Below are 139959 nucleotides of genomic sequence, written 5' to 3'. Positions count from 1 at the left end.
AAGTTCCATTACCTCGTAGCTCTAGTAAATTTATTGTTCCTCATGCTATTGAACCAATCAATAATAACGAAGGACGAGTTAATGATCCCACTACTCATGAAGAAATCATTGTTGATGAATCAAATGAACCCATAGTAGAATAACCACAACAAATTAAATAGCATTAAGAATATCTCAAAGAGAAAGGAGACCTGATATTTCTAATGATTATGTGGTATATCTACAAGAGTATGATTTTGACGTGGGTATTCAGGATGATCCAGTAATGTTTTCACAAGCCATGAATGGAGAAAATGGTGATAAGTGGTTAGATGCCATGAAAGATGAGTTGAAATCTATGGAACAAAATAAGGTCTGGGATCCTGTTGAGTTACCAGAAGGGTGCAAAAGAATTGGTTGTAAATGGGTCTTTAAGACCAAACGTGACTCTCATGGTAACTTGGAACGTCATAAAGCTAGACTAGTTGCAAAAGGATTCACTCAGAAAGATGGCATTGACTATAAAGAAACTTTTTCACCAATTTCAAAGAAGGATTCTTTAAGAATCATTATGGCATTGGTGGCTCATTATGATCTAGAGTTACACCAAATGGATGTGAAAACTGTCTTTCTAAATGGAAATTTAGATGAAGATGTGTACATGACCAACTAATGGGGTTCATAGAAAAGGGTAAAGAGCACATGGTGTGCAAACTTAAGAAGTCAATATACGGACTTAAACAAGCTTCACGGCAATGGTATCTTAAGTTTAATGATACTGTTGTTTCTTTTGGATTAAAAGAAAACATCGCTGATCGATGTATATATCTGAAGATCAGTGGAAGCAAGTTTATCTTATTGATTATGTATGTTGATGATATTTTGCTTGCAACTAACGATCTTGGTCTTTTAAATGAGACTAAGAAGTTTCTCTCTAGTAATTTCGAAATGAAAGATATGGGTGAGGCAACTTATGTGATAGGAATAGAAATATTCCGTGATAGATCACAAGGACTGCTAGGTTTGTCTCATAAAGCATACATTAATAGAGTTCTAGAGAGATTCATGATGGAAAACTGCTCATCATCTCCAGTTCCAATTCAGAAATGAGATAAATTTAGTCTTATGCAATGTCCTAAAAGTGAATTGGAACGAAAAGAAATGGAAGCAATTTCGTATGCATCATTAGTTGGGAGCTTAATGTATGCTCAGACTTGTACGAGACCAGATATTAACCTTGCAGTTGGGATGTTGGGTAGATACCAAAGTAATCCCGGTATGGATCATTGGAAAGCTGCAAATAAAGTTCTGAGATATTTGCAAGGAACTAAAGGTCACATGCTTACTTATAGAAGGTCTAACAACCTTGAAGTGATTGGATACATATATTTAGATTTTGCAGGATGCGTAAACACAAGAAAGTCTACATGTGGTTACCTGTATCTTTTAGCTGAAGGAGCTATATCATGGAAAAGTGCAAAGCAGACTGTAATAGTTGCGTCCACTATGGAAGCTGAATTTGTGGCATGCTTTGAAGCCACGATTCAGGCTAAATGGCTACGGAACTTTATTTCAGGGCTTGGATTGGTCGACAATATTGAAAAGCCGCTGGAAATTTATTGTGATAATTTCGCAGCAGTCTTCTTTTCTAAAAACGACAAGTATTCCAAAGGTGCTAAACATATGGAATTAAAGTACTTTGCCGTTAAAGAAGAGGTTCAAAAACTTAGAGTGTCTATAGAGCATATTAACACCGATTTTATGATAGCTGATCCCTTTACGAAGGGATTACCGCCCAAGACATTTACTGATCATGTATGTAGAATGAGCATTATGTCAACTAATGAATGATGATAATTATTGTTATGTATTAAGTATTGACACTCTGAGCTCATTGATGAATATATGTTTCTGATATTGTCTTGTTTTCAATTTATGTATGCATGCAAGTATATTTGATGATATTGAAAATGTTTATGGTCCGTTATGAAGACATTATTGTTGGACATAATGTGTACTTCCTATTAAAGTATTAGGAAGAAGAGTCAATATAGTGGTACATAGAAGGGACTATGCCGACTTGATAGCATACAACTGTCATAACTCATGTTGATTTTATTACTAATAATGAATTATGATGAGGTCAATGTATGGAACCTTTAGCCTAGTAAATGCACGTTATAATGAATATTGATTAAATCATGAAGGGACACCTCATGACACGAGCCAAGTGGGATAATGTAAAACTATTTGTCTCATGTGTAATATTATGTGTCAGTTGGTTTAATTAATAAAAGGGCATTATGGTAACTTGACTATTAAGGGAAGTTAGTAAAAGCATAACTGCTGATAGGTGCAGTTATATAAGAGTCATATGATCAGTTTTCTGATAAGGGTGTCTGACAGAAAATAACGTTCCATCTGGGTCTACCTATGAAAGTTGTATCATATCCCTATCAAAGAAGATACAAGAATAGTGAAGAGTTAAGGCTCAGAGAAAGGATTCTACTGGAAAAGATCTTCTGCATTAATGGATAAATGTATGTTTATGTGAAACTCATGAATTCTAAAGGTCCTCTGTCATGTTCTTGAATGATTATTGTTGAACATGAATTATTGAATTACTGATGAAATGCTTACAACAATATCTATATTCAAAAACTATTATTCATCTTTGATCCATTTGTATTTGCCTCCTCGCAGCTATTATGTAAACTGGTAAAGAAAATCTTTGAATGATCAAAATTATAATTATTGAATGGGTTTGTAATACAATATTTGATATTTGTCATTAACAACAATAATTATTGAGTGGTCAATATTATGATATTTGTTTTAATTGATACTAGTCATGAACAATTATGATGTAAATGGTCATTACTCATCTTTGAGTGACCGATAATAATTATTCAATGATATTTATTTTAACAGTTATTGATTACTCCTGATCTTTCTTATATTTTAATATTTAATAATATGATACTATGATTAAAGACTATTATTCATCTTTTATCTATTAGGGGGCGTTTGGTTGAGGAGAATTTTTTTGAATACTAGGGAGATATAATTGATAGGAAAATGGTTGAAAAGTGAGATAAAGTGAGATAGGTAGGAAAATGTAAAAAAAAGTTGTTTGGTGGGGAAAAACTTTACTGGAGAAATTAGGTAACTTTTATGAAATCTATATTTGGTTGGAAGTAAAATATAGATGGAAAAACAAGTTGGTATTACGAAAATAACCCTGATTTTAATTTTTTTTTACGGTGGCATACTACAAACAGAGTTGTTGCTCTCTCTTGGAAGGCAGTGATCAATGGAATCAAACAGAGCAGAGTAATATTTCAAAGCATTGCACACTCTTGTTTCCAACCTGACCTCATTGTGTTGTGCTTCTTGCTCTGCCACAACCACCATTGTAGGATTTGTGCTGCGAATGAGCCCCAAAAAAACCCTCAAAGCTCCTCCGCTCCTATCATAAAGCGTCTTGTGTAGCTGCAGAACACAATTCACAGCCACGCTTGTAGTCATGTCAAGGCCAGGCTGTAACCAAAAATTTCCAGCACCCATTTGAGCCAAACTCAAAGCTTCCCCTCCTCCTCCTTCCAGAACATCATCACTGCTACCCTTTTTTCTCTTTGCTTTGTTGGGAGAAGACTCGTGCTCTGCGTGTTCATCGAGGGTACGCTAGTCTTTTGGTTAAAAGCCAATGTCAGCAAATAGCTTGCTTTTCACCAATACCACATGATCAAAGGGAAATTTTCGCCGGGTATCTCCATGAAAATAGATATGCATCTTGGTTTGGTAACATAGTGATTTAGGTAAGTATGGAAGTTGGCTCAACCAAACATGGTGTAGGGATATTTCCACTTCTCACTACCCATCTATCTCAACATTTTCCCCCAACAAAACACACCCTTAGTGATTACCTCCTCCTCGCGACTACAATGTAAATTGTTATAATTAATTTTTGAATGATAAATTGTAATTATTAAATGATTAATATCGTATTGTTGATTTCTATCAATCTACTTATTATAATTTAGGGTTTTTAGGGTAAAAACTAATCTTATGTTGCATAAAATAATGTACCTCATATTCTGAAACAAAATCAAGGCGGGACTCATCTTGATTTTCTTTTTTAGTGGGTCCCATCTTTATTTTATTTACAATATGTGTTACATTATCTTATACAACATAAGATTAGTTTTATCCTATAATTTATAGAATTATATTTATTAATTAATTATTAATTCTCAACAAATTATAATTATCAAATTAGTAAAAATTAACAATTAATATATAAGGGTTTGATGTTTGTCCTTTTAAAGAACATAATGTATGTCATTTTAAAGAGAGACAGACACAGGGAATAGAAATCATGGAAGAGAAAGTGAGTGCTTTTTTTTTAATTTAAATTTTAATTAGAATTTTATGTCTCTCTCTTAAAATGAAGTAATTTTATAACATTTAAAACAACAAACACTTTTTCCCTTATATAATAAACAAAGATAGATTATAAGTATATCTTTTTTCTATTTTAATATCAAATAGAGAATGATTTTGTTGTTTTGGGCCTTGAGTGGAAGAAACCCAAACCCACTGGGTTGTGCAAGTGTCACCATTACTTTCACTTTCTTCAATTCTATTCTATTCTATTGAATGAGTATTCCTTCACTTAATCAGAAGCAGAAGCACCCTCCCTCCCTCGCTTTCTAATTTTTCTGTTACGTTTACACCCAAAACCCTAACACCTCACCCCATGGATAGCCTACAAGCCACTTACAAAGACGAAGAAGATGAAGAAGACGATGCGCCACCAACAACCACCGCCACCTCCGCCGCCGTGGGCGGAGGAGGAGGAGGTACCGATACCGAATCAATAGATGTGCCTCCCGTCACCGCCAGCACACCCTCCGACACCCCTACCGAAGCCCAGAACGACCTCAGATCAGAGCCTGACCCTTCCGATGACCTCTCCGACGACGAAGCCGCATCCGACGGCTCTGCGGATGCGAAGAAGTCGTCGCCGAAATCGAGCAGAGAAGAAGACGAAGACGAACCCCCTCCGAAGAAGCAGAAGCAACTTTCGTCTCTGACCGGAGGAGTGAAGGAGGATTCGCCTGCATTGATCGACGGAAACAACAACAACGGATCGAGCAATGCCGCCGTTACTACGCCGATGAACGGCGGAACGGGGTCGAATTTGAAGAAATCGAAGAAGAAGAACAACAATGTGTGGGTGACGAAATCGACGAGGAAAGGTAAGAAGAAGAGTAAGGGGAACAATAACAACAACAACAACCACACGAATGGGGAAGACACCGTTCTGATAGCCCCTGTTCAGAGGTTCCCGGACAAGAGCGACGACACGCCGGAGATGAAGATTTGCTTGTCGAAGGTGTACAAAGCGGAGAAGGTGGAGTTGAGTGAGGACAGGATGAGTGCAGGGAGCACCAAGGGTTATAGAATGGTGAGGTCAACGAGAGGGGTTTTGGAAGGAGCATGGTACTTTGAGATAAAGGTTGTCAAATTGGGTGAGACTGGCCATACTCGATTGGGATGGTCAACTGAGAAAGGTGATTTGCAGGCACCGGTTGGTTATGATGGGAATAGTTTTGGGTATAGGGATACTGATGGGAGTAAGATACACAAGGCTTTGAGAGAAAAGTATGGAGAGGAAGGGTACAAGGAAGGTGATGTTATTGGCTTCTATATCAATTTGCCCGATGGAGACAAGTATGCGCCCAAAGCACCACGTTTGGTCTGGTATAAAAATCAACGATATGTTCATGCGCAAGATGCTAAGGAAGATCCACCCAAAGTAGTGCCTGGTCAGTATTATAATTTATCTTGTTCAACTAAGAAACTAAAATTTTAACTTGGTACATGTACTCGTACCCCTTCCATTACAATGCTGAACAATAGGACTGATAGACTTGCTACATGTTGATCGATATTTAACTGTAGATTCTAATACTTGATTGGTTGCTATTTTTTATTTATTCGAGGGGCAAATTAATAGTTCATTTTCTTAGGCTTTGTTTTGGAGTTTGGAGGGGAGGGGAGGGAAGGGAAGGAAAATTGAGGGTATTTTCTCCCCTTGTTTGGGAGTTAAAACCCCCCAAAATGGGGAACTTTAATTTTAAGAATAAGAAGGGTTTTGGAGAGTTTTGTGAAATTCCTCAATTCCTTCCCCTCACTTTTTAAAACTCACAAACAAGGGAAGGGATTAATTAAATCCTCCCCTTCCTTTCCTTTCCTTTCCCTCCTAAAACTAACTCTCAAACAAGCCCTTAGAGGATGGGGACTGGGGAGGGGGAGATTGACTTGACAATCACTTTTTTAGCACTGGTTCGCCTGATTGTGATTAGGTTATGGAATCCACTATCTGTTAAAATGCTAAAGTTTGTGAAACTGATACAAGTCTAATTAAAATGGTGTATACTAGGAAGAATAGAACTGAGAATTATGGAGTGGCGCTAGGTAGTGACTCTGTTACACAGTATATTTTGGAAAGTCCAGCTTGCAGCATCTGATTGGAGGGAAGAGGGGAAAACTGTCATTAGGTTGGTTTAAAAGCAAGGATTAGCTGAAAGGGGGGGGGGGGGGCTTGATTGAATAGCTAATTGGCCTTTTTTTAATATTATTCTTTAATAGATTATTTTGTTCTAATAATATTCATAAATTTTCTTTTTATTCTATTTCAATTAGAAAAGACAAATAAAAAATAAATTCTTTCTTTTCGGTGTCCTCTCGTAAAAGAATTAAGATCTTCATAGTTTTCATAGGCTATCTTCTGATTGTTTCAGATAATGAATCGAGAGATGGTAAGAATTAGGTTGGATGGAAACAAGGGTATGAGTATGCCAGATGTATTAAGGAGATCTTGGTTCTCGCAAATAACCCTTATCCTTTTGTAATTTGTTATTTCTCGCTGTTTCTAAACAACTGAATAGTAATTGTATTGAATCAGAAACAGCGAGAATTAGCAAATTACTGAATGATAAGGGTTATTTGAGAGAACCCTGCTCTCCTACAGCACCTTGCTGCGCAATTTCACCCAATACATGCTTGCCCACCCCTTCAGCTAGTCCTAGCTTTTAAACAAACCTAATAAATGAATTGGGCTCTTCCATCCAATCAGATGCTGCCAGCTGGACATTCCAGAATATACTGCGTAACATACTAACTTCCTAGCGCCACTCCACTGTTCACAATTCTATTCTCGCTAGGTCACACCCTTTTAATTAGATTTGTATCAGAAACTAAATATAGCCAAGTTTTTGAGCAGTGTTGTCAATGAAAAGTGGCGGCCAAAAATCCACCATAGATGTATCATGCATGGTGCTGCTGCCAATGGTTGAATAGTAAATTTATTTGTTTGCATTTTTGGCTGATGGTTAGAGTTATTAGATGACGGGCCTCTAGAGCCATTTACGGAAGTTTATAAATTTAACTATAAGGGGAAGGAGGGGGAAAATAAGGGTCTGAGGGGAAATAACAAACTGAAGGCTAAGAGTGTGAGAAGTTAGTTAGTGAGAATGCCACATGGAGAGCAGTAAATGGAGAAGGGAATTTGGGAGGTGGTGAGTATGTTGATTTGGTTGGAGAAAAGGGAGATATGAGGGGATGAAATGGGGGGTGGGAGATATAGGGAGTTTTATCTGCAAGGGTGGTTTAGTTGCTGAATTTAGGGGTGATTCAGTAGCTGGAGTCTCTGTTCCTTCGAGTCTTGAATTGCAGTAGTATTGTTCATTTTGTTATTGTATTTCTTCTGTTTTCTGTATGGATCCTCGAGTTGTTGAGGGTCTGTTATAGGACACTGGTTATAATTTGTGTGTAAGGAGCTTGCCTCCTTTTATTTTTGATAATTCTGATATTTCTGGTACCATCATTAGACAATAAGACTGTTAAATACATTATGAAAGTTGTTGCAATTTGATCATAATTTGATTCTATCGGCATTCCTGCCGCATCTCTGTCTTAGTGTATATGCTGTTTTGAATTCCTCAACCTGAATATTGACTGATTGGAAGTAAAGGGTGCTTGTCATTGACTCCTTGGGAACCTTGATAGCAAATCAGATTTTGTAAGATCCCATTAGTCGTGCTTCTTACAATTGAAAATGTTGTGGACATTGAATAATTACTTCCCTTGCATATAGTTCAAATGTTGAATTTCCTTTGCTGTAAGTTGTATTTTTAATTATCCAATTTATGAAACTCGGTTTCAATTATTGTATTTCCTGTGCAGGAAGTGAGATGTCTTTCTTTAAGAATGGTGTATGCCAAGGTGTTGCTTTCAAGGATCTTTACGGCGGTCGTTACTATCCTGCTGCTTCATTGTTTACTCTCCCTAATGAACCAAACTGCACAGTCAAGTTCAACTTTGGTCCTGACTTTGAATTCTTTCCTGAGGATTTCAATGAACGGCCAATTCCCAGGCCAATGATTGAAGTTCCTTATCATGGTTTTGATAATCGAGTTGAAAATGGAGAGTCTAATGAGAAGAAATCCTAGAAAGAGTGATGTGGGTTGATTTATTATTAAGTATATGTGCTGCACAGATGGAAGAGTTCATATTCTGCTCTAATTTTAGTTGGTATTTAATTTGACTCACAAATGACTAGATTAGTGTTGTAAACTTTAGAGAGAAGAGAAATTTTCCATGTGAAATACATAAAATTTTCGCGAGTTCAATCAGATATTTTGTATTCTCTTTGGCATTGTTTTTCTCAATATTTTTGCCACCTATTATATTTAACTTTCATCATGCACATATCCTTTGTTTGATACCTCCACAAAAAAAATAAAAAATAAAAGAAAGAAAGAAAAAGAAATAACGACAAGCGAGCCTTAGCTCCCTTGGTAGTCCAGACTACATGCAATCACCCCCCCCTCTAATTAGAATCAAGCTCCTGATGAAATGATTTAGGCAAGTGCCTAAGTACAATGCGGAACAGGAACTCTGAGAACACAAATCTTATTGGAAAAAGTTCTGGAAAAAATTAAAGCTCCTGAACGTGCGAGGTTCTTTCTTTGATTGGTCTATTTTAGCAGATTAACCCCTAGAAAAGAGCTAAGTGGAATGGAAGTGACTCAACTTCTGCTACTGTGGAAACCTTGAGTTTATTATTTTTGTGCTCAGGCCAATAAAGTTTGGAAAGTCTTGTACCCACTTGAACAAAAAGTGGGTGAGAGCCAATCTAGCTGGTGCTTGCCTTTTGTTAGCAATTTCAATCTGTTTGTTTAATATTATTTTTCTTGAAAAGCTTTTTTTTTTTTTTTTCTAAAAAAAACACGCTTTGTTTATTATCATGGATGTATTATTTACTAGACTGGAAAGTAATTAAAACTAGACTTATATAGTGCAGTATGTGTTGATTGAGTTGTGTCAAAGCTTGATCAGGTGTGATTTTGATTTGCTGGAAAGAAATTAAAACTAGACTTATATAGTGCAGTGTGTGTTGATTGAGTTGTGTCAAAGCTTGATCAGTCTAGTAAATAACATGAATGGATTTACCTCACACAACCACTTGTATGTAAGTTGATTTCTGGTTTTATATCTTGCACTGGAATGTGTTGAAACTCAAATCAGAAATATTAACTACGAGTGTATGTTGGAAAACACTTGCAGATATTCGAGTTCTGGTTAACTGTTTGACTTTGGTGTAGCATCGTTTCAGCAATTCTGGTGACAATTACATTAATGGGGTAATTGATATTCAATCCTTCCCATCTTTGATCTTTTCATCAAATCTTCTTACTCAATGCTTCTTTTTACTTGTTTACTATTTTATAACTTCATCCTCTCACCATTCCACTCACGTGACTTATTTTTACATTAATGTGATTCTTTTACCAATCACTGCTTATCTTCTCCCATTAATAATCCTTTCTTAAGGCTTTATAACCAATCTAATGCGAAATTAGAGATATTTCACGAGTTTAATTCTTTTGGCAAACTATTTACCAATTTAATACGAGTGAAACACGTATGAAGAATATGTGTGTTTAATTTACAATAACCCCATGCGCGACTTATGCAAAAGTCAAAACGCACCTGTCATGTGTCATTGTCTGCAAGATGCATTGCAATGTCGAGTATACAACTTGCATTGTGTTGATTTTTGAACAAGTCGTGCATGGAGATAATGTGCAACTTAAACACACATTCTTCATGTGCATTTTACTCGCGTTAAATTAGTAAATAATTTACCAAAAAAAATTAAACCGGTGAAATATAAAAGCCCTTTCTTAATTTTCAGACAACACATTAAGAATTACAAAACAGGACAATAGTACAGCATATAAAATTAACATAAAAACACAGTATCAATTTTTTAAGATTTAGCATGGAATCATTGTAAACATAGTATAATATTATCACTTATCTAATTATTTTGGTATTCTCACTTGCTTTAACATAAAAATTAAAAAAAAAAAGTAAAAGAAAATATAGCCAAGAATACACCAAGTGTCTGTAGAGTATATCAAACATGAATAAGTGTCTTGTACAACCACTCTTTTGAAGTGTACAACAGAGTGTTTCCCATTATATAATATAATATTCGAGGTATGATGTGTGTTTCTTTTTGTGTTTGTATCAGGAAGTGATGCTTCTATTGAATTGGGGAGTTGAGACCCTCTTGAGAAGACAAGGGATGCAGAGATTGGTGCCTCTTGGAAGGGAAAGATGGTGCTTTCCTGAACGAAGGCCTCTTCTTGATACGTTGCAGAGTTTGCTTGGCATAGATACTATGCAAAAAAGGTGCAGCTCTCTCCTTAAATTTCAGAATGAAAAAGAAAAGAACTCTACACAATATGAGGAGGACCATAACTGCAGCTAAGTCCCACCATTTTGAGTAATCAACTTGCATGCCAAGCATGGTTGTAAGGACGATTTCTCCTTTCAGTTTTGGGCCACCAGGTACTAAAGGATCAAACTCCAGCCCAATCATGTCATTCTTATAAGCTCCCTGCATTCCCCACAATCAGTAGGTAAGTTGAACAAATTGCACTAGCTATGTTATATGCCTTACACATTAATTAAAGGAGAATAATCCGTTTACAATTTTTTTTTACAAATTACATTAAGTATGACCGGTCATACACTCTTGATTGAAGTATGACCGGTCATATTTAGTGTAGTTTGTAAACAAAAAGTTTGTAAATATAACCAATTTGTTAACAAGTTGAGAGAGATATACAAACGACTTAGTTGTCATTTGATATCCTTTTGATCATGTACTTTATATTTTCTTTCTTATTGGACATGTTTGAGAATGGTGTTGCTCCTGAATTTACCTCCAATCCCCATGCTGCATAATTTATGTATGAAATTGGGTAACGCCAGAAAATTTTTGGAAGATCATGGATCTGACGAAAATAGCCAGCAGTCATCATCATAAGACCCTGCACACATATTTTAATCAGCAACAGTTATTAGTGTTCTTAAATTGTTAATGAAAAATAAGCTTACAGTTAATAGTTTAAACTTACGATATATCCTGCTCCAATTATCACTCCCATGAGGAAGTTGGGAACCAGTGAAGCTATAATCATCATGGAACTCTCCACAACCGCAATGCAACCAATAAGATCCAGGCAGATATACAAAAGATGCGAAAACTCAGGACGAAACTTAACCATATAGTAGGTTATAGTTGCAGAAGCAATGGACATCACTGCCACAAAGGGAAAGGAAGATAAAAAATTTGATAGAATGTAAACTGCAATGCCATAATACCCATTGAGCCTTTCTTTGTAGAAGACCTGTATCATGAAAGAAAGAATCAAGTACTGAAAAACTAAATACCATAATTGCTTTATCATAAATTGTATCAACATTTCATACCTTCATTTCTTCTATGAAGGATGGGAAGCCTCCTATGGCCATGAATGTCATGAAACCTGATATAAAAGCACCACACCCTCCTCTTGCAAAAATGGCTCTATAACTTGATCCAACTTCAAAAAAGATTGTTCCAACACACAAAGATAAGGCGACATAGATTATTATCCTTATCCAGTAGTACCCTACATCTCTAGACATGTTCACGAAAGATCTATGGGTCAGTGTTGATAGTTGCTTCCACCATTTGGCTTGGCTCTTGATGTTACTTTCAGAATCATGTCCTTCCTGTAACACGATTCTCTGGCCTTCATATATTGATATAAAATGTTCCTTTTATCTAAGGGACCAACCCCATCCCACAAATATGTTTCTAATGACACACCATCACTTTTTTTTTCCCAATATCTATACAAAGTAGCTGAAGTTGCAAACTCTTCTTTACTAAGTTGGAACTTGAGAAATAACATATATTCTTGAAAAGGACAAGAGATCTAAAGAGCTTAAATTGTAATTCTAAAGTCTGATAAAACAAAAAAAGAAAGGCTTATAATGCCTAGTTGGCTAGCTCTAACAATTTCAGCTCATATGTAGAACCTGGTGTTCTTTTTTTTTTCTGTAAATACTAGTAATTATAACATACTCAGATTAAAGGGCTACTTACAATGTTTGAGAATTCTTTGATTCTTGCTCTTGCAGTAGTTGCATACTCTGACCATCGGTAATTCTCTATGAGTATTGCTTTGATTGCTGCAGTTGATAAGTTCATTAAGGATGCTGTTAATGATTTTTGTTCCTGTACTCAAAGGAAGAGAGAAGCTAGTGAGATAAACAATTTTCCAAGGAAGTTATTTTAAGAGAAGATGGAGAAATATTACTGGAATGACTAGCTAAGTATTAATATGTCCCAATGATCAAAATATCATGTTATATATATATATATAATATTATATTCTCTTAAAAATAATTTAATCTCTCAAGTTATTATCTTTTACAGGAAAACACGTGATTTCTTTTAAATTTTAATTTAGATTTTTTAAAATTAATTATGCATTCTTTTTTATATTTTTAAATATTTTTATTTAATTATATTTTTCAAATTTTTCTTAAATTTAAAAATATCCTAATGTTTCAAAGCATGTTCTTGACTAAGATATAATTGTTGAAAGGGTAAGTATTTGATTGTTCAGAGCCAACTGATACTTGACAGAAGTTACATATATGTAAGCCTCTTTTAGAACTTCTATGATCTTTTGAGGATCCTAATAATTAATATGTTCCAGCTAGCTAGATAAAGTTTCTTTAGCATCAAGTCCATCTTTAAATTAAAATTGCATTTATGCAATTAGAAGGGAAAACAAAATGAAGAGTCTTAAAACGGCAGCATATTAAAGCAGCAGGAAAAAAAAACTAAGGACAGAAAATAAAGAAAGAAGTAGAGCCTCAATAAAATTTAAAAAATGAACAAATTACTATAAAACTTGTGAATAAATAAAACAAATTGTTAATTAGGACATATGTACATGTATTCTCTGGGAGGCCATCATGGTCGTTGTGACAGTGTCAAAGTCTGAATTAATACAACGGAGGAAATGATCAGAAGGGTTTCTTCTACTTGGACATGGGAATCCTGCTTTGGCAAAGAACTGCAGAAATAGATGGATAAGTTATATCAGGGTTTTAACTTACTAATATTCCAAACACATGGTTTTGTTATAGCAAAACACATCAATTTGCATTGAGGGGGAAACACATTATTAAATTTGAGTATGCATCTTCCCTCAAATGAAGTACTACTAAAGTTCCATGAGCATATATATATATATGAATAATAGATGTACCTCAACTGCCTTTTCAGCTGCTCCAAAATATATAGTTTGACCCCCAGAAAGCAGAAAGAGATCATCAAAGAGTGCAAAAACCTCACTACTCGGTTGATGTATAGAAGAGATAACAGTCTTCCCATCATGAGCTATGTTTCTCAATGTTTGGGTAACAAAATATGCTGAGGCACTATCAAGACCACTGGTGGGTTCATCAAGGAACAAGAGGCAAGGCCTTGTAAGGATTTCAAGTGCTATGCTTAGTCTTTTCTTTTCACCACCGCTTATACCTCTTAAGTGCCAATTCCCTATAAGCCTATCAGCACAATCTTGAAGACCCATCTCCATAATTGTTCCCTCAACAATGTCATTTACCTCTTTTTTGGTCATGGTAGCTGGAAGCCTTAGATTAGCTGAGTAAGATATTGTCTCTCTAACTGTTAGTGTTCCCAACAATGTGTCTTCTTGTGTCACATAAGCCTAGTTGTGGTAGATAATAATATGTCATGAGGACATTAACAAGAAAAATAAAATAACTAGAGATTAATTCATAAAGTTGAAAAATGCCATTTGGTGCCTTCTTTTATTATCAAAGGAGATTTAAAGGCCAAAAACCAGTAACAACAAACTTCCAACTAGAATATGATGTTGTTTACTTACTACAACCCCACGGTCTAGTCTTCCTTTCTTTCCATTTAAAAACACATTTCCAGACATGATAACATTTCCGGAGAGTCTACCTGCAACAAGTCCCAATTATCTGATGTTAAAGTTCATAACAGGATTATTCATAATTAAGATTCTGAACAATATCAACACATGCAGTTAGCTTACAAATTATTTTTCCAAAACAGTATATGGCCTTTCTTTGAGACTCTTGACCCTTAGTCTTTACCTACCATTTTCTTTTCTTTTTTAACTAATGCATAGTCAAGCATATAAAAGCATTTTGCTGAGGCTTCTGTTTGGAGAATACAATGATTTTACATTTATTTTCATTTTTCAGCATAAGCACTAAAAGGTTCTTTTATAACCAAAGTCCGTGACAAATAGTCAGACAGTCATAAAGTCCTCCTTGCTAAAGGGTAGATGCTATTCAATTGTCAATAAATGAAATGTGTTTTTCCAGAGAGGAAAGGGATGTGCCATAGTGAGTAGAACTCATTTGTTGGGCTTTGGAGAGATTTTCATCAAGGCACATGTATAAGCTTTGTTTCAATCCTTGAAATACATACATACATAAATGGGGACCATGTGTGGGTAAACCTAACGGCTAATTTTAGCTATCTTAAATTAATCTTTAAAATTCTAAGGTTTTGCTTCACTGTTTGAAATGATATAAAAAAAATGGGAGGGTATTTAATGGCTTCATTGTTCATTTTTACCCTCATGGGTCAATCTACAGTACCTTCAATCGTACACTGTGACAATGTTTCCTTGAATAAATGGATGGCCCACAACGTTATTTGTTTTTTTTTCTTTCTTCCTTTCCTTTTGGCTTCTCTAGGTTGGTAAGCCATTTACTTTTCTATGATATCTTTCAAGTTTCGACTCTTTAAATTGGTTAGGAGACTAACGAGTCAGGGATAAAAATATGGGTTTGTCGTTTCTTCTTTTGCTGCTGACGAGAAAAGTTGCAGCAAATTATTAACACTAGGATATGGGGTCGTATCCTAGCTTAAAAAAAAAAACACATCAGGATTCAGACGCGTATCCTAATAAAAATAAGTTTCGTTGGAAGTATATAACCCTAAAAATATTTAAACTTCTCTCGTAGATAATATATGGGGATCAAACCTCCCATGGATGGGGAACCGACGCCATTTTCTTTCCATTTTGATAATGATATTGGCATGGACATTATGATCTGAAGTAGAAAACTGCACACTCAGTCTATGAGCTTTGTTAAGAGAAAAATTGAGACGAAAGAGAACTAAACTAAAATAAAATAAGGGGAGTAAAATAGGAAAGATCATATCCATGGTTAAATTGAGGGAAACAAGCAGAGTAGAAAACTTCATATTGATGACTGTTAAATATGTTTTGCACTATAACATGGATTTAGACCTAACAAACCGTTATTCAAGATCCAAATCTAGATCATGTGAAACTTGAGAATGTCGGTTATAGTCTTATAGATATGTTACTATCACGAATACTTCAAATTATTTTCGAATCCCGGATCTTATATATGTCTCTATCTGGTAACAACATATCTTATACACAAGAACAACAATAGTACTAGATTGTGCCCACAATTTCAAGTTTGATTTTAAGAAAGGTTAATATTTCATTATGTGAATCAATAAATTTTTTATCCAAGAGAGAAATTTTCTCTATAGAGACCATACAAATGCTTAAACTTTCATACCACAGTCTAACACATAGGGTAATTTGGAGCCCATAACATAACCATGACAGCAACAAGAACATTAATTCATTTAAACTTTCCCATAGATGGAATAACAAGATGAAAGGAAAGACCAAGACTAATTTTAAGAGATTTATACATTATAAAACGAAAATGATCATAACAAAAAAATAAAATAAAAAAATCTTACCTTTTTTTCAGAGAGTGGTAAACATCAGTGAAATGTTGTTAAGTTACACAAGTACATATATGTTAGGTAGATTCTTCAATATAAACACCAACATGAAGGCATGTTTTGGCATGAAAAAAGCATTTTTTTTTTTTAAAAAAAACATGCAAACACATGCATAGAGAAAGAGAGTGAGGGGGATGGAGGAAGTAGAAACCTGCCAAAGCATCAAGAAGAGTAGATTTTCCAGAGCCAGAAGGCCCCATAATAGCCATGATTCTGTTAGGTTCAGCATATCCACTCAAACCATTAAGCAATCTCTTAGTGTGTCCATTGCCAAAATTTGGAACCACAACAGTCAAATCTTCCCACACAAGATATATTCCTCTCTTTTCTCTTCCTTTTGAAACTCTCATTTCATTTTGTGTAATAACATTATTGTCATTGGCAGTGGCTTGCTCTATCTCCATTGTTTCTCAAACCAAAGAGAATAATTAAAAACAAATAACATGGTCATGTAACCGCCTTACATATTATGTATATATATATGTATATGATGCACACAGTAATTAAAGGAAAATGGGTCACCACTTGACCAAGTTCTTTTGGACATTCCTGAGGGTTCTTTACTATGAAGTATGAACCATAATTATAATTGTTAACCAACACCTATAAAAATAAAACAGCAATATATAGCGAAGCAGAGCTATGGTTGTTCAGAGATGGTCATGCATGTGAAGAGAAAGACACGTCTAAGAATAGACTAGTAGCTAGGTGGGTGCAGTAACTATTCTCACCAAACCAACAAACCTGCTAACATTAAATTCCATAATGATGATACTGAGAATCAGCCGAATGGGAAGTCTTTGAAATACCAACATTGAATTTTTTAGTAATTTCTTAGTATCCCAATGTTCCACTTTTCACACCGTTTGATCTATAGCTTCCACCTGTACGTACATAAACTCTCACATCTTTCAATGTCATACTATTCTACATTATGAATAACACTATTACGTGTCAAAGGTTATATTTACAAATTTAATTATGTATTAAGAATAATATATGAGTTAATTTATGAACTATTTTTAATATATAGTTAAATTTATAAATAAATAATTTGTAAATATAATATTTTATTATTATTATTATTATATGAGAATATAATTTTTCATATTACATGCAATACATAAAAAATAAATGAGATTCACCAAAAAGAAAAAGAGAGAAAAATAAATAAATTTTATTCACTTATGTATTACTTGAGATAAATTAATATAACACGACAAACTATATTTTTTTTTGTGTTGTTCACTCAAGCAGCTACATGGAAATTGTACTATTTTTCTTTTTGGCCATTAAGATAATGTACTTTAATAGGAAGGGTATTTACTATGGTTCAGTATGTGGTACCGACTCGAATAGATATGAATTCTCTCATACGAAAAATAAAAAATAATATGATATAAAAAGTTATAATCATATAACGTGAATCAATGATAATAAAAAAAATAAAACAAAAAATTAACAATTATAAAATTATAATAGTTGATTTATCTTTATATAATTATGATTTACATTCATAGTCATATTATTTTTTTATTTCACATAAAAAAATAGTATCCATTTCTGACTCCAACTGTCATTTAAATCCTTTGGCATAGCAATTCAAAATTTTCTTCTTCGTAATCATACATAGTTAACGCTTTCACGTGGGGACCTTTAATTACTGAACTTCTTAGACATTGATTGGGTAATGGGAGAGAGCAAACCCATAATCATGTTAATGTGAGCAGATATGTTTGCCAAAATAATTGTGGGTGGAACGTGTCTTGCTTACATGAATCTTTATCGTGTTTAAGGTGGTGTTTGGTTGGGAGCTTTTCAGCGGATATCTATTTTTTTCAAGTATGGCTTTTAGAAATACCATGTTTGTTTCAACGTTTTTCACCAAAAACCCATCTATCCAATTTGTCTGGATTTATGAGAAACATAGATATCCGCACTGTTTAGAAACCCAATTTGAAGATGGGATTTTTCGGAAAACCGGTTATCCTTTTAATGCACTGTTGATTTCATAAAGTTACCTAATTTTCTCAGTAAAGTTTTTCCCCACCAAACAACTTTTTTTTACATTTTTCTACCTATCTCACTTTATCTATCTTTCCAATCATTTTTCTATCTATCTTATTTCTCTACTATTCCAAAAAAATTTCCTGAACCAAACGCCCCCTAAATGTTGCCGGTGTTATTTCCAGTATTGTATTTGCTTTTTTCAATTTGTTTAAGGGAAATTATACTCTTATATTACATAAAACTCTCACATAAAAAGTCGTGCCTCATTTTTTTTTTAAAAAAAAAAAATTAGTGAATTTCACTTAATTTATCTCACAACATGAGATAACTTCTCTCATTCAACATGAGAGAAATAAAACTCTTTGTTTAAATGCATCTTCATGGGAGACTCCCTAGCTAGAGTCTCTTTCTTAGGCCTTAGCCTGTTCTTTTTCTTTCCTTTGTATATAACAAAAAAAAAAAAAAAAAAATCCAATCACGTGCATGAACAATTTTAAAATACTAGAACATGACAAAATATACAAGTAACCCTTCTCTTCACATAGTTGCATACTTTATTTATACACACCATAAAAAGATATGTTTTTCATTTTTTTATTTTTTATTTTTTTAAATAGACAAGTCTCACACTTAATGTATTTATGACATACGATTAGAATTCTTCTATGACATAAAATTTATTTTTCCCTTCAATTAATGAGAACATCTTTTAAAAGGGAAGATAAATTTTGAAAATTTAATGTAACTAAGAATTTAATGAATTAGCTCTTGTACTCATCGTTGCTTGAGTTTTGTGACCTTAAAAGAATTGTCCGTTTGATTGAATAAGTTTTTCTAAACTAATACAATCAAATACGTCACTGGTATTAATGGGACTAGTCCCGTCATTGGTACTAACAGGATTGATGCCATGTCAGTGCCACAGAAGCAATTCTATTACCGTAAAATTTGGAAGACCAGTAACTTTTTACTCGAGTATCCAAATCAGATGATTTTTTTATTTCATAAATTTTTCGAAATTTATACAATGACACCTTATTTGACATATTTTATCTCCAACAAACAGTTCTAATTTGTAACAATGGTACTATATCACAGGAGCTTAAATCCATAAACTCCCGAGTTCTTTCTAACAAACACCATGAACTGCAGCACCGTAAATTGACACGTTTTATCTATGTGAATGATGTTATTTAATTCCTTTTCTTATTTTTTAACTATCTAACAACAACAAATAATGACAGTGTTTCCTCTCCATCAACGCGCATAGGCAATAACAGTTAACAACATTTTTTTTTACGGAAAGCCCTAAAGTACTAATCTTGTTTGTGAAAAAATTGTTGCCTGAGAGGCTAACCGTGAGAAAATTAGGCCAAGAAATCGATGCCACATGTTGCCGCTAATGGTGTTGGTTGGGAAAGAACTTGGTAGCTTTTGAGTTTAAACTTGGAAATAACAAATTCAAACTATGTTTGTGGGATATAAAATATGTCAAATGAGGTAACATTGTGTAGATCTGAAAAAATTATGTGAAATCAATATTTTTTTTACCTGATTTAGATATCCGAATCAAAAATTATGGTCTTCCGAAGTTTTATGGTAACAAGACTACTTACGTGGTGTTGACAGAACATCAATCCCTTCAATACCAGTGATGGGACTAGTCCTGTCAGTACCAGTAATGTGTTTAACTATATTAATTTAAAAAAACTTATCCAATTAACTTTAACTGAACAATTCTTTTGCCCAAACAATGCAGCCCTTGAGTTTTATATAAATGCACCCTCATGTCATTTGCCAAAATGAAAGAGACAAGCATATAAAGAAGTTTTGTTTTTAATTTGTTTACTTGAGTAATGAAATTCTTTCTTCAAATTAAAGTATTAATAGTGTGGTAAAATTTTGGTGTCACATCCAGCAACTTTGGCAAGGAGTAAATTCAAATCAGGGACACTGTGACACTTGCACAAGATTAAACCAGAAATTATAGTCTGAGCATCTGCAATGCAACATTACCAGAAAAAGGAAAGCACAAAGCTCTGACATTTAATTGCTACTTTCACTCTTTGGCTGGCCTTTCACTCTGCCATATTTAATTTAATTGATTCACCTTGTGCCTCACCAATCACCATGGTTTCTTATCTTCTTCTGCATTCCACATATGTGGTGTAAATTGAGTTAAAAGACATTAATATCGAGGCAAAACTCTCATAACATAGAAACCAAATATTGTTGTCATATTTTTCATTCTTTTTTATTTATTGCTGAATTGCTTGTATGGTTTTTATATTGGGAAATTCAGCATAAGAATATAATAACTTTACAAATTATACACTTTTTTTTTTGCATAAATAATAATTTTGAATAATAATTTTCTAATGCATAAGAATTTTTCTTTGAACCTACTAGAATAATTTAAACCTCATTTGCTTCCATCTTCTGATGTTCAATGAATGTGAAAGCCTCTAATTGTACTTATAATCCAAAGGGTTTTCATTAAAGTTCTTCCTCTAAAAGTGGAGATCCTCAAAGATGATAAGTAATGGATGGAAAACTTTATTTTTTCTACAGTTATAATTTATAAAAGAAAACTGTGATAATCGAGTTTCAATGGATTTTTTGTGTGTCGTGAATTCACTGAATTTTTCTTCCCACTAAATTAGATGTCATGATCCTTCCATTTTGCCTCTTAATCACACTTTGCAACTGAAGACACGAACGAAGCAAGTGAAACAGGAATATTTTCTTATGTTTTGAAAAGAGAAAGACCTACATAAAAACAAGAAAGGATATACTTAACATCAATTAAGTTTATTATTTATTATCACCAAATTTTAATCGTCAATTTTTGACAATCTGACAATTATAATTTATTGGATGATATTTATTAATTAATTATTAATTCACAATAAATTATAACTATTAAATTGATATAAAATCAACGTTTCAAATTTGGTGGTAAGAAATAATAAACATAATTGGTGATAAGTATAAATTTCTTCTAAAAACAATATAGTAAACTTTATTATGATTGGTCTTATTATTTTGTTTTTTGTGTCTTTCACCCTCTTAAATATAAAAAGAAAAAAACGTGAGAGGGTCCTTTTTTGTGTAGAACTTTTATCTAAAATTTCTCTAGGCTTCCCAATTATCTTTTTTACTCAACCTATTTATCTCCACTATTATTGGATCAGAATCTCAAGAGAAGAGAAAATTAGTAAAAATTAATTGAGAATTTGATCTAATAGATAAATAGGTAAAGTAGATATGAAAAAGAAAAGAAAAAAAAGAGGGTAGAATATCCTATCCGTTATTACAAGCTAGAATACTAGCAGTGTTTGCTTATTTATTGTTTCATCAGTTTTTATATGAATTATCTGGTTCAAAAAACTTTACGAGGGCAAATATACTTTAAACATAAATACGTACACGTCCACTTGATAAACCATATTCAGGCATCGTATAAGATAAATTTCTTGTAGTTAATATTATATCATCACTTCAACTTCCTCCATGCATGTATGTATTCATCAATCCATTAGTTTCATGTTTCAAAGTTAGAGTATAATATAAATCATTAAAATACCCTCATCTCATACTTTAAGGTTTTGGGTTGAAGTGATTTTTTACATGATATCATAGCTTCAGTGACCATAAAGTCATGAGTTCGATCCTCACCGCCCCTCACTTTCTAGTGGAATTAAATAAAAAAAGCACAAAAAAAAGGTAAACCAAAAATTGGACCTCTGTGCAATATCCACGCTTCAAGCCCAAAGGACTCTTGCGTAAGGGGCGTGTTAGGGCTATTGCGTGAAAGGACGTGTTAGAGTATAATATAAATTATTAAAAATACCCTCATCTAATTAAGGTTTTGGGTTGAAGTAATTCTTTACAAGGGCTAAGGACAACGAGGGAGACCTGCATTTGTACAAGTAATTATTCCAGTTTAAATATTTTAATTAAAAAAAAATGTAATCCAAGGACACAATGTCCCGTTTGTCTATGTTTGTACCTTAATTGGAACGGTTATGAAACATTTCCTGTATATATATATATAATTATATATATGCTAACAGAACAAATGCAATTTTGTATGTTAAGCTGATGAAAGCCACTAATCAGAAAAATCCAACAGAAATTATAACATATCTTTGTGCTTCTTCTTCTACTGGAGTGGAGAATCAAGACCCTCTTGAGAAGACAGTGAATGGAGGGGTTGATGCCTCTGGGAAGGGAAAGATGGCATCTTCCTGAAAGAAGGTCTTTTTTCAAGCTGTTGTAAGGTTCTCTTGGCATAAAGTGTCTTAAATAATGGAGATGCTCTTTCCTTCAACTTCAGAACAGTAAAGAACAGAACTCTGTAAAATATGAGAATGACTATTAGTGCTGCTAAGTCCCACCACTTGGAATGGTTCAATTCAATGCCTAACATGTGTGTGATGACGTATTCTCCTGTCAATTTTGGGTCACCAGGTATCAGAGGTTCAAACTCAAGCCCAAGCAAGTCATTCTTGTAGGAACCCTACATTCCAAATCAATGATAAAATAAATGAATCATTAATAAAATATTTACAAGTCAAAAATCCTTCAAATTAATTGCTAGAAACATATTTTACTCCCATGTTTCTCATTGTAAGTAACTCCAACCTTAGGGGAAAAAAAAGATTTTCTCAAGCTTAGGGGTATATATACTCACATTAACCACATTATTCTCTACATGAACAAATCTTATGCAAATAACAAGACAGTTATAGTACAGAGTCATATGTTGATTTATGCAAAAATGTTTTGATGCAAACCTCCACAGGTTTAGTCCTCCCATGTTCTGTCCTTTATCTTTATCCTCTTGGGGTTACTCCTATTGTTAGTCCTAGGTACTAAATGCTCTCTGGATGTGGATAAGTTGAACAAAAAGTTTATTCGAAACATTTCCATATACAAGTTGTATCTATCAGGAATATGCAATAGCGTGCTATGATCATTCTTGTCAAGCTCAACGCGCAACTCTCCTAAAAGTTAGCTATTGGAGGAAGGGTCGAGATTTATATCTAATAATTCTTATATTAACATGTTGAACATTGTCATAAATAAAGATATTATGCTACGATATCCTACTCCAAGATATTGGACTTAGAGTCCATATCGGAAACATAAGGTTCTGGTGTGGGGTTTATATGGACTTTGGGCTCCCCTACCTCATGGGTTAGCTTTTGGGGTAAGGCTCTTCCAAGGTTCGTATCATATTATATTAGTGTTTTATGGCCAGACAAATGTGAGGCACAATTCGGATTTGACTGACAAAGTTACCTGTATTGCCCATGCGCCATAACTGATATATGAAATCGGGTAGCGCCAAACCGGCTTTGGAAGATCAGATAGCAACCTGAAGAATCCAGAGGTCATCATCATGATTCCCTGCATGAACAGCCAATGATGGAAAAATTAACTTATGTGGTAAGTTTTAAGTGGACTTTTCCTTTAAAGGGTGTAAGCATTTGTTCTTACAATTATTCCAGCCCCTGTAATTATTCCCATGAGGAAATTTGGAACAAGTGAAGCTACAACCATCATTAGGCTCTCGATTACAGAGATGCAGCTATAGATGTTGAGAGTGAAAAACACAAAGTGACTGAATCCTGGCCGGAACTTCACCATGTTATAAGTGATGGTGCTAGAAGTAAGAGCAATAGCAACCAAGAATGGGAAAGAAGAAAGGAAATTGGCTAAAATATATGCTGCAACTCCATAATATCCATTAAGCCTTTCTCGATAAAAAACCTGTTTCATATGAACAAAAAGGTGATAAGCCTAAATAACTATGTAGTCATGATTTCTATATATTGACTGAGCATGAACACAAATCAAAGGAGATTCATGATGAAGAATTTATGATCTCAGATTAATTTGTTTCATTGGCTAAATCAGATAATTTTACCTTCATTTCTTCAATAAATGATGGAAAGCCTCCAATTGACATGAATGTCATAAATCCTGATATAAATGCACCACAGGCACCGCGAGCCAGGATCGAAGTGTAGCTATAGCCAACATCAAAATAAATAGTTCCAACACATATAGATACAATGATGTAAATTATAATCCTCAACCAGTAGTAACCCACATCTCTACACATGTTGACAAATGATCTCCTTGTCAAAGTCAAGAGTTGCTTCCACCAACTAGCTTGACTTCCATTTTGTGTCTCAGTTTCAAGCCCTTCCTGTAATACATTAATCATTAACAGAATTGATAACTGATACTGGTGTCAAATGTAGTGAGTGCATGCAGTGCCAGCCATCATGCAAAAAAGTGAAAAAGATTTGGGTGCCTTCAGTTCAATATCATGTTGTAGTGGGAGCTAGTTGCAGAACGAAGACACAAGGAGAAGTTATATGTTATTAGACAATGGTACAGACAACACAATTTCCTATTGGTTTCAGTCAGAAATAGAAATAGGTTTTAGTAATAAAAATAGGGTAATATTTTTCTTGTATTGCATAAGAAAAGTATTATCTCCTACTCAAACAATAAATAAGAGAGAGAAAAAAGTTGGAGGTGAGGGAAATTTTTTTTTGTGGGACCCATTTAAAAAATGTGAGTGTAGGAGATAATACTTCTCTTATGCAACATAAGAAAAGTAATTCCCATAAAAATATGGCCTAAAGTATAAGTATGCAATGGCACATTATAAAACCCCCTTTTTTTTATGGTATGGATTTCAGCATAGAGATCACGAGTTGAATTAATTAAGTAGAGCTAAGAAGAAATGCATACATTGGTTGATAGTTCTTGAATCCTGTCTTTTGCCCTTCTGGCATACTTTGAACGCCTATATTTCTCAACTAGCATTGCCTTAATCTGTGCTGTAGCCAGATTCATGAAAGGATCTGATGAATTTGGAACGTCCTAATATGGAAAAAAGAGAAAGAACAATGGCATAAATTAGTGTTGCAATCAAAAACAAATTAGACCTTCAAAAGGGAAAAGTATAGCTAGGTTTCAACATCTATAGTTACATACTTTTCATTCATAAAGGAGCACATATTAATCTGTCTCATATCAAACACAAGAAACAGATTAAGTGGGGAGGGGATAAGATTACTCATCATATACAACAAAGTGTAAGAACTAATAACTAATACGTACAGGAATTCTTTGAGATCCCTTCAGTGTAGCTGTTACAATGTCGAAGTCAGAATTGATACATCGGAGGAAGTGATCAGAAGGGTTTCTTTTACGTGGACAAGGAAAACCAGCTTCAGCAAAAAACTGTAAAAGAAGTTGAAAAAAAAAAAATTAGGCATTGAAGAAGAGTTTCTGACCATAAGATATAAACTAATGAAATAGAGGCCTTATTTAGTATTTTAACGTGACCATATCAAAGTGTTTACATCAAACATAAACAGAATCACTATAATCAAAAGAAGAAAGAAAATACAGGAGGAGAAAACAAGTGGATCATGAGGACATAAGTAAAAATATCCACTTTTATCAAAAGAATATTCACATATTGAAGTTTACCATGTCCATAGAATATATAACTATACCTCTATTGCCATTTTTGCTTCACCAAAATAAACTGTTTCGCCACCAGATAATAAGAAAAGGTCATCAAAGAGTGCAAACACTTCGCTGCTTGGCTGGTGAATCGAAGAGATAACAGTCCTTCCATCACGAGCAACATTTCTAAGAGTTTGAACAACAAAAAAAGCTGAAGCACTATCTAGGCCACTGGTGGGTTCATCAAGAAATAGTAAGCGAGGCCTTGTAAGGATCTCAAGTGCAATGCTAAGTCTTTTCTTCTCCCCACCACTTATACCTCTCAAGTGCCAGTTACCAATCAACCTATCAGCACAGTCTTGGAGACCCATTTCTATGATTGTTCCATCCACAATGCTACTAACTTCTTCTTTGGTCATTGTAGTTGGTAGGCGTAGATGTGCTGAATAAGATATGGTTTCCTTCACAGTAAGAGTTCCCAGTAGCACATCCTCTTGAGTTACGTATGCCTGAAGTTTGAACATGAAAACAAAAAGGCTCATAGAGATGCATGTCCATATTCAGACTTAAAAATATTTAAACACAGCTTTGAAAAAAAGAACTTTGGATTAAAAATAAGCTAATTTAAGTCAACTAATGATTCTGCATTAACTACTTTCCGAATATTAATAACCAGTTCAATAATTAATTATTCCTAAACTAAAAATATTCTTTTTTATCAATAATATCTTTATTGTAATTTTTCCTAGAAATTTCAGTTTTTCCCATATATTAATCTCAATCTGCATATTTAAGTTTGATTCTAGGAAGTGAATTCAAGCAGAGTCCCCAACATCTAGTTTTGATCATAAACAACATTTCCTGCAAAAAAATATAGGGTTTTATAATTCTCAAGTTACATGAGAATTGAAATCTTATGTTGTAGAGACAAAAAGCATGTGAGACCCATATGTTAAAAAAAAGGGAAAAAATTACCAATGTCCCTGTGGTTTTTATTTTTCACAAAGCACAAGGGCATATGTGATAAAAAAAAATCACTTACAGGGATATAGATAATTCTGAAGCAAACCACAAGAGCATTGGTGAACTTTTCCCTAGAAAAAATTATGTATAGGACCCACGTCAGCATGGAAATCGAAGGGTGTGTAGGAAAATTTCAATTCTCACGTTGAACGAGAATTATAAAACCGAAAAATATATTACGTTTACATTATTATTTTCTGACTCTTTTCACTTCATTATAAAGACAGCTATATATCAAATTAATACACTACTTTTTGTTAGAAACCAGAGATAAGAATCCAATGTCAGCTAAGAAACAGAATTATATTATGCACGTTGAACATTTTTGAGTCTCGACAGAAATGATAATCATTGCTCAAAACAAATTTGATTAAGCATCTACCGCAACAAATCTCAATTGATAGTCCTCTGCAAATGAAACGAGTGCTAATACACAATATTAATAGAAAATAGTCTAAGTATTTAACAGGATCAAGACGATCTTAGAATGATATTTAATGGTTAAATATAAATAAAAAACATATTGAACATGCGTTACTTTACTTACAACAAAACCATAGCCTAGGCTTTTTTTCTTCCCATTGAGATGAACATTTCCTGTCATGACCACATTTTTTGAGAGTCTACCTGTGACAACATAGAGACATTTAATTATTTAAAAAAATTGTGTTAAATAGGACAGAAAAAATATGTAGCACGTCATATAGAGACAACTATAACCATTCTTTAATCAAAAACATTCAAAAACAATATGCTTAATTGTCTTGTGATGGATAATTCAAAAACATAATATGTTAACTGCTTAATTCAAAAACATTCAAAAACAGTAAGTGTCTTGTGATTGATTCAAAAACAATATGTTAACTGCTTAATTCAAAAACATTCAAAAACAGTAAGTGTCTTGTGATTGATTCTAAGCATATTCAAAAACATTCAAAAACAATATGCTTAATTCAAAAACATTCGTCAGTTGTCCCCTATGATGGATAACTGTCTTGTGATTGAACTTTGTGTCCAAAAATAATATGTTAACTGCTTAATTGTAGGGAAAGTGTTGAAGCTGATTACTTCATGAAGTACAACAACAACAACAGTAAGTGTAAGTTTTAAAGAAAAGAACATGAACTACTAGATAACATTTTCTCTTGCATTCTTTTTATGAATAAATTAACCAATTGTCTAATTCACAAACATGATTTTGAAGTATGCTTCTAGCTCATACATTATAAATATCTTCCATTTAAGACAGAAACAAGAAGGTATACCGGATCTCTAAGACATCCCTATCTATTTCAAATATTTTTGCAACAAAAAAAAGAAAAGAAAAGAACATACTTGCTTAAAAGATGTTTTGTTCATTTTCTATTTTATTTTTAATTGATTTTTTTTCTTCTAATCATCTTAATCTTTCACTTAATGCTCAATGCTTAAGGATTGAGCTGTTCAGAGAAATTTGAAACCAATATTCACCCCCCCCCCCTGCCAATGTAAATAAATGACCAGACAAGAAGGTGCAATGAGCAGCCAACTTATTATGGCCCCAGCATGGGCCATGGGGCTTAAAGTGCATTGTGTCGATGTCCATTGAAGTTGGTAATTGGTAATTGTAATCACTACATATCTAGCTGCACTTTTGGTGTTTGAATAGTATAGCATAGTCCAACTACATTGTCAGATTCATTAAATAAGCACTTTTTTCATTAAATAAGCACTTTTCAAAATCCGTAAAAGTTAGGTTATGTAATTCAGCATAACATTTTTAATCTCACCATTCCAACAACCAAAATTGAAGGCGCAACTGTAATGCCTAGAGAGTGATTATTTTGTCCTTTTCAATGTCAACTATCAGAAATTTCGGAAGTAAATGAGTATGGATACTAAAATAGTTACCACCGACTTTGCTATCATTAAAGCCAACTCCAGTCAAAATAGCAAAATCCAACACAATAAAAAAATTCACAACATGAAAAAGGAAAGAGAGCAAACAAAAACCAAGGTTTATTTTTTTCTTGGTAATTATTTAAAGTACGAAATTTACTTTTTGTTAATATTATCAAGACAGCAACATAATAAAGACTTGATCTGGATGCCACATACTTGCTATGTGTGGTAAGTGTGTTAATTGAAGACGTAAAGAATCACTTCAACCTAAAAGTTTAAGCTGCTGGGTGAGGCTACATTAATGATTTTATATATCTCAACACGCCTCCTCACACAAGAGCCCACTGGGCTTGAAGGGTGGACAATACACAGACCCACCTACCAGTGCTAAGAAATTCCACAAGAAAAAGTGAGGACGGTGAGGATCGAATCCGGGACACGAGGCTCTGATACCATGTAAAGAACCACTTCAACCAAAAAGCTTAAGCTGTTGGGTGAGGCTACATTAATGGTTTTATATATCTGAGGAGAAGATAACGACATCATACCCCACCAAGGACGAAACCATTACAACAAAGAGCCCTTTGTGTCACGAAAGTAGAATTTGAATAGGAATAGTCCATAGACAAAACCAACTTAGTAAATTCAACACATTAAACAGTTTAAAGTTTTAAACAATCCCAAAGATAAAGCTCAATATGGAAATATCCAAATTCCAATATTCAATTAATCCAACTGATAAAAAAAAAATTGTTTACCACTAGAGTAGGAAGACATAATAAAAGGTTGAACTTTTTTGTATCCAAAAAAAGTAAGCCATTTTGTTATAAAAAACCCCCCCTCAAATTGAATCCTGTATGAGCTCTTCATGTTAGCAGAAGCACTATTGCATCAAACAGTGATAGCTCAGTTGGCATATTGGAGCTCAACAGGTAAGAGGTAAGACTGAGAATACGTATTTGATCTTCTTCGGTATTTTGAAATGAGTTTAAAATCTTAATTCTGAATTCACCAAATCGAATTAATTGAAAAGCTATCAACCAATTGAAATATTTCAAATAAGAAAGAAGCAGTAGCACACACACAAACATTGAGAGACACAAATAAAGTAACTAGTAAACCTGCTAGTGAATCAAGAAGGGTTGATTTTCCAGAGCCAGAAGGACCCATGATAGCCATGATTCTACCAGGCTCAGCATACCCATTAAGTCCATTAAGCAATCTCTTAGTTGGTCCCTTCCCAAAGTTTGGTAGCATCACTCTAAGATCTTCCCATGCCAAGAAGCTTCCCCTATCAAAGCCACTGTATGCCACATCACTCTCATTAGGACCAAAGTTGCAATCTTTGTTGCTACCACAGGCTGCTTCTATCTCCATTTTGGTCTTCAGCTAAAGAAGTTTGAGATGAAGATGAAGACTAACATAAAATAAACTTAAAAGAGATAAGAGGTAAACATAACCCATCAAGTGTTACTGACAACAAATACCAAACAACTAACCATTAATGCTGCCAATCAAATCAATTGGGAACATGAGAAATTTATGAAGAGAGAGAGAGAAAGAGAGAGAGATAAAAAGAGTTAATGACTTTGAGTATAAACAGATCAGAAGCATATAGGTGGCAAGTAAGGGAATTAATGTGACAGTTACAAGTGCATACATGTATACCATGCTTCGTATGGCACACATATGAATGTTGCTATCAATTTGACCGTATGAATTCCTAACTGGGTCCTTCGTGTTTTAGCATGACAATATTATTTAGATTAGACAATAATAAGTTGATTACTTATGTTCATAAACTTGTTATGACTGCATAAAGCCAGCAATGTTAGGATTATAATTAAGGAATAAGTTATTCTACCTACCTTTTGTCTATCACTCTCCAATATCAATTAGATCAGAATCTAAAGAGGAGAGAGAAAGATAAATGTTAATTAAAATTATGATCTAATGATCTTTTAGAGTGATAGACAAAGATAGGTAAAATAACATATCCCTCAAACTAATATACAACAATCACTTAGTGATAAACATTACATTAATCAATCCTTAGATTCAAGGTTAATTAATGGACTGGTCTGATCTAGTTTTAATTGATATAAATATTTATTTTAAGAATGATTAATTGTGCTTAAGTATTTTTTTTATATCTATTTTATGTACAACTACCTCATCAATTGTAATATTTTATATTTCATAATTTTTTTAAAGTAGTAAGGAGATTTACGGCGAGAGATAATAAGTTAAAATATAGGCCATGCATGTACTAAAATAAAAAATAAAAAATAGGCCATGCAACATGAATGAAATTCGGTTCCAAGATAAAATCGTCTCTAAAAAAAATTGATGTCATTTATGCTAAGGTTCTTTAACATTATCCTTGGCATATATCCGCCACAATTCTTGATATGAATATCTTTACAATTGATAAAAATTTGTTGCATTATATTACATTTTAATATACAATCTTGTGCAAGTATATATGTGCGCCATTGATCTGAGTTTCGTTGTCTTTCCAAATGAGCCGAGTTGAAAAGTGAAGCTAAATGATGTCTGAATGCTGCTTCTAAAAATAATTTTTTGATTTTCAGAATAAAATAATAATAAGAATTCTGTTTGATAAGATCTATTTTATTAAAAAAAATTAAAATTATAACTATTTTTTGTTTTAAAATCAAATTTAGAGAATTTGTTTTGTGTTTTGAATTTTAACTTAAAAAAAAACATTAAAAAACTCAATTAGCTTCTCTTAAAATTTTGAAATCAAAAACTGTTTTTAATTTTTTTTTACAACACATTGAACATCAAACAAGTTTTTTTGTTTTTAAAATTAAAAAAGTGTTTTGTAAAACTGAAATCAAGCAGACCCACAATCTTTAAATTTTGTTCTGTCCACATGTTGGGTTGGATAAATGACGCGGGTTAAAGACGATCCTTCTGAATCTTCACTGAAGTTACTGCTATACATCCTCAGTACTCTTCCAAAAATAGAAAAAAGACTACACGCTTTTCCTGAAGTGCAGTATCTCAAAACAGAAAAAAGTGTATACTGGAACATAAACCCTACATTTTACATGCAGGTTAAGTTAATACTTTGGGAGATATGAGCCTCCCCATGAGAGGATGAAGCATAAACCAATTGAGAAAATTTGTTGGAAAAACTTTACTTCGATACAGAGTCGTGTCAACGATCCAAAACAGACTTAAATAAGTGATTAATAATTGATTTTTCAAGTCCGACATTCATTATGCAACTTGATTAACTAGTTATTATTCATCTCTATAAATCAAACATCTAAATTAGAAAAACGAAAGTGTAAGCTTTTGCATACAACATTCTCTTGTATATTGTTCTTGTAGATTCATCAATTGCCTCGAACTTCATTTCCCAATTGACTGGAACATTGGGAAGTGTTGGAACATAGAATGATAAGGGTTGGTGAGGCAGGGAAATCGCAGAGAGCACAAAACAACTTGTTGAACTGTATCAATCAGCAATTGCGCCCAATGAAAGGATCAAAAGTCGCAGACAAGTTAAGAAATAAAGCACTCTAAAAATCTTCTGAAATTTCTTCTTACTTCAAATTTTACAACTCCCAGGATCAAAATTAAAACCTACGATTGAAATTTTTACTTTTCTATACTGGTACAAATTATTTTGATATTCAACGTGATAAGTCCCTGAAATAAGTCAACAACTACAGGAAACTCATCAGAGCCACCGTCAAAATACGCAAATAATATAGCAGTAATAATTTAATACAGTAGACCCAGCATCACAACTATTATTAGCTTCAACAAACGGATCATGACTCTTGTGGCGTCTCAAATCTTGTTGGGGTGTCAATTCCCATCATACAGCAAAGGCCCGATATCAAAATTATTAGCAAAACTATCCCCTGGATTATCACGAAAAGCAATCTTATCAGAACACCATAAATGTCATATGAAACGTGTTGCATATTTCAACAACCCTCAGCAGATATGGTTAAACAGGAAGCTAAATCACAAAAGAGAGCTACTCCAAGTGACCCACACCGAGCCAAATATCAGATATACATGCAAATAACGATGAAAAGCCATTATTGCTGTCTCTGTCTAACTACCTATTAAAGGTTGGGGACATGATAAATGTGTGATTAGGAAATAAAAAGGAACTAAATAAACAAATTATACTGACCAACATGGCTAATAATGGACCATATACTTATTGAGATGAAAACAGCAGACCAGGTAAAGGGGAATGGATGATCAACATTTCATGTTCCAGTAAAGCACAAAAGCAAATCTTAGTCTTAGCCACTTCCTACCACGCTAAACTAGATTTAGGGCCTATGGGATACTCAAGCTCCCGATTTAAGACTAAATTTCCATCTAATATTTGGTTTACTGATGCCTGGTTGCACCAAACTAGATCCTCTTCTGAAGTTTCAAATTTCAACTCTTTCTCTACGCTACAGAAACTTAAAAACCCATATCATCAAAAAAATAATCCTAGAACACAGGCAAAGATAGGCAGCTCCCAGGAGAAAGTAAAGAAGCATAAGCAAGTCAGAAAAGAAATGAGTAAAAGTTAGATCAAGTATCAATGGAAGGTGTTAGTTAGATAATATCCTTATCTCTTATTCCTAAATTAGGGTTTTGAATTGTAATCCCATAATATAAATTCATATGGGCAGAGAGGAATTCTATCAGGCAATTCTAAGTACTCAAAAGAGTTCCAGTGAAGGGTACTCTAAACAAGACGTGCACCATTTCAGATTCAGTTTATGCAAGCACACTAATCCTCAACATAGTTTGCCTACAGACATTTAACAAGGTCTACAAAAATTAAATATGAAAAGGTTATGAATCCTATAGTGTTATTTACCAAAATTTCACATCTCTGATTGAAGGACAACAGTTCTACAAGGAAAGATGCCACATGATAACAGCTAAAAGTTTTAACATTAATCAAATTTGACCAATTGCATAGTTTGTACGGAAGCAAATAAAAAAGAGATTAAGACCTCACAAGTCAGGATGCTTAGAATGCTGAAATACTACAGGCCGTGCAACTGAATGTGATAATAATATCATTCTTGTATTGATAAAAATGGAGGCATTGAGTTAGAAACAGAAACCAATGAGAGTGTAGTTGGGGTACCACAGAACTAACTTACCGACAAGGAAGGGAAAAAACCAAAAAAATGAACATAAAAAGAGCACAGTATTAATCTATTAATTGTAACTAGATCATGTTTTATTCATAAGTAAGTCTTCTCTCAGATACCAGATTAGCATGTTCGCAGAAGATGCAAGATAATAAACAACTCCCAAGTCATCAAGCTACTGCACTTGTAAAAATGGACAAAGAAGCTTACCACTAAAACTCCCTCCAGAAGAGATGATTTAAACTGGCAGACTGAATCACAAATTGTGAAATTGGTCGATCCATTCCCTGTTGCACTTTCTGCTAGAAACCTTTGCAGTTCCCTGTAAGAAGGATACTGAATTGACCTGGAGGGATCTGACACATAAAGAACTGCATATTTTGCCCCAGATTCCTCCACAGAACTGATAAGCTTGGATAAAACTTCACCTACAAATGTATAGCAAACAAAAGCATTTAACAAATGGTAAAATCATATATAGCAAAGCGCATAACTCTGAAGTAGATGTACCTTCAGACTGTGTCCTGACAACATTTTTTAAAGCTTGAGAGCCTCCATTGCAAAACACAATCAAATCGGTTTTCCCTCTGTGACTCTCTTCCATCCTCTTGGTCAAATAGTCCTGTCAAGTTATAATGGGCAATAAAGAGCATCAGGTCACCTTTACAGGACCCAAAATTCCATAATGGATCATGTCACATGAATTTGTTGATTACCTGAAGTGAGTGCAAAGCTGCAATTTCTTCACGATTTGTGTCATCCATGGAGCAAGATCCAAGGAAAGCAATATTGCCAATTCCTAAATCATCTCCACATGCTTCAGCAAATCCTGAAACCAACAAGTTTTCCAAATTGCCATCCTCGGATGCAGAAACATAGGGAAATGCCATGGAAGTGTTGGATGTGGTGAAAGACATCTGTTCATGACAATGGAACATTGTCAAAGTCAAAAATTGAAAAATTAAATCCTTTAGCAATCTTGAATCATGTTTACACAACATGAAATGTTCATAGACTGCATGTCATAATTCTCTCACCTTAAGCAAGTCTAAAAGAGCTGAGTCTGCATGTTTGTTTGCACTCAAATCGGAAGATTGTAACTACAAGGGAAAAATGTAACATAGTTCATTCAACCAATGCCACTGCACTCATTGACAGGAATCTCTAACTCTAAAATCAAGTAAACATCACATACAAAATGGGAAAGTTGCAACATGAACTATCTATATAGACGCGTGAAAGATATTACCTCTCCACCAACGAATAAAAGTGCCAGATCCAGAGGCTCCTGCAATTTCTTTCCTTTGCACTATCCAAAAATAAAAATAAGAATAAAAAAATTAAAACACTACAGCAACAACAACAATAGAAGAAGTGAACAAAATCAAAGCAAAACTAGCATAAATAGAAATAGAAAAATATCCCCTTCTCCCTAAAGGTAGAGAGAGAGAGAACAGCAGAATACATAATAGGAAACCAGTCATGAGGAATGGAATAGTACCAGAAAATTTGACCAGCCAGCTTCAGATAAAACAGACTTTGCTAGATCTTTTGGAGAAATGACCTGATAATTTACAGATTCCTTCAATCCATTGTCGGAAACCCTGTAATGGTCCAGTAAGGTATAAAAGATTTTCTGATTTGTTGAACGACATAATGTAAACACGAGATGAGGATGCTCAAGAAAAATGTACAACTCCATTCTTATATGGAACAAATTACATGAAGCATCTAGCATTTTGACGAAGATGCCACTAAAGAATATAAGAATTAACTGAGAGTATTGTATTTTCTGCTTATATGCTGCTTTCATCTTTCACTCTAAACATTAAAAATCACAAATTTGAAGCCCTAAAGTTCACCATAAATCATTGTAGGAAGCCTTTTTGAATAATCAATAAAATCTATCTCCTGCTTGGCCATGTCACTGAACCAAAATGTGGGTACAGTGCAAAAGAAACCTAAATATGAAGTCAGGGTTTTTCTCTACTTCAATTCCATCCTCACCAAATTTTGCTTTTGTTCCATTCTGAAACGTGTTCCACATGTGGTTTTCCAAGCTCACAACTCTTTTAATATCCCCTAAAAAGCCCGAACTCTTCCTCCATCCTAAAAAACCTTTCACTGCCTTGAATTTCACCATGCCTTTAGCTTCCAAATCAGCCCCATCCGGTTTAAACACTTCCATCCGATATTAAGCTTCGTATTAACTCAACTAAACCTAATGTTGTCTGGTATAAGCTACATATCCATGCGAATCAAACAGCATAGAATTTGGCAAGTAGGGATTAATTCAAAAAGGAAGTGGTATTAACTGATGCTTGCTATAAGTAAGAACTGTTAATTGATATGAAAGAAGAGTAATTAGTAAGAGAATTAGGGATTACAGATTATAATGAGATGACCAAAGGAATGCAGGGAGAGTGGAAGGATTTGCCAACAACCCATTTGGAATAAAAGCGACAAGAAGCAAAGCAAGTAGCGGCACCAACACCATCGTTCTTCCTTCGCCCCTGCACTCACAATCAATAATCGAATGCAAATTAAGGATCAGCAAGATCGCATGGTATTATTGATCGACGGATCTATCAAATTTAGATCGAATCGAAACAAACATACACAATTACAAATTTGAAGGGTTTGGGAGAAATCCAATAATCGAATTCAGCGAAATATGAATCGAAATCGAATGAGAGAAAGAGAGAGAAAATAAAATAAAAAAATGTAATCCTCACTCACCTCATTCTCCTCTCATACAGCTTTGTATATTATTATTATTGTTATTTCCAAATTTCGATCGCCACTCTTCAGATTTGCACACCTCACCCTCGATGAAGATCTGATGTTGTCCAGAATTTATTTATGACTAATTTTTTTAAAAAATATCAATTTATTTTTGTTTTCTGTCCATTTAGTTTTTTTTTTTTTTAATCTTTTATGTAAGGATATGTCTAAATGAAAAGGAAGAGGAGATGTGATCAATTTTTCGTTTTAAGTAAATTTTTTAGGAATTTGCATTTATCATTTAATATGACACAAGAAAGTTTCCTACACTCACAATATCTTTGGGGCACACATTTTTTGAAGCAAAAAAAAAAAAAAACTACGGCACGCAAAATGAATCTTTATAACATTACACAATCACTTTTCATATAACATAACTCTTATAAAACCCAATTTTTTATTTAATTTCTTTAAGTGAAAGAAATATTGACAGAGGTTATTATTTAATTTTTTTTAATATTAATTAAAAATGAATGAATTGTGTATCCCTCTCTTCTCCTTTCCTCTAAACATACCATGTTTGGTAAAATAAAGATTCGTATGACAAATTACGAAGTTATTATCCATGTGAATTTGGCGTGGAATATAGATTATTAATAATATAAAATTACGTGAAGTAAATAGACCAAATTTGAACATCATGTTTAAAAAATGGGATTAATATTTTTTATATTATAGAAAATAAAATTATTTTTTACATATATATAAAAATACATTTGAAAAGAAAAAAAAAAACATGTATGTATAGAAAAATAAAATTGCTGGCAGTTTGTCTTTAAAAAGCAAGTCCAAATAGGCAAGTTCCAATATATGTCTCTCGGCCCAGTACATACACCAAATAGATGTCATTAAATATGGATTCAAAAAATAAATCCATTTCGTTTTATGGTGGGTTGAGGTCGACCCATCAATTCGTCAATTAATTGAAATTTAAAAATTAATTATATTTTATGAATTTTTCTAATATTATTTTATTTTATTTCACACTGTTCTTAATTTTTTTCAGTCTTAATCTTAAATGTATACTAATATTTGTCAAACATTTTTTAGGAACTCATTTGTCTCCATCAATATTGTGAAAATCGGACCGAACCGGCCGGGTCGACTCAAAACCCGGTGAACCAATCATCTGACCGGTCCGGTTATCATATTGGATCGGTCAAGTATTAGACCCAGTGCGACCCGACTGATTTTGGTGAAAAACCGGTGACCCGACCCGGTTTTTTTTTAAAAAATATATATATAATTGGCATATTTGAGGGATCTATTACTTATTGATTTACATAAGTTATCTACCTACAATTTTAATATTATCTCAGTTATGCAATATGCAAGGAATTTTGATTTGATAGTTAGAGATGTCATTTACCGAACCTGAAACACCAATATAACAAGCATTATGTGTTTGTTTGATCCTTTATTGGACAATAATGTATAATTTATTTATTTTTATATTAAAATATTTAGAATTTATATTATTTTTTCAGCTATTTGAGTATATTTATAATTTTTTAATATAAATTATAGATTTATATATAATCGTCGGGTCATGCGGTTCAACCAGTGATCCAGTACCTCGACCAGGTCATTGACCGAGCCGGTTTTAATAACATTGGTCTCCATATATAGATACCATTTGTCATAAATAAAATTGTTATTCTTTATTTTTTCTAGGAAGTACTAAGATAAAAAAAATTGTATATCACAAAAATTTAATAACAAATGAAATACTACTTAATTGTGTGTGTGTGTCTATATATATATATATATATATATATATATATATATATATATATATATATATATATTATAACCTTGTTGGTCAACCCGCCCCGCGGCGGGTTGAACCCGTTTTGACCCACTTCTAGGCGGGACAGGTTGAAGTGAGTTGGTGGGTTGACACGCCGGGCTTAACCTATATTGCCACCTCTAGCTACTACCTATGTATCACCGATATCGATACGGGGCACGGGACACGATATGACACGAGACTCCGACATGTTAATTCTAAAAAAGATTAGATTTTGACACGTTAGGACAGATTTTGATATTGAATAATATTTTTAATTTATGTTGCGTATATTATATTTAATATTCAATTAGTTTTGATATCACAAAAAAATAAAACTAAACTTATAATACTCATTAGTTTTGCAAAGAAACATAAGATATCACAAATATTTATATTAAATTCAATAAAATAGTAATAGTAATCCAACGAATCTAATAGTTATAACTAATAATGTAACGCAACGTAACCTTTGAACCTTTTCTTGAATTTCTACAACTCGCGTTGAAGTGTCGGAAAGCTCGCAAGCACCGACACGCGATTCTGTGAAAATTTTGCGTGTCAGACACGTTCCGACACGCTCCGACACACGGTCAACTCTTCGACACGTTCCGACACGTTTTTTGGACACGCAATCAACGCTCGGACACATTTTTTTTAATCTTAATTTTATTTTATTAACTAAATATAAAAATTAATTTATAAATTAATTTTTTTCTATTATGAAATTTGACATGAAAAATTAACAAAGTATGAAAAATTATTTTTATTTATATTTATCTTATAAAATTTAAATATTTGATTGATTATATGATTTATTATGGACTCTTATATGTATTAAATATAAATTATATTATATATATTAAAAATTTTATTTAATATCAAAACGTGTCCTAACATGTTCAAATATAACATTTTTTAAAATTAACGTATTGATGTGTCGTGTCGTATCGTGTTCCGTATCCGTGCATCATAGTCCGAAAATGTCAAAAATAACACATCGGACTTTTTAAAGTGTCAAAACTTCGTAAGCTGGTGCAGTTACCTCTTCATCAAACCCATCTTTAAATAGTCCAAATTGGGATGAGCCCACAAAATTGGTCCCTCTAAATTATAGCACGGCACCTATTCATTTTTTTATACTCATGCAAAACACGGTTTTATTCTTCGTAACCCTCCTTTTTATGGGTTTATTTTTTTTAGATAAATTATCTATATTGAGTTCAAAATGATATTTTTTTTAGGCAAAAATTAAAGTATTTGTATAATTATTATTTATTTTAAGTTTATAATAGTCTTTTTTATTATAATTTTTTAATCTTTCAATTAAAACAATGTTGTTTTAGGAGTGAATGTAAATAGCTTATCTGTATTTATATAGAAACATTAAATCCTTTTTATTTGTTAATATGTACATATTTCATGCTTTCGGCTTTGAATTTCATTATTCTATATAGTAATTTGTCACCTCTTGATCTTATATTAATTACAAAAATACAATTTACATTCATGATCGTTTCGGATTGATAAAAAAGATTTCTCTTTCTTTACAAATTTTATACAGAATAGATTGTAGAACACTAGAACATCTTTATTTGTTTTATTTGATCCTAACCGTTTCCTTCTTTGGCATAGGTATTGTCATATTGATTCTTATCTGCTTTATTGTTTCCTCTAGCTAGAGTTGAATTGACATGCTGAAAATCTGAAATAATTAAGGAGAAAATATGTGAATTTCACAATCTTCGTGTCTATCTTTCTCTCACTAGTGAGGATACGTGATTAGTGCACGTATTATTTTTCTTACCTCTCAACAGCATTGCTCCTCCCTCATCCTATACTGAATTTCGCCTAAATAGGTAATTTCACTAATTTGTTATCATGTTCTTGCTGGTCACATTTTATTCGAGTGTATGTTAGTTTAGACAAAGACTAACAAAAATAATCTGGATTTTAACTAAAAAAAAACTACAAGAACCGATAAATTTATGAGAGTCTACTCATCAGACTAAATTTTTAAATATATTACTAAAATTTAAAACTGAGTACATAATGCTAAAACACTAACAAAATCATTTGAAAAGACATAAATACAAGATGTGTTGTGGACACAAACAAACAAAATTTGAAAGCCATTAGTACTGGTCTAATGATGAAATATTTGGATAAATTGTATTAAGTTATATGTTCAATTCTCATTTGTATATAAAAAAATGATGTCTTTGTTATAAGTCATATAAGGAAGATAGTTACAGTTTAAGTCACGGGACAACGATATTGATTTCTAGTTTTGTACGCAAGTGTAAGGTGGTTTCCATTCGGATAAAACTACGACGAGTATATAATTCATAGTGTTACCGTTTATACTTTATAGTATTGATGTTTAAATAATAAAAGTTATATTTGAAGTTTATAAATATATATTAGTTTGGTAAAATTGTATTTTTATAATAAAATTCTCGAAGACTAATTTGATTAATACAAGTTCATCTCACATTCTGATTCGTCTTGCCATATGAACTATGAAAGCATATTTCTTGCAACCTTTTTCACGGGTCCTGTTCGGTAAATGACCTTCAACGGCAATTGGTGCACGTGGCATATCAAGTTTTGATTTTTGAGTTGTTACGTGGTAATAGATATCTTAAAATTTCACATGGTTTAAAATAAGAATTAATATATAAATAAGTAAAAAAAGCAATTTAATTTTTTTTAAAATATATGAAATTATATTAAAAATAATATTTTTACATATTTATATTATATGATGATACTATATAATTAAGTTCAGATAAATTCAAGTTCAGATAGATTCGCATTATCTTTTATCGTAGAGTTAATGTAATGCACATTAATCATAGAATATGATATCAACTTATCATACTCATTATTTTTCTCTCTTATCCTATCTTATCTACCCATCATAAGATTATATATAATAAAAAAGAAACACTTATACAATTTTAAGAATGTCAAATTTGAATTCTGTTGTTGTGCATCCAAAATTGTGGTCCATTATTTGTGTGTATAAAACTATGGTTCCTTCTTTTTTTTATATTGTATGAGAATTCTTTTTTCTACTATAGAAACAAGATGTAATAGATTCCATCTTCCATTAAAAAACAAAAATAAAAAAGTTATTGCACACATTTTGATGTATCACTAGCAGGAGAAAGAATTCTCCTATACATGAGAATTCTTTTTCCCATAAACTATAAAGTAAAATGCCAGACCAAATGATGGTAACTGACGTCAGAAAATTGAGCAGGTAAAAAATGAGAACATATATTCGATCATCTTCAATATTGTCTTTAGAAATGATTTAGAACCTTAATCTCGAGATCTATTCTGAATAATTGCAAAACATAATCCTAGTGGAATATTAAAAAAAAAAAAAAAAAAACAAGTAGATGGCAGGAATAACTAAAATGGTTGATTGCATGAAGTAGGTGGGAGTGGCGTCTCTAACTATGAAGTCTGAATAAACAAACACTAAAAGTCCCTAACCAAAACCAAACGACACCCAAAACAAGCGAAACTTCATTGGCCTTGGCATTGTGAAGCGATGTCTACCACATCACTATAATCCATTCGCAGATCTATAGGAACATAATTCAAAGTTTTGTCTGTTGGAGCAACCATCGAAAAATTCAACATTCCTTTTGAGATTTAGATTGCCCAATTTTAAATTCATAGGAAAAAACATGTTTTTAGTTAGACCCATTTTCCGAACACAATCAAGACCCTCCTCCCTTTGGGTGCTGCATTATTTTAGTTCCTCTTCATCATCCTCAGCAGCTGCAATTCAAGCTGAGAGGACCATCAAGGAAGGACCCAGAAACGATTGGACCCGAGATGAAGTCAAATCCGTCTATGACTCTCCCGTTCTCGACCTTCTCTTCCATGGGGTAGTAATTCATAACTCTTGTTCTGTTTGTCCTTTAATGGGTTCCTGCAAAAACATGTTTTTTTTTTGTTTTTTTTTAGATTGTTAAGAGTATGAAGGAAACCCACCAAGGAAAGGAAATATTTTAGTTGGAAAATATGGAATAGCAGCATAATCAAAATTGTTGCAATTTTACTAAGAGCTAGTGTGTGTGTGTTTTCTTTGTGATGTATCAGGCTCAAGTTCACAGACATGCTCATAACTTCAGGGAAGTACAACAGTGTACTCTTCTCTCAATCAAAACAGGCGGGTGCAGTGAAGATTGTTCCTATTGTCCTCAATCCTCCAGGTATGATACAGGACTCAAGGCCCAAAAACTTATGAACAAGGATGCTGTTCTCCAGGCTGCAAAGAAGGTAAACTTTTATCAGCTAATCAATTTAAGGGTAGTCTACTTCTCTATCTTGCAGCCTTGTGATGTCATTGTTGAATGTTGATATCTAAAAAATTCCATGGATCTGGCTCTCAGATGACACCATTACATGGGTATAAAGATATTCACTTTCAACATTTCTTAATTTAAAGGCTTTTTAATGTTTCTAAAGTGAATGTAGATAACTTATCTACATTCGCTCCCAAAACGACATCGTTGAAAAATTAAAAAATTATAATGAAAATGAATATTATAACCCTGAAATAAATTATAATTACAAAATACTTTGATTTTCGCCTCAAAATGACGTCGTTTTGGGCTCACCGTAGATAAGTTATCTACATTGACCGTAGAGAAAGCGAACCCTAATTTAAATACCGTGTATCTTGTTTTCTATAAAAAATTATCATGCATCTTGTTGCTCGTGTGGTGCTATGTTTTTTTCTTGAATAATATGGAGAATCTTTTTCCTGTAGGCAAAAGAGGCTGGGAGCACTCGCTTTTGTATGGGTGCTGCATGGAGGGACACTGTAGGAAGAAAGACCAACTTCAACCAGATCCTTGAATATGTAAAAGACATAAAGTAATGAAGCAGCATTTTATTTTTATCAGAATTATCAAGTACTATGAAAGGAGCTGTTGAGTCTAAGCAGATTAGTCTTATTTTGATTTGTTTGTTAAATACATGATAAAAGTTTGGTGATGACTGAAAAAATATGCTAAAAGTTTTATTTATCATATTTCAAATGACCTATACTTTAATTTTTCGGTAACACTTAGGCTATCTCTCTTATTCTAGGGATATGGGGATGGAGGTGTGTTGCACCCTTGGCATGCTGGAGAAACAGCAGGCTATGGAACTCAAGAAGGCAGGTCTCACTGCCTATAATCACAATCTTGACACTTCAAGGGAATACTATCCAAACATTATCACAACAAGGAGTTATGATGAACGCCTAAAAACCCTTGAGTTTGTTCGTGATGCAGGGATTAATGTTTGTTCTGGTAATCAAATTTACTTCAAATACGATGAAATTTAACTATATGTTTTGACTTATAGTCGAGTTCAGCAGATGAATATAATATAGCTTTTATAAAATCTTTCCTAGATTAGAATAGCATGTTCACTGGAAGAAGCTCATCCATTCTAACAATAAGCAGTTATTCTTTCTTTATTACAGGATCATAATATTTCGATCTTATTCATTATGAACTCTTGTTTCTTTATTATTCATGGCTCTGGACTGAACAATATAAAGTTATTGGTTTGATACTTGACTGACGTAACAACTTAGTCTTGATAAATTGTTTGAATCTTGTTTACATGCAAGTAAAAATTAAGTTCCAAATTGATTGCTTTGGGGAATAATGTAAAAATTAAGTTGGCTTGGAATTTTTAAAATTTGGAGGAAGAAAAAACTTATTATATGTATATCTTTTACAGATTAATTGTTTAGACGTATATCAGATCTTTCTAATTGGCGTAAAGTGTTTTGTGGCAATCTTTGAATTCGGGAAGTGAACCTTAGTTTGGTTACTTTGGTAAAATGATAGGTACTTGAGAAAAGAGATTCACAGCAGTATTATGATGACCAATGGACTAAAATTCTTTAAATATCTTTTATGTGAATTCTACAGCATATTTTGTATCACTTCCCATGATACTGCTAAGTTTAAGTAAGAAGCTTATGGATGACCAATATAAATTTGAAGGCTCACAACCATGACATCACCAGTTATCAAATATAAATTTTGCTTGTTATCTATTCAAAACTAACCTGAATTACTTTCTACTAGTTTCTCTTTTCACTTCAACCTAAACAATGGTTGTTCAAGGTCCCAGTCTATTCACCAGTTTTTATAATTGAACCATTATTAGTGATGAATATGTGATCTCTATGAAAAAAAATATCTCATAATGAGATTTTTTTTTTTTTTTTCAGAAAAGGCTGACCATCTGAGAATTGTTTACAGGAGGAATTATAGGGCTCGGAGAAGCAGAGGAGGATCGTGTAGGTTTGTTACATACATTGTCAACACTTCCCACCCATCCAGAGAGTGTTCCTATTAATGCACTTCTTGCTGTAAAGGGAACCCCTCTTCAGGATCAGAAGGTGAGTTTATTTAAATTGATCATTTTGTTAATCTAGATTAATAGCTAAAATATGTTGGCCATCCTTTAGCAGCTCTTGTTCATGTTATTAATTGAGATTAATTTCTTATTGTGCCTCATAGTTGATGATAGGAGGACAAAAAGGCGTGAATTTGAAATGATTTATGAAATTAGCCTTTCTGGAGACACCTTTTAAGAAGTAGTGCCTTTCTGGAATTAGAAGATAGTAGCTAAGATTTTATCCGTGGAATCCAAATTATAAAATTTATGCTAAGGTGACAAGTGGAGTGGGTATGTCTTGTAAAATTTGACAGATTACAGTTATCAGCCAGTGACAATGTCTTCTAGTGTGGTTTGAACGGTAATGATGTAAAAGAGAAGGTGGAATCTAATTGATCTCATGGGATAAATCATGTTATGTTCGGATGATTGGCGCCGTTTTTGTGATGGAGGCTAGGTTTTGTGCCTTGGTTTTTTCTATGCAGGTCTAGTCAGTTATTGTTTATTTAGGATTTTCATTTTCTGCCTTTTCCCCCCTAACCTTGGAGCTCTTTGGTGACTATATATTCTTGTCTCAGATGTAATGGCCCATGAATATTAGCTAACACGCATCAAATTTGTATGTGGCTATTATGCTATTAGGAATGGTGATTAATGCTTATTTTTAAGCCATATTTAGATTGATGGCATCATCCGGAGTTGTCTCAAACTTGTCAACTTATGTTCCTTAAAATCAGTTTGTACAAATTACTGTCACATTGTTTTGAGTAGTCTAGTTCCTGAAAGGATTTGACATTTCTACACTATTTTCAGCCAGTTGAAATATGGGAGATGATTCGCATGATAGCCACAGCGCGGATCATAATGCCAAAAGCAATGGTCAGGTTATCAGCCGGCAGAGTTCGGTTCTCCATGCCTGAGCAGGCATTGTGTTTTCTTGCTGGTGCAAATTCTATCTTCACTGGTGAAAAACTTCTTACTACTCCTAACAATGATTTTGATGCTGATCAACTCATGTTTAAAGTTCTTGGACTGCTCCCAAAAGCTCCAACCTTACATGAAGATGAAACTACTATGGCAGAGGATTACAAGGAAGCTGCTTCTTCTAGTTAAGTTAGTCAACCATATCAGCTATTATCTGTGATCCTTCAAACTTATGTAACTGCTCATTAGCATGCACTGGATCATCTTGTACTCTTTTCTCCCCTCCGATAACTTCAGATGCACCAGATGTTAGGTGTCACTGAATTTGCCAATTCTTAGCTTTGAAGACATAAATATTCAACAATTAAATATGTATGTTATGAAAAATGATAAGTCGGCTTGTTCAAGCTGAAAATCCTCAAAGTTCAACAAAATATTCACATAGTTTTTTCTGTGTCAGTATTCTAAAACTTGTTGTTCTGTCATGTTATTGCTCTCTTCCCTTTGGTTCATCATAGGAGAACGAAACCTCGATAGCATCTAATGTGTGGACATAACGGGTAGTCTCTGTATATTACAGAAAGTATAGTATGTCTTCTCAGTTTGTTTTTTGTTGGCCTTTGATTTTGTTAAATTAAAAAAAAATAAAGATCTAAAGAATATTTAATACTGATGCTGCTGGTGTAAGGATTTATAATGCTTCACTGTAATTGATCCCAAAATTATTAACATGCTGTTGATATTAATGTTACTATTATGGAAGGATTAATATTTATTTTAGGTTGTTTCTTGTAAGGCATATTGCAAAATTAATTGATTCCTACATAAATGTTTATAATTTTGACTTATTCAACAGTTACATTTTTTTTATTTTAAGTGTGGAGTTAGAAACAATAATGCAATTTGAAAATAAAATAAATTCATAATAGCCATTTCAGAGCCAGCACCAACAATGTCTCACTTTATGCATATATACCTCTTGATTCTGCACAAAGAAATTTTATACTGTGTTGTGTAATTTACATTTATATTAATTATATCACATACATGCAAATATTTAATTAACACATTAAACAATTACTTAGCAGTTAAATTTACTAATGACTTTTTATTAATAACATCTTCAATTCATCGTAGTTAGCTTTGCATTTTATAATTCAATGGAGGCACAAATACCCACCTGGAAAAAATTTATTACAATTCCGTCCCATCATTTATTCAGTGGTCCTTTACCATAAATAGAATTTTTCTTCCACTTTTACCCCTCTTTTTTTTGACTTTTTCCCTCTCAATCCCTACTTTTTTTTTCATTTTGGGAGGGAACCACGTCGCCGTGGACTTTAATTGCAATGTAAGAGTTCAAAACTTCACTCACCAAAAAAAACAAAAAAAGAGTTCAAAACTTAACACACCGTGTCCAAAATCGAGTTAACGCCCAACTATGTATTATTCTCGTACCAGGCGAACAAAAATACCTTGTGGCCTTACAGGAGAAGAAAAACAAAACACCATATGAGTATTTTAGAACCGTCCGGTGATCATGCAAACCAGCAATCTCGTATTAATATAGGTTCAACACTAACACTATCCAGTACAAAGACAACCTCATACGGGTAGAGTTAGCTATATAAATGCTACCATATTAGTAGAAAACCGAGCACCTATACCGGACCGGAACGAGAGAGACCTGTTACTATCGAACTAAGAAAATAAGAACCAGGAAAAGGTGTTATCACACAAATCAAAATAAACCAATCGAGGGAAAGATGTTTAACGAAATAATTGACATTATATCATCTAAGATTACATTAAGACACCTGTTTTTATCTTCAAATAAGATGTGAGGTCCTCTATACAAAAAAGAATAATGATTGTCAATTGCCCAGCCGTTACAATTAGGCAGGCATGGGTACATATTCTGTGTAACTAATCTTGCAAACAGATAGCATATCAACTGGAAAAAAGATCAAAAAGGAACTCTTGAACCAAATCAGTCAGAATTTGCAGCAAGGTAGTAGTCCCCTACAGTGAGAAAGACATGCTCACCAAGAACCACTTCTGCAGCAGGTTGCTGTTCAATTGAGTTAACAATTTTCTGCAACAACGGGACACAAATGAATTTGCATATTTTCACCCAAAACAAAAACAAAGGCAGGGGATTAAGACTCAATCAAACCTTTCCATTTCCATTTTGAAACTCGTACTTCAAATTTGAGTGATCTCTCGATTGTAGGTAAGTTTGCAGATTTTGTGAATATTTTGCGTCACCTGAACAACAGTAAGTTGGAGCAACCAAGGATCACAGATCATGAATGGCAGAAAGGGCATCAAAGAACACTACTGTTTGTTTCACTGAATGCATATGAGCTCAACCAACACAGGAAACAAACCTGAAAACAGTGAAAGGGTGGCTTTTATGTTAAACATCAATGCAGGTCTTGCCAAAGTGATACCAAACGACATGCTGGAAATCCCATGGAACCTCTCTTCACCAAGGACAACCTGCAGTTGTTAAAAGAATGTTAAGATGGAGTGACTTGAAACCAAGACACAGGACTCTGATTTGTAAAGCAACACCATTCCCTCAAGTCTGCATTTCACCCCCGTGAGGGAGAAAAAGGGAGAAGGAAGCCAGGACAACTAGAGGACATTAAAGTCAAGGCCACAAAACATATTTGCTCTCCTCATTTTAATCATTCTCAAATTAGTGCTTGAATGTTTTTTTTTTTTTTTGGGTAAAAGAGAGGGCTTGATGCCCTACAAACAAACAAAACTCGACTACACCTAGCTAAACGGGGTCTGCTCACATGAAAGAGATCCCCTAAAAACAACCTACTAAGTCCCGGAGCCAAAAAACTTGTGGTCTTCTGGAGCATTATGAGGTTCATAAACCAATGTGCTTGAATGTTTAATTTGGGCAAATATCACAAGAGTTTAAGAAAAGTTCCAATAGGTAAATTTGTCCAAATTCCATTAATAATCATTATGGAAGTCGGACAGAATATTATTGACAATAAAAACTAATTGGGAGGTTTCCCAAATATCTGGCAGTTAACTGCCAAGATTACAACTTCAAATGACATTTGCACGAGGAAAAAGTATAGAAAAAAGTACTAGTACGACATAATTAACATTATTTTTGCACAAGTATTTTTCATTAAAAAGGCTTTGGTTGTTATTGGGGTATTGTTGTTTTTCAATCAAATGCATCTGCAGTTGAACTAAAGGAATTTATAATGGGGAACCTCATGGATCAATAAAAGGAAAGTAACCAATAAAAGAACAGCACAGAAAAAAGGAAAAGAAAAGATATAAAATGCAGTTATTTTACATCTGCTTACACCATTAAAAAACAAAATGACTTTTTTCGCCATAATTTAAGATGATCATTGAAGACCATCCATAATAATTTGTTCATGCGGAAATAAGGACAGAATACAGATAAATAGAGCACAGAGAAATCCAAAGTTCAGGAAACTTTTTGTTGGCTTATCTTACTAGCTCAGCTCAGCCCAAGCCCATATCCATCAGTAAGGAGATCCTTGCAAGAAACTTTAAACCAAAATGCAGTGTGTTCAATTGCGTGTAGCATATCCTCACTACATATCTAGTGGAATATTATCTTAATCAATAAGTATGACATTCTCGTGTTATTTGCAAGAAATAAATATCACCGCCTGGTACAAACCTTCATTACATCATGGGAACAACTTTTTCTGGGAAATTCATAGGTGCTCCGAGAAAAAGTTTTCTAGGAGATGGCTGCAAGAAAAAGATTTTACTTTGTATCATTCAATGTGTACCACATCAGCTAGGTGAGCCATCAGTATCCCCTACTTTAAAACATCTTTAATGTTATAGCTGTGATAGTACACATTGAACGATACTTGAGTAAGAACCTTTTCTTGCTCCAAGAGAGCCTAACAATTTTTCCTTTTTTTTTTTTAACCATAAATCATAACACCTATGAATTACAATGAACCACCATCATTCCTTTCACTGCAACCATTACTGCCATTACCAGAACTCTACCCCGTAATCCTGCAGCTCCTCCAACTACCAACACAGTGAATTGTCATCATCAAGATGAATTTCCATCTTTAGTGCCATTACAGCACAACCTCTTCCAAGGAATTGAAATGTGGATGACTGGATGTCAGCAATAACAGGAGCCAAGGTTTCACAAAAACATATGAACCTACCATATCATTTAAGGGGTACTAAAATTAACGTGTCAATCATCCCTACCTTGGATCTTTGGGCTTAATGTCGGATTATTTTATGGGTCAGTTATATAAATGTCTTCAGCTGTATTTAAGTTATTGTTGCTGCTTGGGCACTTGGTTGAACCAGTACCTCAACATCATTCTCTTTGCCTCTCTATGAGCAAGGTCATCGGTAAACCACTAGCACTAATTGTAGGAAAATAAAGAACAAGAACTTCTTACAAAAAATTCCTAAAATTTCTTTAAACTTTAGTATTTTAATTTTTAATATTTGAAATTTAAGCAGAAAAGAGTAGGGCTAGCGAAGTATTATGAAATTATAATATGCAACAAAAGCCGAGTACCAATAGCATTTCAACCCCATTTATGTTAATAAAACACAATAAATAAGCCAATCCTCATAAGTCATAGTCCAAATTCAACAACTTACTGCATGTTTAGGCATCAGAGAATACAGAAGCAACTGAGTACCAATAGCATCTCTGATGTAGGATTCCTGCAAATATAAAGAAAACCACATTACAAATTTTAGATTAGCAAGGGAATAAATTGCTGTAAGTGTGTAAATTGGATAACGACCAATAAGTTGTCCTTAATAAGAAACACGCCCAGCACAAAACGCATGATGCAATTCATGCATATAACAAGTATATACAAGTTTTGTAAGTATAAAATATTTTGGAGAAAAGTAGCTTCTTTAACCAAAACATTGCAAAAGAGAAAACGCCCTGCATATGTATGTATCTTTGAGTGTATGTATATATGTGCATAAAAATAATCCTGACTTACATCTAGTGGCACAGATTGCGAAATCAGAATTAAAACTATTCACATAAATAATATATTTATCCCAATAACCTTCACAACCAAAAAGGGAAACACCATATTGGATGGGCCAATTATTAATCTCTTAATTCTACCTGTGAACGCAAAACTCTCTGAGAGATTGATTTATCTTCATCCAATGATTCAAAGTAAACCTCCACCATGTCCGTTGGTTCAAGAGCAACTTTCTTTCGTAACTTCTGAATTCTGTTAACAATCTGTAGGGCATAACACCATCCAAAATAAATTAATATATTTATCCTACTTCCGGCCTTAAAGATGTTAAGTAAATATTTAAATTCAGGCAAACCATGATAAAACATAACATATAGAGAGATTATTCTAAGCATAATATGTACAAAAGCCGAGAAGTACAGAGACTTCACACAATATCTTCAGTTTTTCTTTTTTCGTGGAGGTAAAAGATTTTTATTTTGAATGATAGAGTAACATATAAAGAAACTTCTAAGCAACACACAACAGAAAGATGAAATAAAAACATACGATGTCATAGAAGATGTAGCACTACTCTCCCAATTCGCTCCCCTCTAATAATTTTATTTTTCTACAAATAAAAAAAAAAAAACAAAGTTAAACCTGTCTACCTTTTCAGAATATCACTCCTAGAAAAGCCCCTAAAAGTCATTGCCGCTAATGCCACCATTCCAGCAACTGTTTCACCCCCACCAGCTGGGTTTAAATTGAGGAACAATAGCATTTTTGTCATAGCGTACAAGTATTGCTCTCACTCCATCCTCGCTAGTCAAGGTTTAAAGAGTGGTTTAAATATTCGTCTATACTATCAGTCTTCATAGATTTGTGCACCAAACATAGGCGCAGCTAGCATAAGAGTTTACCAGCTTATCTTAATCCAGTATCCGGTCCTCTTATACTAAACTCCTATTCTATAGGTGAGGCAATTCAAAAAATTTATCCTTAAAAACTGGGGCAATACTTTCCAACCATAACACAACCACACGAACGAGAGTGTAAAAATGACTTGCAAGTGAAAGAATCCAATTCGTGCAAAGAAAAATTAAGGATTAGCAAGAGCAAAATTCATGCATTAGGGTCACTAGTCACACTATCATTAAGATTTCTAGAAAAAAAGAAATAAGAAAAAGAGTTGACTTTATGAAGATCAAGTAAACAGATTGGATGTTTCTTCCATCACATCCATGATCAAGGAATTAGCTAGGGTGTTTCTTCCATGGCAAGCATTTTACCTCCCGTGCAGCACCAGCCTCAAACAATGACTCATCAGGACGTAAGTCCAATATTACTAAAACATCACCTAAAACAAAGTCAAAGATGCTGGTCAATAAAAAGTCAATACGACAAATTCATACTTGAAAATTACTACATGGTTTCTAACATCATTTGTTTTCACTTTTCAGAACTGCAGCAAATGGAGCAACACTAAACATTCTTACCATCACCAGCAGCATCAACCTCCTTGTCAGTCATCCCATCAGGTCGTTTAAAATCACGGAGAACCTGGAAAAAAATGTACTAGTTTAATATTCCACAGTCTGCATCACTTCGAGGGAAAACCCCATGATAATTGGATGCTTCTAGACATCATCCTTTCACGTGCCAATAAATTCAAGACTCAACTACATCTGTTTATCACTTTATATGGTTTAGGTAGGGAGAAAAAAGAAATTATTTGAGGTCTATGTCATGAATCCATAGTCAGAAAATCAAAAGGAATAATTTTGACAGTAAAAATATCTGTTTTGAAAGAGAATGCTACTGACAGGTGTTTTTAAGAAAACAACATGATACTGAAGGTTCTCAAGAAAACATCCACTTAAATTTCAGGGAAGGAAAATGGATCTGATGATGACTATATCAACACCTTAGACTCCTAGCCCTGAGAACACAAAACCTTCATTAACTTCAATGAGACCTCCCTCATCTGAACACAAAATAATGAACACAAACTATTTATTTATTTATTTTGGTAAAGACCAATGCATTTGGGGGAACACAAAGAGAGGAAGTGGTAGACCGAAACTTACTTGGGGGAAAATAGTAAAACAAGACTTAAAGGAGTAGGACATAGATTGGCAGACGGTAGGTCTTAGGACGAATTGAAAGGAAGTTATAAGTACTACGGAGGGTTAGACCTGTTTTTCATCCTATGTTCTAGATGGTTCCTTTTTAGTCCTTTTCCCTTTTAAATCCTTTTATTTCTTTCTTTACCTCTCCTTTTCTGTCTTTTTTTCTATTTCTTTCCTTTTTTCTTTTCTTTTTTCTCTCAATCTTTCTTCTCTTATGTATTTTATTTTTTATTTTATCTCTATATTTCTTTATTTTTATTTTTACTTTCCCTTTTTTTTGCCCTCTTACGTATCTTTATTTTCACTTTTTTTTTCATTTATTTTTCCTTTTAATTGTTTATTGCTATTTTTTTAATGGATAATGTTATTTTTTATATATATATATATATATATATTAAATTTTACGTATCTTTTTTCCTCAATATTTTCGTACTTTTCACCTGGGTTCATCTACCACCACCAACCCCAACTAGTTTGGGATAAAGGTGTTGTTGATGTTGATGTTGGTAAAATCCAATGCAAACTATTTTAAACTCACTCTACTCAATGGAAATCAAGTTTTAGTCATTATCTACACAAGATTAGCACCTTAATATCAGTCAGCTTTAAGCAGTGATTTGCAATGATGACTTCTCCAGCATTCTCAAAAGCCAAAATATTTTCCTGCGACATTGCTTTGATTTCTTTGGCAACAACACCCATAGATTTTCCTAGTCTCTTACCTAAAACACTGCAAATAAAAAAAGAACAACATCATTAAACATTGTGACTGGTATACAGGACAAACTTGAAAGGAATCCATATGAAATGCATACCTAAAGTCAGGCTCGGCACGTAAAGATGAATACTTCAAAGTATCATTACATGGAACAAGGGATCGTATATTGAGTTCTTCCAGTACATACTGCAAAGCAAATAGAATCATAAATATCAGAGTACAATTTGATTGAGTAGAAAAATGATGTAAACGAAACCCATAATGTGCCATGTAGATTCCTTTTTTCTTCCCATTTGGGGTGTGCAACAAACAAAAAATAGATCTGAAACAGTAAGTGGGGAGAAACTTCATAAAAAAGTCAAACATGCAGAAAGATTTCTCTCTTTTTTTCTTGTATTGAGAACATGCACAAATAATATCATCATTAGTAAGACCTCACAGGGGCTGAATATATTGAACAGGTAACTGATTATTAAAAGCATCAGGGAGCAAACTATTACTATGATATCAATTGTCAAAGCAATTGATTGCCAAAAAAAAAAAAAAAAGAAGAGTAAATGTTAAAAGAAAGGGTAAAACTGTAACAGCTGGTGACATCATGTACTTACCTCCCTCAACTTTCCATTTATGTCATCAAGGAAGTCTGCATCAGGATGAACTATCACCATCTCCCTATAGTAGCAATAAATATGAATAAATTCCTTAGAAACCAAAAAAAGATGTTCTTACATGCATACATCCATGTATACATCTTTTTGAACACTAATCTACCTGAGTGGAGTCTTAAGAGGCTTGTTATGACGCTCACGAATGTTTCGGGCCAGATCAATTATTGTCATCATCCTTGAAACACTCTGCTCAATTCGTTCTCCCCTCTGATGAAATCATGCAGCCAAATAGAACAAGGTAGTATATTAGGTCATTTAGGTGGCTGCTATATATTTCGAACACGACCTAGATTCATGTTAAACTGAGAAATACAATAACAGTCTTTCCACTACAAAAATCAAATATGCTTTTTGGGGAGGGAGAGGTAGCAGAGGAAGAATATGTCAGGAAAGTTTACTTTTAATTCTCTACACCAACACTGAAAAAAAGTGAAAGAGTATGAGATGTAACTAGAGTGAATTCAACCAATAATACCAATCCAAAGGGTCATATGAAGACTTTGAACAAGAAATTCAATTAGAAAAGATAAAAGACAAAGAAAATGGAGGATGAGAATTTAGAAATACTCCTCAAACAAAATAACAAATATAAAAATCTTAAAAATGGATAATGCTCGAGCAATACAAGCACAAACATAGCTCTTAGACTTTATGTGGATCAGGATCATTTATGTGACCCACACAGATAGAAAGGTGATTTAACCATGCAAAAAGGATATGCTAGTTTGGAACATTGGTTTCTCTATCTTTTGCACGTGCAATGTAGCATTACCAAAATATTGAACACAAAATTTCCGTTCAACTGTCAGTTTCCAGAAGAATCAAACCATTCCAAATGAACCAACCTGAATTATGTATTTCAATTACTATAGTAGAATCAAAATAAGTTTGCAAAACATGTACGAACCACATGTAAAATGAAGTATCAATAAAAGATTGCCAAGCAATAAGCACCAAAGACTACAATTTATTAATGTTTTGTTTTTCAATCATTTATTATTAATAACTACAAGACTCAGAATATAATCATTAAAACGTATACCTTGCCTTCTTCCTCAGGAAAACTGCAATAGTGTATGCTTTCCTCTGACCCATTACAAACTTTTCGCATATTTTGATAGAGTACCTCAGTGAAGAAAGGTGTAAAAGGAGCCATGACTTTACAGCATATCAAAAGCACCTGAAAGAATTTATATATTTAAGTCTTGGACTGTTTTAGTTTAAGGAACCATCACTCTCAAGATCATTAGGAGACCTAAGACGGTCTTAGTAGCAAACTAAACATGCTATAGATAAAATATATCATAAACATACATTGTAAAGAGTTGAGAGTGCTATCCTGCAGTCTTCTTCTTCAGTACGACCTTTAAGTCTCTTACGGTTGAACCGCACATATATATTTGTAAGGTTATCAAGAAACTTAAGAAGATAAGGAACCACCTACAATATGATTTTTTTAATAAAGGAAACATTTTAGCAAATACTGTACATATGAAAGAAAAATTATACCATGCATCTAGTGATTGATACCTTTTAGAAATAAATAAATCTGAATGTAAAATCAATGTCTTAAAAAGAAGCTGGAGATCAAATTGGTGAGGCATCTAGTTCACAGTTCACTACGAGTAAAAAAAACACTCCCCATGAAATCCAACTTGCAAGGGTAGGGGTTTATAATCAATAAGATCAGATAACAAACAAAATAAAGAGTATAATAAGTTAGCTAAAAAATAACCTAAAAAGAATAAAACAGCTACTTAATACATTTAATGACTGAGCATGTGTAGCAAGCATCAAGATATTCTTGCAGACCCATAGACCGCATATCATTTTTCTCTTCATATGTGTTATTTGCAAAATTAATTCAGAAAAATAGACCTTATTTTTGCATTGTAAGATAGATACTTTCCTCTCAAATAATCTGTCAGGGTTCTAGGTGAGAACACCATGTCTTTTACTTTGGAGTTTTAAGTGGTATCAAGCTTTAGGTGGCCCGTTAAAAGAAAGATAGAATTTAGTGCATCATGCAATTTATGTCGTTCTTTGGTACATGTGGTTGGAGCATAATGCTCTCATCATTAAGGCTGTCACTTGTGTTTTACTTGTTAGACAAATATAATATAAAACCATTTATGTGGCCTTCACCTAACAGCATAAGCTTTTGGGTTGAAATGATTTTTTACATGGTATCAAAGCTTCCATGATCAAAGGGTCTAGAATTCGATCCCCCACCGCCTCCATTTTATTAATAAATAATTAGATATTGTGCAGTTTCTTAGCACAGATAGGTGGTCAGTGCATTGTCCACCCTACAAGCTCAATGAGCTCTTGTGAGGGGCGTGTAAGACAAAAATTTCCATTTATGTGGCCTTCACCCCAGCTTAAGCTTTTGAATTAAAATAGTTCTTTACATAACTCATCATCATACAGAATTACATTTATGGTTTCCCGTTGTGGCTGTTACAAGGGAGTTGCCATGTCTGATATGCAAGACTCTTCGGTATTACTTGTTCTATCTTGACCAATTTTTGGGATATCTTATCCTCCCGAGTTTTACTTTCACTCTAATAAAATCATTTTTTATCCAAAAAAGAAAGAACCACAAGAATTATCACTGACCGTATAAAGGCGGTAACCATCCATTTCTTGTCGGACAAAATGAACAAGGCTTTGTGTGGCTGAGTTGATCCACTGATCAAGAACATTTGATGACTTCTGAAGTGTGGCCTGATCAAAGGGGACAAAAGGTGCTAGACCCTCAATTTCAAGCCTCTTTGCATTTTGAACAAGGAACCTATATGCATTATACCAGGGAAGAAAAACATCCCTAACCTGGATTAGATAACAACAAATAAAAGTATCAGTAGATAAGTAGAAATGAATAAATAGGGACTTAGCACAGATGAAATAAATTAATCACAGACGGATGATACTGACAACACCATAAACTCCTTCCTTCTTGAAACGAAGTGGCTCAGCACGCACAACAGGAGAGTTTATAAGGTACAATCGCAAGGCATCCTATCCAACAAGCAAGAACATCATGACAGTGCTTCCATAATATACATCAAACTATATTGAAGTCATGAATATTATAATAAAAAGCAAGCAAAACTTGCATCTTGATGTTACATGACACATCGAAAATAACTTAATTATGAAACCAAAAAATGATGAACTTTGAAAAGTTCCTACCGCTCCATAATCATTAATGACTTCCATTGGTGAAGGATAATTTTTCAAGCTTTTACTCATCTTTTTCCCATCTTCAGCCAGGACAAGCCCATTGCAAATTAGATTCCTAAAGGCAGGCTTACCAAATAATGCCGTAGCCAGCACCATGAGGGTATAAAACCTGCAAAAAGAAAAAGCAGAAAACTAAAATACACAACCATATATGAAGGGGAGGTTGAAGTTAAGAACATAGTCATGGCCACAAAATCCAAACACAAAATATAACTTTACTATTACGAACATAGATGATTTATATTAAAGGAACTGCAAATAATTTGGCAAGATAAAAGATAAAACTAATAAACGTTACAACAAGGTGAGGAAATAAGAATAGTAAAATACCACTGCAATCATGTAATTTGAAGCATGGTGATAACCCACTTGGTAATAACTAGGGGGGATGTTTGAGTTCAAACCCAAAATGGAACCCAATAAAGAACCACCAGCATGAATTCAAAAGATTTTCACCAAAATGGAAAAATACTGAGAATAACATTTTAAAGCAAAAAGTGAATCTACAACCAGAGTGGTGAACAGGCCTCTCTAAGAAAAACCACAGATACAAATAAAGAAACTGACCAACCACGGGTTTGATCCAGCCCTTCAGCAACAAAATGGCCGGGAAAATTCTTCTCAAACAGCTCAACATTCTCAAATGGATAATGGATATACGCATAAGGCATGGATCCACTCTCAAACCAGCAGTCAAACACCTGAAAGATAAAACAATTGATCCATAACAAAGAACAATGTCTCTAGCTACTATCATATTTTTCATTCTTAGAATACTGATAATAAATTTCTCTAGTTCTACATTTTGGAATTATGCTTTCTTGTTATTGATGTTTTCCATATATATATATAGGGAAAAACTATTCTTATGTCACATGACATAAGTTTTCTCTCCTACACACCCTTCGATAACTGTGCCATCTTTTTCTTTTCTTTTCTTTTATTTTTTCAGGTGGTGGAGCCCACTAGTTTGTCTCTATAACATGAGATAACTATCTCCTTTAACATGAGATTAATAAAACCCATATATATATATATAAGGACATGTTATTCTGATACATATCAACCAAGAACAGAAACGAAAATAGCACAAAATGGAAGTGACTTTGTATTAATGTGGAAGGTTGTATCAGTACAGTATCAATGGACAGATAAGAAAACAGTAACAATGGTGAAACTAGAGAATTACAGAAAAAATAACAGAAAAACTAAGATAGTTCTGGAGCAATTCGAGAGGCTCAAGATTTCTTTCCCAATTATGGTTTCCCAGCCCAAGTGTGTCCAAAATTCCCCAAATGCCTTAACAATGATTTCCTACCCTCTATATAGCAACTTCAGCCTCACCTCACAAAACACACCCATAACAGAAAAAAGGAATATTATTCCATAACTAACCACCTGCTGACTCGGCACTTTTTATTATTAGGGATTGTAACATATTCTTACATTGATGTAAGAATAAGAAGTCTTACATTTATTCTTAGTCATTGAACCAACTAAAAAGTTAGAGTCGTTAGATAAAAGTGAAACCAACGGGCAAGATAGGGTGTGTAACTTACACCGGTGTAAAATGATCGTGGCTATATATGTGTGTGTATATATTATTTTCTACTAGAGGTGTTACTTATCCTTGGGTTAACTTAGCCAGTGCTAGAAATAAATAAATAAATATGGGTTTGACATATATAGCAGTCCAATTTTGACAAATTGAAAGAATAAATAAATACTAAAAGACCATGACGGAGAGACTCTGGTACAACTGAGTAACAACACTGTTGAAAAACTAGGAATTGGCATTTTTACATCATCAACGCGTCGAAGCAAACGGCCACTGTCAGTTTGAATTGTAATATGATCAATGTTGTGACGATGAAGGTCAAACACCTGTAGAAATCATTACAGTGGGATTGGTGATACTTATCATTTGGCAACAATATCCATAAGAACATAAGAACTAAGAAAACAAATAGGAAATTCATTTTGGAAACATAACATATAATTATTGAAACATACTTGAACAGGAAGAACCACTTTGGTAAAGTGGTATACTATGTTATGAAATATATGCATGCTGGAAGAATTAACACAACAAATAAGCTTTTAGGTGAAGCTTCCAAGCTACATACAACAATATCCATGAGCTGCCCATAGTCCCATAAATGATGTAAGATTATCTTCTCATATTTATAGTTATTTCTATTAATTTCCTGAGAAAAAAATGACCCAGTTAAGAGGCCAAAACTGACAAATATGCATACTAGCCACGACATACAAAATGATATTCATTTTATACTTTGTATGGCTCAAACAGATGACTCTGAACATAAAAAATCAAAAAAATGTAATGAAAAAAAAAAGAAAAAAACTATAGATCTAGAACTCTTTGCAGTTACACAAGTTTACAAGTCAATGCTTTCAGTATACAGGCAATTAAACATGTGATGTTCATTTTCCACCTAGCCAAGAACACCAAATATATCTTATCCACTAGGAATAAATCCATAGCCAAAAAAAAAGATATCATAAGTAGCAAACAAATTAATATTTATGTTCTCCATATGGTTCTGCAGTGAGTATGTGAAATATTTCCATGAAACAACTATGCTAAAATTAATTAAGCAACATGGAGAAAGAACATATCCATTTAAGTCAGTCAGTCATAAAAACCGAGTCACTTGAATGTTACCAAACTATACAGAAATAAGCAGATTATATGTCAAATTATGTGTGAACTCCTTCAAAACAAAAGCAATTGACATTGACAAGAATGGACATATGTAATTTCAAAAAGGTGAACAGAAGATTCTAACCTTTACACCTGAAAGTTTTTCAAGTTTTGCAACAGAATCCATGACAACTATTTCCTTCTCATCCTCACTAATCCATATCGGGAGAGGGGTCCCCCAAAATCTACTACGACTAATTGCCCAATCTCTTGCATTTTCCAGCCAATTGTGAAATCGCTTATCCTGCAACAAGTAGGAATATTGGAAAGGTTTACAAAAACCATAGATGGCATATACTTACAGTTAGTTGCCATCTTTTGCCCGAAGATGTGTTATGGTAGAGGGCTGTGTTTATGACCATCCTAAGGTGTTCTGTGCCCGGATAATTTAAGGGGGTTCCTAGAAATGAGACACCTTTTCTACATTTTTTGCACATATTAGTCATTCACATTGTATTCTCCTAACTCCGGGACAAAAAATTATATTTAACAAGTTAATCACAGCACATATTAAATCATTTTCAATTATTAACACAAGGACTCCCAATTAATAATATATTCACATATTCTTTAAAGAAAATAAATTACTAAACTGCTCATAAAAGAATTCAATTCCTTAGTACCCACATTGACCTCCTCTGGCACAAGGGAAGAGCAGAAACAAGATCGAATAACAAATAAACAATTCAAGAAAATATAAAAACTGTGATGTGGTAAGCAAGAGAATATGTACCTTAACAAAATCAGGGACCCAGTAAGTCTGCTTATTGTTTTCCAACAATTGCTCTTTCAACAACTCCACTCTAACAAACCTATAGTAAAACAGCAGAACATTGTTGCGCTAAATTAAAAAATAAAAATGCTTACAGACAATATCAAGCAAGTACCATTCTTTAAGAATTACAGTGTGAATAGAGTATAAAGTAGCTATCACCCGAAAAGTATCCACATGAAAATTGTCAAATAAAATTCAATAAATAATTTAAATTTATCATTGGTCGGAAGACAGATAAACTAAAATCCACAAACTATGTAAGACTGATTGCATAAAACAATTATGTCACCAAAATTACTTTTCCAAAAACAACAAAAATCACATTTTCATTGTAGAAATGCAGATTGTCATCATAGACAAAAGACTGCTTTGTTTATCCAAAGAAGAGGTTCACTTCTTAAAACCACGGAGTACATATAAAAATGTAAGTATAGAACCATAAAATTAACTATTAAAGAAGCCACAACATGGATACATCAATCCTATAATAACAACCTTTTATCATTCTCCCATAATGTCAGAGAATCACTCTAATAATGAATATACCAAAAATGATGGTTATTACAATGAAAATAATTATGAACTGAACATTAATTAGTGTGGCTGTCAAGTATAGCCTCCTAATAATGTAATAATATACGGAATTATTAAATCCTTAATATCACATTCTATATAAGAGGAAATCAAAAACAAGTCAACACATGTGGCAGTTACAATTCATATTTAGATGAATACTGGTGTAATTAGGAAATTAAAAGAAAATCATAGCTAATGCATAGATGATATTTTATTAATGAGAACAAGTGAAATTAGATCCAGCAAGGAAAAGTAACTTCTACAGCTACACAAAGCAGTCAAGCAAAGTTAATATCTTGGCCAAACATGCCTACCAGCTCGGAACAGCTCGGTAAATAAGAGGGGTATCGGATCTCCAGCAGTATGGGTAAGAATGTGTAAAAGCTCCAGACTTTACCAGCCTACCCTTTGCCTGAGGAAAGATGAAAAGGGAAAAGAAAATAATTAAAAGAATCCAATCAAAACAAAATTTTAAGATAAACATTAATCACTCCAAGACATAAAATCGACTTCTATCAAATGGTTTCAACTCAAGTTCTGGTTAAGGAACTTGGTAACTTGGGCAATCTTGTAAAAGCGTCTTTTATAAGAAAAAGCAGGAGTGGGAGAGCTTTATTGCACAGATGGTCTCCTGTTTTCTGCATCAGGTTTATCTTATTTGTCAATATGCACTCTCAGCCAAAATGCCAAGCCTTTTCTTTTCTTTCATCTTTCTGCTCTTCTCAAAACAAGGTTTTCTTGTCAAAGCCAAACAAAAATAGGCATTTCTGTCTCGACATTTTTAATAACAAATTTAATTCCTAAATATAATTGTAGTGATATTTGAAAAAAAAAAATGAAATTCACCGAGTGACATGAGAATCTTAATTAGTGTGTGTTTGGATTAACTATTTTGGGGTCAAAAATATTTTTTCATGGCAACTTCCTGAGAGAGCTTTAAAAAAAGAAAAAGAAAAAAGAAGCAATTATCTCCCAAAAAAAAAAAGCTTTCCTAAACCCACACTTAATCTTTCAAATTAGCTGTTCCATAAATCATTTCAAGTGGATAATGGATTCTCATAATTTCAGATATATGGAACGGACCTTCACAGCTTCAATAATGTCCTTGTCAGCATGCTTGATATAGCGCCCACTAAAGTCAGTAATTTTTTCAGTAAAGCAGCCATCATCATCAACAGCTACAGTTAGATTATCCTACAGACCAACATAATGCTTGAGTAACGTTATTTGGGAAGGTGAGGTATCCATAAATAAACAATTACCAAACCAACAATAAAAGAAAAATGCAAATCCTCCAATTATGGGACAATAATTCAGTACCATAACACTCTTTTAGTCACTGAAGCATCTTCAAATAGACAAATAAATAAGCAGAAGTGGAAAATTTCAGCAGTAGTATACTAGCACCAAAGTTGCTGGTACAATTAAGTAGCAAATTGGAAAGTCATCATAATAGATGTAGCACCATGATATGAAAAATTGACACGAGATAAGTAAAGAATGCATCAACATAAATCAATCATCACTAATGAAAGAGGAAAAACATATGAAGGCATGCAAGGCAATGATTTAGAATATAAGTTCAACTACAAATAATTATGCCTCTCTGACTGAAACGTTTCAGGAGAAAAAAATTAAACCCAATAATTACATGATTGTAAGTTCTTAAAAGCACACACCTTGCTAAGAATTTGATTATCAATGCAAACACGGAAATCATCTTCACCAAAAGCAGGGGCACAATGGACAATGCCAGTACCACTATCATCAGTAACGTAATTGTCGGAAACAACTCTAAAAGCCGTATTGGATAACTCCACAAAGTAATCAAATAATGGTTCATACCTGCAGAACATGTACCCTTTGATTTTCAATACTCAATAAAATCCCATATCCAAAATGTCATTAGATGAGTCTCATAACAGAACATAGTGAATTATTCATAGAGTAAAATTAATATAAAAGATGAATGTAGTAAAAGGAGAAACTGCTGACTTCATTCCCACTAATGAAGCCCCTGAGACTTTCTCCAGCACTTCAAAAGAGTCCAACACATTTTCCGTCTTTCCACTTGAAGATCCCTTGATCTTCGCATTTGTATTTTTAGGAACGTCATTTGGACTATTAGCAACAGCTTCTTTGGGTTTCTCCTTAGGGTTATGGAGTGCAGACAGACGAGATTCAGCAACAACATAAACTTTACCCGAATACCTATTACGAACCTGATTTCATTGGCTCCAAAAATTAGATTTGAAGTAACAAGGAAATGTGGAAAAGAAGAGGAGTAAAAAAAATGAAGGGCGTTTGCAAATATATGTATATATAGAATACTTTATCTCTCTGTGCACACAAAAAAAAAGAAAAGGATGTCTTATCAAGTATTCAATCCAAATGTATTTCGTTTCTACCCCTTTCCACAATAAATATAAATAAGCAAATTGCACTACCCACTGTAATCATTTGCGCATTTCTTTCTGACACCTTTTTCCTTACCCTTTTATGTGAAAGTTCTTCACCATTCAAGATATTTTTGTTACATGAAAAGAATTTTATTACAGGGAAAGAACAGCTAATCATTCAAAGCATACAGAAATACTGCAATCAAAATTTTCCTGCCGGTCATAAAGAGGAGTGGGAAATAATTAGAGGTAAAATCATAATTCTAGTCTCCACTCTCCAGTTACGGCATAACTTACCAACCAAAATTTGAACTTGTCAAGCCAACAACTTATCTTCTACTTTGTTTCTTTATGTACGAACAAATTCATGTTCTATTTTAACTAGAAAAAGCTTGAAAGTTCCTCGTATTCTATTACTGCAACAAACTTAACCAACCTTCACATAGGTAAAATTAGCATTGACGCAAAGTGCAAGATTACTAGGAAGAGTCCATGGAGTTGTTGTCCAAGCTACAAAAGATGCACCGTGTGGATCGCCCAAGACTGGAAAAGTCACCAGTACTTCAGGATCAGACACATCCTGTGCCAACATAGAATTTCATATTAAATAGAATTGCAACAAATACAAGTTATCCAATTAATACAATAGAAATCACAGCATTTTGGTCACATCAAAACGAAGCATATTAAAACCGTATCACTTGTAGCCTTCTAGGCAGCAGAGACTAATGACAATAACAAAATTACAACAACACTAACAAGCAAAGTAAATCCATTCCAATTGCCAACTTAAAATCAAACATAATTTAAAAATAAAGGAAGGCTTATTAAAAGTGTCAAATCACTAACCTTATAATTCTGACCTGCCTCAAAATTAGAGAGCGGGGTTTTGCACCCTGTGCTATAAGGCATGACCTACAACAATAACAAAATGCAGCTATTGTAACATAGATTATTGATGAGAAATTAAATAAATAATAATAGAAAAAATTAATTAGTACCTTAAAACCTTTGTAGACAAGGTTTTTAGCATAAAGCTGAGCAAAGACCCACCAAACGGACTCCATAAACTTGATGTCCATGGTTTTGTAATCGTTTTTGAAGTCGATCCATCGGCCAGTGCGCGTGATAACAGTCTCCCACTCATTCACGTAGCGCGTGACGATGCTCCTGCACTCTTCGTTGTACTTATCGATTCCCATTTTGAGAACGTCCTCACGCTTCTTGATTCCGAGCTTCTTGTCGATCTCGTTCTCGACGGGGAGGCCGTGGCAGTCCCAGCCGAAGCGGCGCGTGACGTGGTGGCCGGTCATGGAGTGGTAGCGAGTGACGATGTCCTTGATGGTGCCGGCGAGTATGTGACCGTAGTGAGGAAGACCGGTGGCGAATGGTGGTCCATCGTAGAAGATGTACTCAGGTTTGTCCTCAGTGCGAGATAACTGTGTCTGGAATGCGTTGATTTCAGACCACAATTCTAGAATCTTCTCTTCCTGCTTCGGGAACGTGAACTCTTTCCCTTCGCAAACATCATCCATGGCTACCACTAACCCTCTGAACCTCAACTGTGTAATTGATTCGATTTGGTACTCTAACACACTACACTCGCCGCCAAGCACAGAGCTCTTAGCTTTGTTAGGACCAGGGTTTTGCTTCACTCACTGTTAACAAAAATAAAAAATAAAAAACTGCATGAAATCCTCTAACAGTACCTCTCATAATTCCATTTTATTAGTCTCTTACCTTACCTATTCATTTTCAGTAACGTTCAATTGATAAGTAAATAGAATACACATAAAAAAATAGGTATAATATGCTATTACAAAAGATAATTAAACGAAGGAATTTATGTGTTGCAAGGTTTAGGAATTAAACACAAAGATAGACATAAAAATTAATGATAAGTTCAAGTTAAATTTTAATATGATCTGAAATTATCTCCTACACATATAAAAATGTATAAGGCCATGTAAAGAGAAAAAAAAAAATATATATATGGCCCATACATTTTTATGTATACATAAAAAATAAAATTATTTGCTATAATATAAAAAACACTAATCCCTTAAATGAGATAAATAAATATAGTTAGATAAATGATATTTTTAAGCAACTAAAATTCATCTAGTGGTGAGAAATTTGCATTGGTTACAGGTTCAAACCTTATTGGCACGATGGTCTAAAAAAATAGGTAGAATATCCTATTTTTTATCTTTTATTTTATTAATGGAATGTGTATTAGTATTTAGTATACTTACTTTTATCGTGTATAGTTAATTGGTATTTCAAAAAACTTGACGTGTCGTATCCAACACACGTTGCAGGACTCAAAAAAAAGTTCAAAGATTGCGTTGGGTTGCATTTGTAGGGTGTGCATGACAACATTTCCGGAATCAATTTTTTTTTTTTTTAATTTTTGTTCCCAGGAATAGAAATGGATAGAAAATTCATTTGGTAAAATCGATTTATTTTTTTGTTCTCGGGATGAACCAGTTTAATTTTTGTGCTGGAAACAAAAAACAAAAAAAAAAAATTCTGTTTTTTTTTTGGCACAAAATAAGAAACACTTATTTCTCTTAATCACTCTCCATCACTATCATCATTATCACCACTATCATCATCCCCACACGACCACGGCCACCGCCGTATTGTCGTCGTCACCACCACCACGACGATGCCACCACCTCCACCCATCGCCACCATCACGTCATTGTCATCACCACTACCATGTCACCGTCATCACCACCACCACCATCACGATGCCACTACTTCCACCATCATCACCAACCACCACTACCATCGCCGCAGCCACTGTCATCACCATCACCACCATGTCATCACCACTACCATCTCCACGCCATCGCTACCACCTCCGTCGTCATCACCAACCACCACCACCACCGTCGTCGCAATCACCACGCCACCACCATTACTGCCACCATCGTCACAACCACTGCCACCACCATTACCCCCACCACACCTCCACCATTATCGTCGCCGCCACCACCACACCATATGAAAAAGAAAATAATATCCGTAAAAAATCATGCTTAATAAGAATTATTTTTTATTATATTATTTGTTGTGTTATCAAACGCAATTATCATTCTCAGAATAAAAATAGAACATGTTATCAAATATTTTTTTTTCTTTAAAATTATTCCAAGGCACAGAAATAGAAAATAATTGTTTCTTTTCAGACACAGTGTCACTGAACAGAATGGTTGTCATGCACACCCTTAATTCCAACTATGAGATTCGTTGGATTATAATTACTGTTTTATTGAGTTTAATATAAATATTTGTGATATTTTATATTTCTTTACAAAATTGATGAATATTATAAATTTAGTTTTATTTTTTATTAAATTATTAAATATTAAATATAATATACATTACATAAATTAAAAATATTATTTAATATCAAAACATAGCTTAAAATATCAAAATCTAATATTTTTTAGAATTAACGTATAAGAACGTCAATTCATTCGGTTGTCATTTTTAAATATTAAGAAATCAGGTTGATATTGCTTTAGTGTCGAGTTCATTTATCTTTTCAGATTGGGTTTCACTCTAATTATATAAGCTGTTCGCCATTTACCATGATACACGCAATGCAAATTCCATGACCAATATTTATATTGCTCCTGACAAAAAAATAATAATTATATCATCTGCGAATTTGAATTAATTTATTTAAAAATTAAAAATAAAAACTGACATCTTCCAACAGCTTTTGAAAAAAAAAAAGTTATTGCTCTAGAAGTTGTTACTAAACATTCTATTATTCCATATTTGAACAGTACACAACAATACCCAAAAAAAAGAATATTAAATGCCAAAAAATTAAGCAGAATGGATATAACATGTTTTTGCACACAGGTTTTCATAATATAACATTCATTATGTAGTAAAGATGAGAAAAAAAAATATAGCAATCAGGAGTTCTCTCCAAATAGTAACTGTATCATAACATATCACAATCCCAGGTGAACAAAATTTTCTTTTTGTGTCATTGAAATTCAATCGTTGATTACATCAAAGGTGATGATGCAGTACAAGGTGAACAAATTTCAAGAAGTTATTAAGGAAATATTCGATACAAAAATCGCCATCCAGTGAAAGATGGTCCTAGTATTAACGCTTGACCCATTGGAAACTTTTTCTTGCTTTGGCTTTTCCTGGCTTTTTCCTTTCTACCACTCGTGAGTCCCTTGTCAGGAAACCAGCTGCTCAAGATTCAACAAAAATCAGCTTAATAAATCATCATAATGCAACACTTATACATAGTAAAAAACATGAATAACCAAAGCAAAGAAATAGTAAAAAAGAAAAGACATAGTAACACACGTCTTTGCTTTGGTTACTATGTCTTTGCTTATGGTATCAAAGGCATTTTTGTTTCAAAATATAGCGGAAAAAAGAAGTGTAGCAAAATAAATCAAGAGAGAAGAAAGGAAAAAAGCTATGTACCACTTCTAAGAGCAGGTCGCAAATCTGGTTCCCAGTTTTGCAAAGCCCTGCTGATTCCCAATCGTATAGCTCCAACTTGTCCTGTTGTCACGAAACAGGTTTTATTGATATATATAATATAAAGGGAAAAATGAATGACAATTAACCAATTGAACATTGACAAATTAGTAAGTTACCCATTATGCATTTCTGTCCAACTTCCATTATGCACACTTTCCTCAGCATATGATTATTAATGGAAGTTGAATAGAAGTGAATATCGGGAGATATATCAAAGTTTAAGCATTTAATTGTCAAAATTAAAACTTGAAGCTGGGATTAGCTAGAGGGTCAAAATTAAAGAGGTAGAATGCATTTTCCCCTAAATAAAACCAGGATAAAAAAAGGGAAATGAAAATATAACAAGTTTATAGAGTTGGGTAGTTTTCAAAATAGTGAAGGATGTAGCATGTACAAAAGGAGAGAAAAATTAAGTTCATAAATATTTTTTTCTTTATATCTTGCATCGACACAGATATTTTCCTGATCCAAATCAAAGAAAGCTCATCATTCATGAATGATATTGCAAAGGCCAATTCAAGTTCGACTAGAACAGTACAGGCTTGATTTTTTATTTTTTTTTTAATAATTCCTGAAAACTGTTTTGTAACACAATTAAAACAATTTTCAAAAACAAAAAAAGGCTAAAAGATGTGTTTGGATCATTTATTTCTAAAATAAGTTTTAAAAGCAAAAAATATAAAACATGTTGGGTTTGATAACACAATCATGCACAATAAGCAGTGATCCATCACTGCCCTTTCCCCAGCCTCTAGCCTCTAATTCTAACCCAACTCTCTCTATCCTCTGCTTTTTCATCTTTAATAGAGTAAAAGACACCATACACCACACATAAATGCTTCTCATTCTCACTAATTCCATGCTTCTGGGTTTCAACTTCACTCTCTGCAGTCTTTAACAAATACATGGGATTCTTTTTCCAGTTGCCCGATATGACAATGACTCAAAAAGTTGGCACATTTTTTTTCTGCCATATGTTCGGCAGGAGTTATTTCAACCAGTATATCTACACATATAGGTATAGACAAGTCTTCTCTAGTAAAAAATAAAATACGAAGTTGCCAATGTCAAAACACTAGTTTTATGCGTCAAACATGCATTCAATATTATACCATATCATGCATGAAATATGCTTCAAGAGTGGTATGCACAATATGTTACAGGCAGACAGGACACAAGATGTTCCACAAACCCAAAACACAAACTCTCCCCAGCATTTGCAAACCAAAAGTAGGCACTCTTCAGTAAAAAGAAATAAGATTATCGTATAATGAAAGAAAATGATGCTAATAATGGGATATCAAATATAAAAACAAACTAAAAGTCATTGACCTCACCTGAAACACCACCTCCTTTCACAGTACAATTGACATCCCAGAGCCCCAATGTCTTTGTCTCAGAGAAAGGTCGAAGGAGAGCAGCGCGATGATCAAGCACAGGGAAATAGACATCATATTCTTTATCATTAACTACAAATTTACCATTACCAGGTTGAACCCAGACACGGGCTACACTGCATTTTCTTCTTCCTGTTCCATAAGCACGTCCTTTTTCATCTACTTGTCTCACTCTTGCTTTGGCAGCTTCCTCTTGCTTTAGACGCTCCATTTCAGCTCTAGTGGATTTTGTAGTATTCTTCTCATACCGTATGTCTTCTATTACACTAAGGGGGGGCAACCCATCAACCCCTTCAAAGTCTTTCAATGCAATCAAACTGTCAAGCATGTCATCGGTGATTCCAGAAGCAGCAATCAAATCACCAAAAGCACGATTTGGACCTGTAATCACAATAGGAAAGAGATATCACTTGCCTTTATATATGTCAATACTCTAAAGTAACAAAAAATAACTATCACCACAAGGCACATTACAAGAAAAATTAGAGCCCAAAATATGGTAATTTAAAATAAAACATACATACTCAACATGCCATAAACAGTGAATCAAAAGAAACCAGTGATATATAATGATATCAGTTCAACATATAACGTCAATTATCATCTGAAATTTCTTTGACAAAGATGCCTTTAATGATCAAAATTCAGTTTCATGTAATGAAAACACACCACCTTTTTTCAATCTCATCCATGATTTCCACACCCATCAAATGTGAATTCAACTTTCACATTCAAATTACATAATACCCCATTGCTTAACCAATATATAGATCAAGCATGGCAAATTGACAATTACAACGGTATTTAAATATAACAACCAACAAATATCATGAGAATTATATAGTCATTCACAGAAGAAGGCCCCAAGCCTAACCTTTGAGTATATCAGTCAGAGCTTTCTCTTCCTTCTCAAGCTTCACAACATCCTCCTCATTTGTTTCACTTCTCAAGCCTACACTGTCCACAACACTAAACTCCCCCACCTGACTCACATCCTCTTGAAAATTAAACACATCATCTTTGTCCTCCTCCTCCTTCTCCTTCAAGCTCCAAGGTTTAAGGCCCTCTCCTATCACCCCAAATTGGCCACCAAAACCACCATCATTGTCTCCAGTTTCATTGCCAACACCTTCAAATAAATCATCCTCATCTTCATTATCAAGACTCTTCTCTTGCAACCACCACTGTTCCTCCTTGTTCCCTGCTTTGGCCCCAGTACCTTCTCCTTCCTCCTCGTTCAATCCGGCAAGGCCTCCACTGTCGTCGGCGATGAAAGATTCGAACTTTTCTTCGCTATCCAGAAACCCCCTTAAGGCACCGGAAGAAAACGGTTCCTTGATATTTCTGTTGTTGTTGTTGTTGTTGTTGTCGTCGCTGCTATTGGTGGAGGAAAAGAATTTGGGAATGATGGTGAAATAGGGATTGAAATGTGGATTGGGGAAATGGGAATGCTTCGAAGGAAGAGAGAAGAAGCGACGGAAATGATAGGGTTTGGGAATTAAACGAGAAAGCATGGTGAGGTGATGAACACAGTGAGTGTACTTGATTTATTGAAGCTATCATTCATTCATTCACACATTGCGAAATAAGAGAGTCGCCGGAGAGTTGACGGCGGCGATCTGAGGTGTGAAGTGGCGGCGAACGGAGCTCGAGATGAGTGACAGGGTAATGGGGAGGGATAGTAAGCTAGTAAGCTTAGGATTAGGTTTACACTTTACAGAACCAGAGTCGAACCGTCGTCGTTTCATGAAACCATTAAATATTTTTTTTTGAGATATTACAATCAGTTCATCGCTCCATGACTAGTCCGATTTAGGGTGGGTTCCGAGATTAATACTATAAATTTTTCCCAAAATTGATATTGAGAGAATCGAACTCATGCTCTCTCCTCGTGCAATTAGTGTTTTTAATGTTATAAGGGATAAATTATCTTTTTCCCATATGTAGGACTTATATTTTATTTATTTATTTTTTCTTTTCACATGACCTCATGCATTGTTATATATATGAAAGATAAAATTATCTCGTATAACATAAAATATGATAAATATTAATCTTTTTAACCAGACAATTTCAATGTTTTTTAATATTTTATACAAAATAATGCAGTTTTGTAAAACTACCCATAATTATCTAAAATGCAATCTTTTTGAAATTTAAGTTAAACTAAAAGAGGTACTCTGAATGAAAAAGTTAATATTTCAAAAATAAATAATGCGTTTTAAAATTAAGACATTAATTTAGATTAACTTTAAAGTGCAATATATATAAAATTAGATTTTTTTAAAAAAAGTCTTCCAGAGTGAGAATTCTGATTGATTTTGAAATGGTTATTTTTTAAAAATATTTGATTTCAATATACTAAGTAAGAAATTTTCCTTCATATACTAATAAGTATTATTTAATTAAAAGAGAGATTTTTTTCATTTCAAGATTATTTATACAAATGCTTAATATTTTAGCGATGAGGTTCTCTTAAAAAGTCTCTATTTTACTTTATGGGTTTTATAAGAGTTATGTTGTAAGAAAAATGATTGTGTTATGTTATAGAGATTCGTTTTGCGTGCCGAAGTTTTTTTTTTTTTTTTTGCTGTGGGCCCCACAAACTATTATGTGTGTAGAAAATTTTTTGTGGTCATGTTAAATGATAGATAATAAACTCTTACTTTATAAGAAATATTTGTCTCATATTATTGGAAATAGCTATGTTATGTTATACATTTATCAAATATTGTGTCAGTTTTTTTTTTTTTAATTATAAACCTCACATATTTATCTCACCTGGATAAGAGGATTATCTCAAGCGACATGACGATTGCTGACTAACTCCCTTGCTTTATAATACTTACACCAACTGTGAGTCAGAGAAAATGAAGCAAAAGAAGAGTCCAGAGGAATTGAAGAAATTTGTCTATTTTACTTTAGAATACTTATAGATATACCTAAATACATTATCTATACATTAAGGAATTGTTTGGGGCATAATCTAATTCCTACTTTATTGCTGTAAGTTGTTCTTATAATATTTTACATCTTTGTTACACATGAACAGTGGTAGCCTGGAGCAGTTGTAAGTGTACATACTACAACCACAGACGTTGAGTGTGAGTGCATACATAAAATATGGTCATTTACTTGAACACTACCTATTTCAGCTTCTGGAGGAGATAAGTAGTTCTGCCTGCAGTTGCTAACTTGGATTTTTCTTTCTTCATTGTTAGCAGCATAATGTCACTGTCTGTCTGTATATGAAGTGCTTCTGGCTGATCTAAAGATTGTAGACAATCTTATGATGATGATACTGTAATCCAATAATTTTGTAAGCATGAACTGGCTGGAGTGCCAATGATCTCTGACCAAGCCCATTTTTTCTCCTCTACAAGTTGTATTTCTGCCAACTGTGATAAGTTCACAATACCTTTTCAGTATATCTTTGCTTTTGGTAGAGTTTAAATTAGAAAAAGGCAATTTAAGAAGAGGTGAAATTCTAAGAGTCCAATTATATTGTATGATAGAAGTTTTCAAACTAGTTATAGTATTTAAAGAAGATTGACAAATGTTAATTTAAAATGCATGCACCTGATTGTTCATAGCATTGGACAGCCAAAGGATTCAGTCAAAACTTGATTAAAATTAAGCTCACTTGAGATTAAGTAGAAGATTAATATTTGATATTTAGTAGATTTACATGACCACAACTAAGGATGTCAAAAATGAGTCAACCCGTTGGGATGGCTCGTAACCCGCATATAATGAGTTGTAATGGTTTGGCAAAAATGAGTTGACAACCCGAGCCAGCCCGATCCAATCTAGCTCGAAAAAAACCGAGCCAATCCACGGACCAAACGGGTCAGCTCGCGGGTTATCCTTTTAATGAAGTATTGGACCTTTTGTGATGTATTTTGAGTTGGTGTTTTGGTCTTGTAACTTGTTAATTTAATTATACTAAAGAACTAAATATCTTATATCAAGTGTTTTCCTTTACAATAAATATCTTATATCAAATGAAAACTATCTCCTTAGTTTCGCCACCACATGTACAAGATGAGTGTGACAAAGGCTATTTTTTTTCCCATTTTTTCAAGCCAGCCCTAACCCGGATCACGTTGGGTTGGGTTTTCTGACTCCTTTTTGTTTTCGAGTCAACCCTAACTCGGCTCGTTTTTTTGTCAGGTTGCAAACGGGTTGGGTCGAATCAATCCTAGTTGGCCCGTTTTGCCAACCCTAACCACAACTATGCTCGAAGTTTTTCTTCTAAATAATGATTGCTTGTTATTTTTTATGGAATGGACTATGTGTTATAATATGATTTTCCTTCAGATAATTGGAAATCTCAGGGAACAAAGGTTCTTACCCTGCTATCTCTGAGCTCAAATATGACAGAACCTTCAGAAAATTGAATTGGTCGTGTAGATGCCACCTGTGTTGTATAAAAATCAACTCTATGTCATTATTTTATATTTCAAAATACAACTATATGTCATTTATAATCAACCAGCAATGTAAACTAGTATATACCTTTGGGTCACATTTAAAGTTCTCCTGGTCCTTCTTCAAGCCAGTCACAGAATCTTCATCAATCCAAGCTTCTTTCTCCCCATTCAATCGACCTTGTCTATGTGCATCAACCATTTTATTTCCCATAGAAGGGAAACCACAATCCTTCCACTTCCATGCATTATTGTCCATGTATCTCAGGTATACTTTTCCATCTGAACCAATCAAAAGTAGTTGATTACCTTCAAAGCTAGGACCAGGTGAACCAACTAGTGTTACACCTTTATAGGGTGTTCCATGTTCTACCCAGTTCCATCCGTACCATGTGTTCCAGTGGTACTCAACAAGGCCACCTTCTGTTGAAAGCATGAAGAGAGAGCCTGAGAGTGATTGTGGTGATGGTCTTATAATTGTTCCAGGAAACTGTGATAGAATCAAATGCTGAGACTGGTAATGCTCATGCCACAAATCAGTCACTTTGTTATACTGGTATAGACGACCATTTCTTCCAATGATGAAGACTATGTTTTCCCTGAACAATTCCTGATCAACTATACATGCAACTTTAACATTTGGAGGACTTTTGCAATCCTTCCATTTAAACTTCCTCATGAATACCTGGGTAGAACATGTAAAATGTTAACTTCTCCAATTTTGGCTTATCTACTTTGTGTAGCTGTATGATGTCTCCCAGAAAATTTTAAATACTATAACCATGCACATGTGATAAATAAAACTTCTTTTCTTCAATTACATATATTAATGAATACTTTAATTGTTTCATTTATGCTAATTGCTTTGAATTGTGAAGTGATAAACTACAGGAAAGACAAGTGATTTACGATTCGAAAGGCAGAATTACCAATATTTAAGATACAAACTGCTGAAGTTAAGAAAATATTATCATCTTTATGTTAAGAGGCATAAAATCATTCATGTATTGTTGAGATATATAAAATCATTAATGTAGCCTCACCCAACAGCTTAAGCTTTTGAGTTGAATTTGTTCTTTACATGGTATCAGAGCCTCGGTGTACCGGGTTCGATCCTCACCGCCCCTCACTTTCTCACTTTCTTTCTAGTGAAATTTCTTTCTTCGCTCAGGTAGGTGGACCTGTGCATTGTCCACCCTTCAAGACCAGTGGACTCTCTTGTGAGGGGGCATGTTGAGATATATAAAATCATTAATATAGCCTCACCCAACAGCTTAACATTTTGGGTTGAATTGGTTCTTTACATGTATTTACCTAACAAGTTAAAGTTTTTTTTTTGGAGAGAGTTGATCATTCACACTTTTAGCATCTTTTATCAAGCCTTGTCTCTTTAAGTATTCTAAGCAATTAAAAAGTAGATAGCTTGCAAGTATATTGTCATTTTCTTTTTCTTTTAATTTGTGTGATTGTGTTAGTGTTTACCTACCATGAACTGCAGTAATCTTCCATTTTTGCTCACAAAGAAGAGTGAATCTTCAGATGTGACCCTCCTTGCTATACCCGGTAATCTATCCCATGGTTGACCTCCAATAATATTTCTTCCTTTCCTCATGGAAGTGCAATTTCTCCATGTTATCTGGTTATCACTCAATTCTCTAAGAAGAAGACTCCCAAATGTATCAACCATGAATAAACTTCCATTATAGTTCCCCATTATACCATTCATAGTTGTAGAGCTATCATGCTTCAGCCATACCCATACACCCTCAATACAAATGTATTCAAAAACCAAACCATCAGTTGTTATTAAGAAAAATGCTTTGCCTTCATACATCAATCTCAGGCGGAAGTTACTACTAATCCAGTCATCTGGAAGATTGTGATCTTCTGAAGCTTTAACTAGGTCACCTCCTTTGCCTAAAGATAAGTAATAATTCTGTGCTTGGCTTTGCTTTCTTCTACCTGTTACTGAACTTATTCCTGAATCCTTTGACTCATCTTTTGTGCCTATCATACAATTCCGGGGTCCACGTTCTTCTGTGCAATATTCTGCATTCCATCCTTCACTTTCTGGCACATCTAATATGGACCAAACATATTTAGTTGATGCTTTCCTCCGAAAGTTTTGTGATAGATAATAAATGATAGATAATAAACTCTTACTTTATAAGAAATATTTGTCTCATATTATTGGAAATAGCTATGTTATGTTATACATTTATCAAATATTGTGTCAGTTTTTTTTTTTTTAATTATAAACCTCACATATTTATCTCACCTGGATAAGAGGATTATCTCAAGCGACATGACGATTGCTGACTAACTCCCTTGCTTTATAATACTTACACCAACTGTGAGTCAGAGAAAATGAAGCAAAAGAAGAGTCCAGAGGAATTGAAGAAATTTGTCTATTTTACTTTAGAATACTTATAGATATACCTAAATACATTATCTATACATTAAGGAATTGTTTGGGGCATAATCTAATTCCTACTTTATTGCTGTAAGTTGTTCTTATAATATTTTACATCTTTGTTACACATGAACAGTGGTAGCCTGGAGCAGTTGTAAGTGTACATACTACAACCACAGACGTTGAGTGTGAGTGCATACATAAAATATGGTCATTTACTTGAACACTACCTATTTCAGCTTCTGGAGGAGATAAGTAGTTCTGCCTGCAGTTGCTAACTTGGATTTTTCTTTCTTCATTGTTAGCAGCATAATGTCACTGTCTGTCTGTATATGAAGTGCTTCTGGCTGATCTAAAGATTGTAGACAATCTTATGATGATGATACTGTAATCCAATAATTTTGTAAGCATGAACTGGCTGGAGTGCCAATGATCTCTGACCAAGCCCATTTTTTCTCCTCTACAAGTTGTATTTCTGCCAACTGTGATAAGTTCACAATACCTTTTCAGTATATCTTTGCTTTTGGTAGAGTTTAAATTAGAAAAAGGCAATTTAAGAAGAGGTGAAATTCTAAGAGTCCAATTATATTGTATGATAGAAGTTTTCAAACTAGTTATAGTATTTAAAGAAGATTGACAAATGTTAATTTAAAATGCATGCACCTGATTGTTCATAGCATTGGACAGCCAAAGGATTCAGTCAAAACTTGATTAAAATTAAGCTCACTTGAGATTAAGTAGAAGATTAATATTTGATATTTAGTAGATTTACATGACCACAACTAAGGATGTCAAAAATGAGTCAACCCGTTGGGATGGCTCGTAACCCGCATATAATGAGTTGTAATGGTTTGGCAAAAATGAGTTGACAACCCGAGCCAGCCCGATCCAATCTAGCTCGAAAAAAACCGAGCCAATCCACGGACCAAACGGGTCAGCTCGCGGGTTATCCTTTTAATGAAGTATTGGACCTTTTGTGATGTATTTTGAGTTGGTGTTTTGGTCTTGTAACTTGTTAATTTAATTATACTAAAGAACTAAATATCTTATATCAAGTGTTTTCCTTTACAATAAATATCTTATATCAAATGAAAACTATCTCCTTAGTTTCGCCACCACATGTACAAGATGAGTGTGACAAAGGCTATTTTTTTTCCCATTTTTTCAAGCCAGCCCTAACCCGGATCACGTTGGGTTGGGTTTTCTGACTCCTTTTTGTTTTCGAGTCAACCCTAACTCGGCTCGTTTTTTTGTCAGGTTGCAAACGGGTTGGGTCGAATCAATCCTAGTTGGCCCGTTTTGCCAACCCTAACCACAACTATGCTCGAAGTTTTTCTTCTAAATAATGATTGCTTGTTATTTTTTATGGAATGGACTATGTGTTATAATATGATTTTCCTTCAGATAATTGGAAATCTCAGGGAACAAAGGTTCTTACCCTGCTATCTCTGAGCTCAAATATGACAGAACCTTCAGAAAATTGAATTGGTCGTGTAGATGCCACCTGTGTTGTATAAAAATCAACTCTATGTCATTATTTTATATTTCAAAATACAACTATATGTCATTTATAATCAACCAGCAATGTAAACTAGTATATACCTTTGGGTCACATTTAAAGTTCTCCTGGTCCTTCTTCAAGCCAGTCACAGAATCTTCATCAATCCAAGCTTCTTTCTCCCCATTCAATCGACCTTGTCTATGTGCATCAACCATTTTATTTCCCATAGAAGGGAAACCACAATCCTTCCACTTCCATGCATTATTGTCCATGTATCTCAGGTATACTTTTCCATCTGAACCAATCAAAAGTAGTTGATTACCTTCAAAGCTAGGACCAGGTGAACCAACTAGTGTTACACCTTTATAGGGTGTTCCATGTTCTACCCAGTTCCATCCGTACCATGTGTTCCAGTGGTACTCAACAAGGCCACCTTCTGTTGAAAGCATGAAGAGAGAGCCTGAGAGTGATTGTGGTGATGGTCTTATAATTGTTCCAGGAAACTGTGATAGAATCAAATGCTGAGACTGGTAATGCTCATGCCACAAATCAGTCACTTTGTTATACTGGTATAGACGACCATTTCTTCCAATGATGAAGACTATGTTTTCCCTGAACAATTCCTGATCAACTATACATGCAACTTTAACATTTGGAGGACTTTTGCAATCCTTCCATTTAAACTTCCTCATGAATACCTGGGTAGAACATGTAAAATGTTAACTTCTCCAATTTTGGCTTATCTACTTTGTGTAGCTGTATGATGTCTCCCAGAAAATTTTAAATACTATAACCATGCACATGTGATAAATAAAACTTCTTTTCTTCAATTACATATATTAATGAATACTTTAATTGTTTCATTTATGCTAATTGCTTTGAATTGTGAAGTGATAAACTACAGGAAAGACAAGTGATTTACGATTCGAAAGGCAGAATTACCAATATTTAAGATACAAACTGCTGAAGTTAAGAAAATATTATCATCTTTATGTTAAGAGGCATAAAATCATTCATGTATTGTTGAGATATATAAAATCATTAATGTAGCCTCACCCAACAGCTTAAGCTTTTGAGTTGAATTTGTTCTTTACATGGTATCAGAGCCTCGGTGTACCGGGTTCGATCCTCACCGCCCCTCACTTTCTCACTTTCTTTCTAGTGAAATTTCTTTCTTCGCTCAGGTAGGTGGACCTGTGCATTGTCCACCCTTCAAGACCAGTGGACTCTCTTGTGAGGGGGCATGTTGAGATATATAAAATCATTAATATAGCCTCACCCAACAGCTTAACATTTTGGGTTGAATTGGTTCTTTACATGTATTTACCTAACAAGTTAAAGTTTTTTTTTTGGAGAGAGTTGATCATTCACACTTTTAGCATCTTTTATCAAGCCTTGTCTCTTTAAGTATTCTAAGCAATTAAAAAGTAGATAGCTTGCAAGTATATTGTCATTTTCTTTTTCTTTTAATTTGTGTGATTGTGTTAGTGTTTACCTACCATGAACTGCAGTAATCTTCCATTTTTGCTCACAAAGAAGAGTGAATCTTCAGATGTGACCCTCCTTGCTATACCCGGTAATCTATCCCATGGTTGACCTCCAATAATATTTCTTCCTTTCCTCATGGAAGTGCAATTTCTCCATGTTATCTGGTTATCACTCAATTCTCTAAGAAGAAGACTCCCAAATGTATCAACCATGAATAAACTTCCATTATAGTTCCCCATTATACCATTCATAGTTGTAGAGCTATCATGCTTCAGCCATACCCATACACCCTCAATACAAATGTATTCAAAAACCAAACCATCAGTTGTTATTAAGAAAAATGCTTTGCCTTCATACATCAATCTCAGGCGGAAGTTACTACTAATCCAGTCATCTGGAAGATTGTGATCTTCTGAAGCTTTAACTAGGTCACCTCCTTTGCCTAAAGATAAGTAATAATTCTGTGCTTGGCTTTGCTTTCTTCTACCTGTTACTGAACTTATTCCTGAATCCTTTGACTCATCTTTTGTGCCTATCATACAATTCCGGGGTCCACGTTCTTCTGTGCAATATTCTGCATTCCATCCTTCACTTTCTGGCACATCTAATATGGACCAAACATATTTAGTTGATGCTTTCCTCCGAAAGTTTTGTGATAGATAATAAATGATAGATAATAAACTCTTACTTTATAAGAAATATTTGTCTCATATTATTGGAAATAGCTATGTTATGTTATACATTTATCAAATATTGTGTCAGTTTTTTTTTTTTTAATTATAAACCTCACATATTTATCTCACCTGGATAAGAGGATTATCTCAAGCGACATGACGATTGCTGACTAACTCCCTTGCTTTATAATACTTACACCAACTGTGAGTCAGAGAAAATGAAGCAAAAGAAGAGTCCAGAGGAATTGAAGAAATTTGTCTATTTTACTTTAGAATACTTATAGATATACCTAAATACATTATCTATACATTAAGGAATTGTTTGGGGCATAATCTAATTCCTACTTATTGCTGTAAGTTGTTCTTATAATATTTTACATCTTTGTTACACATGAACAGTGGTAGCCTGGAGCAGTTGTAAGTGTACATACTACAACCACAGACGTTGAGTGTGAGTGCATACATAAAATATGGTCATTTACTTGAACACTACCTATTTCAGCTTCTGGAGGAGATAAGTAGTTCTGCCTGCAGTTGCTAACTTGGATTTTTCTTTCTTCATTGTTAGCAGCATAATGTCACTGTCTGTCTGTATATGAAGTGCTTCTGGCTGATCTAAAGATTGTAGACAATCTTATGATGATGATACTGTAATCCAATAATTTTGTAAGCATGAACTGGCTGGAGTGCCAATGATCTCTGACCAAGCCCATTTTTTCTCCTCTACAAGTTGTATTTCTGCCAACTGTGATAAGTTCACAATACCTTTTCAGTATATCTTTGCTTTTGGTAGAGTTTAAATTAGAAAAAGGCAATTTAAGAAGAGGTGAAATTCTAAGAGTCCAATTATATTGTATGATAGAAGTTTTCAAACTAGTTATAGTATTTAAAGAAGATTGACAAATGTTAATTTAAAATGCATGCACCTGATTGTTCATAGCATTGGACAGCCAAAGGATTCAGTCAAAACTTGATTAAAATTAAGCTCACTTGAGATTAAGTAGAAGATTAATATTTGATATTTAGTAGATTTACATGACCACAACTAAGGATGTCAAAAATGAGTCAACCCGTTGGGATGGCTCGTAACCCGCATATAATGAGTTGTAATGGTTTGGCAAAAATGAGTTGACAACCCGAGCCAGCCCGATCCAATCTAGCTCGAAAAAAACCGAGCCAATCCACGGACCAAACGGGTCAGCTCGCGGGTTATCCTTTTAATGAAGTATTGGACCTTTTGTGATGTATTTTGAGTTGGTGTTTTGGTCTTGTAACTTGTTAATTTAATTATACTAAAGAACTAAATATCTTATATCAAGTGTTTTCCTTTACAATAAATATCTTATCAAATGAAAACTATCTCCTTAGTTTCGCCACCACATGTACAAGATGAGTGTGACAAAGGCTATTTTTTTTCCCATTTTTTCAAGCCAGCCCTAACCCGGATCACGTTGGGTTGGGTTTTCTGACTCCTTTTTGTTTTCGAGTCAACCCTAACTCGGCTCGTTTTTTTGTCAGGTTGCAAACGGGTTGGGTCGAATCAATCCTAGTTGGCCCGTTTTGCCAACCCTAACCACAACTATGCTCGAAGTTTTTCTTCTAAATAATGATTGCTTGTTATTTTTTATGGAATGGACTATGTGTTATAATATGATTTTCCTTCAGATAATTGGAAATCTCAGGGAACAAAGGTTCTTACCCTGCTATCTCTGAGCTCAAATATGACAGAACCTTCAGAAAATTGAATTGGTCGTGTAGATGCCACCTGTGTTGTATAAAAATCAACTCTATGTCATTATTTTATATTTCAAAATACAACTATATGTCATTTATAATCAACCAGCAATGTAAACTAGTATATACCTTTGGGTCACATTTAAAGTTCTCCTGGTCCTTCTTCAAGCCAGTCACAGAATCTTCATCAATCCAAGCTTCTTTCTCCCCATTCAATCGACCTTGTCTATGTGCATCAACCATTTTATTTCCCATAGAAGGGAAACCACAATCCTTCCACTTCCATGCATTATTGTCCATGTATCTCAGGTATACTTTTCCATCTGAACCAATCAAAAGTAGTTGATTACCTTCAAAGCTAGGACCAGGTGAACCAACTAGTGTTACACCTTTATAGGGTGTTCCATGTTCTACCCAGTTCCATCCGTACCATGTGTTCCAGTGGTACTCAACAAGGCCACCTTCTGTTGAAAGCATGAAGAGAGAGCCTGAGAGTGATTGTGGTGATGGTCTTATAATTGTTCCAGGAAACTGTGATAGAATCAAATGCTGAGACTGGTAATGCTCATGCCACAAATCAGTCACTTTGTTATACTGGTATAGACGACCATTTCTTCCAATGATGAAGACTATGTTTTCCCTGAACAATTCCTGATCAACTATACATGCAACTTTAACATTTGGAGGACTTTTGCAATCCTTCCATTTAAACTTCCTCATGAATACCTGGGTAGAACATGTAAAATGTTAACTTCTCCAATTTTGGCTTATCTACTTTGTGTAGCTGTATGATGTCTCCCAGAAAATTTTAAATACTATAACCATGCACATGTGATAAATAAAACTTCTTTTCTTCAATTACATATATTAATGAATACTTTAATTGTTTCATTTATGCTAATTGCTTTGAATTGTGAAGTGATAAACTACAGGAAAGACAAGTGATTTACGATTCGAAAGGCAGAATTACCAATATTTAAGATACAAACTGCTGAAGTTAAGAAAATATTATCATCTTTATGTTAAGAGGCATAAAATCATTCATGTATTGTTGAGATATATAAAATCATTAATGTAGCCTCACCCAACAGCTTAAGCTTTTGAGTTGAATTTGTTCTTTACATGGTATCAGAGCCTCGGTGTACCGGGTTCGATCCTCACCGCCCCTCACTTTCTCACTTTCTTTCTAGTGAAATTTCTTTCTTCGCTCAGGTAGGTGGACCTGTGCATTGTCCACCCTTCAAGACCAGTGGACTCTCTTGTGAGGGGGCATGTTGAGATATATAAAATCATTAATATAGCCTCACCCAACAGCTTAACATTTTGGGTTGAATTGGTTCTTTACATGTATTTACCTAACAAGTTAAAGTTTTTTTTTTGGAGAGAGTTGATCATTCACACTTTTAGCATCTTTTATCAAGCCTTGTCTCTTTAAGTATTCTAAGCAATTAAAAAGTAGATAGCTTGCAAGTATATTGTCATTTTCTTTTTCTTTTAATTTGTGTGATTGTGTTAGTGTTTACCTACCATGAACTGCAGTAATCTTCCATTTTTGCTCACAAAGAAGAGTGAATCTTCAGATGTGACCCTCCTTGCTATACCCGGTAATCTATCCCATGGTTGACCTCCAATAATATTTCTTCCTTTCCTCATGGAAGTGCAATTTCTCCATGTTATCTGGTTATCACTCAATTCTCTAAGAAGAAGACTCCCAAATGTATCAACCATGAATAAACTTCCATTATAGTTCCCCATTATACCATTCATAGTTGTAGAGCTATCATGCTTCAGCCATACCCATACACCCTCAATACAAATGTATTCAAAAACCAAACCATCAGTTGTTATTAAGAAAAATGCTTTGCCTTCATACATCAATCTCAGGCGGAAGTTACTACTAATCCAGTCATCTGGAAGATTGTGATCTTCTGAAGCTTTAACTAGGTCACCTCCTTTGCCTAAAGATAAGTAATAATTCTGTGCTTGGCTTTGCTTTCTTCTACCTGTTACTGAACTTATTCCTGAATCCTTTGACTCATCTTTTGTGCCTATCATACAATTCCGGGGTCCACGTTCTTCTGTGCAATATTCTGCATTCCATCCTTCACTTTCTGGCACATCTAATATGGACCAAACATATTTAGTTGATGCTTTCCTCCGAAAGTTTTGTGATAGAGCTGGTCCTGTATTTTCACCGCCTAGTCCTACTAGATGTAATTCTGCAAGTCTATCATCATCTAGAGCAAACAGTATCCTCCCAGCTTGTAATGGTAAGCCACTTATGCCTCTTGCTGCTTTAGCATGTAAGGGGTTCTGATGACTTCCCCATGTTCCTGGAAATTGATTATTTGGAACAGTTCCTGTGTTCAAGAGAGAATTCAATGTCTAGAATGTAGTATTCAGATTTAAAAGTCTTTTTAGTTAATACTTGAATAATTAGATATTGTTTTATCTCTTATTCCTCTTTTGGCACTTCATTCTGCATATATGGCTTTTAATGAGAGAATATATACTGCAAAGACAAGTTTTAGGAAACATCAAGAATCTGTTTGCAGATGTTAAAGTGAAGAATCTAGTCCGCAGATAATCTTGTTGATCTTTTCTGCTGCTTGTGTCTATAAGTTGCAATAATCTTTCAAGCTCTTGATAGACTATATGATATGGATTTGACTACATATGAATAACATTTAGAAGTTAAAAGAGTTGACTACTAATTCATCCATCTTGGTTCTTCATTTCTAAGTCACTGGAGAGTGGGTAAACCATTTAATAGACATCAGAAAAGATGGCAGGGAATGATAGTTGTATTTAGTAAAAGAAGATACAAGCTTTAACCTTTACATTTTCTTGTACTAACTTGTATCTTTTAACGTCTCACTCTGAATAGTATTCAGATTATGCATAAACAAAGTTTTAGTTCTATAATAACCTGTCCATTGGCCATATGCAGTGAAAGTAAGGTATTCATATCATCATTAAAGCAAGGCATTCAAATCATGGATAAAGTCAAATAGATTCAAGCATAATTAGATGACTGACCTAATTGTTTTGGCATTTGATATTCAAAGACAGATCCAGCTGAAGTGGTGAAGAATAAAGAAATGGAAGTTTCACTTGAATCATCTTGCAGGGCTGGTGTAATAGACGACAAAGTTTGATGTCGGGGACTTCCATGGATTACCCATTTCCACTTCCTTTGGTGTAATCTTCTCTCCACCAAAGTGCCTTCCTGCACAATTATTAAAAAATTTTGAAAAAATGGGGTCCAAGATTGTCAGGAATGAATTCTTAAATGGCCTCACTACGATGAAATTCTAAGCTGGGCCAAGTTATACATGATCAAGACTCGAGTGACTTAAAACATTCATTGTATCTTTAAGAAGTTTCCTATTTGATACCATGGTTTTACTTTATATTTGTAATTTTGATAAAAATCTAGTTTCACCTTCAATCACTTTCTCTTCTAAAATTTTTATTGGACTATCAACTTAAGAGTCAAAAAACTCGTTCACTCCTATACTGGTAATGTAGACAAGTTCATAAAATACTACTTTTCACAGTACCTTGGTTAAAAGAAACAGAGATTCTGAATGATCACCACTTAATCCAACTAAAATGCATCCCTTAGATGGTATCAAGGATGCAACTTGTGCTGCTTTTTCTTGCCATATGTGCCTCTTCCATGATGGTTTTGATTTTCTATCATATTCATAAAGATCTCCGGCAGAACTACATCACAACATCGTTAGTTAAACTTGTTAGAATCCAAAAAAGGTGAAGAATGATGTTTGGTACTTACTAAAGACAAACATGGCCGTTTCTGACATTTTAACTTTTGTTTTCCATCGTTTTTTTAGTGTTTTATTAGCATGTCAACGTGCTTCAAGCAACACACTTACATATACCACCAACCAACCTTATTGTGTATACTACTTCTCGTGTAGAAGCAACATCAGCTATTGCTGCTACATTTGCTCCAGCTGGTTGGCCATGATTTGTCCATCTGTTCTATATAAATGGCAAAACAGGAGCGAAATTAGTAATATTTGCTTAGAATTGAACTTAATATGAATGTTTGCTCCAAAACTTGAGTTTTACCTTGGAGGCTCAACCGCATCAAGTTCTATCAGTGTTCCATTCTTTGTACAAAAATAAGCTCTCCTATCGACAAACAACAACAACAAAAATGATGCATTAAGAGATCTTGATAAGGTTTCAGTAATGATGGAATTCAAATATATCCTTGTATTATATATGTTTAATCTTAGAAGCTAAAAATTTTATGTGTACTCACTGCCTATCATCTGCCACCACGCCAGACTTTATTAATATCAAAGGATTTTTCTCTGAATCATTATCTGTGATTTGATTGAGTGTAGGAGTAAATTCAACCCAAACTGATTGTGAGGTTTCACCAAGTTGCAAATGCATCTGCTAAGCAAAAACAAAGATATTGTCACAGTTCCAACAACTTGCAGAATACTAATTTTTTTTTTATGGGGGATTACATTTAACTGATCCAATTGCAGAATCAAATCTTATTAGTAACTGTGATTTAAATTACATGCCAACTTGCCAAGCTATATGCATGTATTCTGCAAGATGTATATGAAAAGAAGAGTTGATATTGTCAATGAAATGGAATTTAGAGAACTGTTGATTGTAACCTGATACAGATTTCCTGCTTCAGATAGAGCAATAATTCTCTGATTGATGATAAAAACTGCAATTGCACGTCCTGATGATATTGGTAAGTCATGAGGGGCAATCACCCATTCTAGTCCATTCCAAAACCTCTCATAAATAGACCCACTTTCACCAGTGACCCAGATAGATGTATCAGACATTTTGGTCAAGGAAATTCTCTTTCTCAGAGGCAGAACAACATCAAAGGGCTCCTCTACTCCCAATTCACCATCCTTATTATCAAGACTCGTCTTTTTGTCATCAAATTCATGTTCTTGATCCAAGCTTTCTTCTCTTGTGTTCACTTTACTACACCCTACCAAATCACAAGGCAGTTGTACTTCAACCCATCTATCAGCTTGTTCACTGAACTTCCAAAACCTATCAGTTTTCTGCTCAAATCTTCGATTGCTTTGTTGAAAAAACTGATATGGACAGCATGAAGGACTAGCCACAAGAGTACAGGAACTCACATACAAGAGTACCCAGATGCCATATATCAAATGGAACACTGACATGGTGGCATGGGAAGCCTGATAAAAAGGGAAAAGAGAACCAGATAAAACAGAAACTCCAAAAATTTAGGATTTGTAGGTTGCTCTAAGGACAACCTTGGTTGGTTTGTACCATATGAGGTACCACATATGGGCCATGGATATAAAGGCTGCGATCATCTGCTCAAAGAACTCATGGTTATTGAAAAAGTTGTTTTGTCATGGCCTCTAAGGAAAAATCATTATTTCAAGAGAAGGGTAGGTTTGTGGGACACCATAGGGACACTCAGGTAGTTGCAATAGATACAGGTTTCTCAGATTATAACTACCTCAACAATTAGCAGTGGATAGCTTCTGTTTTCGTCAACTAATTGAAGGTAAATATTTGATAAAAATAAAATAACATCTCTCATGAAGCAGTTTAACTACCGTGTTACTTTATGTCTACATAATATGGTGAGTCCTCACGAAATTCTAAGATGACTAAGGTTGGAAGATAGCTGCTTTATCTGACCAAATTCAGATTACACCCTGCCCTTTATTTTATTTTTTTTTATTTTCATTTTATAGATATTTAGGTACAAGATTTTGAAGAATTGTTGCTTTGCTTTTGTAAAGAAATGTTATTTAAGATTCCTGCTGACTTTGATGACTAGGAATAGATTCCACTACCTAGTCATGATGCTGCAACTACTCCTGAATATTATGATATGTGATTACTTTTGTTGGATCATCGTAGACTTTACCAACCAATGGCTATGATATTGTATGTTTTGACCACTCAATGAATAGAAAATCTTTCAAGTTTCGTATCAAACGGGTTTGTGAAAGCGAGAGGTAGATGTCATTTATTTTTCTTTTGAAACCATTCGCAGATGAAAAGGACTTGAAAGACACTATCATTTAGAAGTGTGTGGCCTACTATGGCATTTACACATTGCATTATGTGTTGATGATTTTACTCATAGTAGAAGTTAATTCTGCTTTCACTAATTCTAATGCTCACAAGTGACCATTACATCATAGCTCACTATAAATTTGATTAAAAAAAAAAAAAGTTCTATTTATCTTCTTTTCGTACCTATCTTATATACTAATCTCTAATATTGTTATATCATAATTTTAACTAACTTTCATTCTTTTTCTTTTTTTTAAAGATTTGATCCAATAATGTTAAAAATGAATAGACATAGTAGACATGAAAAAAATAAACATAATATCATGTCTCTTTGAAAAATTAAGTGGCCTGTTGTATAGGTAATTATATTATTATCGCATATGCAATTGCTGCTACAATTCTACAGTTTACAAATACAAGTTTGGGCTAATAAAATTGTTCATATTTTCAAGTGAGCTTGTGTAAGGAATTTGAGATCATCACAGGGCTCCATTTTCCTTACACAAGAAGAAAATTGTGTTGATTATTTCATCGTAGGCTTCTTGATATGAGGCTGCTGATCTCAGTCACATCAGAAACACCTTTTATATGTGAGTACCTAATTAACTTGCCAAAAGCAAATGATTTATATTTCACCAAAAGCAGGGTTATAAGAGATTTTCTCACTTAAATTATTTGTTTTCTTTCTGGACAAGTCCCTTGATTCTTTCGCACAGTGGAATCTATAGGCGGGCCAGGTGGATTGGCAACCATCACTCCTTTATAGCTTTCTGTAGATTATTAATTATATTGAATGCATGAATAGATGTTTCCTAATAATAACATGGGAAAAAGGAATACTATTTCAAAGGATTACGTTGTTTAGAAGTTATAATTATATATTTAGAAAGCATATAATTATAATATTAAAATTAGTGTTAGCTTTTTTAAGAGTTATTGCATATAAATTATATGCATTAATTTTGATATGATGTCGTTTTGGGTTAGAAATATTTTTTTAATTTTAATTTATTTTAAGATTATTATAGTCTTTATAATTAATTTTTTAATATTTCAATTCCAAAACGATGTCGTTTTAAGAATAAATGCAGATAACTTATCTGCAGTAACTGTAAAAAATATTTTTCAGTTAAAATTATTATTTTTTCTTCAAAAGTTATTAGTTGATATGTAAAATGAAAAAGAATAATTTTAATATTATAATTATATATTTATCAAAGTATATAATTATAACTGCTAAAAAAATATAATATTATACGCTAAATGCATAAACCCTAATAACATTTTAAAATGTCTGTCGAGGGCATGAATAGATGTTTGCTAATAATAACATTTTAAAACGTCTGTACAAGTTTTTATAGCACTAGCATGTAGCATGCCTATGTTCATACTATCTCGTTGTTAATATGTCAAGTACAGCCATCAATATTATTTTCCCTAAAGTTTATTAATATAAATAAACTTACATTACAATATTACATATATACCCACGCTACACATACGCAAACATGCATACACAAAAAAGGCTACAAATAGAATAGTATCGTATAAATGATTGATTCACGTAACAATTTTTCATGTTGTTAGTCATTTGACGGATTCAAAAAATTTGTGATATCCATAGATAAAATAAGAGTAAATATCATTTTTGGTCCTCAACAAATTTCACGATACCCACTTTAGTACTACAATTACTTACCATCCATAAAACCAACTGAATAAAATTTGACACAATCTTAAGATCATATGCATGCTACTTAAGGAATTTAGTATCCTGGCCAATTTCATTCTTTCCGATAATAGCCAAAAGTAGGTATTCAGACTTTGGAGGAGAGAGAAGAACACACTCATCTCAGATCTTCAGCAGCAAAGCATCAAGAAAATAATTGGTATGTTCTACTTTAAATTGTATCACATAATGCTTTTCCAACCCAAGCAGAAAAGCAGGCCACGTACTAGGAAAGGCAACAGTACTCAACAGGTACCACATCTTTCGAAATATTTAATTACTCCATAATATCTATATCCGACCAATAAAAAAATAACATTTGAGTTTATATAATTTTTTGAATAAAAAGAAGAAGAAAAAACTCTAATATTATGCCTATGTATTTTTTGTAATAAATAATCTATAATTTTATTTTGAATTGGAATAGTACTCACTATTCAGTGTGTGATGGGAGTACTAAAAATATTCTTTGACATATTCTCCACAAATACATTGCCTTATAAGAGAATGTTGTTTTAAATTGAGCATGAGACAACTGAGAAAAAAGCTTCTATGGGAACAAGAGTCATTCTAAATTTAGTGTCCCCTTTCCACCATATTAGAAGGTAAAAGAGAAAAAATTGATTGTGGTAATTAATTTGTACAATCAATGAGCTATTATATAGAAGAGCATAACAGAAAAGAAAAAGATCTAGAATATCATTAAAATACTAAACTACCCTTATACCTAATATCTAATACACCATTTTGAAGAACAAAGCAGTAATGAATTAGCTTATGAGATGAAAAACAAATTTGCAAGGAACATGACGAAATTCGAGTATATCCCAATTTCTCTTCCACTTCCTCAAACAAGAGAAAAGAAACTGAAATTCCACATATATATATATACTTACAACATTATTATAACTAACTAAATATCCAGAGAATCAAGATCCCAGGTATTAAATTCGAGGTTGTACGTACACTAGAAGAGTCTTTGAAGCCATTTGCAGATGAAAAGGACATGAAAGAAAACATCATTTAGAAGTGTGTGGCCTACGGTGGCATTTACAGATGTGTTTTATGTGTTTGATTTTGCTGATAGTAAAAGTTAATTCTGCTCACACTAATTCTATACTCACAAGTGACCATTACATCATATAACACCCCGTTCTAGAACCGTTTGTTAACATCGCATTATGATATTACGCGCAGTTACAATCACATGGGTCCAATTAAAATCCGGTTAAATTTTTCATTTTAAAACATGCTGAATTATAATGCCCAATTGCGTGATCATAACCATACTACATTGCGGAATAAAATGAATTAAGCTTAACATCATACTCTTATATCCTTAGACCAAAGATTATTAAATGTCTTTTTCTATTCATTAGCTACGTGTGGCTTCGAACCGCACCTCGTTTGGAGCACTGTAGCCCAAGTTATGACAATTTGAAGCAACACAAGAGGGTATTGAACACAGGCCCCGCGCGCTTCAGCGCGCTACCGGGCGCTCAAGCGCGCGTTATCGGGCGCTAAAGCCTCCATCTGGGCAATTAAGCGCACGGAGGCAGAGAGCATCAGGTCTTTCAGTGTAAATGGGCGCTTAAGCGCGCACCAGGGCGCTCAAGCGCGATATCCTGGGCGTTTAAGCCCCCATTTGGGACGTTTTAGCGCGCAGAGATAGAAACATCTCCTCCTTCAGTGGCTAAGGGCGCTCAAGCGCGAACCAGGGCACTCAAGCGCACAACCCTGGGCGCTTAAGCCCCCACTCTGGGCGCTAAAGCCCGCGAAGACAGTAAGCATCCCATCTTTTCGCAGCGAAGGGCGCTTAAGCGCAACCCAGGGCGCTCAAGCGCGCAATCCTGGGCGCTTCAGCCCCCACTTTGGGCGCTCAAGCGCACAACCCTGGGCGCTTCAGCCCCCACTCTGGGCGCTAAAGCCCGCGGAGACAGTAAGCATCCCATCTTTTCGCAGCGAAGGGCGCTTAAGCGCAACCCAGGGCGCTCAAGCGCGCAATCCTGGGCGCTTAAGCCCCCACTTTGGGCGCTCCAGCGCGAGGAGGCAGAGATCATTAGCTCTCACAGGGGCAGCAGGGCGCTCGAGCGCGCTGCCAGGGAATTCTCCCTCTCTCATTTCTCAAGTCCACAATTAGGGAAAGGGCATCCCCATGGCAAGCCTCAATGGATCAAACCTCTCCTCATGGATTATACTAAAATTTGGGCAGCATAACCTTTGTTTTCTCAACATTCCCAAATTTAGCAATAGGTAAATAATCAAGTTTTCCAGCTCAACAATCCAATACATAATGGGCATGCATATAATGAGCTTAAGGTAATCATCAATTACAAATCATGTTCATTACAATTCATGGAACTTAGCTTACAAAACACTATGATCACTCCCTTGGCTCCCATCAACAAAGAGATAACCAAAAGCATGAGCATAGGCTAAGTCCATTCCAAATAAACAGAACATACATCTATCAATTGTCTATTAATTACAATCCTATACATGTGAGCTACAAAACAACATGTATAATATCAAAATATAGGATCCTCATGCATCACTACTAGTCCAAGTATGGCCACTTGCCACTGGTGGCTCCTGCAGCATCCTTACCTGAAAGGGGGTCCCCACAACACGGGGTGAGATATACGAATATATCCAGTAAACCAGGGGTCCTTAGAGCATCTCTCCACCCCACAGTTCCATATCAGTGTAATAGCAATAACAATAATAATGCAGTAAATACATATCTATGCAAAGTGCAATACATCTCCAGGAGAAATTCCTCGAGCTCTCAAGCTGTCCTAAGGAAACTCAGATGCAAATAGTCTTACTGGCCAGCTAAGCTACCAAGTATGATTTACGCATTGTCATGCAATATACCACATAGGGAAACACCATCCTATGCCACACCAAATGCATATACATACGTATAACAAAGCATTACACTATTTCATTGCATTTATATACACTATAATCACCACTACCCTTTCAGGGCTTGGTGGAACAATTAAGGGAATTACACCCAAGGTCCGAAGGCTTACCTCAAGCTTCCAATTAACCTTTGTTCTTTCACCAATCTCAACAAGTATCTACTTCAATTATTAACACCTACACACGATGTAATGCAATTCAACACATTGCATCAATAATACTTCATTACTATCAACTACTTATACAACTCATCAACCACAAGGTATGAACTTACCTAGTTCAAGGAGCTAATCCAACTCCATTCCTTGCTCCAATGGTTGCTCTATCACGGTTGGTCCGATTGCCTCAATCCTAACTACCATATAGGCACAATCAATAACCAATCAACCACACCATAACTCAACATTGCGAGAATACTCATCAACAAGCATGAGAATCTTGCAATATACCAAGTATAGTCATTTAACTAACCAGGCTCATTTTTACCTATTAAATGACATTCCTAGCATTTTTCTCAACATGTGCTAAGTCTCAATTCTACCACAACATAGCCAATTTACTCAAATTCTCACAAAACCCTAAAACACTATTTATGAAAACCCTAAATCATGAAATTTCCAAGAAAGCAAGGTTCAAGGGTTAGAGTCTTACCACTAATGATCACACAACCAAGGATTGATGACTCCTCAATCTTCAATGGAGGTTGAAGCACTCAAAACCCCAAAATTTCACAAAGGGGCGAAACTTTGAGGGGCAATATCTCACCACACAAAGCTCCCCACTAAGAACCAAGCTTGGATTAATGATGAGGACGAGATTCTAAGCGATTTAGGCTTTTGAATCGCTCCAATCGGTTGAGAATAGCTATCTCTCTCTCTCTTCCTCCCTTCCTTCTCCCTCCTTTCTCCTTCTTCTTCTTTCTCCTTCTTTTCTTTCTGGCTCGACGGGGGATTGGGGAAAATGGGGCTCTTTTAGTAGCTTTGGTCACTTAACTTATGTTAAGTGACTTTAAGCGGGTATTGGTTCGTCTATTTACTCAACTCCATTAATTACCAAACTTTACCCAAAAGTCTGGATTATTATTCTAGGAATATTTCCGCTTTTATTTTATATTTTGGGTACTTTTTCTGACACCCATTTATACTCCTTAATTTTCACTAAGTACACTTTTTAACTCTAAAGTGACTCAAATTCATTTAATTAAGCCTTATACTTAATTTTACTCACTAAAACATGCTTAATTATTTAATTACATGTAATTTGCTAATTAATTAAGTTAGGGCTATTATATCATAGTTCACTATAAATTTGATTTTGAATAATTAAGTCTAAGTGGCCGTGAACAGTTGTATAGGTAAATAATATATTATGGTTTTATAAGAGTTATGTTGTAGGAAAAGTGATTGTGTAATGTTATAGAGATTTGTTTTGCGTGCCATAATTTTTTCTTTTTCTTTTTCTTTTTTCTTCAAAAAGTGTGCGCTCTACAAAATGTTGTGTGTATAAGAAAGTTTGTTGTGTCATGTTAAATGACAAATACAAATCCTATATATTATTATCACATATGCAATTGTTTCGGCTAACAAATATAAGTTTGGGCTAAGAAAATTGTTCATATATTCAAGTGAGCTTTTATAATATTTAAGGAATTTGAGATTATCATAGGGCCTCATTTTCCTTACACGAGAAGAAAATGTGCTGATTATTCATTATATAGACTTCTTGATATGAGGCTGCTGATATCAGTCACAACAGAAGCACCTTTTCTATGTGAGAACCCAATCAACTTGCCAAAAACAATTAACTTATATTTCACCAAAAGCAGGATTATATGAGAGTTCCTTACTTAAATTAGTTGTTTTCTTTCTAAACAAGTCCCTGATTCTTTCGCTCAGTGGAATCTACGTGGATTTGCAACAACAATCCTTTTAAGATATCTCGAATCAGTTTTGGAAAAAGTGAAGTGATTTATGAGCATATAAATAGTATAATTAGAATAAGGTGGATGAAAGAGAATAGTGGATTTAGATTTTATTGTGATCACAAAATTTCTCTTATATTATAAAGAAAATTTTATAGCATAGCAATAAGGCCTCCTAAGTTATATAGAGCTGAATATTGACTAAGATATAGGTAATATGAACATATAACGTGAGTGGTAGAAACGAGGATGTTAAGGTGGATGTGTGGTTATACGAGAATGGATAAAATAAGAAATGAAGATATTCGACAAAAGATGCGAATAGTACCGATAGCGAAAAAGATGAGAGAATATAGATTGAGGTGATTTAGGCACATAATGAGAAGGCCCTGGATGCTTCCGTAAGAACAAAAATTTGTTACCGAAATCTTGACATAAAAAGAGGAAGACATAGACTGAAACTTATTTGGAGAAAGATAGTAAAATAAGATTTAATGGAGTGAGATATAGATTGACGGACCATATGTCTTAGGACAGAGCGTAAAAAAGCTACAAGCATAGTGGAGGGTAAGATCTATTTTTATTTGTGTTTTTCATTCCAATTTTAATCATTTTCCTCTTTATATTCCCCCTTTTCTTTTTCCTTCTTTTTTCTATTTCATTTTTCCTTTTAACCTTTTTTCTTTTATCTATTTATTTGTGTTCTCTCTTTTTTTTCCCTATATTTTTTTTTTTATTTCTTACCTTCTTATTCTTATTTTTTTTTACGTCCTCTTATATATCCTTATTTGTATTTTATTTTTCCTTGCAATGTGTACTACTTTTTATGGATACTATTATATATAGGCTTTTTGACCCTTTTGCCCCTCATTAATTAATTAATAACCAATTTGCCCCTGATCAAGAACTATCCACCAACCTGCCCCCTTTTAGTCGACTACCTTGCTGTTTTAGTCGAGCAAATGGTCAATCTTCAGAAAGTGGACTACCGCAAATTTAGTCGACTAAAAAATCATCTTAATCGACTACATTTTTGGGATATTTAGTCGACTAAGTATCGATATTTAGTCGACTAAATGTCGACTGAAACCCTATATTTTCCATGTTTTCGGTCTCATTTCGATTGTTGTTGTTGTGTAAACCTAAATAGCTCCCTTTGTTCATGTGTAATCCTCTCAATCCGATTGTATTTCATCCCACCATCTCTACAGACCTAATATTGTGAAATCATTGTCATTGCCCAATTCCAAACCCCAAAATCCGAACCCAAACCCCCAATTTCAGAACCCAAGTCCCAATTTCGTGAGGAAGATGAGCACAAGTCCAAACATGTATGTGACAATGATCTACTATGATGGAAGCATTATGAAGGCCCCAATGGTGTTCAATTTGAAGGAAAAACGAAAATGTTGAAAATCAAACGGGGCACTACATACAATGAGTTAAAGGAGAGAATTCAGCAAAAATTGGGTTTGCAAGGCAGCCAATGCGTTCAACGGATGATTGCCAGGGTAGAGACAACAGTTGGTAAGGATGCTATTTACTACATTGGTAACGATATATGTGATGATGAAGATGTCGAATGTGTCATAGATGCAATTGTTGACCGAAAATTTCAAAATTTTATTGAGATATATGTTGAATTAGATTGTGGTCAATCTTCATCTGCACCCATGCATACAAGAAGTGAACCGTATTTTGGTCATGAAGAAAGAGTAGTCAATTTATCTGCACCTGCACATGTCATAAGTCAGATAACACTGCGGGAAATAGATGAGGATGAACAGGATGCCGATATGGACAGCGATGAGGACGGTGAACCTGAGAGTGTTATTCCACTAGGTGACACGTCAGATACTGACGTAGAGGGTGATTTCGACGCTGACACAAGCTCACCATCTGGGCATGTCGGATAGCCCACATAATGGGAATGTCATGTTCCAACACCCTGGAATGATTAAAAGATCGCGGAAACAGAACGTGGGTGAGGACATAGTGTAGTATACGGGACTCCACAGAAAGCAACCCCACCGTATAGTGCAAGTGTTCCCCACAGACTCTTCTCTGCTCCTGCACGGCATCCTCTCGTACATATCCTGGAAGTACTACACCACTATCAGCGTCATACACCACAGTATGAGAAGAGTCAAAATCATAGCCGAGTATCTCCAACCATGCAGGTGCCGTCATGATGATCTCTATTCCATAGACCCTCGACCTCAGCTCGCCCTGTACGTAGCTGAGGTTATGGTAGAAGGCCCGCACCATAAGCTCTGAATACGGACATAGGGTCTCAGCCAACACCCTCAGATGTGTCGCCTCCAACACCCCCACAATTTCAAATCCCTCCTTATCAAAAAAGGCTGTATCCAAAGATTTTGGAGCACATAACGGCCGGTTCAAATGGTCACGTACGAATGAAGCATGGACGGCAGGGTCGTCCTCAAACAGATACCCATACGGGAGGTCAACAGTATCAGGCTCTTCGTCTTGTCGCCTTGACGAAGAAGGCCGCTCTTGCCTATGCTTGGTGCGTCTCTCAAGTGACTCATTGCCCTCATCGCTTGGTCTTCTGCGGCTCGTCATTTGTTTAGGGTACCTACAATGAAACATGTCAGCATTTAACTATATGAAACATGTCATGATGGTAATGAAAACTTGCAACATAAGCGCTGTAAACCAAAAGCAAATTTTTGCCGCATACAAACTTTTCAAACAAAAAAATTCACACAATGCAAAAAAATAAACCTTAGTAGATTAGGGTTACAAAACCTACAACAAACGCTTTGATTAGAGTTCACAAATTCGGACAACAAACAAATACAAAAAATTCCTAAACCTAAAACACAATGCAAGTTAAGAAACCTTACCTATCCTTCAGATTTCACGATTTGGACCAAATTTGGGGGCAATCCACACGCCTAAGGGAAGGGTTTGGGGCGTTCTCCAGCTGCTCCTGCGGATTTGGGGTTTGGGCCGCCTCCTTAGTCGATTAGGTCATCCTACTCCCCCTCTGCCGAATGGGGGGTTTTAAAAAACAAATCCGTCGATATTTAGTCGACTAAATATCGATACTTAGTCGACTAAATATCCCAAAAATGTAGTCGATTAAGATGATTTTTTAGTCGACTAAATTTGCAGTAGTCCACTTTCTGAAGATTGACCATTTGCTCGACTAAAACAGCAAGGTAGTCGACTAAAAGAGGGCAGGTTGGTGGATAGTTCTTGATCAGGGGCAAATTGGTTATTAATTAATTAATGAGGGGCAAAAGGGTCAAAAAGCCATTATATATATATATATATATATGAAAAAATGTTTTTCATTTTTTATAATATTGAATTGTGTCATTTTAAGATAGAGAAAGATACAAATTAATATTTTATTATTTAAATTTTAAATTTTAAAAAAATTATCACTTCCCCCCCATAATTTTCATTACTTATGTCATTCTCTCACTTAAAATGACAAACATCAAACCTTTTATATATATATATATATATATATATATATATATATATATAATCATTTTTCTCAATCTTTTCATAACTTTTTTTTTTGAGTTCATCTATCACCGACTCCAATTAATTTAAGATAACAATATTGTTGATGAATGCATGAATAGATATTTACTAATAATAACATTTTAAAACGTCTGTACAAGTTTATATAGCACTAGCATGCCTATGTTCATACTATCTCGTTGTTAATATGTCACGTACAGCCATCAATATTATTTTCCTAAAGTTTATTAATATAATATAAACTTATATATATATATATATATATATATATATATATATATATATATATATATGAGGTAGAATCCTTTGACACCAGTGTCAAATTTCAAATTTGACACCTCATCTGAGAGTCATTAGATCAAAAAATCAAGGGCTCTGATTTGTAAGCATGTGACACCATTGATTCTTTTGATCTAATGGCTCTCAGATAAGGTGTCAAATTTGAAATTTGACACTGGTGTCAAAGGATCCTACCTCTATATATATATATATATATATGTATATATATATAGGGGCAAGATATTCTTACACCGGTGTAAGAGTTAGAAGTCTTACACTTAATCTTGACCATTGATCCACTTGTATCAAATGGCTCATATTACTAAAAAATTAGAGCCCTTAGATATAAATGGGATCAAAGGACAAGATTAAGAGTGTAACTTACACTGGTATAAAATGATCATGACCCATATATATATATATATATGGACTTAGTGAGTATCAAGTGACTGGGTGTAATTTTGGTCCAGTGCACTGTATTTTCCCGCGAGAATATAGTGCAAAAAATATTATAACTATGTTCTCCCGGGAGAACATCTGAAGAATATCATTGTAATATTTTTGCACTATATTCTCGCGGGAGAATATAATCACAATACACTCACTGGACAGTCCAATGACTGAATTTTGAATCTTTCGTGTATATATATATATATATATACACACGCATGCATACACAAAAAAAAGCGACAATCGATGAGATTATATTTAATGTATACTAAGAGATAATATAAATAGAATAAAATAGTGTGGTACAAATGATTGATTCACATAACACTTTTTCATGTTATTAGTTATTTGACGGATATCTATAGATAAAATAATACAAATTTTAAATTTATTATAAAATTTTGTATGTGTAGTTTTTATTCCCATAATAAAGTTGGGAAAATGAAAAGGTAGAAATTATTAATCTTTTCCTCTCGATAAGTTATATAACTGGGTAATACAAATGATTGATTCACAAATTTTTAAGAATTTATGGTATCGCTTGATTTATTTTTGTTCAATAATTATACCTTTTTTTTTGGTAGACTAATTATACCATTTTATCAATCAAACGAAAGTCCAACTTTTATTTTTAAAAGAATCAAACAAACCTTAAATGTTCAGCATGCATTTTCATAATTTATGTAAGGGGAATATTAATCTTATATTACATGAGAGTATTATCTCATGCTATAGAGAGAGTTTAAGTGGGGTCCACCATTAAAAAGTAAAAAAGAAAAAGAAAAAAGAAGAGGTGCGATTTTCGATGTGAGAGAAAATGAGATAACTACCTCATGTAAAATGAGAGTAGTATTTCCCTTTATGTAAACAATATAAAAGAAGGATCCTTTTACAAATTTTTGCAAATTATACTATTATGTACTTCCGGAAATACATAGTGTAACCTAATATAATTCCAAGAGTACATAGTGTAGTTTATAAACAAAAAGTTTGTAAATATAATCCTCCCCAATAATATATGCATTATATAATGGGCTTATCATTTCTCAAGCTGCCGGAGATAAAGTTATCTCCGGCTACTAAATCATAACCGTACAAAGATGGATCAATGGTGATAAAGGAAGAGAGAGAAAAGCGGAATCATAACCATTCAAGGGTGAATCAATACATATAAGGAAATAAATAATCAAAACGACGTAGTTTTGAGATAGCCGGAGATAAATTTATCTCAAGCAGCTTGAGAAATGTTTTTCCCTTATATAATAAGTAAACATTAGCTTAACTAAGATTGTCTATAAATTTATCTCAAGCAGCTTGAGAAATATTTTTCCCTTATATAATAAGTAAACATTAGCTTAACTAAGATTGTCTTGTGCAAGGTAGTCAAAATCGGGATTTTACCTAAAATCGGAAAGGGAATAAAAAATCGTAAATCGTAATACAAATTATAGATTTTACCTGCACTCTAAAATTAAATTTTTATATACATATGCTTATGTATAAAAATAAAAATAAAAAAATAGACTACTTGTCACCATCCTTATACATTTGCATACAATTGTCACACTCTAAGGGTCTAAGCTAATAAATCATTCAAGTTATTATCATCGAAGACATTTTGTTCCACGTGATCTTCAACTACATCATTCAAAATTGTCTTCATCTAAACTTTCATCATAAGATGAAGTTCCTTCATTTTCCACAATCCATTCATCTTCGGATGAAACATCAGCAATGTTATATTCAACAATTTTTCTAACTTGCTTAACATCATTCCAATAGTTAAAACCGGGACTTAAGTAAATGTTTAAATCGGGATTTTATATTGGAAACAATTTTAAGTGAAATCTAAATTGTTTTAGCAAAAATAAATCGTTAAGATCGGAATTTTAAGATTTAAATCTAGATTTTAACTACCATGGTCTTGTGAGACCTGGTTTGAGGAAGAGAAAGGTAGGCCTTATAAATTGCGGAAAAGCAAACTCAATGAGATCTAAACCCAAAATTAGTCATTAAAATAGATTTAGTGACAATGAAACTAAGGCTCTAGGGCATAACAAACTAAAAATGAAACAAATTTTGAAAGCATGTAGATCAAAGCACAGACAGTTAACCCAATCAAGGGTACCATCCATAAGACCAACAGAATAAAATTTGACACAATCTTAACATCATATGCATACTATTCAAGGAATATAGTATCCTGGCCAATTTCATTATTTCCCATAATAGCAAAAAATAGGTATTCAGACTTTGGAGGAGAGAGAAGAACACACTCATCTCAGATCTTCAGCAGCAAAGCATCAAGAAAATAATTGGTATGTTCCACTTTAAATTGTATCACATAATGCTTTTTCAACCCAAGCACAAAAGCAGGTAACATATTACTATATTAGGAAAGGCTACAGTACACAACGGGTACCACATCTTCACAGATACATTGCCTTATAAGAGAATGTTGTTTTAAATTGAGCATGAGACACCTGAGAAAAAAGCTTCTATGGGAACAAGAGTCATCCTAAATTTAGTGTCCCCTTTCCACCATTTTGAAGAACAAAGCAGTAATGAATTAGCTTATGAGATGAAAAACAAATTTGCGAGGAACATGACGAAATTCGAGTATATCCCAATTTCTCTTCCACTTCCTCAAACAAGAGAAAAGAAACTGAAATTCCACATACTTGCAACTTTAATAACTAACTCAATATCCAGATAATCAAGATACCAGGTATTAAATTCGAGATTGTACACTAGAGTCTCACCAAAAGGAAAGGAGGAGAGCACATGCATATGTTTTCTCCAACATATAAACTATAGGAATAAGGGGAATTAGTATTTTGCCAAATGCTAATTAACAGTATTATATTTAGTGCTATTCTAGTTTCCAATCAGAAAAGATGTCAAAAACTATTAACCTCTCAAGAGTTTTTGACTCTCTTAACATTAAATAGAAGATCAATAAATCATGAAATTTGAATTGAATTTCTGTCAGTAGGAGTAAGATTCTCTGTTGAATTACATGCTTCCTGGTATAAATTCCTCAACAAATAGTAAGAATTAAAATGATCCTTGATAAATTCAGACAAGTAAGAAAATTTAATTTCAGGATCACTAGATGTAAAGAAACAATTCTATTAGCTTGGATCATCAATGATCACAAAATTAATTCAAATAATATTCTAACATATTAAAAGGCCTCAGATTTCTGGTTCTAGCAAAATAGCTGCAAAAATAATCTTCTTTTTATGTGCGGGTGCGGGAGGCTCACTAACTTATTCATTGGATGATCATCATATTATCATATTTACTCCTTAAAAGATGCAGGTTTTCTTGATTCTTGACAATATGTATATCAGCGAATCAGATAAGGTCTGCTTCAAGGGTTAACATGAAACAAAGATGCTAAGAAAGTTTCTTTTGTCCATGCACCAAAGAATGGAAGGATAAATTGTTGTGATTGAAACCGATAGCATAATGGCTAGGAAAAGAAAAAAAAAATTTGTTTCTGTAATCATGTCCACTATAATTGTTAAAAATGTATATCTACGCTTCATAGTAATATAAGGTTGGTCACCATAAAATAAGAACATTCTGTAACAGAAATATATGTACAGAAATATTTCTTGAATTCTTACCAATCAGGTTTTCATCACTTTATGAATAAAATGACAACTGTACAGCAAAAAGAATTACACTCTTTCTCTATCGATCCCTTGCCTTCTTTATTCTGTTTACTAGAGATTCTATTGCTGTTTGGATTCTAGTTCCTTCTGTTTGCATCACTACTTGAGATGCCTCATGTAGATTTTGAATCCCACGACCCAAACTAGCAATTGAGCGGGCTGCAGGGAGAGATTCAACAGCACACTCAATCCCATCACCATACAAAAGCAAGCCCGTGCAAGTTCCAACACTTCCTGCAAAGGTAGCCCAAGGCAAGAACCCAACAGGTTGCACCTTTCGCTTCCTCATTATTTCATAGAATGCTGTTCTCATAGCTGAAATACTGGTTTTTTCAGCAGAGGCTATAACACTGTGAGCAACGGCTCGAATCTTTTCAGCAGATACAGCTGCCTTCAGGACACCAGACGTTTTGGCTCCTGAAGTTGCAAACCCTGGACCCACAACTTTAGATGGGCCAACAGCAAAAGCCAGTGTTCTCTGCATCTGGCTGAGAACAATTTTTAGTGAAGCTGGAATTTTGAAAGTAACAGCCTTCATCAGCGTTGATGCAGGGACTACTTTGGTCAAGGATGAAGCTCCTAAAACTGCAGTAGCTCCAGCCCCTACTGCCACCACAGGTTTATCTGTTAACAACCGCTTCCTGTCACTATGATTTAAAACAACCCTTTTACCTTCAGAATTTGTGATTAGTTGTCCAACCAGCTCTTTGACTTCACCAGAAAGAGGAGTATCCCAGTGTTTCCTAAGACCTGCCAAGGCACCGGCATCTACGACTGCCACAATGGTCTTAAACTTATCAGTCTGACTCTGGATGGCCTGTGCAAAGAGCACGTGTGACTTGTCTTCAACCGGAAGCTCTGAGAACTCAATCTTATCTGACTTGGGAATGCCTTTCCTGTCAATTGGTTGTAACCCCCTATTATTTAGAGCTATTCTAAGCCCCTCAACAGCAATTCGGAAAGTATAGACCTCAGAAACAGTTCTCGTGTCAAGAACCTCACCTCTGTTTACATCCAATAGCATCTTTTGCAAATGTGCCAGCGCCTTCCCTATCGAGGGAAGATCACTAAATATACTATGCAAGTCCTCAAGTAAAGGATAGATAGACTTGGCAAAAGCCGGGGTCTCATAACTAGTTGCCGGCTGAATTTCCACTGAACCCCCCTCCGAAACAGAACTAGTGTTACTAAGCAATAGGGGATCCATATAACCAGATAAAGCTTTTCCCAGCAGCACCCGGACATCATTATTGAGAGAAAACCTTTCCAAAGTCATAGAGGCCAAAGAAGCACCTTGCTGCCTAGGAACCAAACTACTAACAAGACTTTGAAAACCGCTTCCCGCATCAACTCCACCAGAATTCTTATCATTATTATTATTATTATTATTACCACCCCAACCAGAGTTCCCTACAGGCGACTCAATCACAAGGAACGACGATCCTACATCCTCAGCAGCCTTCTTGGCCGCCAACAAGTGGCCATGAAAACTGGTCCCAAAAATCTCCCTCAGCACAAAGTTTCCAGCAACACTCTCATACATATCCCTACCAATTTTATCAACAAAACAACGTTTGATTACCCCAAAGGAAGAAGTTGGTAGTGGTTTATCAGAGCGAGTGTTTTCTTCTTCAGACTGAATCTGCGTGAAGGGAGAAAGACCCGCCTGAACAACAACAGCGTCAGGTCTAATCTCCCTAATGAGACACTCTGCATCAGAGGCTGATCGCTCAGATAAATTCACAGCGGAGAGTATGTAAATTAGGGATTGGGTTTCAGGGTCACGCACTGCCAAAACAAATTGCTTTGTGTGCTCTGGTATCCTCAATTTGTTCACTAATTGCTTCGAAGCTCTCAGTTCGTCGCTTCTCAATGCCGAAAAGGGCCATAGGTTTTGAAGATTCCACAACAACGCAATTCCCATTGCGGATTCCACTCAAAATTGGATTTTTGGGGGTCGGAAACAATGAAATCGAAAGGCAAAAAACACAATAGAAGAACAATTGAATGAGCAATAACGATTTGAGACACTTACCGTGCGAGGAAGAAGAATGTGGATTTTGCTCACACAGCCAACAAAGACGAAATTTCAGCTTCGAATCACAACAGAATGTAGATGGACTAATCTAGTAGTGTCAAATGCCAAGTGTCAATGTATATATATATATAGATATAGTTATTGCGACAAAATAATAAATACAATATTTATAGCACTTGTTTTATGGAATAAACTAATCTCATGTTACATAAGAGAGTATATCTTATGTTGTGAGATAAACTTAATGGGTCCCACTAAAAAATAAAAAAGGAAAAAAATCAAAATGAGACCTACCTTAATTTTGTGCCACTCACGTAAGAGAAGCTATCCCCATTAACATGAGATTAGTTTATCCCTTGTTTTATTTATTAATTTCTTTCTTTTGCAATGCGTTATTCTTCTACCTAGTTTTTCTGTTTATTTTTGTTTATTATTCTCTGATATTATTATATTAGAATTTCATTTTCCAACATGATCATATCATAATGAAATTCTGATTTAATAATATTGAAAAATAATAGACAAAAAAAAACAAAAAAAAGGCAAGTAGAATAATTTATCCAATGACAATTATTTTTACAAATTGATTAAATTTCTATCGAAACTTGTAAATTATAATTATTATTTTTTGATTTACATAACACCTAACGGTTTTGCATATTAAATTTACGAGTCTTATTATGTTAGTAATTTATTGGTTGAATTTATATTGATTATATTATACTAGGGTTCCTCATTTCTGCTATCACTGCTGATGAAAAAACTTGCAGCAAATATATTTACATAAGATACGGAGCCGGATCCTGAAATTAAGAAAAAAAAAATTCCAAGATACGGAACCGGATCTTAGTGAAAATAAGTGTTGTTGCAAATTTTCTGATCTGCAGCAACAAGAGATATACTAATACTTAAACGTAATTTTTTTAATCTGGTAAACGTAAATTGTTAATATGGAGAAGATTATTATTATTCCATTTAGGAGGATCGTAATTAATATAAGAATGTGAATGGGTTGGTGTATGCACAATAGTAATAAAGGAGACTAAAATTTTGAAAATGGGATGTTTAACATTTTTTTTTATTTTTTTTAGATGGGAGGGCAAAACGCTAAAAAAAAAAAAAACAAGATTACATGGTACAGACTCTGGTTCGTCGAGGAGCCATCTATGTAGCAACGATACCGACACGGGACACGTGACATGACACGATACGACACTCCGACACGTTAATTCTAAAAACTGTTAGATTTCGACACGTTAGGACACGTTGTGATATTAAATAATAATTTTTATTTATGTAGTGTATATTATATTTAATATTCAATAATTAAAAAAAATGAAGTTAAACTTATAATACCCATCAATTTTGCAAAGAAACATAAGATATCCCAAATATTTATATTAAACTCAATAAAATTATAATCGTAATCTAACGAATCTATTAGTTGAAACTAAAAATGCAACGCAATGCAACCTTTGAACTTTTTTTTGAGTTTCTACAATGCGTGTTGGAGTGTCGGAGAGTGTCAAGAAGTGTCGGACACGACACGTCAAGGTCTTTCAAGTGTCAGTACTTCACAGGGAGCCATAGATGTCAAGATTACATGAGAGTGAAAGAATTGAAGTAGGACTCAAAAGTCTAAATTGAATAAGGCTTTATTGCAAAAAAAAACAAAAATGAATAAGGCCCATATCTAATAAAGCCTATATAGGATTCATCACATGAATCCAGAACAATTCTATTTATAAATTAGTGGCAAACCCTGTTCTATTTTCTTTTTCTTTTTCAGATAATTATAATATAATATAAAAGTCGATATAGAGAATATTAATAAAAGCTAAAATATCTAATGTATTTTAGAAGTTGAAAAATATTTATTATTTCCTTTTTCAAGTACATAGAAGCAATTAATAAAAAAAGTATTACACATTTCTTAGCCAATGTACTGAGATACCTGTTAGCAAGATGTTGTTGGAGCAAAAGAATCTTATATACCCTTCGTTTACATAATCATATCCATTAAACCAGTTAACAATTAATGCATGATCACTTCAATATATGAAGCATTCATGTAGCAAAGATTCATGTAACACACTTGTAAGTCACTTAAATCTTGTACCAAACGGATTCCTAGTAATGACAAGACAATGAGTCAACCAAACGCCCGTGTTGAGCATGAGTTCTAAAACTTCACTATTGCAGGGAAAAATACACATTACAAAAATTTGGCTTTCCAATCACACCTCAAGATACAACAATTTGATCCCTACGAGTGGTTCACTTTTCCGAACTCATATGAACATTTTGGTCTTTACGTGGTTGTAAGAATAAACAAACCTGGGAGTTGTCCCTTTTGATACAGGTTGCTAACTAGTGAAAAAGTCAGGTCCAGCTCGAGATTGAAGCTCTTCCCCAGCATCCCTACCCATCTTCATCATATCTTGAATGGCATATGGACCAATTCTGGAAGTTTCAAGCACTGAACATACACAAGCAAGGTTAAAGAATGGTAACTTTTTCTTCTAATAAATATTGTGGATTCTTCTTAAAAAGAAAAAAAAAAGTAACTTTTGAAGCTGTAGAAGCTACTAAGCTAGCAGAAGTCAAATTGAATAAAACTATTGTAAAGATTTTCATACCACGGGTTCCATCAGGGGAAGCAACTAATCCTCTGAACAAGCAATTGCCATCCTTGTTTCTGCAGGCATACCCTGCAATAGGAGTGTGGCAAGACCCATTTAAAGTCTCAAGAAAGACTCTTTCACATGAAACTGCTGTTGGGCTTTCTCCTTCAATGCTAAGCTCAAGCCCATTTGAGGGGTTTCCTAAAAACTCTAACCCTAATTTCCACCTCCTCTATATATACTCATTAGTTGTGGGTGGAGGTCAGGTCAAAAAAAAAAAATTGAGAGAAAAATTGTTTGATTGTTTGAGTAAAGCTTTATGCTTTGCATTTGAGAGATCTTTAGAGAGAGTTTGAGTGAAACATCTCTAGGGTAGTTTGATTATCACCATTGTTGGAGAGGTTGAGTAAACCACCACATTGGTGTATTTGATTATTTGTAACCATTATTTTCATAGTGGATTTCTGATCTGGACTAGGTCCCGTATGTTTTTACTTCTTCATTGAAGAAGGTTTTCTCACGTTAAAACTGGTTGTGTTCTTCTTCTCTCCCTCCTGTTTTTCGTTTTTGATTTTTTCGCTGCGCTGCCCGACCTGGTGAAGTTCAGGCCGAGGTATTGCCGAGATCCGAGATCAGGATCTTGCTGGCTGACTTCCGCAAAAGGCCCCTGAGCCGAGCTTGAGGGAACCGAGTTCCCAACAGTGGTATCAGAGCCCGGGTTCGACGGGTTCTGAGGGAGACGAGATGGAGACCAGTGGCATAACTCATGATGGAGATATGTTCAAGTTGACCGCAGACAATTTCACTTATTGGAGACCAATGATGGAAGATCATCTCTACTGCAAAGATTTGCATGAGCCCATTATCCTTGATGAGAGACCAGCAGGCAAGACAGATAAGGAGTGGGAGATCCTGAGTCAGAAGGCGGTAGCCACGATCAGGAAATATATTGATAAAAGCCTCTTTGAACACGTGTCCGAATTCACAAACGCATATGAGTTGTGGACGAAATTAGAGTCCATGATTCAGAAGAAGACTCCCAGGAACAAAGCACACCTGGTTCGCCGACTTGTTAAGCTTGAATACAAGGACGACATGAGCATGATTGAACACCTGAACACCTACAAAGGTATTGAGAATCAGCTGTCAAAGGCTGATATGAAAATTGATGAAGAATTGCAGGCATTGCTGCTGTTGAGCTCACTGCCAGAAAGCTGGGATACTCTGGTGGTGACCGTGAATAACTCGACTCCAGATGGAAAATTGAAGATGGATGTCGTGACAGACAGCCTCCTGGGCGAAGAATCCAGGAGAAGAGAACGAGGTACTTCGAGTACGTCTGAGGCCAATATTGCTCAGAACAAAGGGAAATCTGACTCCCGGGGTAGAAGCAAAAGTCGGGGTAGAGGTCGTGACAGACGAGACAAGTCCAGAGGTCGGTCAAAGCCGAAATATGAGTTGAAGTGCTTTTACTGTGGAAAGACAGGCCATAAGAAGCCAGATTGCTGGACCCTACAAAATGATGAGAAGAACGGCTCTGTGAAGCCGGATCAGATTATTCCCAAGAAGAGGGAAGACAAGAGCACCGCTGCGGTAGCTGCCAACCCGGATGCCGAGATATTCCTCCTTGGTGAGGATAATTATTTGAATGTTGCATATGATGACTGCACCTGGATTGTTGACTCCGGTGCCTCCTTCCACGTTACTCCACACAAAGGTTTTTTCTCCTCTTACCGAGGTGGTGATTTTGGAGTCGTGAAGATGGGAAATCAGGTGACCAGCAAGATTGTTGGTGTTGGCGATGTAACACTGACCACAGATGTCGGATGCCGACTTGTGTTGAAGGATGTGAGGCATGTACCTGACATGCGTTTGAACCTAATCTCGGAAGGCAAGCTTGATGATGCAGGGTTAGTAAACTACTTTGGTAGTGTTAGATGGAAGCTGGCCAAGGGAAACTTGGTCATGGCCCGAGGTAAGAAGGAAGGCTCCTTGTACGTGATGCAAGGAAAGATCAATGGCGGAGAAGCCAATTCTGTTCGAGATGAACCTAGCTTGGAGCTATGGCACAAGCGCCTCGGCCACATGAGCGAGAAAGGGCTACAGATCCTGAACAAGAAAGGATTATTGATCGGGTTGAAAGGCCAAGCGTTGGAGAGTTGCACGCACTGCCTAGCTGGAAAGCAGCACCGGGTTTCTTTTGTGAGACCGGATCAACCAAGAAGACGAAGGAATATTCTTGACCTCGTCCATACTGATGTTTGCTCCATGTCGGAGAAATCTCTTGGAGGAGCTCAGTACTTTGTTTCATTTATTGATGACCATTCCCGCAAAGTGTGGGTATATTTGTTGAAGTCTAAAGACCAGGTACTCCAATCATTTAAAGAATTCCATGCTATGGTTGAAAGGGAGACTGGCAAGAAATTGAAGGTGGTCCGATCTGATAATGGTGGTGAGTATTGCAGCTCATTTGATGCATACTGCAGAGCGGCCGGGATCCGACTTGAGAAGACGCCCCCCAAGACTCCACAGTTGAATGGACTTGCTGAGAGGATGAACAGAACTATTGAAGAGAAGGTCCGAAGCATGTTATCTAATGCCGGATTGCCGAAATCATTCTAGGGAGAAGCCGTCAAAACTGCTGTTGATTTAATCAACCTCTCACCATCACGGCCACTTGAAGGAGAAATTCCAGAAGAAGTCTGGACAGGTCGGAAAGCGGCCTACAATCAACTGAAAGTGTTTGGATGCCGAGCTTTCGTGCATATCCCTAAAGATGAAAGGGCCAAACTTGATGCAAAGACTAAAGAATGCATTTATCTTGGTTCGCCGAGATGTGACTTCGGGTTCCGACTTTGGGATCCAATCAATAAGAAGATCGTGAGAAGCCGAGATGTGATCTTTCATGAGCATGAGAACATTCATTACATCTCGAAGCCCAAAGTCTGGGTTACTGTCAGACAAGAAGAACCCATCCCTCCTGTCCGAGCTGAAGCAGGGGGAGAAAATCAAGAGAATGAAGAAAACGATGATCAGCAACAAGCTGAAGATGACCAAGACACTAAGGTCCGAGTTGATGATGAGATCCGGGATGAGAATGATGAACCAGGTCCTCAAGCTGAAGAACAGCCGAGATATCCAACTCGAGAAAGAAGACCCTCTACGAGATACCCATCTGATGAATACACTGTTGTTGCTGAAGACGGTGAGCCTCAGAGTTATGATGAGGCTGTGATGAGCTCAGAGAAAGAAGAATGGAAAAAGGCAATGCAAGACGAGATGAAGTCTCTGCATGAGAATCAAACTTATGAGCTGACTGAGTTGCCAAAAGGAAGACGAGCTCTGAAAAACAAATAGGTCTACAAGATTAAGAATGAAGAGAACGGGCAAAAGCCGAGATACAAAGCCCGGATTGTAGTGAAAGGCTGCAATCAGAAGAAAGGAGTTGATTTTGAGGAGATTTTTTCTCCTGTGGTGAAAATGACCTCGGTCCGAACCGTGTTAGCCATGGCGGCTTCGATGGACCTCGAGGTAGAACAAATGGATGTGAAGACGGCATTTCTTCACGGTGATTTAGAAGAAGAAATATATATGGAGCAACCTGAAGGATTCCAAGCTCCAGACCAAGAAGACTTGGTATGTCGGTTGAAGAAGAGCCTCTATGGCTTGAAGCAAGCACCTCAGCAGTGGTACAAGAAGTTTGAATCATTCATGACTGATCATAAGTTTGAGAAGACAGAAGCCGACCACTGCGTATTTGTGAAGAGGTATGAGGCTGGAGATTTTTTGATCTTGTTATTATATGTTGACGACATGCTTATTGTAGGGAAAGACAAATCGAGGATAGCCGCCCTGAAAAAGGCGTTGAGCTCGTCCTTCGCAATGAAGGACCTCGGCCCTGCAAAGCAGATTCTCGGAATCAAGATCATCCGAGATAGACAGAAGAAGCTACTGTGGCTGAGTCAAGAAAAATATATTGAGAAGATTTTGAAGAGATTTAGCATGGAGAAAGCCAAAACAGTGAGCACCCCCCTAGCCGGACACATAAAGCTGAACCAGAAGCAATGTCCGAGATCTGATGAAGACAAATATGAGATGATGAAGGTCCCATACCAATCCGCCGTCGGAAGCTTGATGTATGCAATGGTTTGCACTAGACCCGACTTGGCGTATGCTGTTGGAATGGTAAGCCGGTATTTGTCAAACCCCGGCAAAGAGCACTGGGAAGCAGTGAAGTGGATCTTCAAGTACCTCCGAGCTACGACCGACTTATGTCTCCGATTTGGAGAAGGAAAAGCCGAGTTGCAAGGCTACTCGGATTCTGATTTAGGGGGAGACGCCGACTCGAGGAAGTCGACTACAGGATATTTGATGAGATTTTCCAGAGGAGCTGTCTCTTGGCAATCAAGACTTCAGAAATGTGTTGCACTATCGACAACTGAGGCTGAGTACATTGCCGCTACTGAGGCAAGCAAAGAGATGCTGTGGATGAAGAAGTTCCTCATGGAACTCGACCATGATCAAGACAAGTACGAGCTGGGTTGTGACAATCAAAGCGCAATCCATCTTGCGAAGAATTCAACTTATCACTCCCGCACTAAGCATATTGATGTGAGGTATCACTGGATCCGGGAGGTGGTGGAAGGTGGTGAGCTCGAACTCGTCAAGGTGCACACTGACCAAAATTGGTCCGACATGATGACGAAGCCGGTTCCAGCAAGAAAATTTGAAGACTGCTGTGAAGGAGCCGGGTTGATGCTGAAGCCGACGCATTGAAGTTGGAGGGGGAGATTTGTTGGGCTTCCTTCTTCAATGCTAAGCCCAAGCCCATTTGAGGGGTTTCCTAAAAACCCTAACCCTAATTTCCACCTCCTCTATATATACTCATCAGTTGTGGGTGGAGGCCAGGTCAAAAAAAAAAATTTGAGAGAAAAATTGTTTGATTGTTTGAGTAAAGCTTTATGCTTTGCATTTGATAGATCTCTAGAGAGAGTTTGAGTGAAACATCTCTAGGGTAGTTTGATTATCACCATTGTTTGAGAGGTTGAGTTAACCACCACATTGGTGTATTTGATTATTTGTAACCATTATTTTCATAGTGGATTTCTGATCTGGACTAGGTCCCGTGGGTTTTTACTTCTTCATTGAAGAAGGTTTTCTCACGTTAAAACTGGTTGTGTTCTTCTTCTCTCCCTCATGTTTTTCGTTTTTGATTTTTTCGCTGCGCTGCCCGACCTGGTGAAGTTCAGGCCAAGGTATTGCCGAGATCCGAGATCAAGATCTTGTTGACTGACTTCCGCAAAAGGCCCCTGAGCCGAGCTTGAGGGAACCGAGTTCCCAACAACTGCTAATGTTGTTTCGTCATGATTCAGCGAAGCAATATATTCTGCCCGCAAAATCAGCCAACCAGAAAATTGCAAATATAGAGTAGTTAAACAATGTAATTGTATCAAGTACGAAACCTTTCTCTTCTTAAATTGTATTTTTGAAAGAAAAGGGATGAACGTGTGTGTATGTTAGGGGAGAGTTCATTGTATGGTTTGGACAGCATTTATTAGAATTTTGTATGACATCATTATACACAATATTAATCTAAAATCGTTCCCCATCTAAACACTATAATATCAACAATAACATTACATGTAAAGTTCATTAGTTGTCATCTTTATAACAGCTAATTTGAGCTATTCCCTAGCACTTGTAAGCCTCAGCCAGCTTGTACATACTTCATTACTGATTCCAGATAGATAGATATCCACAAGCCATTTCATCCCAGTTAGTGGCCAGCCATTATCAATGATTCTTTCTTCAAGCTTACACTAATAGATGAAGACTCAAGATAAGTTTTTATCTCTGCCACAGCTTCTTTGTTGATTGACCAGAACACATGATACCTTAGCTTACAAAATATGATCTAACATTACACAATTAATATCTAAAAAAAATCTTCTCAACAAGTCTGACAAATGTAAAGATCATGCTATATAGTTAAACACTCACCATTTTATCATCGTTACTTCTACAGGCTATGCTTGGCTCAGCGGTAAGCTTGCTTGCCGTGGTGTGTCAGGTCGCGGGTTCGAATCAGCCTCTCTGCAAAAAGCAGGGGAAAGAACTGCCTAGAGTATTCCCTTCCCCAGACACTCACGAAGTGGGTATTTGAACTGGGTCGGCCCTTTACTTCTACAGGCTATTCCAATGGCACCTTGGGCAACAGCTGGAAGCATATCATCAATTGATAGGATTGAAGTCACATTTTCTGTCATAGTTAACCGTTTGAGTCCAGCTAATGCCAAAAGGGTAGCTTGGACAACACTCTCACTGAGTTTTCTAAGCCTTGTTTGGACGTTGCCACGGAAATTTTCCTGCACCTGAGATTAAAATTATAGGTTATATAAAAATCAATAAGAATCAATCAGTGGTCCAGAAAACTAAAATCATACCACACATGATTATGGTATGAACCAACACCCGCCCCCATTTCCATATGCTTTAAGTATGACCATGATCAGATCAATAGAGAAACCATCCAATATGTGTTAGTCCCATGGCACAATCTAGAGGATGACTTTTAAGCACAAATATCATAAAGAATCCCGGAGCTATAGCAATTGATTTCAATCTACGATGGGCCAAAATCAGAATATGAAAAACCAAAATTCGAATACCACCTATAGATGACCTCAAATATATAAATTATAGTACTAAAGTCAGTAAATAGATGCTTCTCAGTTAAATGCCATATTACATGAAAACAACAATGATAATGAAGTGATGATACTACTACCCATTATCTCTCTCTCATAATTTTGTGTTTCAGGCTTTTAGGATAATAATGAGAAGAAAAAAGGCTAAGGAAAAAAAGAAAGAAAGAAAAGTCAAGAAGAGAGAGTACTGAGTTTAATACTAATTGAGGACACATTACAGTGGGAAAATGATGACAGTACTAGCTTACATTTAAAGAAGGATATCTGTGGAGTATCTGTGACTTTCGTCTGAGTGAAGCAGTACCAACAACACTTCCAGGGGGTAGATCATCTAGCGAAGTTGCACTCAAGGATATAAATGCATCTCTGACATCCTCGCGTGCGTGGAAGGTTGCATGGTAGAATTATTTTATCAGGTAAGTAGGTAGGAACATCTTTCATTGAGTGGACAGCAATGTCAATGTCACCGTTTATGCGTGCCTCATCTATTTCTTTTGTGAACAAGCCCTTCCCACCTATGTCTGCAAGCCATTGTGATAGTATTCTGTCACCAGTTGTTTTGATTATTACAATCTGAATAGCCCCTTATTCAGCTAGCTCTGGATGTGATGCCATGAGTTTGTCTCTGGTCTCGTATGCCTGAGCTCTCTAGTACTGGACTGCACTAAGCCACTAAATATAATGAAATTATAAATAAACCCAACATAAACATAGGAATCCAAGACCATTTGTTAAACCAACAATGGAAACATGCATAATCATCTAATTAGTAAAAATCGGGAAAGAAATTAAAATGGCTTTTGTAAAGAAACTTGAGGTCACCACCCCAAAAGCTAGCTCAAAGAGTGAGAGTGCCCAAGGTCTTATAAAGACCACATTAGTTGCACATACAACCGATGTGGGACTATATATCTCAACACGCCCCCTCACACGAGAGCCCATTGGGCTTGAAGAGTGGAAGATGTAACAGGCCCAGCCTACCTGTGCTAAGAAAGTCCACAAGAGAAAGTGGAGGACGGCGAGCTCTGATACCATGTAAAGAACCTTGAGGTCACCACCCCAAAAGCTAGCTCAAAGGGTGGGAGTGTCCAAGGTCTTATAAACTCCACATTAGTTGCACATACAACCGATGTGGGACTATATATCTCAACAGCTTTTAACCATGCGGTAGTGGGTTCGATTTCCAAAGACGACACCAACGAACTGTTTGGTGATGAGATTAGGTCGGTTTTCATGTGAAGTATCTCAATGTAATAGTGCTCTTGGAGATAATGGTATTATTAGTATGGACCAAAGTTCTGCAAAGGAGCCACCGTGAATATATCAGGTGGTGGCTGAGAGAAGGTGAATGGTGTAGAGAGCATGGTGATTCTGTTTTTTGTGAAGAGTAACAACTCATAAAACAATGGATTCAAGATGTTCCTTACATGGTTGAAGAGGGGTATTTATAGGTGGCCAACATTCCCTAATCATAAGAGAGAGTCATAACCGTTCTACGAAGACCATTTGTTAAAACAAGAATAGAAGCATGCATAATCATCTAGTTAGTAAAAAATCAGGTAAGAAATAAACAATTAAATGGGTATGTATGAAGTCAACTATAAATACCCATGAAATAAAAGCTCAAAAAAATGCCAATAACTTGCAAGATTAAACAAAATCTGATCAATTTAAGCTGTTATGAGCAGACCCCAGAAGCAGAAAAAACGCAAAAAAGGAGAAAGAGGAGTACCTTCCTTGGGTACCAATTCTGAGGAGTGCAACCTTAGTGTGTTGTTGCTCAAGGCAAGGGCAAGAAGAAAGGCGCTGGTGCAACATTTGGAGAAAGGTGAAGTTTTGAGAGATGGGAACGCCAACGCAGAGCTGAAAGCTGAGGAGGAAAGAGTCTCCATTTCACTCACTCACTCACGCACAGCAAGCAACAACACTAACTACTCTAACGTTGATAACAGTACCATATGACCTCCTACTTCCTAGAGAGACGATATGGTCCGACCCTACCCATTTGACCATTTCGGGCTTTCGCTTAAATAGTTTATATCTATATAAAATATCTTAGGTTTGACATGATACGTCAGTTTTGTGAAGGTTTAAATTATAAATCTAATTTAATTTATATTTAAAAAATGAAAGTCTTAATCTATGTCTTTTAGTCTGGTTAAGTATATTAAATATTCAATAATTAAAATAATATTATTTTATTATTAAATTATCATAATAATAAATTTATTTAAAATAAATAATATAACGTAGACGGGTTTGTAGGTTTATAGGTCCGACATGTAAAAAAAAGCATACGGCCTATTTTTTAAATAGATTTTTTTAAAAACCTAGGCTTGCTCAATTTAACTATACGTAAGGGTGTTAATGGGCCGAGTCGATGTGAACTTTGATCTTAAAAGGTTAAGCATGTGTTTAAATATGTCAGTTTGACCAAGCCCGTTACCTATTATGAATATAATTACCGGCATGTGACCTGGCTTATTTACAAAAATTAAAAGCCTAGTTTAGCCTATTAGTCTGTTTTAAAAAAATAAAACAATAAAAATTTATCCCAACATACTATACAATCAACAACACTAGTAATTTCATAAATATTCATAAAATTAATGTATATCCAAACAATATAATATAGAACAAAATCATTCAAAAAGTCTGTTTAACCAACTAAATGGTAAAATAGATTGAGAAAAAAGAAAGGGCTATTACAAGTAGTATAGAAATTATAAAATAAAAATAAAAATTAATATACTAAGTCAACCTGAGAGGCTCTAAGGTCGAGCTTTTGAATTGGAGTCTGAGACCTTTTTACTAAACGAGCTTTTATCCAAGTCTGGTTCCTACAACCAATTTTAGACATGTAAGCTCAGATCTTCACGAACCGAGCCAAAGGCTCCTGGTTCATTTAGCACCCCTAACTATATGTAAACGACCAAAGTTGACCTAATCTAAACTATATCGTAGACTATGTAGATCTACCTAACACATTTATATCGCTAGACATCATCTTATGTGTCTCGTGCAATAAATTTTGAGTAGTTTAGTAAACATTTCACCCACTTCAATTACAAGTAAATTGTATTTTTTTGAGTTTTTTATTCCCAACCGACATATGTAAAAATTATTGAAATAGGTTTTGTCTCTATCAATAAAAAACAAAAACAAAAATTATACACACGTCAAGATAAGGGAGTGCAAGTACTCCATACTCATTACTCAATACATCCTTATTATAATTAGGGGGGAAATAACACATTTAATTTTATTTTATTTTTTTCTATACTTATTTATGATCATTGACATTTCAAATTATTTTATTTTTATTTTTACATGTACCACTGCAGGTATGTTCTTATTTTTTAATGTCATGTGAGTTTAAAAAATCTTAAACATATCATTTCCAGTTTTTTTAGTATCAAATTCAAGTGACTTTTCTTTGTTTTTTGCGTGAACTAACTATATTAAAAAAATCGTACATGAAGATATAAATAAGGGCATTTTTTTGGTGAAATATAAACAAGGGTTTTATTATGACATATAACAATTAATGCACATTTTAAAGGAAAAAACATTGATGAATAATTTACAATATTTCTCAAATAAGATAGAATTAATTTCTGTTTGATATTTTAAATATATGCACGACATTACCTTAATTCTCTGCTTATAAATACAATAAAGTAGTCATTTTATTGTTTAATGTCACAATTTTATCACCATTAATTAAAATTAATGATTGAAATAACATCACATTAAATTGACAAACGATATATCAATCTAATGTAGTGTACACTTATAGAGTGTGTTTGAGAGTTTCAAGGAAGGCGAAGGAAAGGGAAGGGGGAGGAAAATGAAAGGTATAATTATAATAAATATTATAAGGGAGGAAAATGAAAAGATAATGATATTTTTTTATAATTTTACTCTTTCTTAAAAAATTAATATAATTATTATATTTTATAAATTAAATTTTAAAAAATTTTAAAAATTATTTATGTAATTCTCACGTTTAAAAAATAATTCTTCCTTCCCTCTAAAATTTTTAAAGAGAGAAAACAATTTTTCACAGGGAGAATTATTTTTTAAATATGAAAATTACATAAATAATTATTTCCCTCAGCTTATCAGCTATTAAACAATAGCCACAAACAAAAAATATGAATTTAACTCCCCAAAAGTCCCAAACTCAGATTAATTACAGACAATTATTTCTACCCGGAATTAAAACAAACAAAAAAACATAACTTTTTCTCTAGCTTTCTCAGCTACCAAATAGATTCCAAAAAAAAAAAAAAAAAAACTAATAGACTTGCGATAATAGCGTCGGCGATTTTCATGGTGGCCTTGGTCTCTTCTCAAATCTTCTGCATGCAGCAACCTTCCTTCGCGATGACCTTCTCAATCTGCTGCGACGGCATGGCAATTTTGTTGTTATATTACAACAAAATGTACATAATAGTCCAGTAAAAATGGTTTTTGCATGAAATGGAGAGATAAAGAAAGAAAGAGAGTTAGTTGTTTTTGATTTGAATGAGAGAAGATCAGAAAAATTGAGAAAGAGAATGAATACATAAGTAATTTATTATATTTTTTCTCAATTTAAACAGTTGCCACAAACAAAAAACATGAATTTAACTCCCCAAAAGTCCCAAACCTAGATTAAATACAGATTATTATTTCTACCTGAAATTAAAACAAAACAAAAAAATCCTAATTTTTCTCCAGCTTTCTCATTTACCAAATAGATTCCAAAAAAAAAAATTAATAGACTTTTGGCATTAGCGTCGGCGATTTTGATGGCGGCCTTGGTCTCTTCTCGAATCTTTTATATGCGACAACCTTTCTTCTGTAACATTCTGAGGGCTAGCAAGAGAGGGAGTGATCGCCGGTATAAAAGAGGCATGGACACTGAGCGGCTCGTGTCAAATCTTGCAGCTAGGAGGTATATGAATGAATCAAATCAACACACTCAAAAGAGAGGAATTCCAAAGACTGTGTTGATATGAGACTGTATACTTGAGGATAACTTATAAGAATTAATTTGTATTACCTATACTAATAAGATGCATCGACTTTTCGATAGTCCATAACTTAAGAACTCCGTAGTTAAACGTGCTTAACTTAGAGCAATTTTGGAATTGATGATTTCCTAGGAAATTTTTCCAGGAAGTGAGAGGAAAGAGCAAACGAGAGAGAGAGAGAGAAAATGAGTGGTTCATATTATTCAATCTATCAGAAACAGTACACGCATGTCCTTTATAGAGCTCCTGAGTTTGTTACAAAATGTTACACGTCATCTATTCAGTTCACTAAACTGATATATTGACTATTTACACAAATGACCCTGAGTACAGCTGTGACAATAAGCACAGCTGTCCAATTTACAATATAACTACTCTAATATGCCCCCTCAAACTCAGGGTGGATGGAGATAACTGTGAGAATCGACCACACTGAGTTTGTCTCTTAATAGAGCAAACCATGAGGCAGATAAGCTCTTGGTGAGTGTGTCAGCAACTTGATCAAGGGCTGGAATGTGGCAGACTTGTATTGTCTTAGCAAGAACACGTTCTCTGACAAAGAAAATGTCTAGTTCCATATGCTTGGTCCTGGCATGAAGAACAAGGTTATGGGACAGAGATACAGTGCTCAAGTTATCACAAAGAATCAGAGGTGTACTAAACTGAACTTGAAGCTCATGAAGAAGAGATTTAAGCCATAAAAATTCTGCAGTGGCTAGAGCAAGGCTGCGATACTCAGCTTCAGTGCTAGATCTAGCTATAAGATTTTGTTTCTTAGACCACCAAGAAACTAAATTGGATCCAAAAAAGACACAAGCTCCTGAAGTGGACCGTCGATCATCAGGATCACTAGCCCAATCTGCATCACAAAATGTTGTGACAGAGAACAAATGGTTAGGATTGCAGGGCTGCAGCAGCATACCATGGTGTAATGTACCATCCAAATAACCCGAAATTCTCTTGACAGCAGCCCAATGTTCTTCGAGGGGCTGAGACATGAATTGGCAAGTTTTATTCACTGAGTAGCTGATTTCAGGTCTAGTGAGAGTGTCATATTGTAAACCCCCCCCCACAATAGATCGATAGAAGGAAGGATCTGAGTAATAATTAGACCTATACTTAGAGAGCTTGCAGCCAGATTGAAGAGGAGTGGAGATTCCTTTTGCATCTGCCATGTGAGCTTTGTTAAGTAACTCTTTTATGTATTTTGATTGAGAGAGAATTAATGCTCCAGAAGGTGCTTTCTTCACTTCAATGCCAAGGAAGAAATTAAGCTCTCCAAGATCTTTAAGAGCAAAGGTAGAATGTAGTTGTTGAATCAGGGACTAGATGTAGAATGAATCACAACCAGTGATGATTATATCATCTACATAAACCAATAGGAAAACACATTGAGTTGCTTTCTTGTAGATAAACAGTGAGGGATCACACTCACTAGCAATAAACCCAAGATGAAGTAAAGAGGCTTTCAATTTATCAAACCAAGCTCGTGGTGCCTGTTTTAGGTCATAAAGAGCCTTGTGCAACCTGCGAGATTTATTAGAAGATTCAAAACCAGGGGGCTGTTGCATGTAAACTTCCTCTTCAAGAGTGTCATTGAGGAAGGCACTGTTAACATCTAGCTGTCTTAATGACCAACCAAAAGTAATGGCAATAGTGAGAATAGTACGGATTGTGATAGGCTTCACAACTGGAGAGAAGGTCTATGTGTAATCGAAACCAGCTTGTTGGTGGATTCCTTTTGCCACCAATCTAGCCTTATATCTATTTACAGAGCCATCTGGGTTTTCTTTGACTCGAAAGACCCACTTGCAACCAATGGTTGTCCTGTTAGGAGGAAGAGGAACTAAAGACCAAGTGGAGTTGACCTGAAATGCATCAATTTAAGTTTGCATAGCAGAGAACCAGTTGGGGTTGGCCTTGGCCAAGGCTTGTTTGACTGTGCTAGACTCAAGAAAGGTGGAAATAATTTGAGGCATGCAGGCTGTTTTGGAACGAGTGATGATGGCGTGAGTGGGTGAGTTGTTAAGGGGACCAAAGGGAATATATTCTAAACCAGAACTAGGAGGAGAAGAAGATGAAGAAGTGGGACTAAAAGAAATAGGAACAGGAGAACCTGAATTTGGGGAAGCAGCAGGTGAAACTGACTGAGAAGCACAACTGTTGCTGTTCCTGGATTGTGATGTGTCTGGAGATGAAGCTGGACTTGGACACGATGAGGATGATGCTGGTTGGTCTGGGATGTATGCTGGTGTTGAGGAGTTGCTGCTGGATGCTTGGGAACTTGGATTATTATCACACGGTAGTGATGATGAATGTGCAGTAGAATCAAACTTGGTTGGTGATGTCAATAAAGGAATTATATTGGAGACAGATGGAGAGGAGTCATTTGAAGGAATGGTGGAAGGCAAATTGAACCAAAGGGGGTAGGGAAATTTTGTTTCATTGAAAAGTACATCTTTAGAGATAAAGAGTCTCCCAGATGAATTGAGACATTTATAGCCTTTATGAGTGGGAGAATAGCCAAGGAAAATGCATTCACTACTTCTAAACTCTAATTTGTGACTGTTGTATGAGTTATGAGTGTAATTGCTATGATTAAGCAATTTTGTTAATGATATAATTATACTAATTCTAATGTTATAAGATTACTGATACTATAAGATTACAAATTTTCAATAATTATATAATTACAGCTAAATTAACTCCTGATGCTATGAAATTACATATCTTCAATAACTCACACCAAGACAAGAACTCATAATTCCTATTCCCCTGATCCACGTTGATAAAAATCAAGAATATTGACTGGCCAAAACATAATCTTCTGGTCAATAAAATTCCTAATCATACTTTGACTGCCAATTTTATTTGCCCAAAAACTGAAATAATATGCCCGAGTTATATGCTTCTTTGCACCGAGATCAGTCCAAAAACGAAGGATTCTTTTTGTTTTTTTTTCTTCGTTCAAATATTAGGCCCTGTATTTTTTTGATACAATGCCGTGCATTTATTGTAAAGTCAAACTAGACAAAGATGAGAACAGTGACCAAAGTATCATTGGCAAATTTTTTACCTAAATATTATGTGAATGGTATTTTTTGACATATTGACACGAGTCAAAATTTATTATCACTAATAACGAACTTCGTCGTTAATAATTCCGTGACACTTCGTGTGCCACATAGCGTACTAAATTTGCTATCATTAATAACGAATTTGGTTCAGTCAATTTTTTTTATAAAAATATAATAAGTGTCATAAAATTATTGATAAGAAAATTCATTATCCATGATAACAAATTTCGATACGAATGATAAAAAATACTGTTTTCGTAATATTTAAATAAATTTTTTGCCAAACATTGATATTTGGTCGATGTTTCCAAAGATGGGTTGTTAGAAAATTTTGCTTTTATAAGCAAGCACATATCACACAGACAATTCGATTTCAATGGTTATTAATTATTACGTTAAGAGTGATGGGACAACCAAGCAGAAAGTTTCACATCAATGGTTGAACAAATCTTTGTACTGTGATTTATTTTGCGGGTATAGTTTCCTTGAAAGGAAGAGGGTCGACATCATCATGACCATTAAGAATATGATGACGTTGCTGGTCTAGATTCCTGAAAATCATGTGCCTCCACATCTCCTATGATTCCAAAGCTTTTATAAAAATTTGCAAGCTATGGCCAGCCAAATGGCCATCACACTTTTTTGTTCGATAGAAATAAAGGGTAAGAGTGTAAAAACTGAATAAATCTTTAGTGAATGATTCAGTGGATCTATTCGTACTGAGTTCAGTGCATATCATACACTAAAAATTTATTTGTAAAAACTGATTGTGCGTGCATGCACTTGAAGACAAGGAGTTAAAGGGACAGGGGTCACGTCATCATCCTTTGGTTTATACTTTGTAGTTATATATAGTTGCAAAAACCATGAGTTACAAGCAGATTTAGGTTCAGCGGCCACAGAGAAAGAAGAGAAAGTGCGGTGCTTGGAGGCCAAAGTAAAAAGGTGCGACTAGTTTAATCCTCTGCTTCTTGGTTAGCTTTTACTGCTTCATTCTTTTTCTTTGTTACTGATTCACCCTAGCACCTATCTTCCTCTTAAAACCAAAATGGTTGTCCAAAATCTCAAATTCTCTATTTGTTTTTTAATTATTGTCTTTTCATCAATCCTTTTGGATTCCTGTTTTCTGTTGGTAGTAGTGAGTGAATAATGGAAAAAATTTAAATAAATAGGCAATGAGGGTTGTGCGCAGTAGATTAAGAATTAGATTCATGTCCCTTAAAGGCGTGAGTTTGAATCTAGCTAGCTGATGTGAAGATTTTAGACCCTTTATGCGCATAATAGATCGATCAACAAAAATTTAGACAGAACTCTCACTGATGCATGTTTTATCACTATTCCTTTTTCTGGTGATTTGTTCCCTTGAAATTCTAGTTTTATTATGTGTCCTTGCGTTTTTCTTGAGACTCAGTTTAGGTTGGACTCCGAGAGAAGACAAAGTTGAATAAAGTCTAAGGGAAGTTACACATGTCTCTATCTACACTTTAAGTGTCGACACATCATTTGTTTTATATATTCTACAAACTTCTCTTGTTGCCATGTGTTTAGCATTAGTCTTTGACTAGAGATGACATGGAGCCAACAGGGGTTTGAAGTTTGAACTTTTACTGTTTTTGATGATAGAACAATGCCAACTCATATAGACATCGAAATGTTCTAATGTGCAGAAGCAGGGAAACAATGGAAGGTCAAAGCTCAAATAGTACAGCTACAGGTATTATTATTATTATTATTTTTCAAATATTCACTATACTTGATAAATTTCTTTTAAAATATATTTTCATATATTGAGCTGTTGTATTTGTTTATCTATTAAAATATATTTTCTTGTGTGTGAAAAAAAAATTCTGAGTGGCCCAGTATTATTTCGGATATGCACAATGCAAATCAAACCTCTGACCTTGATACTCTGTCTATATATATAAAAATCACTCCCCGTTAAATCCGGTTAACGAGTGTGGGGTGGAGAAAATCATTGTACGCAGCCTTATCCTTGCATAATTGCAAAGAGTCTGTTTTCTGGATTCAAACCCATGACCTTTCAGTCATGAAGGAACAGTTTTACCACTGTTCCGGTTCGCCCCCTTTCTTCTGTCTATATATATAAAATTAGGGAGATTATTTTCTTATTGGAGATTGCTTTCTCATGTTGTGAGGTATCGAAATTCGTGCTATCTTTTTTTATTATTTATTTATTTACATGTAGTGGAACCTATCACTTGTTGTGTCTATAGCAGGAGATTGCTTTCTCATGTTGTGAGGTATCGAAATTGTGTTATATTCTTTTTATTATTTATTTTTTTAACAAGTGGTGAGACCTATCACTTGTTGTGTTTATAGCATGAGAAGTGTTATCTCATGTGAGAAGAGAAAATAGAAGGCTTTTTGACCCTTATGACCCTTAATTAATAACTAATTACCAAATTGCCCTTCATTCAAAACTATTTCGAAAATTTACCCTCCCCAACAAACATAACACCAATCTGCCCCTGTTTGACCGTTGACCACGAAGCCTACCCGGATAATTTTTGAAACTTTTTATCTACCCGAGTATGTAGGGGTGTACCCGGGTAGAGTTCTTGAATCTGGAAAAATGGTTGAATTATTTACCCGGGTATGGAGCAGTGTACCCGGGTAAACATTGACGGTAGGGTTTTAAAATACCCCAGCAGCCCCATTTCGAAAACCCACAAAAGGGGTACCCGAGTAGAGCTGCTGGAGGAGTGTCTTCTTGAGCGATTTCAGGCATAATCTTGCACCAATTCGTCTTGTTTCTGATCATCATTCGCGGCGCTCATGTCAGCCTCAAAATTACCGTCCACGTCAGTGTCTGACGAATCACCTTCTGGAATAGCACTTTCAGGTTCTCCCTCATCTTCGTTGTCCACATAGTCCTCGTCTTCATCCTCATCCAATGCTACCTGAGGAGGTGCAGAAGATCGTACAACTGTATCTTCTTGACCGGTACAGTGTGCAGTAGTGGTTGTATGCACCGGTAAAGATGAAGATTGACCAACATCAACTTCAACATATATCTCAATATATTTTAATACTTTACATTCAACAAACGCATCTGTTACGAACTCCACATCTTCATCATCATTTATATCGTTTCCAATGTAGTATATTGTATCCATATCCACTACAGTCTCTAACATGGCTATCATGCGGTGGATGAAATGTATGCCTTCTGACCCCATTTTTTGAAGAATTCTCTCCTTCAGTTCATTGCATGTAGTGCCCACTTTGATTTTCATCGTTTTTGTTTTTCCTTCAAATCGGACACCGTTTGGACCTTCAAAATGCCTCCCATTGTAGTAAATAACTATAGGAACCATGTTTGGACTTGAACTCATCTTTCATACAAAAATTAGATCTAGGTTTTGGGTTTGGAGGTTGGTTCGGATTTTTGAGCACAAAATGGGAGTGTGGAGATGTAATCTCAATGTCCCACCAAGATTCAGCTTTCTGAAATGATGAGATGAAATATGTGTGATGTTTCGGATTAGAGAGGGTAAGAGAGAGAGATTTGGGGTTTCAAAAACCCTATACCTCGCAACAATGGCCGAAACCCATACATATTGGGGTTTCTGGACGCGATTTACCCGGGTACACTGCTCCATACCCGGGTAAATAATTCAACCATTTTCCCAGATTCAAGAACTCTATCCCGGGTACACTCTACATACTCGGGTAGATAAAAAATTTTCAAAAATTACCCGGGTAGGTAATGGTATACCCGGGTAGACTTCGTGGTCAACGGTCAAACAGGGGCAGATTGGTGTTAAGTTTGTTGGGGAGGGTAAATTTTCGAAATAGTTTTGAATGAAGGGCAATTTGGTAATTAATTATTAATTAAGGGTCATAAGGGTCAAAAAGCCGAAAATAGAAACCCTAAACTTATATATGGAGTCAAATGGAAATACTTATTGCTTAGGTCATTTTATTGGAAATTTAACCAGGAGGGAAAGCATCAGTGTTAGAAGCGCTACAGAAAGAGCATGAGGAGAAAAATTTGAAAATTCAAAAGCTGAAGAGACAGATTGAATTGACAAAGCAGCGGTTGGAAAAGAAAAAGATGGAGTACACAGAGGAGCAAATGGGAGGTTTCAATACTTTAAGCAAGAAATATAACAGTCTCAGAGAGGAATACAATGCAATGCTAGCTGAAAAGTTAAGGGAATCAAAGTAGGGTTTTATTAATGTTATGTAACATAATTTAAGTGTTGTTTCCAACACACATAATAAGAGGGAGAGAGAAAGTGGAATAATGTGTGTGTAGGAAAGTGAGGTTATATTATGTTACATGATAAACATAAAACCCATGAAAGTAACTTCCCCTCTCAAATAAATATGTAAATCTCAAACAATGACCTGTCAATGTAACTTCTCAGTACTTCAACTTCAAGTTATGAATATATCTAATCAAAGTATCGCTTTTCAACTTATTTTTCATGTAGAATTCTTATTGTGATTGTTAAATGGTGAGATAATATCTTAATATATGACTTTATCGTTTAAATATTTTAATTTCTTAATCAATTATACGTAGAAGTCTTTTTTTTTTTTTTTTTTTAAGGGGCAAAGCCCCAAACAGAGAACAACAGAAAAAAGCAGAAAAAAAGAAAAAACCAGTAACAGAAACAGAATGGACTAGGCAGGAGCATAAGGTGAACACATGAAACCTGTATGGTATGGGTGATATGAATTTAATTGCATAAGATGAATAAAATATTTGAAAATCACATTAAGTTGATTTTTTTCTTTCGAAAAATACATTAATACGAGTGTTTAACCATAAATAAGGGTAAAGTTCAAATATATTAAAGATGTTTTGATGTACCCAGAGTTGACGTAGATGCAATAAGGACACCAAAGTGAGTATCTCCTGGACTCGGAATTGATTGAAATTTGACATGTTTCAAAGGCTAATATTTAGAAAGTAATTCGAGTTTTTTTTTTAATTTTTTAATTATTAGGTTAATTTATTTTAACTATTTGTTAATTTTAGGATTTTTAATACTAATTGATTTGTAATCGGTTGATTTTTTATTTTAGAGTAATATCCTTCTTCTTCTTTTTCTAAGAGCGTTAAATCCTGATTGAATTGTAATAACTTATCATTTTCTTTTAATTATTTGACATCATATACAAGGTGTTATTATATGTTCCTTTGTGGAAGATATTTTGTAAACCCTAATTAAGAATAAATAAGTTCTCTTTTTAAAATCCAAATATTCTATTTAGCTTCAGTTATATTCTAAAATCCAAATTCTCTTTTTACTACTTATCTATCCCGCAAGAGCTTGTTTTTGGTGGACTTGAGCTTGTACTTCCTTTTCAAAAATAGGAGAAAAAAATTGGGAGGGAATTTAGAAAAAAAAATAGAGATATAAATAGAAGAAAATATTTTTTTTTTTAGTAAAGGATCACCAAAGCTGCTCATTTGTCATCCGTTTTACTTTAAGGTGTGTTTGGTAGGAGGTGAAATTTTTTTTTCTAGAAAAATAGGGTAGAGAAAATTATTTGCCTATGTTTGGTAGGAGGTGAAGTAAAAATATGACTGAGAAATTTTTTTTCTCATCATTTGTTTTTCTATGTAAAATGGTTGGAAAAGATTACTATTGAAAGGGTGGAAGTGTTTTTGTCCATGTAGTGGAAAAATTAACACAACATCATTAAAATTAACTCAACATTTCTGAAAAAAATATGATCTACCAAACACTTTTTAGTAACTTACCAAGAAAAAAAAATTTCTCATTATATTTCTGGAAATTATTTTTTCTCGGTAAAAAATATTTATCCTCTTCCAAACGTCCCCTTAAGATCACTTATCCAATTAACCGCAAAAAAAAAAATCATGCTTTTGTAGAAGTTGCACATTCTTTTATAATTTTGCTTAATTAAAAATGGGTTTTATAAGAGTTATGTTGTAGAAAAATTGATTGTGTCATGTTAATGAGATTCGTTTTTCGTGCCTTAGTTTTTTTTTTTTTTTTTTTTTGCTTCAAAAAATGCAGAGCCCATAAAATATTATGTGTGTAGAAAATTTTACCAAGTCATGTTAAACGACAAATAAAAACCCCATTAAAAATACATCATGTTAGAATCATAATTTAAAAGGAGGCATGGCGAAAGGTGGAATAGTAATAAATAGTGTAATTGAGGCAATATTATAAATGGGAAAAATTAGTATTATGTAACATGATATAAATTTTTTTACCTATTGATCCATTGGTTTTCACACCAACATTTTTTATTTTTATTACATGTATGGGACCCACATACATTTTTGTTTAAGTAAAAAAAATTGTTTAGATTATGTTACAAGATGGTAATTTTACCCATTATAAATTTATTGGTGATTAGTGATTACTTCAATTGGATGGGAAGCACGCGCGAAATAGTAAATTACACATGATTCTATTTGTTGCTTACATTTCACTGGTAGTTTTAAAATAAATAAAATTTTAAAATATAAAGCTAAATAACAATATTTAAAACATTTTTAAATCTCTGAATTTCTTTAATTAAATAAGTATGAATTGAAGTTTCAGAAAATTCAGCCAATAATAAATTCAGCATCTACTTCTTTTCTCATGAATCTGGTATGTATTTATTTAAGTGAAAAATATTTCCACTCACATAAAAATAAGTGTGTCTCATTATAAAGAGAAAAAGTAAAAATAAAAAATCAATGGAACCCACAATTTTTTATAAAAATATGGCACATAAATGTTTTCTACGGTAAAATTAGAAATGCTTTATCCTTTTTTAAACAAGGGGAATGCATCGGTCCTTTAACAGGAAAAGCAAGACAATTCCTGATACATTGGAAATTGTTCTTGCATTCTTTTTAATTTTTTTTTATAATGGAGCCCACCAAAATTTATTAGTACAGGAAAAAAAATTTATTGTCCTGTTGAAGAACACAAATATTTCCCTTTAAACAATGAAAAGAAAACACATAAGTAAACTGTGATCTTCAGTACATGTATAATGTAATTTACGATATAAATAAGCTTTGACTAGAAACATCAAGAAAATGTTACATCAAAACCGAAACATGGGCACACATGGCACACTTATTCAAAGTAAATAAAATTTAGGTTCTTATACTTGTCAGTTTTTCAATTGAAATTGACTTGGTATTTAGCAGCTTTGTCAGGACTGAATAGACCAAAATGTCGCTCAGTTTCCGCACCGGGCTTCTTGTTTTCATCAAACATGGCAAACAAGTAAGTCTCTATAGGCCCACCAGGCCTCTTCGGAGTCCCGCTCCCACCCTTGGCGTGATTAATCAAATTAGCATAGTAAGTGGCTGCATTTTCATTCGTGGCTCCATCTCCACCTTCAGATGGCCACCCACTCTCAGATACAACAATCTCCAAATTGGATGCTCCTACTTTCTCAAGAGCAGCATATATTGAATCCAACATAGCATCAAAGAGGTTTTGGTACCCAACATCATTGTCTCCTTGTTGGGTAAAAAGAGCATAGGCAAGACTAATGCTTTGTTGATTATTAGCATAAGCGAAGTAAGGGTAAACATTGGCAAGAAGTGGTGCCCCATTGTTCACTAGGAAACTTATAATGGGCTTTATATATGGGCTTGCATTGTCACTAAAAATGCCATCATTGGGTGGGTATGATTTATCAATTAGACTAGAGTCTATTGCTGTTGAGACTTTGATTTGGCCTTGTAAATTGGATGATGAAATTGCATTTTGAATGTTCTGCATGGCAGGTAGAATATACTGAGCCTCATTGTCACCAGGGTGGATTTCATTTCCAACAGCAATGTACTTGAATTTGACATCTTGTGAATAGGGTGTCACATATTTATTGACCCAATCTGTGGCAACATTGGCATCTGTAAGAGATTGAAGTGTTTCCTTAGCCACATCAAGGATCAACTCTATGTTTGAACCTCTAAGGGCTTTGAGTGCATCTTCATCTGGGTAGTATATCCGCATTCTACCAATTCCATTTGTTTTATATAAATCCACAACTTCTTGCCTTGATGGTAGATTACCACCGTTTACTCCATAGCAAACTCCTATGGCTTGTGCAGCTGCATAATTTTGAACTAATTATAGTAAGTTATTCTGAGAGGATATAAAAGACTATGACTATTTGGAAAAATTACGAGACAATTTGGCATGCCATTAGCCCAGAATTGTAAAGAACTTTGGGATACACCACCTCAAAAGCTAATTCAAAGGGTAGGAGTGCTCAAGGCCATGTAAAAGAACTTTGAGATACACCACTCCAAGAGCTAGCTCAAAGGGTGAGAGTGTATAAAGCCTTATAAACTCCACATTAATTGCTCATACAATTAATGTGAAACTATATATCTCAACAAGAATAATAAGACGAAATTGCAATCGAAATTTTGGGTTACAAGTTTCCACAGTAAAATTTTAAAGGAAATTCTAAAATTTTGGCAATTTTTATTTTGCAAATTGTTGTGTTCCTTTAATAAGAAATATTTTTGGGTTACGATATTGACTAAATCAAAAACACTTTAAATATAAAACAATTATATAGCACAAACATTTATAATGAAAAATGTTAGGGGATCAAAATGTTAGGAGAAACTTATATTTATAAATTTTTGTTTATAAATTCTTACAAATTATACTGTGTAGTACATTCTAGCATACAATGTATTACCCCTAATACATAGTGTCGTTTGTAAATTTTTTTTTTTATAAATATAATCATTCTTATATACATACAAGAAAAAAAGTATTTTAATTATGGGAAAAAAGTTTTCGATGTTACTTTAGACAACTTTGTCTAATGTTCATCGAAACGACGTCATTTTGGGGTTGAAAAATTAAAAAATTCGAATGATAAAGACTATTATAACCCTGAAATAAATTAAAATTACAAAAAGACCATGATTTTCGTCCCAAAACGACGTCGTTTCGATGAATATTAGATAAAGTTATCTAAAGTAACTTTAGAAAAAAATCAAACCCTTTTATTATTCACACCTACTCAATTTTTTATTTTATTTTGAAGACACTCTAATGCGATTTAAATCCTATACAAATGTATAAAAAACAATATAGTTGTTGTAATCTCATATTGACCCAGATTCTCAAGGTAGCCATATAATAACATTGATTAAATAATGAATACCAGTGGAAATAATTTAAAATATACATACATATTATATAATACAATAAGTTACACAAATATTTAGTCAAGATTTCTTCGGTTATTAGTGGTTTAGTGGTAACATTTCCCCCACTGGCGACAATATGGATCTGTCATTGGTGAATGAAGTTTTACACCTAAATAAGTGTAAACTCGTTTTTTTTATAAAGACATTGAATGAAATGCAAGTACAATGAGTAAAGCAAAATGTAAAATTAGAATATACGAAAATGTCTCAGATAAATAAATGTTCTAAAAATAATATTCTATTGATCTCCTAGTGTGCAGTGCACCTATATGATTTAGTATAAATAATCAAATGAATACAAGTTCGATTCAGTAGAATTGAACTTCACTTAGTAGTATAAAGAAAAGGAACAAAAAAACCATGCAGGTGTGTTACAGTGTTAGTGTTAGAGAAGGAAAGAGCCATATAGACCTGTAAATTCTGGTCCAATGGACGATAGTACTAATATTCCAACAAGCAGAAGCAGCGATATGGCAGACATTGCAGTGTTGCTTTTGAAGAATATATTGATTGATTATTGGATTATACCAAAATGTTAACCAAATCTTATTCTTATTAACACACAACGTTGATATCTTTCCAATGGCGCCTAACCGATATTTATATGCACAAAGAAGGCCAATATTTTGCATGGTATGGTATAAACCCAATAACAAAGACTTTGAACCCCGTCAATCACTCATTAGAAGTTCATGAATTTGTTTTGAATTCCAACCATTTTTCCGGTGAAAAACGTGTACAAATTAAATTCATTGATTCATGGCCACATACAAACAAAAATATTATTAATTGGTGAGACCATTCTGCATACTAGTCAGCCTAACGTGACAGAAGCGTTCAAAGTCTGGTGTTGTTTTCTTCTCGAAAGTCTATGCAACTAATATAATTATATAACTCTATATGGATTCATACAATTTCGCAAGAGGTCGGAACTTGGAGGTTTTTAAGTTCTAACCCACTTGTTTGGGATTTTGCTAATTCTGAATATTTTACAAAAACCCTTCAATATTGCAAAGAACCATTTAAATTTAAAATTTTAGGTTGTTACGTGAGCTTATACAAATAGTTTTTATATTGTATTTTTGTAACACGTTTCTCGTGTAAGACCACATTGAATCAAAGTCGTTTTTATTTAATTGTAAATGTTGTAACACTATGAAAAGAATCATATTAAAATACATGCATCCACCGGTCAATTATCATCTATTTTAATATTTTTTTAAAAAGATAATAGTGACGGCTAGAAGAAACCATTTTACAGAAACTAGTACCTACGGAGTTTTTTTTTTTTGTTTTTTGTTGGAAATATTTCATTGGTTTATCGTTTCACAATTAATCCGATTCAGGACGGGTTCATAATTAAGGTTTTAAACCCCTTCCAAAAATGATACTGAATAGGATCGAATACATGCTCTCATTCTCACCTGCTAAGCTCTCATACGCCAATTGAGCTGCAACCATTTGATACCTGTGGAGTTTTCTGTAAAATGTTCATGCAGCCCAGACCAGGGTAATGAAATGATGCAAAAATACAACGAGAAACCATGGCTGATTAATTAACGATATAATTTTAATACCAGACTTGCATTTTTATAAAAATTAAAATAAAATATTTTTATTTCTTTGTATAACCCGTTTCCCACAAAAAATTATATTCATTTAAACTCACTTTGAACGGGTGATGAATCAAGTAACAGTGACTATTTTGTCACGCTTCATCAAATTATTTATCAGACTGCCACGCCACAGTGTAGCGAAATATGCCATGTCAGGCTGCCAGCAGTAATGACACATGTCAAGCATGCAGCAATACAAGCATAATTCGTTACACAGTGTAGCGAATTACTGTCAACTTGACAAGTGTCATTCTTGCTGACTATAACATGGCCACAGTGTAGCGAAATATGTCATGTCAGGCTGCCAGCAGTAATGACACATGTCAAGCATGCAGCAATACAAGCATAATTCGTTACACAGTGTAGCGAATTACTGTCAACTTGACAAGTGTCATTCTTGCTGACTATAACATGCTGCCAGCAGTTCGCTACACAGTGTAGCGAATTATATTCCTGTCCTATGAATCAACCAGTTATATTCCTTAAAATTATATTCATTTAAACTCACAAAAATTTATATTCATCACGGTTCACAAATTATTTCCAATGTTGTAACTGGGATTTGAACTTGTGTCACGAGGTTGGCAAACATAATCACTTACCATTAAGCTACATTTTTTTTTGGATACGAGCACGAGGCTATATTTAGTTACTATTAGGCTACATTTTTTTTTTGGTATAAGCACTAGGCTACATTTAGTTGTTAGTTAATATGCACCATTTAATATATTTATCATATAATTTAATAGAATTATTTCAAAAGTTGCACCTAGTGGGATTGAGCCTTGATCATGGAGATAAAAAGCATAATACTTATTACTAGACTACATGCATTAGGTTGTTACTTAGCATGCACCATTTAAAATATTTATTATATAATTGAGTATAAAATATAAATTTATATACATACTCGGGGTTATGCGGTTAAACCAGTGAGACCCAGTGACCCGGTATCCCAACTGAGTCAATGATCGGTTCAGGTTTAATAATATTGGTCTCATCTATATTTTTCTCTCCTCTTGTTTATGGATCCCACCTGTGATTTTTTTTCTGCTACAGGAGATAATTCTTCTACTATAATAGGAGGAATTGATTTTAGATAAATTTTATGTATGATTTAATGTTTCTCACTTAACTAGAGATAAAATTATTCCATGTGATCTCAAAACAATTTGTTTTGGGTTGGAAAAATGAGAAAGATTATACTTACAACCCATTTTTATTTACAATCTCTTACAATTATATATTAACCGTTGATTTTCACCAATCAACGATTATCATTTATTGTGAATTAATAATTAATTATTGAGTTTGATTTAAGAAAATAATAACCGTTAATTGGCAAAAATTAACGGTTAAATATAGTTGTAAATGAAAATAGGTTGTAAGTATAACCTTTCTCTGGGAAAATATACATTTATTTTATTTTATTTTATTTTGTATTATGTTAATCTTTATCTTGATAAAAAAAATTTCCTTGACCTAAAATAAAATTTTTATATTCAAATGAGATAATCTAATTTTCATTAATAGCAGAAATATTAAATCCATTATATATATATATATATATATAAAAATAAATAAAGGAAGGGAAATATTAACTTCATGTGATAGGAGACAATAAGTCTTTCTTACACACTTTTTTTTTTTTTTATAAACAAAAGGGGATTAGACCCCAGCAAGCAAAAACGAAACAAACTAACAAGGAAGAGTAACTAGATGTTCTCTCCCTACCGACGCAAGGTTCGCCATAAATAACAGAAAAATTCCACTTGGAGGTTCCTCAAAGAAAATCTGATCAACCTGCTCCGCTGAGTTTAACAAATAATTTGCCAGCCAATCTGCTCACATATTCCCTTCCCTAAAAGTATGTTGAATTTGAACTTCCCATTCCTTTCCAATCCACGTTCGTATACGAGATAGCAAGTGCTCCTCACGAACTGTTGAACCTTGTTTGGTGAGCCCAGTGATTGCCGTAAGCGAATCACTTTCCAGAATGACCCTTTTATAGCCAGCATCCTCAAGGCCATGAAGTATACCCCAAAGTTTCGACTTAAAAGCTGAGCAAAAACCCAGTCTAAAAGAGAAATCTATTAACCAATTACCTTGTGAATTCCTTATCACCCCCTACCCCCGCGCATGCAGCCAAACCCGAATTATCACGAGTTGCTTCATCCGTGTTTATTTTTACAAAACCTTCTAATTAAGGGAATTGCCAGCAAATATTTAAATCACCATATCCAATTTTCTTGCTATAACTACCCGCTTCAATATAACTAACCTCTATATCCTGCACCAACTTTCTGATTATTTCAATCTAGAACTCCAAAGGAGGATTTTCTTGATCATGGTTTTGCATATTTCTCCAACACCATATTTTTCGATAGGTTACCAAAAATGTTGTTCGCCACCTCTCATGCACACCGCTTGGAACGTTCACAATGTTGCTGGACAACCATTGTTTAAGGTCTTGATTGAAAAAATCTGCTGTCAAATAAGATGGGATGAGACGATCCCAAATTCTTTTTACATTATTAAAATCTCTCAAAGCATGCACTATTCTTTCATCATTTTCCCTACAACACGGACAGCTACTATCACCTTCATTCCACCTAGCAATTCTACTCTTAGTTAATAATCGATGATGCAACAATTTCCAACCAAAAATTTTCACCTTCTGTGGACCCTCCCAAGACCAAAGACAATTCCACATTTTTCTAGATTCTTCATCCACGTTTCCTTGACCAGCAATACAATTATAAATATCTTTAACAGTGACTGTATTACTGTTAGTAAAACTCCATATCAACCTATCAGGTCCATCTTCATGTTTTGGTGGCAGCATACTCTGAATCTTATTAGAAATTTGGCTTGGAAGCATTCACCGAATCAGCCCCATATCCCAATCTCTAGAGGGGGTGACCATATCAGCCACCCTTAAATTGTCACTACTCAAACTGAACTCACCTACAACCAGCTCCCTCAAAGAACTTTCCATCGGAAGCCATTTATCACACCAAAACCGAATATACCTTCCATTACCCAAATCCCACATCAAGTTTCCTTCCATTACCCATATTTTCCCTTCCATTACCCAAAGTCTTTCTTACAAATGTGAGACCCACTTTATTTTTTTATTCTTTTTTTCTGTACAGCAGAACCTATCTAAGTTTATAAGTACAATACGAGAAACTTTATCTCCTATTACATGAGAAAATATAATACCATAAAAGAAACTTTAAAACGATACCATTGCTTTAATGAAATTTAGGGTCAACGAAGGTCGTCTTTATTTTAAAAATAAACCATTAATTTAGGGAAAAATATTTCTTCAGTCACTGGAGATAAAATTATCTCCAGTGAGCTCAAAACAACGTTGTTTTGGATTATAAAATTAAAAAATTGTAATGATAAAGACTATTATATCCCTGCAATATATTAGAATTACAAAAATATATTAATTTCCGCCCCAAAATAATATCATTTTGGACTCACCAAAAATAACTTATCTCAGAAATCATTTACCCTTCAATTTATTACTTATTTATAAAAAGTCATGTCGAACCCAAATAACGGGGTTATCATAAATGGAAGTTCGGCGAGTTGCACTACCTCGATATGTGCATTCTAGCTTGTTATTGACTACGTTCCAGCGATTTTATTTTTTATTTTTTTAGTAAATTCAAACGATTTTATTTTGCGTGATAATCGGGTCATCCTTGCAATATTTAATATATTTATAAGCTACAAAATATTAAACAGCGATTTTATTGAATCACATGGCCTCAGTTACATTTTCTAAAATAAATTAATTAATAGGTTATTTTGATATTTGGTTGAGTTTTTATTTTTTAATCAATGATTAAATTATTACTCTCTCTCTTTTTACTTAAAGTGATATTTGTTTTGGTGGTATTATTTTATATCTTTGGTTTAAGAGTTTAAAGCTTAGGAAGATATTAAGCCCTACGAAAGTATTTCGTAAAATGGCATATGAATTGAAATAAAAAGAAGAAGCGGAAAACATGTTTCATGTTAGCTTTAATTTTATCAATTGATTTGTCCAAAATTTGTTTTATCAAATGATTAATTTTGTTATTACGAAAAAATAGGAAGTAAACAGTTGCGTTCGTGAACTGTTTTGTAAAAGATGGTTTGAATTAAGCCTGTTAGACCCTTTTTCTTTTAAGTTAAACTAAAGTTATAAAAAGCTTTAAAAATAAAGTTAATTTTCTTCGAAAAAATAAAACTAAAAGTTGTTTGATGATTATATAAAATTTTTAGTTAAAAGTTATTTAAAAGCTATTAATTAAAAAAAAAATTAATTTCAAAAAAAGCTAATACAACTTAAAAAAATCCTTCTAAGAACTTTTGACTTTTGGGTTTTTTAAGGTTCGTTGTTTTTAAAGTTACTTTAGATAACTTTGTCTAATGGTCACCAAAATGACATCATTTTAGAGCTAAAATCATGGTGTATTTATAATTTTAATTTATTTTTTAAGGTTATAATAGTCTTTAGCATTTTAATTTTTTAATTTTTCAACTCTAAAACGACATTGTTTCTATAAATATTTGATAAAATTGTCTAAAGTAACACTAGATACTTTTTTTCCCTTTTTATTATAAAAAAACTCTTTTTATTATAAGAATTTTTGTAAAAACTTATTTGGTCTAATTTCTGCTCATAAAAAAAAAGAAATTAAAAAAACCCTCCCAGACAGTCACTAATAACATTATTCTTTGCTAAAATATGATTCTTTTTATAAATGCAGTTTACTTTTTTGTAAAGGGTTTTTTTTTTTTTTTAGTTTATCAGAATATCTCAATTAATTGGTGAGAGATTAATGTGGCCACATGCTAAATCCGAAACAATTTTCAACAGAATTTCTTTCATACACATAAATCTTGTCAATATTTACATTTATTTTTCTTTGTTCATATCAAATAAAAAAAATCACAAATGTAGAAAATGTTTAAAACTTGGATAATTAATATAAAGTCGAAGATCATAAACCTTTATTAGAAACACATATCAAGTTTGTAGTACATTATTGGTGTAAAAACTAAAACCATATAGGTACGAGGTACCCTTATTTATAATTAAGTGACACACTGAGTTTATAATCAGTAATCACATGTTTCAGTTGAAACTGAGTTGGTACTTAGGTGATTTGTCAGGTCTGAAGAGACCAAAGTGCTTCTCAATTTCTTGACCCTGCTTCAGGTTTTCATCAAACATAGCAAAGAGATAAGTCTCAATGGGTCCATTAGGCCTCATTGGGGTGCCACCCTTGGCGTGATTAATCAGATTCCTATAGTAAGTTCCTGCGTTATCAACAGTGGCTGCAGTTCCACCTTCAGATGGCCAACCACTCTCAGACACAACAACCTTCACATTTGGTGCCCCTACTTTCTCAAGAGCAGCATACACAGAATCCAACAATGCATCAAACAGGTTTTGGTACCCAACCTCGTTTGCTCCTTGTTTCGTAAACAAAGCATAGTCAAGACCAATGCTTTGTTGGTTATAAACATAGGAGAAATAAGGGTACACGTTTGCAAGAAGTGGTGCTCCGTTGCTTGCTAGGAAGCTTATAATAGGCTTTATATATTGACTCGCACTATCGGTGAAAACACCATCTTTTGGAGGGTAAGACTTGCCTAGTAAGGTAGTGTCTATTGCGGTGGAGACCTTGATTTGTCCTTGTAAATTGGCTGAAGAAATTGCTTTCTGAATGTTTTTTATTGCGGGAAGAACAGACCCTGCTGCAGCATCACCTGGGTGAACCTCGTTACCAACTGCAATGTACTTGATTTTGACGTTTGGTGAGTATGCTTTCACATACTTATTGACCCAATCTGTTGCAGCTCGAGCATTAGTAAGATCTTGAAGCTTGTTTTTATCAGAGACACCAAGGATCACCTCTATGTTTGAACCTCTAAGGGCTTGAAGGACTCCTTCATCTGGATCGTACATACGCATTTTGCCAATTCCTTTTGATTTATATAAATCCACCACAGCTTGCTTAGTTGGTAAGTTGTTTCCATTTAATCCATAGCAGACACCCACGGATTGTGCACCTACATGATATATTAATGTTGAACCAAAAGTTAGTGATTCTGAAAGAGATTGAAATTGTTAATCTAGACATATCATATACATATTTATATTATAATTAAAAAAATAACAGGTTGAAGAAATTCATCTGATGCTAATTAAGTTGAAGTTAAAAAGAGACAACAAAGTGGAACATTAAAAGGGATATATGATATATAGTTGAACTTAAAATCAAGAAAGATAGATATATCATTTTTTGTTTGTTTGAGGGGTATCTAACTTGGAGGTTATAGTGTAAATTCTTTCAAGCTCTTAAGGAAAATAATGCAAGAAAAGAGGCAGAAATTCTTATAGCCAAAGGAGAACTTCTATACTTATATAGTTGGTCATTTGTAATATAATTTGGTAGCTCAAGTAATTACGACTTTGGTAAATTAAATTATTTTGAGAGAGAGAGAGAGAGAAATATATAGACCGGTAAATTGTACTCCAGTGGAAGATAATAATCCAATAAGGAGCAATATAGCAGACATGGCGGTGTTGCCTTTTGAGAAGAATGTATACATTGATTATATGGAAGTATAAACTAACTCATGTATATTTTGCTCCACAATTAGTACCTATATATAGGCATAAAGTGTAAGAGAGTTCGCAGGACTTGGATCACTACATGTAAAGACTTCTCTGCCCGTCAATCACTCCATTACAATATACGCCGATTGACTTTGAATTTCATCCAATTTCCCTGCAAAATACGTATATCATCACAATACCGATGGCTTTGAATAAGGAACAACACCTCTGAGAAGTCCATTATGTCATTCAGCCTAACATGACGGAAACGTTCCTATTTTCTAAATTTAGCCCAGAAATCAAAT

The 139959-nt window shown here is 34.4% G+C and overlaps 11 protein-coding genes, 1 long non-coding RNA gene and 1 pseudogene across 15 annotated transcripts; 2 read left to right on the top strand and 11 right to left on the bottom strand.

The window, feature by feature from the left end:
* Window positions 1-4654: 4654 nt before the first annotated feature.
* On the top strand, window positions 4655-8673 carry LOC133303699 (protein TRAUCO). Its single transcript, XM_061503656.1, has 2 exons — window positions 4655-5810; window positions 8233-8673. The coding sequence occupies exons 1-2, from the start codon at window positions 4739-4741 to the stop codon at window positions 8496-8498; spliced, it is 1338 nt and encodes a 445-aa protein (XP_061359640.1). The 5' UTR covers window positions 4655-4738; the 3' UTR covers window positions 8499-8673.
* A 1922-nt stretch (window positions 8674-10595) lies between these two features.
* On the bottom strand, window positions 10596-16665 carry LOC133303692 (ABC transporter G family member 15-like). The gene is made up of 9 exons (XM_061503646.1): window positions 16413-16665; window positions 14316-14395; window positions 13674-14135; window positions 13356-13478; window positions 12497-12628; window positions 11836-12120; window positions 11481-11753; window positions 11286-11393; window positions 10596-10957 (listed from the first exon to the last, which is right to left on the bottom strand). The coding sequence occupies exons 1-9, from the start codon at window positions 16663-16665 to the stop codon at window positions 10601-10603; spliced, it is 2073 nt and encodes a 690-aa protein (XP_061359630.1). The 3' UTR covers window positions 10596-10600.
* A 5539-nt stretch (window positions 16666-22204) lies between these two features.
* On the bottom strand, window positions 22205-30208 carry LOC133303688 (ABC transporter G family member 15-like). Its single transcript, XM_061503641.1, has 10 exons — window positions 30175-30208; window positions 29797-30064; window positions 27342-27421; window positions 25819-26280; window positions 25418-25540; window positions 25046-25177; window positions 24207-24491; window positions 23777-24049; window positions 23579-23686; window positions 22205-22793 (listed from the first exon to the last, which is right to left on the bottom strand). The coding sequence occupies exons 1-10, from the start codon at window positions 30175-30177 to the stop codon at window positions 22437-22439; spliced, it is 2091 nt and encodes a 696-aa protein (XP_061359625.1). The 5' UTR covers window positions 30178-30208; the 3' UTR covers window positions 22205-22436.
* Window positions 30209-32280: 2072 nt separating this feature from the next.
* On the bottom strand, window positions 32281-36661 carry LOC133303690 (uncharacterized). 2 transcript variants are annotated; one of them, XM_061503644.1, is made up of 9 exons: window positions 36571-36661; window positions 36219-36344; window positions 35333-35435; window positions 35081-35140; window positions 34869-34931; window positions 34548-34748; window positions 34342-34453; window positions 34042-34259; window positions 32281-32577 (listed from the first exon to the last, which is right to left on the bottom strand). In XM_061503644.1, the coding sequence occupies exons 1-9, from the start codon at window positions 36573-36575 to the stop codon at window positions 32485-32487; spliced, it is 981 nt and encodes a 326-aa protein (XP_061359628.1). In that variant the 5' UTR covers window positions 36576-36661; the 3' UTR covers window positions 32281-32484. The 2 variants fall into 2 exon arrangements, with proteins under 2 accessions (XP_061359628.1, XP_061359629.1); XM_061503645.1 differs by lacking the exon at window positions 36571-36661 and adding an exon at window positions 36451-36560.
* A 5213-nt stretch (window positions 36662-41874) lies between these two features.
* On the top strand, window positions 41875-46185 carry LOC133303701 (biotin synthase, mitochondrial). The gene is made up of 6 exons (XM_061503657.1): window positions 41875-42312; window positions 42527-42706; window positions 43200-43306; window positions 43523-43728; window positions 44698-44837; window positions 45650-46185. The coding sequence occupies exons 1-6, from the start codon at window positions 42109-42111 to the stop codon at window positions 45947-45949; spliced, it is 1137 nt and encodes a 378-aa protein (XP_061359641.1). The 5' UTR covers window positions 41875-42108; the 3' UTR covers window positions 45950-46185.
* A 1346-nt stretch (window positions 46186-47531) lies between these two features.
* On the bottom strand, window positions 47532-65631 carry LOC133303689 (isoleucine--tRNA ligase, cytoplasmic). Of its 2 annotated transcripts, none has more exons than XM_061503642.1 (27): window positions 64986-65631; window positions 64834-64899; window positions 64421-64564; window positions 63581-63807; window positions 63265-63430; window positions 62669-62779; window positions 61900-61997; window positions 60968-61046; window positions 60320-60478; window positions 59313-59393; window positions 58077-58210; window positions 57459-57618; window positions 57201-57284; window positions 56883-57095; window positions 55578-55703; window positions 55306-55443; window positions 54367-54470; window positions 54204-54267; window positions 53693-53781; window positions 53466-53607; window positions 52245-52308; window positions 52038-52105; window positions 50907-51029; window positions 50417-50482; window positions 48151-48262; window positions 47937-48028; window positions 47532-47855 (listed from the first exon to the last, which is right to left on the bottom strand). In XM_061503642.1, exons 1-27 carry the CDS (start codon window positions 65517-65519, stop codon window positions 47751-47753), a joined length of 3549 nt encoding a protein of 1182 aa, XP_061359626.1. In that variant the 5' UTR covers window positions 65520-65631; the 3' UTR covers window positions 47532-47750. The 2 variants fall into 2 exon arrangements, with proteins under 2 accessions (XP_061359626.1, XP_061359627.1); XM_061503643.1 differs by having other exon boundaries at window positions 64834-64921; window positions 64986-65073.
* Window positions 65632-67940: 2309 nt separating this feature from the next.
* LOC133303702 (small ribosomal subunit protein uS9m) lies at window positions 67941-71570 on the bottom strand. The gene is made up of 4 exons (XM_061503658.1): window positions 70789-71570; window positions 69855-70295; window positions 68458-68538; window positions 67941-68213 (listed from the first exon to the last, which is right to left on the bottom strand). Exons 1-4 carry the CDS (start codon window positions 71426-71428, stop codon window positions 68122-68124), a joined length of 1254 nt encoding a protein of 417 aa, XP_061359642.1. The 5' UTR covers window positions 71429-71570; the 3' UTR covers window positions 67941-68121.
* Window positions 71571-72823: 1253 nt separating this feature from the next.
* Window positions 72824-87578, bottom strand: LOC133303696 (uncharacterized). Of its 2 annotated transcripts, XM_061503652.1 has the most exons (14): window positions 86822-87578; window positions 86449-86585; window positions 86253-86315; window positions 86071-86157; window positions 85718-85883; window positions 85194-85383; window positions 83682-84514; window positions 82284-82880; window positions 82120-82185; window positions 78360-78956; window positions 78196-78261; window positions 74433-75029; window positions 74269-74334; window positions 72824-73312 (listed from the first exon to the last, which is right to left on the bottom strand). In XM_061503652.1, the coding sequence occupies exons 1-14, from the start codon at window positions 87356-87358 to the stop codon at window positions 73202-73204; spliced, it is 4113 nt and encodes a 1370-aa protein (XP_061359636.1). In that variant the 5' UTR covers window positions 87359-87578; the 3' UTR covers window positions 72824-73201. The 2 variants fall into 2 exon arrangements, with proteins under 2 accessions (XP_061359636.1, XP_061359637.1); XM_061503653.1 differs by lacking the exons at window positions 72824-73312; window positions 74269-74334; window positions 74433-75029 and adding an exon at window positions 76751-77239.
* Window positions 87579-92384: 4806 nt separating this feature from the next.
* LOC133303680 (uncharacterized) lies at window positions 92385-93817 on the bottom strand. The gene is made up of 4 exons (XR_009750499.1): window positions 93541-93817; window positions 93164-93240; window positions 93000-93066; window positions 92385-92568 (listed from the first exon to the last, which is right to left on the bottom strand). It is a non-coding gene; the product is annotated as an uncharacterized LOC133303680 (long non-coding RNA).
* Window positions 93818-102610: 8793 nt separating this feature from the next.
* On the bottom strand, window positions 102611-104855 carry LOC133303697 (uncharacterized). The gene is made up of 2 exons (XM_061503654.1): window positions 104137-104855; window positions 102611-104094 (listed from the first exon to the last, which is right to left on the bottom strand). Exons 1-2 carry the CDS (start codon window positions 104666-104668, stop codon window positions 102764-102766), a joined length of 1863 nt encoding a protein of 620 aa, XP_061359638.1. The 5' UTR covers window positions 104669-104855; the 3' UTR covers window positions 102611-102763.
* Window positions 104856-107067: 2212 nt separating this feature from the next.
* On the bottom strand, window positions 107068-115931 carry LOC133303681 (porphobilinogen deaminase, chloroplastic-like; annotated as a pseudogene).
* A 13410-nt stretch (window positions 115932-129341) lies between these two features.
* On the bottom strand, window positions 129342-131912 carry LOC133303698 (glucan endo-1,3-beta-glucosidase-like). The gene is made up of 2 exons (XM_061503655.1): window positions 131819-131912; window positions 129342-130285 (listed from the first exon to the last, which is right to left on the bottom strand). Exons 1-2 carry the CDS (start codon window positions 131886-131888, stop codon window positions 129342-129344), a joined length of 1014 nt encoding a protein of 337 aa, XP_061359639.1. The 5' UTR covers window positions 131889-131912.
* A 6117-nt stretch (window positions 131913-138029) lies between these two features.
* Window positions 138030-139668, bottom strand: LOC133303693 (glucan endo-1,3-beta-glucosidase-like). Its single transcript, XM_061503647.1, has 2 exons — window positions 139557-139668; window positions 138030-139104 (listed from the first exon to the last, which is right to left on the bottom strand). The coding sequence occupies exons 1-2, from the start codon at window positions 139645-139647 to the stop codon at window positions 138164-138166; spliced, it is 1032 nt and encodes a 343-aa protein (XP_061359631.1). The 5' UTR covers window positions 139648-139668; the 3' UTR covers window positions 138030-138163.
* Between the last annotated feature and the right edge of the window lie 291 nt (window positions 139669-139959).

This window comes from Gastrolobium bilobum, unplaced genomic scaffold, assembly GCF_033153095.1.
Source record: "Gastrolobium bilobum isolate Gb01-03AN ecotype WA unplaced genomic scaffold, APGP_CSIRO_Gbil_v1 utg3235, whole genome shotgun sequence".
In the NCBI taxonomy this organism is placed as follows: Eukaryota; Viridiplantae; Streptophyta; class Magnoliopsida; order Fabales; family Fabaceae; genus Gastrolobium; species Gastrolobium bilobum.
The sequence above is the reverse complement of the archived record's forward strand: the minus strand, read 5'-3'. Positions and strand labels throughout refer to the sequence as shown.

Excerpts from the sequence above, each read along its gene's own strand:
- LOC133303699 (XM_061503656.1), top strand. The coding sequence starts at position 4,739 with ATGGATAGCCTACAAGCCACTTACAAAGACGAAGAAGATGAAGAAGAC. Across the intron at positions 5,811-8,232 it reads TCCACCCAAAGTAGTGCCTG|GAAGTGAGATGTCTTTCTTT; the intron begins GTCAGTATTATA and ends TTTCCTGTGCAG.
- LOC133303692 (XM_061503646.1), bottom strand. The coding sequence starts at position 16,665 with ATGGAGATAGAGCAAGCCACTGCCAATGACAATAATGTTATTACACAA. Across the intron at positions 12,121-12,496 it reads TCAAAGAATTCTCAAACATT|GAAGGACATGATTCTGAAAG; the intron begins GTAAGTAGCCCT and ends ATCGTGTTACAG. Across the intron at positions 11,394-11,480 it reads TAATTGGAGCAGGATATATC|GGTCTTATGATGATGACTGC; the intron begins GTAAGTTTAAAC and ends ATATGTGTGCAG.
- LOC133303688 (XM_061503641.1), bottom strand. Across the intron at positions 25,178-25,417 it reads AGGGATCTCAAAGAATTCCT|GACGTTCCAAATTCATCAGA; the intron begins GTACGTATTAGT and ends TTTCCATATTAG. Across the intron at positions 24,492-25,045 it reads TTCAAGAACTATCAACCAAT|GAAGGGCTTGAAACTGAGAC; the intron begins GTATGCATTTCT and ends AATGTATTACAG.
- LOC133303690 (XM_061503644.1), bottom strand. Across the intron at positions 35,436-36,218 it reads TGGTCATCTCATTATAATCT|GGTTTCCGACAATGGATTGA; the intron begins GTAATCCCTAAT and ends GGACCATTACAG. Across the intron at positions 34,454-34,547 it reads CAGCTTTGCACTCACTTCAG|GACTATTTGACCAAGAGGAT; the intron begins GTAATCAACAAA and ends ATAACTTGACAG.
- LOC133303701 (XM_061503657.1), top strand. The coding sequence starts at position 42,109 with ATGTTTTTAGTTAGACCCATTTTCCGAACACAATCAAGACCCTCCTCC. Across the intron at positions 42,707-43,199 it reads TTCTCCAGGCTGCAAAGAAG|GCAAAAGAGGCTGGGAGCAC; the intron begins GTAAACTTTTAT and ends TTTTTCCTGTAG. Across the intron at positions 43,729-44,697 it reads AGGGATTAATGTTTGTTCTG|GAGGAATTATAGGGCTCGGA; the intron begins GTAATCAAATTT and ends AATTGTTTACAG.
- LOC133303689 (XM_061503642.1), bottom strand. The coding sequence starts at position 65,519 with ATGGATGATGTTTGCGAAGGGAAAGAGTTCACGTTCCCGAAGCAGGAA. Across the intron at positions 64,900-64,985 it reads TTGTCTACAAAGGTTTTAAG|GTCATGCCTTATAGCACAGG; the intron begins GTACTAATTAAT and ends TTATTGTTGTAG. Across the intron at positions 54,471-55,305 it reads TTCCTGAGGAAGAAGGCAAG|AGGGGAGAACGAATTGAGCA; the intron begins GTATACGTTTTA and ends TGATTTCATCAG.
- LOC133303702 (XM_061503658.1), bottom strand. The coding sequence starts at position 71,428 with ATGCTTTCTCGTTTAATTCCCAAACCCTATCATTTCCGTCGCTTCTTC. Across the intron at positions 68,539-69,854 it reads GAAAGGAGGTGGTGTTTCAG|GACAAGTTGGAGCTATACGA; the intron begins GTGAGGTCAATG and ends TCGTGACAACAG. Across the intron at positions 68,214-68,457 it reads GCGACCTGCTCTTAGAAGTG|CTGGTTTCCTGACAAGGGAC; the intron begins GTACATAGCTTT and ends AATCTTGAGCAG.
- LOC133303696 (XM_061503652.1), bottom strand. The coding sequence starts at position 87,358 with ATGTCAGTGTTCCATTTGATATATGGCATCTGGGTACTCTTGTATGTG. Across the intron at positions 82,186-82,283 it reads ACTTTAAATGTGACCCAAAG|GTGGCATCTACACGACCAAT; the intron begins GTATATACTAGT and ends TATACAACACAG. Across the intron at positions 78,262-78,359 it reads ACTTTAAATGTGACCCAAAG|GTGGCATCTACACGACCAAT; the intron begins GTATATACTAGT and ends TATACAACACAG.
- LOC133303697 (XM_061503654.1), bottom strand. The coding sequence starts at position 104,668 with ATGGGAATTGCGTTGTTGTGGAATCTTCAAAACCTATGGCCCTTTTCG. Across the intron at positions 104,095-104,136 it reads AGGGAACTCTGGTTGGGGTG|TTGATGCGGGAAGCGGTTTT; the intron begins GTAATAATAATA and ends ATTCTGGTGGAG.
- LOC133303698 (XM_061503655.1), bottom strand. The coding sequence starts at position 131,888 with ATGTCTGCCATATCGCTGCTTCTGCTTGTTGGAATATTAGTACTATCG. Across the intron at positions 130,286-131,818 it reads CATTGGACCAGAATTTACAG|CTGCACAAGCCATAGGAGTT; the intron begins GTCTATATGGCT and ends AAAATTATGCAG.
- LOC133303693 (XM_061503647.1), bottom strand. The coding sequence starts at position 139,647 with ATGTATACATTCTTCTCAAAAGGCAACACCGCCATGTCTGCTATATTG. Across the intron at positions 139,105-139,556 it reads CACTGGAGTACAATTTACCG|GTGCACAATCCGTGGGTGTC; the intron begins GTCTATATATTT and ends TATATCATGTAG.